Below are 144,179 nucleotides of genomic sequence, written 5' to 3' on the forward strand. Positions count from 1 at the left end.
ATCAGTGAGAAGCGCTTGGTTTTGTTGTGGTTGTTTTCAGCTGTATCAGAGAAAAGAGAGGACCCAAAGAAGGGATGGGACCAGACTTTGGCTAGGGTGGGTGGCAGAGAAGGCACAACAAATGAATTCATACTCTGTTGCTGTTTCTGACTGGAAAGGACAGTATAAAAAATGGTTAATAGGAGGTTGAAATTCAAGTTAAGTAGGGAGACAGTAAGAGAACACCTAGCTGCCCGTGATAAATTCAAGTCACCAGACCCAGATGAATTATATCTCAGATGCTGAAAGAGCTGGAGGATGTGATCACTGAGCCACTGTCGGTAATCGTGGAAAGATCTTAGAGAATGGGAGAGGTGCCATCCACAGGCCTGGAGAAACATGGATGGTGTCCTGGTTTTCAAAAAAGGGGAGAAAATACGATCTGAAAACTGTAGGCCGGTAACCTTGACTTCAGTTCCTGGCCCTGGCAAAACTCTAGAATTTATTGTGAAAGGGATGGTTAGTGAACATGTAGAAAAGGAAGAGATAGGTACTCACAAAATGCCACACGCTTTCATCAAGAGCAACTCACATCAGTTCATTTCACTTTTCTGTACTCAGGGGCTAGGCCGATGCAGCTGGGCGCAGGTTGTAGATATATTTTTCATGAATGAATGAATACTTGAACGAAAAACATTCAGTAAGCATATACTATGTGGCAAGAGCTGCTCATTGCTACAAATACAACCCCCCCTGAAGGGTTTACATTCTGATAAAGGATATATAGGAAACTAGCATTGGAAATCTGGCCAGTCGAGAACTGCATGGTTTGCAAAATGGGAACTGGCATGGCTGCCTGATTCCAAACCAGATAAATGGAAAGTGCATCTCTCAGAGTCCAGGGTCCCAGGAGGGGGAGTCGGAGTTCCAGTGCCAAAAGAGAAGAGTGCCAAAGGACAGATTTTGGTGAAGCTACTGACCAAACCTCCCATATGCTATTCTTGTAGACAAGAGGGAGACTTGTGAGGAATGCAACAATGTACTTAGGTGGATTCACAATTTCCCCTCCCCCAGACTCCCAGTAGTCATTGGTTCAATGCAAATTTGGAAGGAAGTCTCTAGTGGTGTTCCCCAGGGATCTGTACCTGGCCTTGTGCTAGCTCACAATTTTATCAGTGACTTGGATAAAGGGATAGATGATACACTTATTGAAGTTTTTTTTTTTTTGTGAATGTATGCTCAATTATATTGAAAATATCTTGTGCCAGTACAGGCAAATAATTTAACAACTTCTGTTCAGCAGAAAGTGACTTAAAAAAAAAACCACTTTACTATTTATCTTAAAAAATCTTATCTACATGGGTATCCTTTGATTTTATATTGCCTTTATCTACTATTGCTGTTATTGACTTCCAAATCTATCTTTATTCTCATTCTGTCCGTCGGCCATTACTTGGAACAAAGATTAAAAGAGAAAAGACACTCGATAAAACCAACTGACCCATCAGTTGTTTCTGCAATATTCTGTACCCATAATCCTCCACCTCTGTGATGGAAAGTACATTTTTAAAAAATGTATCAATACATTTTGTTTTGATACAACACTCTTCCCAAGAAACACATTGAAAACAAAGAATATTACCCTAGAACAGTTAAGTAAAACTGCCTAACAGAGTGATTTTGATAATGCCCTTTCCAATTTTTAAAAAATACTATATTTTTAGATATAGATTAGTATCTTACTATATGAGAGGGGTCTACCTGGCATTCAACTCTCATCTGTGGCTCCAAGAAGCTGTAGCATGTGCAGCAGCCACACCCCAGTAAACTGTTGGCAGATGCACTAAACCAGGTTGAGGGTAACCAACATGTCTCAAACCCATAGCTGAATTAGGGAGGTGTCTGTCCCAAGCATGTGAATGGGTGGATAAGAACAATTTGTTACAATGGCCATGAAGACTGCTGAAGCAGGCACTGTGCCACTGTGCCAAACTTAGAGCTTGGTCAGACGTTGAAGAAGCCCAGACCGTCTTCTGCATCCCGGGCCATCGCCAGTCATCTTGACTTTTGTCCTGCCGCTAGATTTCTCAATGACTCTGGAAGAGAGAGTGAGGCCGATGACTTTATGCAACTCTGACTCACTTAAATTCACTTCAAGAACAAGTCAAAATATCGCCCTATGATGGTATTGGTCCTCTTTGAAAAATGAAAAATAAACAACTATTTGAGAAAGGAAAGGAAAGCCAGATACTTAAACTTTAATAATTTGGTACTAACATTTCATTGTATTTGAACTAAGTTTTGTATTCTAATCCAATTTGCAGATTACTCCAAACTGGGATGAGCAATGCTATAGATGACAGAGTTGGAATTCAAAAAGATCTTGGCAGTCTAGTTCCCTCGGTCAAATCTAGGAAAATGAGTTAACTGGGCTAAGGGTCAAGTCTTAAGGGCAAGAGTGCCTGGGTGAATTTTTAGCACCTGGCTCTTAAGTTTAGACAATCAACAAAATAAATCTCTGTGCTTTTCCTGGAACTAGGAAGGTGGCGAACCTTATACTATCTTTTGCCCAGGACTAGGGAGGTAACAAGCCTTGTACTATTTTCTGCCCAGAACTAGGAAGGTGACAAGCCTTATACTTTCCTCTTCCCAGGACTTGGATGGTGCTAGTCCTCCTGTATTAGGATCACATCTGAAGTGCTGTACTCAGGTCTTCCCGTGTTTTTTAGGAAGGACCTTAATGAATTAGAGAGAATCCAGAGCAAGGCAAGCAGGATGCTGAGATGTCATGTCACATGGGGATTGGCTGAAAGGACTGGGATTGCTTATCCTCACAAACAGAAAATATAGGGAAGATATGATAACTGTCACTAAAATGTTTTAAGAGCTGCTGTGTGGAAGAGGGATTAGGCTAGGGGTTATTAACCAGGAATTTGTGAATTTTAAAAAAATTGATACTATTTCTACATAATTGGTTTCCTTTGTAATCCTATGCATCTTATTTTAGGCGTTAAAAATCTTTTTTCTGGGAGGTGTCTGTAGGCTTTCCCAGACTGCCAGACGAGTCCAAGACATACAGAATGGTTAAGAACCCCCAAGTTGGACAGACCTCTTCTGTTTGTACCCTGGAGTTAGGATGAGGAGTAATGGGTAGAATTTGTAGTGGAACAGATCTGGGTTTGGTATGAGGGGAAAAACTTCCTGACAGTAAGAGCTAGGCCTAGAATGGGGTGGTTTGTAGCTGTTGTGGCTCTCCTATTCAGACGTATACAGGACTGGATACTCTCTGAACTCCCTCCCAGCTCTGAGATTCTGTTATTTGACAAGGAGTAGCATAAAGGACATCTTCAAAGCACAGGTACCCTTGGAAAAGGGGATGATGGAATACTCCTATTGGAAGAGAAAGGGAACAGAAGGCTGGCCAGATTGCCGCACTGGTTTCCATGTAATAGTCAACAAGCCAGGGGGACACAACAGCTGGTTGGGTGGGTCTTCTGTGGAGGCTCCATGGAAGGCAGGGATATGAATCATATAGATGAGTTATGATTTTTACTGGCAGAGAAAGTGCCCTTAAGATTCAAACTATCCCTTCCTCATCCCCAAACACCCCTCTTATTCTCTTAGCTATGTGAGTCCTCAGACCCAGGTAGCATTGTTGAAAATGACTGATACCCAAAGATGAGGTTGATCCAATCTACTTCTCCTTTATAGAATGCATATAGGAGAAAATGCCAGGGCAGGACCTCAGCAACTGGTCTAATAGGCAGAATGCTGGATTTGGAATTGGGAAGATCTGGGTTCAAATCCCATCTCAGCCACTTATTAGTGTGTGATCCAAGTCACTTGGCCCCTGTAAACCTCATCTACAAAACAGAAATAATTGTAGTACCTAGCTCATAGAGTTGTGAGGTGACATCTGTAAAGTGCTTTACAAACTTTAACCTGCTGTGTAACTGCAAGTTAGCATTCCTATTCATCTCTCTACCAATAACTCCCTCTCCTTCCTATATCTCTCACCCTATCTTAGGGTCATAGGATTTGTTTCTCAAATGGACCTTAGAAATGATCTAACTCCCTTATTTTATAGATGTGGAAACTGAGGTCCAGACATGGGAAGTGATATGTCCAGGTTCACATAAAAATGGCAAGGTCCAAAATTCAAACCCAGGTCTTCTGATTCCTGTGTAACTCTTCTCCCCTGTGGTCTTCATTTTCCTAAAGAGAGAAGTATGAGTCCATAGGATTGGAGCCACAAGGGGTCTTCCTACCTAATTCACTCTTGCGGGAAGAGATAGAGACACAGTACCCTTTGAGCAAAACAGCAAAGCTGACTTTTCCTTCCCTTTCTGCCATCCCCCCACCTCCCCACTCTTCTGGAAAACAAAGGATCAAGGCTTATTTTCTAGGATTTTGTGTTTAGATGTCTTTTTAATTAAAAAAAAGTTACCAAAGATGAATGGGATGTCCCTATCTCCCAAATTACACTATTTCAAGGTCTTAGTATTTACAAATTTATCTTCTATGTAACTCAGAGTTAGACTGTGTAATTCCCAGAAGGCCACTTAAAGGAAATGTGTAAAACTGAGGATACAGGTTGAACTGCTCCAAGTGATTTTTCTCAGAACATCTTGTTCCTTTTCACAGAATGTCAGAGCTGTAAGGGAAGTCAGAACACAGAATGTCAGAGCTGAGAGGGAAGGAAGAACACAGAATGTCAAAGCTGGGAGGGACATTTGAATACAGACTGTCAGAGCTGGAAGAACCCTGGAACAGAATGTCAAAGCAGAGAAGGGCCCTAGAACATAGAATGTCAGAAAGAGACGGGCCTTTAGAACACAGAATGTTAGAGCAGGGAAGGATTTAGAACACAGAATGTCAGAGCTGGGAGGGGCCTTAGAATACAGAATGTCAAAGCAGAGAAGGGCCTTAGAGCATAGAATGTCAGAGCTGGGAAGGATCTTTAGAACACAGAATATCAGAACAGAGAGGGCCCTTAGAACAGAGAATGTCAGAGCTGGGAGAGACATTGAAAAATAGAATGTAAGAGCTGGGAGCAACCTTAGAACACAGAATGTCAAAGTGGGAAAGGGCCTTGGAACATAGAATGTCAGAATCGGGGAGGGCCTTTAGAACACAGAATATCATAACAGGGAGGGACCCTAGAACACAGAATATCAGAGCTAGGAAGGATCTTAGAATACAGAATGTTGTTGGTGGTAGGAACCTTAAAAAAATTGGCTGTAAGAACTCGAAGAGGTCTGAGAGACCATCAAATCCAATCCCTTCATTTTACGGATAAAGAAACTGAAGCCAGAGAGAGGAAAATGAATATCTAATTAGTGGCAGACTGCTTTAGAATTTGAACCCAGGTCTTCTGACCCTGACCTTAGTTCTCTATTACACTGCATTTTGGGAGGATGAGTTAAAAAAAAAACAAACCAACTCTGCTGTCTGCCTCTATTCTCCTGGTTCATGTACAACATCCCTTGAACCATATACTCTGTGCTGATTGCAGAGTCTACTGCTAAGCAGTCAGTGATAAATTCTCCCCATGGTCTCTAGGATCTGAGCTCTCTCTGTCGCTATAGCAACAGCCTTGTGTTGCCTGGGTAAAAGCAATTTCTGTTTCTGTTGCTGTGGTAGGAGTCCCCCTTTTGCATTCCTCCCTTCCTAGTTGCCTTGGTAACCATCCTCTCCCTCTCCCAGGCTCGGTGGTAACAGTTTTCCCATCCTTTATCTGCCCCCCCTCCCCTCTGGTTCCTATGGCAACAGTCACCTGCTCTGTTGCCTGGGCAATTCCTTTCCATCTCTAGTTTTTCTTCTCCCCCTCCCTTCCACGGGGGAGGGTCCTCTGTTGTCCTGGTCAAATTGTCATTATGAAAATAGCCCCCCCCACCCTTGTCCCCCATTCTCCCCATCTGCATTATTTCCTCAGGCCCTTCTGTCTTCCTGAGCGGTTGTCATAGTGACAATACCCTCAGAAAAGTTCAGGTCTCCATTTTAAATTCAGCCCCAGGCATGTGCCACTAACATGAGAAATTGTGGCTGGATAGAAGCTTGTGGGAAGAACTGTAGCGAGGGGAGAGATACTGAAGGGACAAGGGGCCGGCAAAACGTCTGTTCTCCAAATAATGCTTTTCGATGCAAGTGGAGACAGGCAGCAGGATGCCTTAGGCTGAGTCCCTAAGTGTTAATTAGGGCCATTACTCCAGTGTTCATCAAAGTGGCTTGGAAAGGATCTCATTCATCTCTGAGTGTCTGTGAGTCTGCCTGTGCTCCTGGAAATCCATCCATCCAGGCACTCTTCCTCCCCTGCCCCCTTTCCTCTGAGTCCTCCGATATCCTTGGTGGTCCCAGCAGGTAGCATGATCTAAGGCCGCACAGATTGGGGCACAGTGTTCAGAGCCAGGAGGGTGATGGGAGTCTTTCCATGCTCCTCTCTTGTTGGACCATCTCCAGAGTATTGTGTTTAGTTCAGAGGTCCCGCACTTTAGAAATGGCATTGACAAAATGGAGAGAGTACAGTGGCAGTTCAGGGATCGGGATAGAAAGGACACTAGAGACCACACTATAGGAAGATTGGTTGAAGGAACTGGGGAGGTTTAAATTGGAGAAAAATAAAAGTAGGAAGAGCTTAGTTATCTGAAGGGCTGTCATGGGGGAAAGAGATTAGGTTTGTTTTGTTCAGGCCAAACAACAGAACTAGGAGGAGCAGCAGCTGCAGAAATGCATATCTTGGCTTTCTGTCTGGAAAAACTTCTAAACCATCGGAGCTGTCCCAAAGAGAAATGGGCTGCTCTGGAAGGTAGGAGGTTCTCTTTTACTTGGGGTCTTCAAGCAGAGACTGGATATTAGGGATAATGTCGCTAACAAATGTCACCTCCCCCCAGGAACCCGCATAAGGAAGATTAAATGCCTTTTTTTTTCACCTTGGACCCTGCAACCACTCAGGTACAAGCCTTTACTCTCTGATGCTTTGATTATTGCAATAGGCTGCTGGTTGGTATCTCTGCCTCCAGTCTTTCCTATTTCAGTTGATCAGTCCTCCGCTCAGATGTCAAATCATCTCTCCGTTCAATAATCTCCAGTGTCTCTCCTTTGCTTCCAGAATCAAATGTAAAATCCTCTGTTTGGTTTTTAAAGCCCTACGTAATCTGCCCCACCCCCTTCCCAGTCTTCTTCCACCTTCCCGCCCTCCATATGCTCTGCAAGCCAGTGACACTGGGTTCCTTAAAATCCTTCACACAAGACACTCCATCTCTCAACTTGCAGCATTTTCACTGGCTGTCCCCCAGACCTGGAGCACTCTCCCTTCTCATCTCTGTCACTTGGCTTCCCTGGCTTCCTTCAAGTCTCAGCTAAAGACCCAAAACCTTTTCTAGTCCTCCCTCTGGGGAACTGTTCCGAATTTATCCTGTATATATAGATGTTGGCATGATATCTCTCCCCATTAGAATGTAAGCTCCTTGAGAACAAGGACTGTCTTGCCTTTCTTTGTATCTTCAGTGCTTAGGCCCACAGTAGGTACTTAAAAAAAATGCTGGTTGACTAATTCTGAGTCCCCTTTCAAATCTGAGATTTTGTGATTCCTTAATAATTAGGTGCAAGGTCCAAATGGAGGAGTGATTCCCTATTGATGAAGTTCTATAGAGCCCCCTATTTGCAGATGGTATTGTGCTGACTGCATCTAGTCCCAAAATACTAGAGCTTCCTTAATATGATGTACTATGCCTCAAAAGAGTTCAACTTAACCTTCCACGGTAGAAAAACCAAATGAAGAATGGTTATCATCAAACTAGGACATTCAGTTGGATGGTCAGTCCATAGACCTAGTCCATAAGTAGATAGAAATGTAAATATGTAGATATATAAAGATACATATTATATATATACACATATATAGATACATACAATGTAGATAAAGATATATGTATATGTGTACATACATATATATATTATGTACACACATACACACATAGGTGTATATTCCCCCCTCCCCCACTCCCTTGAGAGATTGTACTATTCCAGGACTTCTCACCTTTTATCACCACCAGAAAAATGCTGGCATTAAAAAGATTTGTTCAAGGCTTTGTTCAAGGAGAATATCAGGGTTATTAAAAGATCTACACATTTCCCCATGCAAGCCAGCCTGCCATCTTCCTCACATTTAATTCTGGGTTCGGTTCACAGTCCATTTGCGGTATCTGTCCAAGAGTAGAGAGTGTGGGCTCGATGAGCCTAGTCTATACACCTGCATATTACATTCTGGATAACAAGCATTCTTCATCCATTTGGTTTTTCCTGTATGGATTGAGGCTGATATCTTCTAACTCATTGTGAATCTCATTTAGGAGGCTTTGCCTTGCTCTACAGCTTTATGCAATCAATGCAATCAATCATCTACAAATAGAAGAAATCTGGAGGACCTCACCACCTATAAGAGATTCTTCTTCCATCGGAACTCTGGTTTATATATCCACCATCACAGTGGCAAACACTGTTTTAAGCCTCACTTGATATCAACAGAGGATCATTAAACAAAATGACTTCTGTTGTTTTAATCAAGGACTCTCGTATGATCTTGGCATATCCATGGGAAGCATATTGTTGAAGGAGAACCTTTAGGGGTGCATTTTGCTCTATTGATTCATCTGCATTTATATTGCCAATCCACAAAGAGCAAGGATGTTGAATTCACAGCATCTATTGGTCAATTGTGTGATTGTAAAGATGTGATCTATTGTAGAACATCATTTGCAAAAGCCTGCTTGTTTCTCTCTCATACTTGGAGCAAGGATGTCTTTGCTGTGTATGTTGAACATTCTCATAAAGATGCTATAGAGGTGAGGAAGCAGGCATATGGAGCAGTAGTTGATAATGTTCTCTTGAATGCCTCTTTTCTCCATTGTAATACTATCTTTGATTCCCCCCCCCCACCTCATTTGTTTAGTATCTTCCCTCTTTCAGATACATTTGGGAATTATCCCCTTAATTGCCTTCAAAATTCAGTTGCCCCCAACCCAGATCTCCTTTGTCTCTGCTTGGTTTAGTCCATCTGCTTTTCTGATCTTTGTTATCTTTAGTGCCATTTCCAATTCCCCATGTTGCTCATTGGGGATTGAGATATTACAATCCTTATATAATACCTCCATTGTCATTAATGAAGAAAGCAATTTGTTATAGTAGTCATTTTTTGTCTTGTTTGTTTTCCTACAACTAGTTTTATCTTCAAATGCTCTTTGAAAGATATGGATGATCTTATGTCTCCTGCCAAGTTGTGTAAAACTCGTTTTTCTGTCTGCTGTTTCTCACTGTTTTATGAGTTCAAAGCTTTGTGCCATTGTCCTCCATAAAGGTTTATAAAAGTTTATATTCCAAACAGGTGTTCCTCATTGCCTCAGTGTCTTTCTGTTTGACAAGGAGATGAAATATTTGTCTGGCTGAGGTAGTTTCTAGGCTCCAGGCACCCCAGCTGTGGTATTTACTTTATATAAGTTAAACTCCTATAAGAAATAGGGAAAGTTTCTATTGATGTTTGTTCCTTTATCTATTTCCTATTTTTCAGGATCAATACTGCTTAAATAGGTCAGACGAAAGCAGATTTTACTGATTTAGTGTTGATTTTTGTCTTTGTTCTAATAATTTCATGGTTAGTCTATATAAATAATTGGAAATTATTCTCAAATAGTTACCTAGTCATTTCCCATCTGTAAAGAGAAAATCAATTACATTTTTGGTGCTAATGGTGCTTGCCATGTCCAGTGCCTTCTGATCATATTCCCTCTATCTCTGTGTGTCTATTTCTCTCTGTCTCTGTCTCTCTGTCTTTTTTTTTTAAAGAAGACAACTATATAGTTGTCTATATAGTAAAACAACTCTATAGTCTACAATAATTTGGCCTCCTAAATCTTGAGTATTTTTCCCCAACATATGTTTTACTATCTTCCCCTATGTCTACCTTTGGGCTTAAGTCACTGAGCATTAATTAATATGTTTATTTAATTTGGATTTCCTTGCAATTTACAGTGATTATGGAAATGATGTTTCATTTTGGATGCCTAATAAAACTAACTCCTTTTTAATAATAAATAAATAAATTATTAAACCAACTCCTTTAATTGGCTCTCTAAGGAGGACCTTTGAACTGTCCTTCAATTTGGCTGCAACTTATTTATATCTTCTGCTTTCATTTTTGGTAAAATGGTCAGTAGTGATACAATTTACTTCTTCCATGAACACAGAGACTCCTTGGTCATTGAAAAAGGATCTCAAACTCAGAATACCAAGAGTCAAATAATTGTTCATGATTAGTCTAAAAGCAACTTGGTTTTTATCCCCTTCTACCTCTTTTTTCAACTTTATCATTGATATCTTAGGAGTGGAAAGTGAGCTGCAGAGGAGTGTGGGCCATTTTATATTTTTCTTTGTTTCATGAGTTGCCGTGACCAAATGACCACCATACTGGTGATGAGCCTCTCCATAATTAACCTACTGGTCATCAGGCAAAAGACACTGTCCATCTTTGGAATTACACATGAAGCTTGTCCAGCATGAAAGAACCTTCCAAAGCCCATCCTCCCCTGGAACACTCCTCAAGAACCTTCATAATGAGACATGTGAATGGGATTTTGTCAAAGGAAGACTCATTATAAAAATTACCAGTCTGGAAAGGGATGATAAAAAAATATTGGGCCATTTATATAATGAAATTGAGTAAGTGGTGGTATCAGTATAAGTGTAGTAAGTATGAACTTATCTTGTACCTCCTTCCATTGTCACCTCCATTCAGCCCACCCAGATCTCTGTCTATTGCACTATGTTGGCTCACCAAAGGGACTGAGGGAGGTAACATTCACCAAAGCAGGAACAAACCATTCAGCAGGAGGAGATCAGATAAGAAGGTGGACTACTCACTTGAGAGTAAGGGGTAACTCCACATGGACAACTCCAGTGCTGCAATGGTTCCCACAAAATGTTGTGTGACCCAGAACAAGGGTTTTTAACCTAGGATGCATGTGTATGTGTGTTTTTTATCATCTGAGTTCTTTTAAAAATTTATTAATTTATTTTAAGACATATTTTAATTTATTTCATTAAATATTTCCCAATTACATTAAAAATTTAACATTCATTTTTAAAAATAATCATAATTTATTTTTCCCAATTGCATATAAAAACAAATTTTTAACATTCATTTTTTTAAAATTTGAGTTCATTTGAAAATAATCATAATTTATTTTTCCCACTGGCATGTAAAAACACTTTTTAACATTCATTTTTAAAAATTTTGAGTTCGAAATTCTGTCCCTTTTTCTTTTCTCCCCTCCCTGGGGCTGTAAGCAATTTGACGTAGTTAACATCCACTTTTTATGTACTCTTTAAAAATTTTAAACTTATATACAAAATGATAAAAGAAAAAAAAATTGCCACATGCACAGCAGACCATAAGAGAGGATTCAATGTATAAAACAATACATTTCCATTTCAAAAAACCCTATATAATAAATACTACATATTGTTTTCAGAGCTGCCCAGCTTTTCTTTGCTTCCTTGTTGGTTTTCTTTGTTCTCTGCTATATACTTTTTTCTTTGTTTTTTCCCCTCTCTTCCTCCCCCTACCACCCAAAGAAGGCTACAATTAGGCATGAATATATATACATATGGTGGTTGTTGTCCTTCATTCTCAAAGAGGACCAAAATGATATCACTACATTAGAGTCAAGTTACAGTGTGTCTGTGGCTGACAAACCAATGTGAGCTCAGAATGCTCCACCACAGGTTGGTCAAAAATAGTCTATGTGAACATTCGGAGTGGATACTTCAAATTTACGCATCTCGTGTTTCTTTTGAGCTACTTCAATTCTTCTTTGCTTATAGAACATAGCACCTTCCCTAATGAGGGCATGCCATAATGAATGGTCCTGTGCTAGTATCTCCCATGTCACACAATCAATTCCAAAATTCTTAAAAGAGACCTTAAGAGTGTTCTTGTATTGCTTCTTCTGACCTCCACATAAACACTTGCCCTGTGTGAGTTCTCCATAAAATAGTCTTTTAGGCAAGCATAAGTTTGTCATTCTAATATCATGGGCAGCGCATTGTAGTTGTGCTCTCTGAAGCAGAGTTTAAATGCTTGGGAGTTTTGTTCGAGAAGGGACCTCAGTGTCTGATATCTCATCCTGCCAGGGGATCTTCAGAATCCTCCTAAGACAATTCAAATGGATATAAGTAGATATCTATATACACATATACACTCATACACACACTTTTATAAGATTGTAATGTGCTTATTTCCTCCTATCATCTCTGTCTCTAAAGGTGGATAGCATCTTCCTTCAAAAGTCCAAGTCTTTTCATGTTTTTCTGAATTAACCAGTTCATCATTTCCTACACCATAGCTATATTCCAATCCAATAACATCCTATCTGAGAGATTGTCTATGAGAGTTTTTTCCATTGATTTTCTGTATTCCTTCTATTCTTGGCTACATAGGTTTTATTTATACAAGAAAATTTTAATTTAAAATAATTGAAATTATCCTTTTTATACTTCAACAATGCTCTCATCATATAATATAGTTTAAGGTCTGAAACTGCTGAATTTGCTTCCTTTATATCTTTTTTCCCTGGTTTCTTTGAAGTTCCTGATCTTTTGTTCTTCCAAATGAACTTTGTTATTTTTTTCTAACTCAGTAAAATAATTTTTTTAGTAATTGGATTGGGATGACATTGAATAAATAGATTAGTTAGGTAAAATTGTCATTTTAAAAATGATATTGGCTTTATCTACCCATGAACAATAAATATTACTTCAATTATTTAGATGTGAGTTTATTTGTATAAAAAGTATTTTATGTTTTTTAAAAAATTTATTTATTTAATATATTTAGTTTTCAGCATTGATTTTCACAAGAGTTTGAATTACAAATTTTCTCCCCCTTTCTACCCTCGCCCCCACTCCAAGATGGCGTATATTCTGGTTGCCCTTTTCCCCAGTCAGCCCTCCCTTCTGTCACCCCACTCCCCTCCCGTCCCCTTTTCCCTTTCTTTCTTGTAGGGAAAGATAAATTTCTACACCCCATTGCCTGTGTATCTTATTTTCTAGTTGCATGCAAAAACTTTTTTTTTTTGTTTTTGAACATCTGTTTTTAAAACTTTGAGTTCCAAATTCTCTTTCCTCTTCCCTTCCCACCCACCCTCCCTAAGAAGTCAAGCAATTCAACATAGGCCACATGTGTATCATTATGTATAACCCTTCCACAATACCTATGTTGTGAAAGACTAACTATATTTTGCTCCTTCTCAACCCATCCCCCTTTATTGAATATTCTCCCTTGACCCTGTCCCCTTTTGAAAGTGTTTGTTTTTGATTACCTCCATCTGCCCTCCTTTCTATCATCCCCCCTTTTTTATCTTCTTCCTCCTTTTTTCCTGTGGGGTAAGATACCCAATTGAGTATGTATGGTATTCTCTCCTCAGGCCAAATCTGATGACAGCAAGATTCACTCATTCCCCCCTCACCTGCCCTCTCCCCTCCTCCCACAGAACTGCTTCACCTTGCCACCTTTATGCGAGATAATCCACCCCATTCTATCTCTCCCTATCTCCCTCTCTCAATATATTCCTCTCTCATCTCTTAATTTGATTTTATTTCTTTTAGATATCTTCCCTTCTGCTTCAACTCACTCTGTGTCCGCTCTCTCTCTCTCTCTCTTTCTCTCTCTCCACATACATATATACATACATACACATTCACTTATATATATATATATATATACATAAACATATATATATATGCATATTCCCTTCAGCTACCCTAATACCGAGGTCTCATGAATCATACACATCATCTTTCCATGTAGGAATGTAAACAAAACAGTTCAACTTTAGTAAGTCCCTTGCAATTTCTTTTTCTTGTTCTTCTTCTTGATTACCTTTTCATGCTTCTCTTGATTCTTGTGTTTGAAAGTCAAATTTTCTATTCAGCTCTGGTCTTTTTACTGAGAAAGCTTGAAAGTCCTCTATTTTATTGAAAGTCCATATTTTGCCTTGGAGCATGATACTCAGTTTTGCTGGGTAGGTGATTCTTGGTTTTAATCCTAGCTCCATTGACCTCCGGAATATTGTATTCCAAGCCGTTCGATCTCTTAATGTAGAAGTTGCTAGATCTTGGGTTATTCGATTGTGTTTCCACAATACTCAAATTGTTTCTTCCTGGCTGCTTGCAGTATTTTCTCCTTGATCTGGGAGCTCTGGAATTTGGCAACAATATTCCTGGGAGATTTCTTTTTGGGATCTATTTGAGGAGGTGATCGATGGATTCTTTCAATTTCTATTTTGCCCTGTGGCTCTAGAATATCAGGGCAGTTCTCCTTGATAGTTTCTTGAAAGATGATATCTAGGCTCTTTTTTTGATCATGGCTTTCAGGTAGTCCAATAATGTTTAAATTATCTCTCCTGCATCTATTTTCTAGGTCAATGGTTTTTCCAATGAGATATTTCACATTGTCTTCCATTTTTTCATTGCTTTGGTTCTGTTTTATAATATTTTGATTTCTCATCAAGTCACTAGCTTCCACTTGCTCCAATCTAATTTTTAAGTTAGTATTTTCTTCAGTGGTCTTTTGGACCTCCTTTTCCATTTGGCTAATTCTGCCTTTCAAGGCATTCTTCTCCTCATTGGCTTTTTGGAGCTCTTTTGCCATTTGAGTTAGTCTATTTTTGAAGGTGTTGTTTTCTTCAGTATTTTTTTTGGGTCTCTTTTAGCTTGTTTTTCATGGTTTTCTCGCATCCTTCTCATTTCTCTTCCCAATTTTTCCTCTCCTTCTCTAACTTGCTTTTCCAAATCCTTTTTGAGCTCTTCCATGGCCTGAGAACCAGTTCATGTTTTTCTTGGAGGCTTTTGTTGTAGGCTCTTTGACTTTGTTGACTTCTTCTGGCTGTATGTTTTGGTCTTCTTTGTCACCAAAGAAAGATTCCAAAGTCTGAGACTGAATCTGGGTGTGTTTTCGCTGCCTGGCCATATTCCCAGCCAACTAACTTGACCCTTGAGTTTTTCAGCGGGGTATGACTGCTTGTGGAGTTAAGAGAACTATGTTCCACGCTTGGGGGGATGTGCCAGCTCTGCCACACCAGCACTCCTCCCTCCCCAAGAACCCCCAACCCGGACTGGACTTAGATTTTCAGCAGGCTCTTCACTCCTACTCTGATCCACCACTTAATTCCTCCCACCAGGTGGGCCTGAGGCTGGAAGCAACTGCAGCTGTACTTTTGTAGCTGCCCCACCTCTGCTGCCCCCGGGGCAGTAGCCGAACCTCGAACTCCTTCCACTCCCGAAGCTTTTCCCACTAACGTTCTCTGTTGTCTTTGGTGTTTGTGGGTTGAGAAGTCTGGTAACTGCTGCAGCTCACTGATTCAGGGTGCTAGGGCATGCTCTGCCCGGCTTCTGGTCTGGTTGGTCCGCGCCGCTCCCGCTGGGCTCTGCTCCGCTCCCAGCTCTGTGCGGGATAGACCTCCCCCACAGACCATCCAGACTGTCCTGGGCTGGAGCCCTGCTTCCCTCTGCTGTTTTGTGGGTTCTGCAATTCTAGAATTGGTTCAGAGCCATTTTTTATAGGTTTTTGAAGGGACTTGGCGGGGAGCTCACGCTAGTCCCTTCTTTCCAGCTGCCATCTTGACTCTGCCCCTCAAAAGTATTTTATGTTTATGTTCATATGGTTCCTGGGTCTGTTTTGGTAGGTATATGCTCAGGTATTTTATACTGACTAGGTATTTTAAATGGTTTAAAACAATATTGAATAATATTGTTGACACATAGTATGGTTTCTCTATTTTTCACCTTTGATTAAATCTAATTTATCTTTAACTTTGTCTGAGATCATGATTACTATCCCTGCTTTTTTCATATTAAATTCTAATCCTGCTCTTTATTTTATCTTTGTGTGTATCTTTCATTTTTATGTTTCCTAAAAGCAACATATTGTTGTATTCAAATTTTTAATCTGCTGTCCATTTGCATTTTATGAGTTAATTTGGCTCATTCACATTCTAAGCTACCATTACTTGTATATTGTCTTCCTTCCAATTTTTCCTCACTATGCTTCTCATCCTATTTACCTGATCCCTCCTCACTCCTCTGCTTTACTTCTACCTGCCACCTTGGCCCCTATTCCTTAACCTACCCACCTCTCTAAGAGTCACTTCCTTATCCTCTTCCCCCCATCCCTCTCCTAAACATTAATCTACATACCTTCTATACCCCCCCCCAATCCTGTTCCCTTACCCTCTTATTTCTTTATAAATTTAGAAGACCTTTATACCCTTCTAAATATATATGTTGTTCTCTCTTTAAACCAGATCTGATGTGAGTAGGGTTTCAGTACTACCAGCCCCCCTCCCCCATCTGATTCTTCCACATTGGTCTTCCTCTTTCTCCTCATTTGAATGAGATAATCACTCTTTTTACCTTTTCCTACATAATTTTGCTTTTCAGAATCACATTATACTTAGCTCTACCCCAATCTTTCTTTCAAACTACCCAATTACTAACGACAATCTTAGGCAGATGGTTTTTACATTTCCATGTTTAAGCAGTAAACAATTTGTCCTTGTTGAGTCTCTTGTAATTGGTCTGTGATGTTTACCTTATATTTCTCCTGGATCTTGTATGTCAAACTTTCTATCAAGTTCTGGTCTTTTTGCAACAAAATCCTGAAAGCCTACCAATTCATTGAATGCCCTTTTTTTTTTCATTCAGGATTATACTTAACTTACAGGGTATGATATTTTTGGCTGCAACTGTAGTTCTTTTGCTCTTTGATATATAGTGTTCCAAGACCTGTTAACATAGCCACTGCTAGGTCTTGTGTAATTCTAACAGTGGCTCTGCAGTATTTGAACTGTTTTTGTTAACATTAATTTTAAAAAATTTGAATTCCAAATTCTCTCCCTCCCTACTGCCCTTCCTCCACCCCTCAAGAAGGCATATGATATGCTATTGATTATACATGCTAAGTCATGCAAAACATTTCCATATTGGACACATTGCAAAAGAAAACACAGAAAGAAAAAGAAAAATAAGGAAACTGAAAAAGTACGCTTTGATCTGTACTCATCTGTTCGCTCTCTAGAGATGGATAGCATTTTTCATCATGGTTCCTTTGGAATTGTCTTGATCAGAGTAGCTAAGTCTTTCACAGTTGATCATTGTACAATATTGCTGTCACTGTGTACAGTGTTTTGGTTCTGCTCACTTCACTTTACATCAGTTAACATATGATTTCCCAGGTTTTTCTGAAACCATGGGATGTGTGGTTTTTTTTTTTAAAAAAAAAACCAAATATTTTGATAACTGTATTTCAATAAATTAGTTTCCTTCTTGACACTATGTAATTTATTTTATGCTACTAAGAGCATTATTCTGAGAAACGTTCCATAAGCTTTGCCAGATAAAAGGTCAACACAGGGGCAGCTAGGTGGCACAGTGAGTAGAGCTCCTGCCCTGGAGTCAGGAGGACCTGAGTTCAAATATGACCTTAGACACTCCACACACTTACTAGCTGTGTAACCTTGGGCAAGTCACTTAACTCCAATTGCACTGTCTTCCCCCCTCCAAAAAAAAAGTCAATACAAAAATAGTTAAGAACCCCTGGACCAGAGGAAGGTTTCCAAGCTCCTCTATGAACGATCTGTGGGAAGATATGGGCAGTACTGTAGGACGAGGTATGGGTAGCTTGGAATTTCCCTCTTGTAGGGAATACCTACATAGACAATACCAAGAATGAACTAGAGGAGAGAAAGCACGAGTCCCTGCCCATGAGGGCTCCTCCCTAGTGCAGGGCAATCTGCCTGTCAGTCAGTCAGTCAACTGTTGTTCAGTTTTTCAGTTGTGTCCAACTCTATGTGACCCCATGTACATGTCCATGGGATTTTCTTGGCAAGGTTACTGGAGTGCTTTTCCATTTCCTTTTCCATTGTGTCCCCATTTTGCAGATAAGTAACTAAGGCAAATAGGGGTTAAGTGAGTTGCCCAGGGTCACACAGCTAGTAGGTTTCTGAAGCTGGATTTGAACTCAGATCTTCCTGATTCTAGGCCCAGTGCTCTATCCAGTGCACCACCTAGCTGCCTTCATTGATAGCTTTATCAGGAGTGTATTCCTGCTCCAGACAGTCAAATAGCATTCAATAAATACTATGTTAGGCAGCAATACAAAGAAAGATAAAAGACAAGTTCTTACTTTCCAAAAGCTCACAGTCTAATGGATTTGTGGAGCAGGGGTAGGAGACAACATGCAAACAACTACTTAAACAAAAGATGGAGACAGGATAACTTGGACTGAATCAACAGAGAGAAGGCACTAGCATTAAGGAGGATTGGGAGAGGCTTCCTATAGAAAGTGGAGTTTTTAGCCTGAATTGGGTTCACCAACATCTATTGATGCCAAAACATAGTATTAAAAGTGACTCTGGGTTCTGGGAGGCTTTGCCCAGTGGGGCCCAAGCTCTGACCAACCAGGAAAAGTTTTCCAGCACAGTTGAGACAACCAATGGTGTCAGTTATACAAGGACCAGCCTAGCTAAGTTTGGAGTCATAAAACTAACGGGTTGGCCATGGACATCCATGTCCTGCTATGCTACGACAAAGTCCATTAAGTTCCCTTAGCTCAGAGCTCTATGAAATTAAATATTTTTTTTGTAGGCAAATGAGGAATTCCTAGGGCTCTGCCACCAATTGGTTGTTTCACCTAGGGCAAATCCTTTCTCCTCCCAGGGTCTCGGTTTCCTTATCTGTAAAATAAAGATATTGGATCAGGTAGTCCCCTCTAGCTCCAAGATCCTACATTTCCTTTTGGTTACATCAAAGGTGAGCAGGGCCAACCAGTCCCTGGGGCCCATTAATGCCTTCTTAGCCCAATCCAGCCAGGCCCTAAACAACCAGAGATGATCTCCTGGGGCATTACTGGCAGGACGCCCTCTTTTTGTGGCTGGTGCTCGCTCATCTCCTTCTTTCTTAGGATGGCGCCACTATTGCTGAATAATCGGATACCACTATGGGTGAATGCTGTTTTCTCTGGTCCCTTGTGTGAGCCAGCACGGTACAGTGGGCAGTTGTGGGGGTGGGTAGGGGTCTACTGGAAGCCTGGTTGATGATGGGAGGCTCCATAAGGCAGGTTAAAAGTGGCTGAGGGTCTCTGGGCCTCAGTTTCCTCATCTGGAAGGCAAGGAGGTTAGATTAGAGGGCCTCTGAGGTCCTTTCCAGATGTGTATCTGTATTCTGTGAATGTTACAGCATCTGCTGTGAAGACCTACTGAAAGAGACATTATGCTGGACAGCTCTGAAGAAGGTTTTTTTTTGTCAGCAGAAATTAAGTGATAATGATAATGCCTTCTTGTCTCTAGCGGGGTACTTGCTGATCCTAAGGGGGAGGGGAAGGAAACAAGCATTTATTAAGAGCCTACTGTGTGCTAGTCACTGTGCTATGTGTTTTACAAATATTCTCTCATTTGGTACAGCGCTTTACTACAATGCTGTCTAGTCACCATCCCCACCTGACAGATGAGGAGAGTGAGGCCCAAAGACAGACTTGTCTAAGGTCAATGGACTCAGACCTTGCTGACCTTTGGCATTATCTCTTAATTTCTCAGAGGCAGCAGATCTATTGGGGAGAAAGCTTCAGGGAGGATGTCAAAAGATCTGGGTAGAGATTGTTGGGTCTGTCCCTTATTAGCTGGGGATCTTCAAGAAATCCCCACCTTTCTCTTCTCATCCGCCAAGTGGCAGAAGACTAGAAGGAGCAGTGGGTAGGAGCTATGAGCCGGAAGTCTAGAAGAACTGAGTTCAAATCCACCCTCAGACATTTCCTAGCTGTGCTACCCTGGGCAAGTCACTCCACCTGTTTGCCTCAGTTTTCTCATCTGCGAAATGGGATAATTTAAAGAGCACCTTCCTCCCAAAGTCGTTGTGAGAATCAAACGAGATAATGATTGTAAAGCGCTTAGCCCAGTGCCTGGCACACAGAAGGCGCTTAATAAATGCTTGTTTCCTTTCCTTCCCCACTAGAGCGTCAGTAGCGGCCCTTCCAGCTCTGACTTTCTGTGATTCTGTGCGTCCTCTCTTTGCTTTTACCTTCCCCTCCTGCAGCTACTCCTCCCTTTCCTTTTCTTTCTACACCTGCCTCGCACGATCTGGGTCGCCTTGGCCCCGCCCCAGGCTCAGGCTTCCCAGTGCCCCGCCCTCTCCCCCCTACCGCGCCGCGGTTACCATGGGGATGGCTTAGCGCAGGCGAGGAGAGATGCTCACCCGCGCGCGCGCGCGCGCGCGCTCACTGGGCGTGCTCTCGCGATGCTTGAGGCGGGTACTCTACTCCCGCGGCCGCGGCGCTGGTTCCGGTGTGGATGGCGTCCGTGGTCATGGCGGCTGCAAATGCGGCGCGGGCCGGGCCCAGGGCCCGGGCCCTGCGGGGGTCTCTGCCGCTCGTGGTGATTCTCGGGGCCACCGGCACGGGCAAGTCCAAGCTGGCGCTGCAGCTGGGCCAGCGGCTCGGCGGTGAGATCGTCAGCGCCGACTCCATGCAGGTAACGCGGCCCGGCCCGGGGCCGGGGCTGAGGGGCGAGCGAGGCCCGGGATGGCGGGAGGTGGGGAGGGAAGAGGGACGGAGCGGGGAGGGAGAGGCCTAGTCCGCGTGGCTCTCACCAAGGTGGCCACGCTGGGCACCTCGCACGGACGAGACGCGCACTCCCCCCCGACAAGGGGCCGGGATACCCCTTCCCCGGCCTCGCTCAGGCCTCCTGTCCCCTTCCCCCTTCTCCCCTTTTGCCTTCCTCCTTCTCTTAACTCCCACTTCCCCCTTACCGCTTCCCTTCCCCGTCCCTTTCTTCCTCCTTCCCTTTCTTCTCTGTCCCCCTTTTCCTTCCCTTTTCCTCTATTTCTCTTCTTCCATATCCCCTTTTCTGTCTCCCCCTTCTCCCTCTCCTATCTCCCCCTTCTCCCTCCTTCTATCTCTCCCTTCTCCCTCCTTCTCCCTTCCCTCCCCTCCTTTCCTTCCCTCTTTCGTCTTCTCTTTCTCTTCCCCCTCCCCTTTCTCCTCTTTCTCCTATTCCCTTTTCCTTCCCGCTTCCCGTCTTCTCCTTCCCTTAATTCCCTCTTTCCTCACCTACCCCCTTTTCTTTGCTTTCCTTTCTTTTCTCCTCCTTCCTTGTGTATTTTTCTCCCCATGTTTTTCCTTCTCTGATTTTTCTTCCCAAATATTTCCCTTCCAAATTTCTTTTTCTCCCCACCATGCCCCTTCTAGCCTCCTTATTATATCCAAGATGGTGATACATTGCAAAGAACGTTAAAATACCCAAGTTAAAATACCGGTCTCTTACCTGTGTGACCTTGGACCAGCCATGTAGCCTTATTCTCCTCTTGAAGTCAGGGGCTCATTTTTTCCTGGCTTTGTATTTCTAGCACATAGCATAGTGCTTTACATATAGTAGATATTTGTTGAGTTGTATTGAAGGAGTTGGACCCTGTATTCACATTCCCGCTCTAAATCTGTGATTCTTTTCCCTCCTTAACCTCCTCTGCTTCCCTTCCCTTTCCCCCCCCAACCCCTTCCTATTATCATAGGAATGCATATCCCTTTCTTCTCCCTATCAAGGATCTTTTTTTTAGGATACCATACTTAGTTAGGAATGCTGGGTCCAGGTGGGTATTTAGGAGTGTTAAAGGATGTAAAAAGGGGATTCTAGAAGCATTCAGAAAAATTGAATGACTAATTCTGTATCCAGTGTATGTTAGGTGTGAGTGTTGGGGTGGGAAGGGAATGCACACATAGATCTGTATTTTTTAGATCTTCTCTTGGTGACAGGAACAGACAGATTTAAATTTTTTTTTTTTCCAGAGAGGTGGAGTGTACCTTGGGCCTGTCCTCTCCTCCTTTAGATCAAGTGGAATATGGAGGATTACTTAGATTGCTTTTCTTAGGGGAGAATTTTCTTATTTGAGTGTTCTTTTCTTTTAAAAGTGAGAAATGATGGAAGAATGAGAGTAAAATATTACTGATTTTGAAGTAATCTGTTGACATTTGAGTGCAGGGATATGCACAGTGCCAGACTGGGGATTAGAGAAGAAATATAAGCTATGGTCCTTGGCTTCAAAAAGACCATGAACTGGGGAGACAAAACAAGTGATACTCACCAAATATAACAGATAGTTAGCAATATAACAGAATAGAATTATGCTCTAAATTTTAAGGGACAAACCAAGTGCTGTCCAAGTTCGGAGAAGAGGAAAGTACATGAAGGAAGGGACACCACAGGAACTGACTGAAGGAATTGACACCATATAGGAGGTAGTACTTGGGTTGTACCATTAGAATTGACAGAAATGGGAAAGGCCAAGGGAGGTGGGAAAGGGTGTAGAGATTATGGGGAGGGGAACAAAGGCTTGAAGAAAAAAATGAAAATGGAATGTTTGAGTGAATAGAGAAGAGGCTTTATTTTGGAAGGTACAGGACAAAAATCATTTTATGTATGGAGAGATTTAGAAGGTTTTAACCCCTACAGTAGATTTCAAGGGCTGGGTTCTGAAAAGCTTTGGTAGAAGGTAGGGAATCATGAAAGTTTTGAACCACCTTAATTCTAGCACCTTCCCTCTGTTGATTTCCAGTTTATTTCCAGTTTATACTGTAGATAGCTTGTTTGTACATAGTTGTTTCATGTTGTCTCCCCCATTAGGCTGTGATCTTTTTGAAAACTGGGACTATGGTTTGCCTTTCTTTGTATCCCCAGCTCTTCTGTGCCTGAAACATAGTAGGTACTTAATAAATGCTTATTGACTAACTTAGAGAGCAGGAAAGTGAAGTCTTCTTTCCTGAGGGCATAACTTAGAGACTGTTTTTCCTATTGCTGGGATTCATAAAGATAGGAGGTAGAGTTGGTGTATTTCAGATCTTTCCCTCTTCTTCCATTGCTGCTTCCAAATTGTTCTGCTGCTATACTTCCGTGACTTCTCTTTTCAGGTCCATACAATCTGAGTTACCTTCTCCCCATCCATGTTGTTGACAAGCAGTTTCCAGATGACTTTCTCAATTTTTCTCAGTGGCTTTAATACCTATCCCATTCCTTACTATCATCCTCAGGGATTTCACAGTTTGTATTGAAGACTCTAACAACCTGACCATATAATGTTTTGATTCCAGTGATCTTCTCAACTCTGCTTCAGCTGTACTCTGTTATGGGCATGACTTAGATTTCTTGTAATTTCACTATGTCCAAGATTCTTTTTTTTTAAGTTGTATTTTTTTTCAGTTCTAAATTCTGTCCCTCTTCCCCCTCCCCTACCCATTGAGAAAACAAAAAATATAAAAAAACCCATTGCAAATATGAAGTCATACATCCAAGATTCTAAGGGTTGAAATTTCATTCTCCAACCACAGACTGATCTGCTTTTATCTCTTCTAGTCTTTTACTTATGCTAAACCTACTCTTCGCCCTTGTCACTATGTCAGGCAAGGCCTTTGACGTACCTTATTGTATTAGACTTGTTTACCCTGTTTTACTTTTTCTTTTGCCCTCAACTTTGACTTCATGGTCTGCCATTTTAATATTTCACTGACTACTATGCTAGTCTTGTTATTTGACCCCTAGATTTTTTAATAATGCTATCATATATATATATACATATATATATATACATATATATAAATGCTATCATATGATTTTTCTACTTCTTACTTCTGGGCTGCAGAGTGTTGCTGGAGAAAGTCAAGGAATTGAGCTAATTTTACCCACTACAAATTGATGTTGCATAACCTCAACCAGGCCTTTACTGCTAATCTTCAGCCCTTCTGCTCTTGTTGGTTATCATCTTCTCCCCTCTCTCCTAAACCATTTCCTCTCCTCTTAAAGTGCCAACACACAGCACATAACTTAGGATCACAAGTTCATAGACCTAGAGCTGGAAGAGACTTTTGAGGTCCAGCTCACTCCATGTATGTAAGTAAGGAGACATCCAGGGAAGTAAGCTGATTTGACCAAGGGCGTAGGTCGGAAATGGAAGAACCTAGATTGAAACCCAGATCTTGTGCCTCCAAGGGTAGTGTTTTAACTGACCCCTTTATGCAGATGACTTCCAAAACTATCTCCTGTCCTGATCGACCTTCTGAGCTCCACACCTACAGCTCCATTACTCTCCTGACATCCAAGGAGACTTGGACATCCTACCTCGCGTCTCAAACCCAACCTGTCTAAAACAAAATTTGTTTTTCCCATTGACTGCCCTTTTTTTACCTGTGACAATTACTATTCACCAAGTTCTTATGTTTGAGATCGTTATTTTTATTCTTACTGTACCATCACCTTTCATATCCAAACAGATTCCTGAGATTTTGGGATAACCAATTTCACAGGATTCACAGTCTCCACCCACTTATGTAGGTACTACCTTAGCTTACGTTTTTGCCTCAATTGTTGTAGTAGTCTCCTAATTGGTCTTCCTGACTCAGGTCTCTCTCCTCACCATTCTGTCCACCACATTTTCCTAAAGTGCTAATCTGACTATGTTACTCCCCTGTTCAGTAAAGTCTGGGTTTTTAACCTGGAATCTGGGAACTTAAAAAAATTTTTTTTGGATAGTATGTTATATATTTATTTTTAACCTGTGAAATAAAATAAGCATTTCAATAACTTAGTATAATAAAAAAGATAATTACACATGAAACTACAACTCTATGTACGACTTGCTATTTCTTTTAAATATATAATCTACAAACTTTTTTTCTTCCCCCCAATGACTACCATTAGATACAACTCTCTGTGTCATATACACCCCCCCCCCCCATTCTATACATCTATTTATCAGTTCTTTCTCTGGATGCAGATAATGCCTTCCTTCATATGTTGTTTGTGGTTAATTTGGGTATTTATAATAGTCAAAATGATTTAGTCACTTAAAGTTGTTCAAGATGGGTAGCATGTTTTACCATTAGTCCTTTGGAATTGTGGTTGGTTATAACAATGATCACAGTCCTTGATTCTTTTGAAGTTGTTTGTCTTTACTGTATTGTTGTGTTTGTATAAGTTGTTTTTCTGGTTCTGCATCTGTTTATGCAAGTCTTACCAGGGATCTCTGAAACCATCCCTCTCATCGTTTCTTAAAGCAGAGTAGCATTCCATCACATATACCATATGTTGTTCATCCATTCCCCAATTTATGGATATCCTCTCAGATTCTGATCCTTTGCCATAAAAAGAGCTATAAATATTTTTGTATGACCTTAGTTAAGAGTTTGTTTTACTTAGGACTAATCTATCCCTTAATATGGCCTCTAATTACCCCTTCTCCCATCCCTTTCCTCTTATTTCCCCTTGTAGTGAATTGTGTATGTGTGTGTGTGTGTGTTTCCGTGTTTCCTTTCTTTGACCATTTCAAATGAGAGTGAGGTTCAAGTGTCAGCTATTTCCCCTTACCCCCTTCTTCCTTATTTGTATAGATGTTTACTTCATTCTGCTTATATGGGATAATTTTCCCTAACCTTCCTTTCCCTTCAATCCTAGAGTATTCCACTTCCCTTCTCTTTCCATTTTTCTCTTAAGATCATCAAGATATAATAGAAACACTCCCAGACCTTATGTAATTAGACTTTCTCTATGTCCCCAGTTGATGATAGGGTTGAGAGGGGACACATGTATCATCCTTCTGTATTTGAATGTAAATAGTTTATTCTTGTTTATTAGTTCCTTATGATTGTATATTTTTATGTTTTTTTTTAATTCCTATGATTGAACAAGAAAGTGTCTGTGCAGCTCTGGTCTTTTTATCAGGAATGCTTAGAAGTTCTCCATTTCATTAAAGGTCCATTTTTCCCCATTTAGGATTATACTCAGTTTCGCTGGGTAAGTTAATTTTGGCCGGAGGCCTCTATCTTTTGCCTTCTACAGTATCATATTCCAACTTCTCCATGCCTTTGGAATAGTGACTGCTAATTCATGTGTATTCCTGACTGTGACTCGTTGGTACTTGAATTCTTTCTTTCTGGCTGTTGGTAGTATTTTTTCTTTGACTGGGAAGCTCTGGGTTTTGGCTACGATGTTCTTGAGAGTTTTCATTTGGGAGTGATAATTGTATTTCAGTATAATTGATTTCTTCTATAATCATAGGTGTTTCATTTTATGCATTTAAAAACATTCAGAGCAGGGGTTCATAGGTTTCATCAGACTCCCAGAGAGGGCTGTGATGCAAAGAAGGTTAAGAACCTTGCTCCGAAGGCGCCTTCTCTGTTTATTCTTTAAAGCCCTTTACTGCCTGGCCTCACCCTACCTTTGTTACATATTTCTTCCCTTGATGAAGTCTGCGGTTCAACCAGATTGGCCTTCTTACTTTCTTCAGATGTGACATTTCTCCTCCTGTCTGTGTGTTTGCACTGGCTGCCTTCCATGCCTGGAATGGATTCTCTCTTCCCTTCTCCCTCTTAGAATCTGTCATTTCCTTCAGGACTCAGCTCAGTGATCAGGAATTCCTTCTACAGGAAGCCTTTCCAATACCCCTAGACAGTACTGTATTCCTCCCCCAAATTCTCCTGCACTGCCCATGTACATGTTGTCTCCTCCTTTAGAAGGCAAGTTCCTTGAAGGCAAGGGCTTTTTCTTTTTCATTCTTGCATCCCCAGTTCCTAGTATAACAGCTTCACTTGATTAATTTTCCTTGTGTTATGTTCTAGACATGTAATCACTTTCTTTTTTTTTTTTTTGACAGTAATGAAAATTAAATCACAATCACCAAAAAGTTGCAAAATTATATACAATAAGTAAAGCTAGAAAATGAAAATAAAAAATATATGAGAAGCTATCCCCTATGTCACCACTTTACAGAGATGGGAGGTTTACAAGTGATGTATATTGCACAGATTTTCAGATTTCGTTTGTTGTCTATTGATTAGTCATGCTAATTTTTCCCTCTTCTCTCTTCTTTTGCCTTTAAAAACTACTATTTATTTATTTTTATTTAATATATTTAACTTTCAGCATTGATTTTCATAAGAGTTTGAATTACAAATTTTCTCCCCATTTCTACTTTCCCCCCCACTCCAAGATGGCGTATATTCTGGTTGCCCTGTTCCCTAGTCAGCCCTCCCTTCTGTCACCCCACTCCCCCCCATCCCCTTTTCCCTTCCTTTCTTGTAGGGCAAGATAAATTTCTACACCCCATTGCCTGTGTATCTTATTTTCTAGTTGCATGCAAAAACTTTTTTTTTTTTGTTTTTGAACATGTGTTTTTAAAACTTTGAGTTCCAAATTCTCTCCCCTCTTCCCTTCCCACCCACCCTCCCTAAGAAGTCAAGCAATTCAACATGGGCCACATGCGTATCATTATGTATAACCCTTCCACAATACTCATGTTGTGAAAGACTTAACTATATTTTGCTCCTTCCTAACCTCTCCCCCTTTATTGAATTTTCTCCCTTGACCCTGTCCCCTTTCGAACGTGTTTGTTTTTGATTACCTCCACCCCCATCTGCCTTCCTTTCTATCATCCCCCCTTTTTTATCTTCTTCCTCCTTTTTTCCTGTGGGGTAAGATATCCAATTGAGTATGTATGGTATTCCCTCCTCAGGTCAAATCTGATGAGAGCAAGATTCACTCATTCCCCTTCACCTGCCTTCTCTTCTCTTCCTACAGAACTGCTTTTTTCTTGCCACTTTTATGCGAGATAATTTACCCCATTCTGTCTCTCCCTATCTCCCTCTCTCAATATATTCCTCTCTCATCCCTTAATTTGATTTTATTTCTTTTAGATATCTTCCCTTCTGCTTCAACTCACTCTGTGTCCTCTCTCTCTCTCTCTCTCTCTCTCTCTTTCTCTCTTTCTCTCTCTCTCCACATACATATATACATACATACACATTCACTTATATATATATATATATGTATATATATATATATACATATATATATATATACACATATATATATATGCATATTCCCTTCAGCTACCCTAATACTGAGGTCTCATGAATCATACACATCATCTTTCCATGTAGGAATGTAAACAAAACAGTTCAACTTTAGTAAGTCCCTTGCAATTTCTTTTTCTTGTTCTTTTTATTGATTACCTTTTCATGCTTCTATTGAATCTTGTGTTTGAAAGTCAAATTTTCTATTCAGCTCTGGTCTTTTTACTGAGAAAGCTTGAAAGTCCTCTATTTTATTGAAAGTCCATATTTTGCCTTGGAGCATGATACTCAGTTTTGCTGGGTAGGTGATTCTTGGTTTTAATCCTAGCTCCATTGACCTCCGGAATATTGTATTCCAAGCCGTTCGATCTCTTAATGTAGAAGTTGCTAGATCTTGGGTTATTCGATTGTGTTTCCACAATACTCAAATTGTTTCTTTCTGGCTGCTTGCAGTATTTTCTCCTTGATCTGGGAGCTCTGGAATTTGGCAACAATATTCCTGGGAGATTTCTTTTTGGGATCTATTTGAGGAGGTGATCGATGGATTCTTTCAATTTCTATTTTGCCCTGTGGCTCTAGAATATCAGGGCAGTTCTCCTTGATAATTTCTTGAAAGATGATATCTAGGCTCTTTTTTTGATCATGGCTTTCAGGTAGTCCAATAATGTTTAAATTATCTCTCCTGCATCTATTTTCTAGGTCAATGGTTTTTCCAATGAGATATTTCACATTGTCTTCCATTTTTTCATTGCTTTGGTTCTGTTTTATAATATTTTGATTTCTCATCAAGTCACTAGCTTCCACTTGCTCCAATCTAATTTTTAAGTTAGTATTTTCTTCAGTGGTCTTTTGGACCTCCTTTTCCATTTGGCTAATTCTGCCTTTCAAGGCATTCTTCTCCTCATTGGCTTTTTGGAGCTCTTTTGCCATTTGAGTTAGTCTATTTTTGAAGGTGTTGTTTTCTTCAGTATTTTTTTTGGGTCTCTTTTAGCTTGTTTTTCATGGTTTTCTCGCATCCTTCTCATTTCTCTTCCCAATTTTTCCTCTCCTTCTCTATCTTGCTTTTCCAAATCCTTTTTGAGCTCTTCCATGGCCTGAGACCAGTTCATGTTTTTCTTGGAGGCTTTTGTTGTAGGCTCTTTGACTTTGTTGACTTCTTCTGGCTGTATGTTTTGGTCTTCTTTGTCACCAAAGAAAGATTCCAAAGTCTGAGACTGAATCTGGGTGTGTTTTCGCTGCCTGGCCATATTCCCAGCCAACTAACTTGACCCTTGAGTTTTTCAGCAGGGTATGACTGCTTGTAGAGTAAAGAGTACTATGTTCCAAGCTTGGGGGGATGCGCTGTTGATGTCAGAGGTATTACAGCCAGCTCTGCCACACCAGCACTCCTCCTTCCCCAAGAACTCCCAACCCGGACTGGACTTAGATCTTCAGCAGGCTCTTCACTCCTACTCTGATCCGCCACTTAATTCCTCCCACCAGGTGGGCCTGAGGCTGGAAGCAACTGCAGCTCTAGTTCTGTAGCTGCCCCACCTTCACTGCCCCCGGGGCAGTAGCGGAACCTCGAACTCCCTCCACTTCTGCAGCTTTTCCCACAAACGTTCTCTGTTGTCTTTGGTGTTTGTGCGTTGAGAAGTCTGGTAACTGCCACAGCTCACTGATTCAAGGTGCTAGGGCACGCTCCGTCCGGCTTCTGGTCTGGTTGGTTCATGCCGCCCATGCTGGGCTCTGCTCTCCTTCGCTCTGCTCCGAGCTCCATGCAGGATAGACCTTCCCCAGAGACCATCCAGGCTGTCCTGGGCTGGAGCCCTGCTTCCCTCTGCTATTTTCTGGGTTCTGCAGTTCTAGAATTGGTTCAGAGCCATTTTTTATAGGTTTTTGGAGGGACTCAGCGGGGAGCTCACGCTAGTCCCTGCTTTCCAGCTGCCATCGTGGCTCCGCCCATGTCATCACTTTCTAAAGTGATCTTCAGTTGCTCATCATTGCCTCACAAGTAATGTTCAAATTTCTTACTCTGGCATTCAAGGCCCTTGACTGTCTTGTGCTACTTTTCCTTTCCACTTTTATCTCATTTTGTTCTTTTCCAGGTACTCTGGGTTCCAACCAAACAGCTTTTCTCTGCCCCAGCACTTATCTTTTGCTCCTGCTGTTGCTTTTGACTGAATATTTTTAAATTAAAAAAAAAAATTCTGAACTTAAAATATCCTCCAAAGAGCATTTCCTTATATACAGAACATAAAAATAGGATTGCTTATGAAACTGAATCTACATTTCATGTGCTTGCTTTTGTTAAAAAAAAATAGCATATTCCACACATTACTTTCAAAACTTTCCTACTTCTGTGCTTTCTCTTTTGTGCCCTAATCTACAGTTCATTTTATCCTGCCTTCTCTTTCTTCTGTAACCTTCAGAACAGAACCAATCCATCTGTAAGTCCTGTTTTTCTTAGTTAGTTCCCTCAATACCCTTTGAAGATGTTAGGATTCTGAAGGTTACATGTTTATTTTTCCCTTCTTAGAACGTTAGCACAACATCGTCATAGAAACCTTTTCTTGCTCAAATAAAGTTACCTTTCTAGGTTTCCCTTGATTCTTGTGTTTGCACCTCATAGTTGCCACTCAGCTGTGGGCTTTTCAGCAGAATTAATTGAAAGTTCTCTGTTCCATTAAGAGATACTATTTTCCCCATTAGAATTATACTCAGCTTTTAGACTTTTATACAGGATTTTATACTCAGTAAGTTATTCTTGGTCATAAACCTCTATATCTTTTGAAGTATCGTATTTCAAGAGTTTTCATTTTTAGTAGAAGGTGCCAGGTCTTAATGTCATCCTGACAATCTGTGATTTTGGGATACTTGAACTGCTTCTTTCTGTTTGCTTACTGTATTTTTTCTTTGATGTAGGACCTCTAGTTTTGGCTAAGACATATCTGGGAGTTTTCCTTTTGGGTTTTCTTAAAGGAAGTGATCTTTGATCAGTCGTTTCTTTCCATGCTTTCCCCTGAGGTTTAAATAGATTTGGTCTACTTAATTCCAAGCTATCCTTTAAAGCCCAACTCAGATGACATTTATTACATGAAGGCCTCCATCTCTTCCTGTTAGTAATTATCTTCCCATTGTACCTCAAAAAGCACTTTGCTTTAAACAGTTTCAGGCATGCTTGTCCTATATGATACTTTGTGGTATGTATCCATGTTTTTATCTTATGTCTCTTCTAGACTGTAAACTCCATGAAGGATGAGACCAGTGTCTTTATCTAAACTTTTCATTTCTCCAAGCAACCAGTATGATGTTTTACACAGAATAAATGCTTAATATAAATGTCTATTGAATTTGAATCAAATTGATATACATAGGGGAATAAAGAGGGGCACCTAGTTTTAGGAAACTGTAGGCAGTAGAAATACATCATTGTTATTTGTAGGTACAGACTAGATTTTGGTTAACAGGTCTGTCTGGTAATAAAGATTTGGAAGTCATTGTCATAGAAAAGATTGGATGAGCTTTTCGGGAGAGGGAATGTAAAGAAGAAAAGAAAGGCGTTCAAGGTCTCCACTTTAGAGAACACTCATAGCTGGGAAGCAAAAGGAGAGTGAATCCCTGGAATGAGAGATACAACAGTGGTGATTAAAGAGGCATCTGGAAAAGCAGGATGTATTAGGGAAAACTAGAAGAAAATATTATTGAAAAATGGGTCTGATTAACAGTATCAAATGGAGCACAGAAGCCAAGAAGAATGAGTCCTGAGAAAAGATAAACGAATTGTTGCATTTGGCAATAAAGGCCTTTGAAAAGAACAGTTTTATTTCTGATAGTAACCAGGAGGTAACAGAGATGTGGAACTTGGTTGTAAAAATACTTGCAATAGAAATTTTCCCTTGAAAGGATTGAGGAAAATTGAACTTTAGAAAAAGGGGGCTGTAGACTGAAATAAAAGTTTCTTTTTTCTTTTTTTTTTTTAAAGCAATGTAGACCTGTGTATCTTCTTAGGAAATCAACAAGAGATGAATAAAAGTATTGTTACCTAGTAGCAAGGACTCAACCTAAAGTTGGCCAGGATCTAATTGTAATGGGCCATTTTTATATAGTAGTTTTTTTTTATTCTGAACTTAAACGTATGGTTGGAATGCAGTCCCTTAGTTGCTTTAAACACCAAATAAAACCATCATTTCCATATACATGGAGTGACAGAAGATTGTGCATGAGACTGCAAATCTGTTAGGTTGCACTTGCTTTTCTTTTTAAGTCTATAATAAATTCAGTATGTAACTTTCAAAGCTGTGCTGCTTGTCTGCCAAATTAAGGCAGCAAGCATTTATTAAGAGCCTACTATGTGCCAGGCATTGTTCCTTCTGGCCTCCCCCTTCCCTCTGTTCCCTTCTTACTACCTCCCATTTCCTCCCTTCATTGAAAAAAAAAATGAAAGAAAACCAAGACCCTTTTAATGCAAATACATGGTCAAGCAAAATGCATGTCTACATTAATCATGTCCAAAAATGTCTGTCTGTTTTTGCATCTTTATTCCATCATTTCTGCCAGGAAAGGGGTAGCATCAGAGTTCTTAAGTCTTTCAAAGATAAATTGTTCTCATTCTGTTCATTATACTCTATGACTTTATATGTCTTCCTAGGTTTCTCTGAAACTGCCCATTCCATCATTATTTATGGAGCTGTAATAAATTTTTTTTACATTCATTTATACAAAAATTGTTCAGCTTTTTCCCAATCAATGGATGCCCTCTGTTTGTAGTTTTTAGCCACTTCAGAAGGAGAAGCTATAAATAGTTTTGTGTTGGGTCAAAGGGTATGCACAGTTTAGCACATTTTTGTTCATGGTTCCAAATTACTTTCCAGAATATATGGATCAATTCATAGCCTCACCAAGAGTGCATCAGTGTGCTTGTTTCTTGGAATCCCTTTGCAACATTTGTCCTTTTTCTTTTTTGTCATTTTGTCAGTCTGATAGATTTAAGGTAGATCCCCAAAATTGCTTTAATTTTCACTTCTCTATATATTAATGATTTGGAGCTTTTTTTCATGACAGCTATTTTTTCCATGTGACAGCTTTTTCCATGTGATGGTTCAGTGTGTAGAGCTCTGGACTTGGAGTCAGGAAGACCTGAGTTCAAGTTTGGCTTCTGACAGTAGATGTATAACCCTGGGTAAGTCACTTCTCTGTCTGCTTCAGTTTCCTCATCTGTAAAAATAGCGCCGACTTCTCAGGAGGATCAAAAGAGATAATGATTGTAAAGCATTTAGCACAGGCCTTGGCAAATAGCAAGTGGTATGTGTTAGCTATTGTTATTATTGTTGATAGCTTGGATTGCTTTGAAAATTGCACGTCTTTATCTTTTTACCACTTGTCTATTGGGGAAAATTCTGTGTTTTCCTTCAGCTGTGCTATTAAGCCTAGGAGAACAGAAGCGATACACTGGGAGGGATGTGCTCCTGGGGATTGGTAGAGGAAGGGTCATGATAGCTGGTATGAGAATTCATAGTATCCAGGGAGGATTGAGGTAGCCGACCACAAAGTCTGTGGTCATCTGGAAAAGCTAACAGATTAGGTGAAGTGGAAGGGCACCCGCTGAGGCTTTGTTCAAATGTTGCAGTGATGTTTAGAATCCATTTACATTAATGTTACAGACTCCATTATTCTATTATGAGTCATAATGTCCATACAGAGATAGTAGTTTAGCTAGTCTTCTGCCCTGCCCCCAAGGAACTTAAATTTAATGTCATGGGAGACAATACCTATATAAATTCATACAAAATATGTAATAAATAAAGAAATAAGATTTTTTGGGGGAGGGGTACTAGTAGCCCGGGATCAGGAAGTGCTTCATACAGAAAAAGCTTTGCACTAAGTTTTGAAGTAAACTCATTTGCATTTAGTTTTGAAGGAAGATAGGGCTTCTTTGCTGGTGGAGGTATGGAAAGTGCATTCTAACCATAAGGAGCAGCTGATGCAAAGTCAAAAGGATGAGAGATGGGAGTGTTGTATGTGAAGAACAGCAAGAAAGGCAGTTTGATTGTATTATAGAGTACATGAAGGTAATTTAGGATGAGGCTGGAAAGGGAGCTGAGGGCTGCTTGTGAAGGGTCTCAGATGCCAAATAGAGGATTTGTATTTGACCCTAGATGAAATAGGGAGCCACTAATTGAATGGTCAGACCTGTGCTTTAGGAAAATCATTGTGAGAGATATGTGGAGAGTAGATTGGAATAAGCATTGTTAGCAGAGAAACAAAGTAGGAGGCTCTTATGGTAGTCTAGGTGAGAGGTAATGAGGGCTTGAACCAGAGTGATAGCTCTGTGCATAGAGGGAAGGGGACAAATTTGAGAAATGTTTTTTCTACCTTGTGAACAAGTTATTTCATTTTCAATTTAAAAAGAAAAAAGTTTTTATATATGCATAAGTCAAGCAAAACAATTTCAGCATCATTAGTTGAAATTATATAGCTCATTTGCAATATTGAATCCATCTTCTCTTTGTCAAGAGATCTTCAATAAGACTTGATAGCTGACTAGATATATAGTCTGAGGGATAGTGGGAAGAGGAGGGAGATATGCAAGGAACTTGAGTGACTGGAATTATGATAATGTCCTCAACAGAGGGAATTTCATCTGGTTTGACCATATTGAATTTGAAATCTCTCTAGTACATCCATTTTGGCTAATAGGCAGTTGGTAATGTGGACCTGGAGCTTGGAGAGAGACTGGCTAGATATCTAGGTCTGGAGGTAATCTGCTTAGAGAAGATAATTAAGCTCATGGGAGCTGATGAAACCTTCGAGAGAGAGGGAAGGGAGAATAGGGCCTAGCACTGAGCTGTAGATCAAATGAGATAATATATGTAAAGGACTTTGCACAACTCAAAATGCAATGTAAATTCTAGCTATTATTATTATAGATGAAGATTCAACAAAGACAGACAAGAATGAGTAGTCAGGCAGATAGGAAAACACAGAGAGCAGTGACAGAAAAACGCAGAGAAGAGGAAGCATCTTGAGAAGGTGATCAACAGTGTTAGATGCTGCAGAGAGGTCAAGAAGAGGATTGAGAAAAGGCCATCAGATCTGGCATTTAAGAAATCATTGGTAACTTTGGAGAGAGTAGTTTCAGTTGGATGATGAGGCAAGTCGAATTGCAGAGGTTTGAGAGGTGAAAGGAGTGGAGGCTAAACTTGTAGGAATTCAACTGTAAAAGACAGGAAAGCTATAGGGAGATAGCCAGAGTTTAAGCAAGGGTTTGATAATATTTTATACTATTCACAAGGAAATCATGAACAACATCTGGAAAATAAAGTTAGGTTTGTTTCCTGTGGCAGAGTCATGGAGATTAATATATAAAAAGTTCTTCAAAGATTATTAACCTTCTTGGTCTTGCTAGTTGGCATTTACGTTTAGTAATTTTAATAATACCTTGAGTTTCTGTATAATTTCTCAACTCAGTGAAAATAGCGTAGTCTGATTCACTGTGGCTATCTAGAGCATGGGGTTCTACTACTTTAAACTTCTACTTTCTGCAATTCATCTTGTGCTCCTCCCTGTCTTATTTTAGGCCACTGAGGGCACATGCTTTTAATTCTTAACTTTTTCTGCAAACATTCTGTTAAGTGTAATTTTAAACAAAATGGCATTTAGGTAGTCAAAAGATTACTCTTCTCCCCTTTTACGTACTGTCTGGTAAATTTGAATGAAAATTGACTGGAATTAGTGGATTAAGCAGCTCCGCTTTACGGTGGACAGAGTGCTTGTCCTGGAGTTCGGAAGACTCACCTTCATGAGTTCAAATCTAATCTCTGAAGTTTATTAGCTGTTTGACCCTGGGCAAGTCGCTTAACCCCTTTTGCCTCAGTTTCCTCATCTGTAAAATGAGCTGCAGAAGGAAATGGCAAACCTCTCCAGTATCTTTGCGAAGAATGCCCCAAATGAGGTCATGAAGAATCAGACAGGACTGAAAAACAGCTCAAAAACAGTTGGATTAAGCTATTAAGCAGTTTCAGAATTTGAGGGGCGGTGTGGTATAGTGAGCAGAGAATCCTGGGTTTAGAGTTAAAAAAAGCCCAGATTCAAAATCTCTTTCCGCTTCTAAGCTGTAACTATGGTGAGTCACTTCACCTATTTCCTCATCTGTAAAATGAGGTAATGACCCTCGTGCTGCCTACCTCATGGAGCTGTTGTCAAGATTAACTGTGGTATGCAAAACACTTCGGATTTGGGGGAAATATTTTTTTAATTTAATTTTTTTCAACTGCAGAAAATTATTTTATTTTCTCCCTCCTCCTCTTCTCATTAAAAAAACCCAAATAAAATCTTTGTGACAAATATACATAGTCAAGAAGCATTGTCCATGCTCAAACCTTTTTTCTCATTTTATACCTCTGGTGTGTGAAGCACTTCTTTCTGAAGCCCTAAAACATACTATGTGTTTGATGTTTGCCTTTGGGGCACACTGTCACTGTCCTCCTTGCTCTTCTCTTTGTAGCCTTATCTTTAGGACTCTCAGCTCCTGGGCCAACTGCCTGACACGGAGTAAGCCCTTATTAAATGCAATCCCCCAGTGATTGTCTCCCTCCTTCCCTGTCTCTGCCAGGTTTGTATCCCAAAGGGATTTTAAAAAAGGGAAAAGAACATATTTGTATAAAAATCTTTATAGCAGTTTAATTGGAAATTGGAGGGGGTACCCATAAGTTGGGGAATGGCTGAACAAGTTGTGGTGTATGATTATAATGGAATATTTTTGTTCCATAAGAAATGATGAGCAGGATGATTTTGGAAAAACCTGGGAAAACTTGTATGAACTCTGATACAAAGTGAAGTGAGCAGAACCAGGAGAGCCATAACAAGCAGAATAGCAGTATTGTCTGACAAACAACTAACTGTGAATGACTTGGCTGTTCTCAGCAATACAGTGACCCAAGACAGTCCCAAAGGACTCATGATGAAAAATGCTATCTGCCTCCAGAGAAATAACTGATGTCTGAATACAGACTGAAGCATACTATTTTTCTTTCTTTCTTTTGTTTGAATCTTCTTGCACAAAATGACTAACAGGGAAATGTTTTACATGATTGCAACCTATATCAGATTGCTTACCTTCTCGGGGAAGAGGGAGGGGAGGGAGGGAGAGATAGAATTTAGAACTCAAAACTTAAAAAAATAAACAAAAACTGTTAAAAATCATTTTTACATGTATTAGAGAAAAGTATTATTTTAAAAAAGCCTTATAACCACAAACACTTTATTTAACCTTTCTGAATTCAAGTTTACTCCTGTAAGATGGAGTCAATAAGGCCTTAATTCTCTAAGTTAAGGGCTTGTTGGGAGGCTCAAATGAGATAGTTTATGTAAAGTGTTCTGCAAACCTTAAAGTACATAGTGTAAATGTCAGCTATTGTTAGTAGGGAGAGATATAGAATCGAAAGCGAACATAACTTTTTTTTTCTCTTCACTTTGTTTTTCTCGACTATGGAGCCCAGTTCTCCTAAGCTTTATCTCTAAACAAAAGAAAGGAAGAGGAAGAAAATGAAATAAGCATCTGTTAAAATTCTACTATATGCCTGGTACTATAGTAATAAGCACTTTGCAGATATTATCTCATTTGGTTCTTACAGCAACTCTGGAAGTTAGTTGCCCCCATCTTGAGTTTGAGGAAATTGAGGTAAAGAGACTTGCCAGAGATACACAGGTAGTCCTAGAGGCTGGATTTGAATTCAGGTCTTCCTGACTCCAGGCCCAGAGCTCTATCCATTGGGCCACCAGATTGTCTCTGCTTAGAGATTTTAGAACAGGGGTCTGCAAGCTACAATCTGCTGACTTTAAATTTTATATGGCCCTGTGAGTTAAAAATGGGTGTGTGTGTGTGTATGTGTGTGTGTTTGTTTATATTTATATAAACACAATAAAACTTTATTTAAAAATTTAAAAACCATTCTTAACTTGCCTGTAGTTTGCCTACATCTGCTTTAGACCAGAAGTTTTTGTCATGGACCCCTTTGATGTTCTGCTGAATGAAGTCTATGAACCCCTTCTCAGATTGTTTTTTAAATGCTTAAAATCAAATTGATGGCTTACACATGAAACCAGTTGTGTTGAAATACAGAAAAAGACGAACTAGGGGTAGGTCTTAACTATGGTCATTTTGAAGTACTGATAATCATAAACCTTTTGAGCCATTTGCAACAAATGTAGCGTGATAAGAATGTTTGGTTTTCCTTGGTACAGCACAGGTACTACTAATACTTTTGTTTTTTGTCTATATTCATAACTGAAGGAAATAATTAAATTTCAGTTAGAAGTTAAGATGCAATTTTTTCCCTATCGGAGTTCATGGATCCCTTGGACCTTCCCAGTGGCCACCCCTGCTCTTTCTTCAACTCTTCATATAGGGTTATATCTCGGCATGTTTGTGTTTTCCACGTCAAGTGTGCCTGTGATTATAGGATCATAGATATAGAGCTGGAAGGGACTCTAGAGGTCACCTAGTCCAACCTTTTCATTTTACAGATGAAGAAACTGAGGCCCAGAGATGGTAAGTGACTTGTCTAAGGTCACACAGGGTAATAAAGTTTAGAGCGGGAATTCTAATCTGTCTTGACTCCAAATCCAGCTTTTTCCCCTTGTACCATGCTTTACCTTAAATGTTGAACCCATAATAAAAGAACATGCTAATGTAGTGGAATAATTAGCGTTCCATTCTAGCAAGGCTAGCTGTGGCTAGGTAATGTTTACAAAAAATGACTATTAATTTATGCTAATCATCTTTAACAAAATCACTTCAGCATACTTGTATGCTGTATACTATGGACATGCTTTGATATCCTCCCCCCCTCCCCCCCTTGTGAATTGTATGTTTTTTGAGTTGTGTATTTGGATTGTTGAGTTAAAAGCCAAATAGAGGTATGACATTTAGTTATTTGGGAAATGTAATCTCTTACTGATATTCACTCCTTCTTTGACTGTTCTTTCTTGGTTATTTCTCTACTCTGACCATTCCTTGATTTCCTTCACTGGATGTCCTCCAAGAATCCTCCCTTCCTTAAGTTCTTGTTCTCTCACCCTTTGTAGATGTTGTCCACTCATATAACTTCAATTAGCACCGTTCATCCTTTTTTACTGCCTTCATTTATTGCTTCTATGCTAATGACTCACAAACCTCCTTTTGTATTACAAACTTAACTCTTCAACTTCTCCCTATACCCCAACTAGAGCTCCTCTCCCTCCCCCCCCAACTTCGCTATATTGTTAAAGATCACTCAGGAAACTTTGAGTCTTTCTCCCCCTCCCCTTCATTCCTGCTTATAATCCTGTTGCTGGTTTAGGAACCAGCTAATGAAGTCTGTTAGGAGTATATGTAAAGTGAGAGTAAGCTGGCTTATAAGAATTTGAGAGGGTCCCTTATGAATTAGATACTCCTCTGTGAGTATAGTCTTAGTGCTTTGTGACGTTTATTTTGATTCATTAGAGGCTTGTTTCTTTTCTTTTTTTCCCTTGTTCCTGGGTCTTGATTGTGGTTTGGTAAAGTTCAGCTTTGAATGGAGGCGAATCAGAAATCTTAGGGAATACTCATATTCATTTGATTTGATTTGTTCTGAGTCTTACTTAAAGTAATAACCATAATAACTAACATTTCATACAGGGCTTTACGGTTTGTAGAACACTTCATGTGTTTTTGTGTTGTCTCTACTCCATGGTAGTGGTTTGACCTTGGGCTAGTCCCTTTTCTTTGGGCCCTAATTTCCTCCTTTGTAAAATGAGGAGATTGGTCTAGATGAGGACTGGAAGGTCCTTCCTCATTCTGCTATCCTGTGATTCTGTGAATGTTTATAGAATATAATACCCTTACAATTTGCCCTGTCAGCTTATCATTCTGTACCATTTGACAGAGGCTAAGTTCCAACCCTCTGTCCATTCATGGGAAATGCCTGGTCCTGGTTTTGCAAACATCAGACAAATGCTGGCAGTGTTTGGGCAGCTGTTGGAGTAGAAGTCATGGTGGGGTGGGGTGGGGAGTATGTGAGGGTGAGGGGGGTTCCAGAGACCACCTGTTGTGATAATGTAGGCATGAGGCCTGGTACACAGTGACCCCTTTATTAATGGAATACTTCTGTAGCTAAGCACTAGAGCCACGGAGCCCAGAGGGTACTGGACTAACCCTCCCCACTATGGCTCAGATACCCAATTATTCTGATTTAGGCTTTCAGTCTCCTGCTTGTTCAGCATAAGCAGTCTCTATGGGGAGTTGACATCCTCTGTCTATGAGGCATTGCTCATTTTCGGGTGAAGACAGATGGTCCCCTGCAAGGCTGAGCTGTGGATTCCTGCACAGCTGACAGGGCAAATGTAAGGGCCCTCTAATCTGCTCTCAAAGCCTTGCACGGGGAACATTGGTGTTTCTATTGTACTATTGTTGCTTGGCTTTAATTTTTTTTCCTCAAACCCCGAATGCTTCACATTAAATCAGTGAATCATGGGTGTGCTTATTCATCCTGATATTTTTGAAGTAAGCAGTTAATGTTATCCCTTTTTTTTCCATATGGAAAAACTGAGGCACAGAAAAATTAGAGTTTGAACAGTTGAGCAAATGGCAGAGCTGGGAGCTAGGAACTAAATCAGGTTTTCAGGATCATGTATAATGTCTGAGGTATGTCAGGAAGAATCCTGAGCTTGTTCTCTGTGCATGTTTGAGGCCTCAGTAACTAGATGAAGTGCTGTACTGAGAAACTTGAAGGCACTTGGCAAAAGACATACAAAGATGGTCTGATATTACAGACTTCCAACAGTAAGTTAAGGAAAACAAACAAGTGCAGCATTGTGATTTCTAGAGAGAGGAAGCATCTCTATTTTAGCCCATCCTGCACTGGGGCATTGTCCCCTTTGTATTAAAGCATTGGAGAGAGCATCAGATAAGTTGAGCACTACTCACTGCAGTCTGACTAATGACAGAGTATCATGAATACATCCATGAAGCTAGGTTTTCTTTCTCTCTGCTTGGAGTCATCCTCTAGAAGCAACATTTTGTACCAGAAGCAGGTCTGTCTTAGGCTTCTCCGGGAAGGGGAAAGGGAATGTGAAATTACGTGAATGAGGACCCTTGTCATCTCCAGTGTGATGGGGACGTAGGCTATAGGTGGTAGAGACAGATTATATTTTTAGCAGCTTGACAAAGTGAGAGAGTAGTCAACATATTTGACTCATCTAATCTTTACTGAGCTCCTGGGCCCATGGGCCCCTTGGCCCCCTGTGCTGTGTGAAGAGTGTTTGTGTGACCCCTGTGGCTCTAGGTTTGTGTGAGACGAGATGCATATGTTTTGTGACTTTGCTGCAGTGCCTTGAACGAAGAGGTTTGGAGACAAACTCGTTTTTTTTTTTTTTTTGCAGGGGGGAAAGCAGGGCAATTGGGGTTAAGTGACTTGCCCAAAGTCACTCAAGTTTGTTTGGAAGGGGAAATGACCATTGGCCAGAAGGGCAGAGCAGAAGGCATTTAGAAAGAGTTTCTAGATTTACATTTCTAAGGATGAACATTCTGTGTTGAGGCTGGCACCGCAAAGGGTAGAAAGTGGCAGCAGTGTTTCGGAAGCAGAATATTTGGATCTAGGATTGGTTATATCCAGTTTATTTTAAGTGCTTGGAAACTTAAACGTGGGATTCTATATGTGCTGAAGTGAAACCCAACCTGATTTGGTTTGATCTATTCTGTATAGGCAGGAAGAGGCTTGGCAGGTGTCCAGTCTTACCCTTTCATTTTTCAGAGAGTTTGGAAACTAAGGCCTGATCTTAGGCTGTGTTAATAAAAATATAGTGTCCAAAACCAGGGAAGTAATGATCTTATTGTTCTGTGTCCTGGTTGGATTACATCTTAGAAGTATTGTGTAGAGATCTGAGTGTCATGTTTTAGGAAAGACTTTGACAAATTGGACTGGGTCCAGAGGCCTGCTAGCGGGGCCTGAAGCCATGTTGTAAGACGATTGACTGAAGGAACTAGGGGTGTTTTTCTTGAAGAAGAAGACTGTTCACTCCCCCTGGCATCTGAAAGGGTCATTGTGGGAAAGATTGTAAGCTCATTCTGCTTGACATTAGAAGGCAGAACTAGAATTAGTATATAAAATGAGAAGGTTGGGGGAAGGGGAGGGGGAGAGGGAGAGAGGGAGAAAGAAAAAAAGATTTTTTTAAGGTTCTAAATTGTAGAGAGGCAAATTGCTGCTCTTTGTTGTGAAAAGCTTTCCAGTATTCAGAGCTATCCAGAAGTGGAGAGGGTCACTTTTTTGGGATAGTGAGTTCCCCATCATTGGAGATCCTCAGTTGGATTACTGGACGATGATTTGTCTGGGATGTTGTAAAGAGTATTCTCCTGTCAGCAAACTCTGCTGCCACCTGGTTTTGTACTGGCTGTTGAGTTGAGAATGGTTTTTACATTTTAAAGTAAAGTTTTATTGTATTTTAAAATGTAAAAAATTATTCTTAGCTCAGGGCATTAGGGGAAATGGAACTAGAATGCTTATAAGTCTTAGAGGATTTAAGATAGTCTGAACTTTGGAATCTTTTGATAAGATGAAAATGGAAATAAGCCCATAGTTTGAGCTTTCAGCTCAGCCACCACCTGAGGGTTTGCTTTCAATCATGACCTTGGGAACAGAGCCCTCCTCCTTATCTCCTAGACTCCTTGGTGGTTCTCAGAACAGCTGCACTTACTCTCAGACCACTCTTATAGAGTTCAGTAAAAGTTACTGATGGTGCCAGGGTTATTTGAGGCTACAGATGGAATATAAGCCATACTTTTTCCTCCAAATCTGGTTTATGAAACCTGCCTGTGGTATATGCCTACAGGATTGGGGTTCCCTGCCTAATTTTAGGGGTAGAGTCTATATTTGGACTAACCAGGGTATAAGGTAGTTACAGATCAGATACTGAATCCATGCATTGACCATTCTTAATTCGATTGTAAGATTTAGAGCCAGCAGGACTTATTTAATCCAACCTTCCCCTCCCCTCATTTTACAGATGAGGAAACTGAGGGCAATACAAGGGAAATTACTTGTTCAAGGTCACTTGGGCAGTAAGTACCACAGTAAGTATTGAAAACCAAGTCTTCTGACTCCACATTCCAGCACTTTGTACTTTACTGTGCTGCCTAATCTTTGACCTCTCTTCAGCCTTTGACACTGTCGGTTATCCTCTTTTCCCCTCGATTTTAGTCACACTACTCTTTCCTGGTTCTCCTCCTACCTATCTGAACCCTCCTTAGTCTCCATTGCTGCATTGTCATGCAGGTCACGCTTGATAGCCTTGAGTGTCCCATTGCCCTCTCTCCTGGTCTCTCATCTCTTCTCCCTCTATACTATTTTACTTGATGATCTCATTAGCTTCTATGTATTCAATTTATGCAGATGACCCTCAGATCTGCTTATCTAGCCCTAACTTCCAGTCTCGCATCTCTAACTGCCTTTTAGACATTTGAACTGTATATCCTATACACATCTTAAACTCAGTATGTCCCAAACTGAGCTCATTATCTTTTTCCCCAAACTCTCTCTTCTTCCTAACTTCTTTGTTACTGTTACCGGCATCATCATCCTCTCAGTCATGCAGGCTTGCAATGCAAGTGTTATCCTCAGCTCACCTGCCCTCATTCCCTCCCCCCCCCCTCCCATCTGACCTGTTTCCAAGGCCTGTGAATTTTGCCTTTATAACATCTCAGGTATATGCCCCCTTCTTTCCTCTGACACAGCACCCCATTATAGGCCCTCATCACCTTATACCTGTTGTATTGCAGTAGTCTGTAGGGTTGGTCTGCCTGCCACAAGTCTCTGCACTACAGTGCATCCTCCATTCATCATCATCAAATTGATCTTCCTAAAACACACTTGACCATAGGACTCTACCCCCACCCCCCCATTCAATAAACTCCAGTGGTCCTCTATTACTTCTAGGATCAAATATGAAATACTCTTTGGATTTTAAAGCCTTTAAAGCCTCTTCTTACCTTTCCAGTCTTCCTACACCTTTAAACTTCCCCACATACTCTTGAGTCCATACCAGAGTCCATACTGTTCCTTGAACACAGCACACCATCTCCTGACTCCAGGTATTTTCACTTGTTCTCCCCCATGCCTGGAATTTTTTCCCTCCTCATCTCTGCCTCTTGACTTCCTTTAAGTCCTGACTAAAATCTCACCTTCTGCAGAAAAGTTTTCCTTATCCTCCTTTAACACTTCCCCTTTGTTAATGACCTGTTTACCCCGTATGTATCTTCTTTGGATGTAGTTATTTGCATATTGTCGCCCATTAGAGCTCCTTGAGAGCATGGTCTGTCTTTTACTTTTCTTTGGTGCTTCAGTGCTTCTGAAGTGTTTAGTGCAGTGCATGGCACATAGTAGGTGCCTGAAAAATGTTTATTGATGACTAACTGACTTCCAGGAGGTCAGGTTTCTTCCTGCCATCTGTGAATGACCCCCTTATTCCCCATACATACACTTTTTGAGTCCTTCACAGGGCCTTGCACATAGTCCCTCAGTAAATGTAAAGGTCGCTATTAATAAATGTGTTGGTTAATTGATTTTGCCTGCTAGCCTTTGAAGTATGTATTCTGTTCCTAGTTCTAGTCTGGAACATGCCATATTCCTTCCTCCTGTCTGCCTATCCATGAAACAGATTCTTTCTCTTGTGAACTAAGAATGCCTTGCTATTTCTCTCTGTACCTTATCTGCATTGTTCCTCCCTTTTGATCAGTGTGTTGTAGAAAGGGCATGGGATTTAGCAGCCAACAGACCTTGTTCTGGACCCAGCTCTTCCATCCATTCACTATGTGACTTTGGGGAAGTCCCTTCCCCTCTCTGGGTCTCAGTTTCTCTATCTGTAAAATGATGAGGGTGGGGACCTCTGTGGACCCCCAAGGAGTTGGTGGTTAGATTTTAGGAGGTCTCTGAGGTTGGATGAGAAAATTACATCTTTATTTTCACTGACCTCTTAACTTAAATTTAGCATTTCTTTCAATTATTTAAAAACATTCGTAGAAGGGAACCAGGGCCTTCAAAATCCTAGCAAAGAATTGTCTTTGACCAAAAAAAAAAAAACCCAAGGCCTAGAACCCCACCCCCACCCCTAGTCAATGAACTCTAAGGCTGCTTCTAGTTCTCATGTTCTTTGTTTTTGTGATCCTCTTCTCTCAGGTGGGGTAGCCCAGGGGTCCCATGTGGAAAAGCCTGAGAACCATTCTGTTTATCTACTACCAGTGAGCTGTGCTAGTTTATTTTTAAACATAAATATACAGACATCAGCATAATTATACAGTATTGTTATCGCACTTGGCACGTGGGGGGCGGGGTGGGAGTGGGGAAAGGCAAGCTGCCACAAATATTATCAAAGATGCTTCAAACTTCAGGCACAGACAATGGCCACAGAATGAAACTAAATTGTTCATTTTATTTCACCGTCTTCAAAGGACCCTTTTGTTTTACTCTCAGCAGCATACTGACACAGGGTTCTTTCTCCAGGTTTCTAATTTTTGGGGGAGGGCCTCTCTCAACTCTTTTCCTAGGAGAACCTTTCAGGAGGGCTGTGACTTCTCTTCTGCTCTTGCTGCATTCTGTTGGTAATAAGGAGTGCCCTTTCCCTTGATTGGGGAGGCAGCAAGGAGTTTAAAAGCCATTTTAGAGCTATTTCATTGAATTGTAGAATTTTAGAGCATGAGAAGAACTTAGACGTTCACTGGTTCATCCCTCAGTAAGTGAGTGCTCAGGATAAAATAGCAAGTTAGGGATAGAGCTGCTATTAGAACCCAGGTCTCCAGACCCATAGTACAGTGATCTCATCACTAACCCACACTGGTGCTACGTGAACAGAGTTCTCAAGATCCTCCTTCTGCTTGGAAGCACCCAGACCTCTCAGGCAGTTCAAGGGTTTCTATTGTGAGTTTATGTTGAGTAAGGAATATTAATCTGATTGAAGACTTTCTCACATTCCCTGCATTCTTAGGGTTTCTCAGCAGTGTGAATAAGGCCTGAGTAGTAAGTGACTCAAGGTTTTGCCATAATTATGGCATAATGCATTTTCTGGAGGTGACTGAATAGTGGATAAGGAAAAAGACCTTGGATTTAGAAAGACTTGTATTCAAGTCCTCCCAATGATGTATACTTGCTGTGTGGCCCTGAGCAAGTTACTGAACTTTTCACTGCCTGGACAACTCTTTAAGGCTCTGAATTGCAGTATACTCACAGACCTGCATTGGTAGAGAGTGTTTCCTAACTGGGAATTTTGTGTACAGATGATGAAATCACAGGTCCCTTACCCTCACCCCTCCTCCCCCAAATCTGATATTTACTATCACGGTAGATGATGTTCCTGGAAAGCCTCAGTGTTTTCATCTGTAAAATGGGGTAATATTGTGCTTTACCCTGAAGGTTTCCTTGCCCTGCTCAAATTTTTCCAAAGCCCTTTTTAAGGTATCTCCTTTGTTCAATCTTGTCTGCCGAATATGTGTTAGAAGGGTGGTGGGTTACATGTATAGAGTGCTGGATTCGGAATCTGACGATCTGAGTTTGAAGCCTGCCTCTGCGTAATCCCTGTGTGACTTCAGGCAAGTGGTAGCTTAATAGATAATGACTAAGACATTACTGTCTTGTGACTTTGGGCTAGGCATTGGCTCCCTATTGCCTTTTGAGTCGAGTTAGGTTTTTTGGTGTTTTTTTTGTTGTTGCTGTTGTTTTGGCCTGGTACTTGTAAGCCCTCTAAAGTTGGGGGTTGTGTATGAGGGGGCTGAAGTCATACTTAACTCTTTTCTGCCCCCTATACCTGTTCTCTGCTTTCTGGCTTTTACTATTACTAGGTTTGATCTCCATGTCTGGGATGTCCCTCTCACTCCCTCCGCCTTCTGTTGAGTTTCTGCTCATCCTTCATTTTTTTCTTTTGATTATATGTTTTATTTTTTTCCCCAATTATGTGTTAAAACAATTACCATTTAAATTTTTTTTTTAAATTCTCTCTCTCTCTCTTCTCTCCCTTCGTTTAAATGTTTCCCCATCCTTTAAATCAAATGCTGCCTCTTCAAGGAAGCTGAGCTTCAGTTTCCTTGTTGGTAAAACAAGAAAAATGACGCACATTCATTTCCCTGGTGCTTGTAGGTAATACAAGTATTTTATGCCCATTTTTTACAGATGAAGAATCGAGGCTAAAGTCTTAGCCAGAGGTCACAAAGGTGAGCTGCAGAGCTGGGATTTAAATCTAGGTCTTCTGACTCTTTAAGTGTAGTGTTCTTTCACATCCTTTAGGAAGGAGGTGGCATGGGAAGTACTAAGTGTCAGTCACCGTGATTTTTGTTCCCTGTCTTCCATGGTTCATTTTTTTTTTTCTTTGTGAAGAACAGGTTTTGTCCAAAAGGGAATCACAAGCAATGCATTTATTAAAAACGAAAAATCATCCTTATTATGACCTTGTTTTCTCCGTCTACTTTCCTACAGTTTTGCTGACTGACATTTTTTCACAAAACATTTGTTCTTTTGGTGCTCTTATTCTCTTCACATTTAGGATGTTGACTAATCAAATTTTAGAGCTAGAAGAGTCCTTCAACATCAGTTAAATCTACCCTTTTAAAATGTGAAAACCTCTTTTTAATATATACAGAGCCATATGTTATAGTCATTTGGTATGTTGTTTTCTTGATTCTGCTTACTTCATTTTTCATTCACTCATATATGTCTTTCATGTTTTTTTGTATTCTTCATATTCATTATCTGTTATGGTACATTAATATTTCATTATATTCATGAGTATCATGATTTCTTTAGTCATTTTCCAAACTTTGGGTCTTTACTTTGTTTCTAGCTTTTGCTGTTAAAAAATATTTTGGTGTTATGTTGGGAACTTTTTTGTCTTTGACTTCCTTGGAGTGTTTACTTACAAGTGGGGTCTTCTGGTCAAAGGGTGGTCACTTTAGCCATTTTCTTAGCATAAGTTCAAATTATTTTCTGCAATGATTGAACTTTAGTAGCACTTTTACATAAATTTATGGGATTTTAAAAAAAATCATAATGGCTTCTATATAAATGACATTTGAAAAAAATAGCACTGATTGTAATGGCAAACCGCTGAGTCTGTAGAAGGTATGTTGTTTATTATCCTGAATCATTTAATGAAATCGCTGGTACTCTTCCGTAGCTTTCAGATATTAGAAGTTGAAGAAAAAGAAAAGCAAAGCTCTTAAGGGGGCAAAATCAAGGAAAACAAATTATCACATTGATTGTGTGTGAAAATGTGTCTTATTTTGCATCTTGAGTCCCTCACCTCTGCCAGGAAATGGGTAGCATGCTTTATTACTCATCCTCTGGAATCATGGTTGGTCATTACATTGATCAAAATTCTCAAGTCTTTCAAAGTTGTTTTTTGTTTACAATGGTGTTGTTCTGGTTCTATTCATTTCACTCTGCATTAGTTCATACAGGTTTTCCTATGTTTCTCTGAAGCCATCCATTTTATAGGACAAAAATATTCCATTACATTCATATACCATAATTTGTTGTAGCAACAATCTTGCTAGCAGCTACTGTGGCTGTATAAAACCAACAACAACCAGCATGCAGAAGGCCGCTAACACAGTTTCTTTGATCTGCTTTACTAAGGAAAGCAACGTTAAGGGGTTAACAATCCCACTTTAATCCAACATACAAATATCATTTACTTAGTTCAGGAGGAAAAGCCAGCAACCTGAGCTTCAGAACAAATACAAATAGAAATTACAAACATACACAATATGAACAGACCAAATCACAATTCATAGTTACCAGGAAAGCATCAACATCTGGGTTTACAAGCTGGGGTGGGGGTGGGGCCTCTTAACAAAGGCTGCCCAGAGTCTCCACATCAATATTTCTCCATGAGTGAGAGCCCCAGACAGAATGCTGACCTTTGAGTTTTTTTACCCGTTCAGGTCCTGAAGGATTGACATCCAATCAGCAAAAGTGTGAGCCTGGGACTCCAGTTCTTTTGTTGATATTTTTGTTGATTAAATTCTTAGCATCTAGTCAGCAAAAGGTGTGAGCCTGGGGCTTTGCACCTAGTAAGGCTTAATCAAAAGCATTTGATTACTTTAGCATTTCTAAAACAGAAAACAGCAAAAAAAAAAAAAGTCCCACCTTAATTACCAATACATTTGTGTAGCCATTCCTCCAAAGATGGGCAATCCCTTTGTTTCAGTTCTGTGCTGCTACACCAAAAAAGCTGCTACAAATAATTTTGTACATGAGTTAGTTTCCTTTTTCATTGATTTGTTTAGGTGATGGGCCTAGTAAGATATAGCTGTGTCAAAAGTTGTGACTTTTGCGGGCCTAATTCCAAATAAGCAATAGTTATTAGTGTATGCCAGTTTTCCCAAAGCCTCTTCAACAATTGTTATTTTTTTTTTGTCATCTTTACCAATCAGATGGGATGTGAGGTGTAACTTCAGAGTTCTTTTAATTTGATTACTCTTTAATTACTAGCAGTTTGGAACATTATTTTCCTAAGGCTGTTCATAGCTTTGATTTCTTTCTTTGAAAACTGCCTGTTTAGGCAAACTAATGCATTGTTGGTGGAGCTGATCCAAGCATTCCGGAAAGCAGTTTGGCATTATGCCCAAAAGATTATTAAACTGTATATACGCTTGAACCCAGCAGCCCTGCTGCTAGGACTGTACCCCAAGGAGATCAAAGAAAGAGGAAAAGAACTCATATGTATAAAAATATTTATAACACTTTTGTCGTGGCAAAGAATTAAAAACTGAGGGGATGCCCATCAGTTGGAGAATGGCTAAATAAATTGTGGTATATGAATGTGATGGCATATTGTTGTGCTGCAAGAAATGATGAAGGTGGGGGAGGAGGTAATCAAAAACAAACACTTTCTAAAAGGGACAGGGCCAAGAGAGAAAATTCAGTAAAGGGGGATAGGTTAGGAAGGAGCAAAATATAGTTAGTTTTTCACAACATGAGTATTGTGGAAGGGTTTTACATAATGATACACATGTGGCCCATGTTGAATTGCTTGACTTCTTAGGGAGGGTGGGTGGGAAGGGAAGAGGGGAGAGAATTTGGAACTCAAAGTTTTAAAAACAGATGGTTCAAAAACAAAAAAAAAAGTTTTTGCATGCAACTAGAAAGTAAGATACACAGGCAATGGGGCATAGAAATTTATCTTGCCCTACAAGAAAGGAAGGGAAAAAGGGATGGGAGGGGAGTGGAGTGACAGAAGAGAGGGCTGACTGGGGAACAGGGCAACCAGAATATACGCCATATTGGAGTGGGGGGGAGGGTAGAAATGGGCAGAAAATTTGTAATTCAAACTCTTGTGAAAATCAGTGCTGAAAACTAAATATATTAAATAAATTAAATAAAAAAAAGAAAAAAAATGATGAAGGGAATTGTTTCAAAAATAACTGGGAGGACCTTTATGAACTGAGGTCAAGTGAAATGAGAAGAACCTGGAGAACAATCTACACAGTAATAGCAATATTGTAATGATAATCAACTTTGAAATTCTTCGTAACTCTGATCAATATAATGACTTCCCTTAACAATTCCAAAGCACTCATGAAACGTGCTATCTACTTCCAGATTGAGAACTGGACTCAGGTTATAGATTGAAGCATATTTTCTTCTCTTTCTTTTTCTTGCCTTTTTCTTTTGGGGGGGGGGCGGTTTGTGTGGGGGAAGTAACATGTCTGATGAAGAAATTGGTTTTGTATGACTATATGTATTTGTAATAGATTTTGGTTTTATTGCCTTCTCCTTGAGTGGGGGAGGGAGAGAATTTGGAAATGGGAAAAAAAAAAGAATTAAAAAGAGTCTCTGTGCTTAAAAAAAAAAAAGGAAAACCCTAGCAGAGGGGTATGTGAAGAAAGCTGCCTATTTATATTTGGTGACCATTTAATTACTGATGAATATCTCTTGTTCTTATAAATTGGAATCTGATCTTTATGTATCTTAAATGATACCTTTAGAAAAACTTGCCATGAAGTTTTTTTACCCTAGTTACCTGTTTCCCTTCTAATTTTAGCTGCATTGGTTTTGTTTGTATAAAGCCTTTAGAGTGTTGTATAATTATAATGTTCATTTTCTCTTGTGATCTTCTCTATCCCTTCCTTGTTTGTTTGTGAACTCTATCCTTATCTATAGATTCCAAATGTTATTTTTTCCTTGTTCCTCTAATTTGTTTATTATGTCATTCTTTATTTTTCTGAGTCAGATATCCATTTGGAACTTATCTTGCTGTGAGAAGCTTATCTATGAATAGTTTCTGCCAGGCTTCTTTCCAGTTTGCATCAGTTATTGTTGAATGGGGCTTCCTTACCCTGGTAGCTGGGTTCTACTGTATTCACTTGCCTCTAAATGTGGTGTGCCTCATCTATTGATGAAGCTTTTTCTTTTTGATCACTAGCAGATTGTTGTGGTGCTTACTGCTTTGTAGTGTAGTTGAGATCTGGTAATGCTAGGTCCCCTTTCTCACTTTTCTATTATTTCTCTTGAGATTATTGCCCTTTTTTTCCTCCTGGTGAATTTCCTTTTTTCCCCCTAGCTTTATAAAATAATCTTTTTTTAAAAATTGGGATGTTACTGAACTATTGATTTTTAGACTCATGGAAGAGCTCAAAAAGGAGTTTAAAAATCATATAAGAGAGGTAGAAGAAAAACTTGGAAATGAAATGAGAGTGATGCAAGAGAATTATGAAAAAAAGAGTCAACAGCTTGGACAAAGAAAACAAGTGCTTAAAAAGTAGGATTGGCCAAATGGAAAAGGAATACAAAAATCCACTGATGAAAACTCCTTAAAAAGAACAATTGGCCAAATTGAAAAGGAAGTAAGTACAAAAAGCTAACTGAGGAAAACAACAACTTAAAAGTTAGAATTGGGCGGGGCGGCTAGGTGAGTAGTGAGTAGAGCGCCAGCCCTGGAGTCAGGAGAACCTGAGTTCAAATCTGGCCTCAGACACTTAACACATTTATTAGCTGTGTGACCTTGGGCAAGTCACTTAACCCCAATTGCCCTGCCTTCCCCCCTGCAAAATAAAAATGATTAATAAAAAAAAAGTTAGAATTGGGCAAATAGAAGTTAATGACTCTATGAGACATCAAGAATCAAACAAACATATTCAAAAGAATGAAAAAATAGAAGAAAGTGTATATTTGCTTTTTTGCATTTGTAAGGTTTTGATGCTTCAGTACACAGTTGATTTTTTTAAAGGTGCTATACATAGCTTAGAATATGTAAACTCCTTTCTGTACCTATTCAGTAATCTCTAGTGAATTATGCTTAGTTTTTTAAAAATTCTGTTCAGATCATTCTAACAATAAGTTAAATGAGAAAGAATGACCTGGGCATTGACCTTTTGACAGCTGTCTGTGTACCCTGCCAGGGCTGAAATTCCACTGTGGTTTCAGGTTGCCTTTACTGAGGTGAGGCTAGCTTCTGATTCCCCAGAGCTTCTACTCCTATGGTGCCCACAGGCTTCCGGTCCTGTTTAATGGAGATTGGGCTAGCTTCAGGTATCCCTGGTATGTTCCCAACTCAGAACTCCTGTAGGCTTCAGGCCTTGTTTACTAGAGCTTGCTTTAATTTCCATGCCCTCCAGTGACCCCTACTCCTCTCTCATTGCCTATGGGCTTCTGGATATTTGTGCAGTCTTGGGCAGCCTGAAGGAGCCTACTGGTGTTTATCTTTGGTCTCCTTGATCATTGTTCCCTCTAGCGTCCCTTTAAAAAATCTTTGCTAAGGTGTTTGTGGGAGAGCTTGGTTCCTGTAGGGCCTATTACACCATCTTAACTGGATGTCTACCCACCGTGTTTTCCTTGCAGGTTATTTTCTCTTCCTTAAATTAAATGACTTTATCAGAGTAGAAACTCAACGTCAAAAAATCGGCATTCTGGGCAAAAGACTGCATAAGAAATAATTCACGTGTACATTTACCTTTTACTTTACTTTTGCCTTTATTATTTTTAAATTATTATTGCCTGGTCCTCTCTTGGTTTAACTAGTCATTCCAGTAGTCTTCATTTTAGCTGGTTCTGGTAGTTCTGGGCCTCCTGCTAAAAGCTTTTTGATACAGCTGCTGTGCTTGGAAAGCAAATTTTCTACAAGAAAATCAGACCCAGTCTGTAAGCTTCCTAAAAAGGCCCAGAAAGCTGATCAAGGAAGCTTTCTTTACCTTTGGTTGGCATTGTGGGAGTTACATAGCCAGATATCCTTTCAAAATTAATTATACCCATTTTAAAGTGATCTTCATGCTAAGCAAGCTTAACATCACACTATGGTAAGTGCAGAGTTGAAGTAGGTATGTTGTCTTCTAGGACACCTCTTTATAGTTCATTGCCACCACAAAAAGAGCTGCTATAAATATCTTTGTACTTGTGGGTCCTTTTTCCTTTTTTATGATCTGTTTGGGATATAGACCTAGTAATGGTATTGCTGGATCCTGTGCACAGTTTAAGCCTTTGGGCATAGTTCCAAATTGCCATCCAGAATGGTTGGATCAATTTGCAACTCCACCAGCAATGCATTAGTGTTCCAATTTTCCCCACATCTTCTCCAACATTTGTCATTTTCTTTTTTTTTTTGTCATATTAGTCAATCTGATAGGTGTGAGGTGGTACTTCAAGAGTTGTTTTAATTTGCATTTCTCTAATCAATAGTGATTTAGAGCATTTTTTCATATAACTTATAGATAGCTTTAATTTCTTCATCTGAAAAATGGCTGTTCATATCCTTTGATCATTTGTCAATTGGCAAATGACTTATATTCTTATAAATTTGACTTAATCCTCTATATATTTGAGAAATGAAGTCTTTATTAGAAATAATGGCTGTAAACATTATTTTCCAGCTTTCTGCTTTCCTTCTAATGGTTGGCTTTGTGCAAACCTTTTTAATTTAATGTAATCAAAAGTACCCATTTTACATTACATAATGTTTTCAATCTCTTGTATGGTCATAAATTGTTCTTTTCTCCATAAATCTGACAGGTAAACTATTCCTTGCTCTCCTAATTTTTTTTTTATTTATTGCTTTCTTTTTGTCCCAAATTTCTTTTCATTTTTGTCTTTTTAATATTAATTTTATTTTTCAATACAAAAATCTACCTTTTTTTCTCTCACTCCAATCATCCTCAAATGAGAAAGAAACAAAAGCAAAACTGCTGTTAAAAATGAAACAGACTTTCACATTGACCCTGTCCAAAAAATATATATGTGTGTGTGTGTATGCACATATGTATATCTCATTCTACATTCTGAGTTCTTCATCTCTGTAGCAGGGGGTGGCAACATTTTTTCATCATGACTCTTCTGGAATTGTTGTTGGTTATGATGCTGATCAGAGTTCCTAAGTCTTTCAGTGTTGTTTGTTTTTACAGTATTATGCTCATAGTAAAAATTGTTTTCCTGGCTCTGTTCACTTCATTCTGCATTTGTTTGTATATGTCTTCCCAGATTTTGCTGAAATAGTCCCATTTGTCATTTCTTATAGCACAAAAGTGTTCAATCACATTTGTATACCAAAACTTTTCAGCCATTCGGTTTCCAATTCTTTGTCACTGCAAAAAAAAAAGCTTTTCCTGTTTCTCTTGATTCTTGTGTTTGAAAGTCAAATTTTCTATTCAGCTCTGGTCTTTTCACTGAGAAAGCTTGAAAGTCCTCTGTTTTATTGAAAATCCATATTTTGCCTTGGAGCATGATACTCAGTTTTGCTGGGTAGGTGGTTTTAATCCTAATTCGCTTATGGTATCACCCTTTATGTCTCCATGTCTGGACACATAGGCAAAAATGCACATTTTCAAGAAATGAAATAATTGAAAATTTCAGCATTTTATTTAATTGGAATATTAACAAATAACATCTTCAAATAACATCATAGGATTTCATATTCATATTCCAAGAGTGAATGTGCTATAAAATTGATGGCAATGTGGAATTATTGAGTTATTGCATTGAGTTCATGTGAATCTTACAAAGTGCATCAACCTTTGCGTCAGAAATGATGGAAATCACGTTGAAGATGTTATTTGTTAATATTCCAATTAAATAAAATGTTGAAAATTTCATTCATTTCATTTCTTGAAAATATGCATTTTTGCCTGTGTATCCAGACATTAGGAACACCTTGTAAATCATGTACCATTTTGACTGTATCTTGGTATATGCTGTAAGATGTTGGTCTATGCCTAGTTTCTGCCATACTGTTTTCCTGACAGTTTTTGTCAAAAATAGTGAATTCTTATCCCAGAAGTTGGAATCTTTGGGTTTATCAAACAGTAGGTTGCTATAATCATTTACTACTATGTCCTGTGTACCTAATCTATTCCACTGATCCACGACTTGATTTCTTAGCTAGTACCACACAGTTTTGATGATTGCCACTTTATAATACAGGATATAACATTTCTTCTGAAAACTGTCAGTTCATATCCTCTGACCACTTATCAATTGGAGAATGACTCATATTTTTATAGATTTGACTCAGCTCTCTATATATTGGAAAAATAAGGCTTTAACCAGAAAAAATTATTATAAAATTTACCCCCAGTTTTCTGATTTCTTCCTAATTTTGACTGCATTGGTTTTGTTTGTGCAAAAACCTTTTAATTTAATGTAATCAAAATTGTCCATTTTATTTCCTGTGGCCCTCTCTATCTCTTGTTTAGTCATAAATTCTTCCCTTATCCATAGATCTGATGGGTAAACTATTCCATGTTCCCCTAATTTGCTAATTTGCTTACCCTTTATGTATAAATCATGTACCCATTTTGACCCTATCTTGTTATATGGTTTGAGATACTGTTCTATACGTAGTTTATGCCAGACTGTTTTTTAGTTTTCCCAGCAGTTTTTGTCAAATAGTGGATTTTTGTCTCAAAAGCATGGCTTTTTATGTTTATCAATAATGTGTATCTAATATATTTCACTGGTCCTGCACACTGTTTCTTAGCCAGTATCAGATTGTTTTGATGATTACCTCCTTGTAATATATATCTAGGCTACCTTCCTTCACGTTTTTTTCGTTGAATCCCTTGATATTCTTGACTTTGTGTTCTTCCAGATGAATTTTGTTTTTATTTTTTCTAGCTCTATAAAATAATTTTTTGGTTGTTGGTTGGTATGGCATTGAATAAGTAAATTAATTTAGGTAGAATTGTCTTTATTATATTGACTCAGCCATGAGAAATTAATATTTTCCCAATCGTTTAGACCTGACTTTATATGAAATGTGTTTTGCAATCATGTTCATGTAGTTCCACGTGACTCCCAAGTATTTTCTATTGTCTGCAGTTATTTTAAATGGAATTTCTCTATCTCTTGCTACTGGACTCTGTTGGTAATATATAAAAATATTGGGTATTTTTGGGGAAGTTTATTTTGTATCCTGCAACTTTATTGAAGTTGTTAATTATTTCAAATGGTTTTTTAGGTGATTCTCTAGGATTCTCTGAGTATACCATCGTATCATCTACAAAGAGTGATAGTTTTGTTTCCTCTGCTCCTTGAGTGGAGAAGGTACTACCACAAGCTTCTTGTGCTTGGGGCCTTGCTGCTGGCTTGCTTGGAACCATGCTCTCTTCCCACCCCAGTGAGACAGACCTTTCCTCCTGAACCCTTCAAGCTGCCCTGGGCTGGAAAACTGTTTCACTGCTCTAAAATTGACTTTGAGGCATTATTTCAGTGTTGTTTGGAGGGGAATTTGGGAGAGCTCAGGTGAGTTCCTACCTCACTCTATCATTTTGGCTGCAGAGTAACCTCATTACTTTTTTCAACTTAGCACATCAGTGGAATTGTGTAGACGCAGTATTTAAATTACCAGAACAAATTTGATGGCTTCATGATGAGATGAAGAGATATGGGCTACATCAGAGGTGTTAGACTTGAGAACTGCAAAAGTTCCTAGTGCAGCCAAGCCACATTAAAATGTAATTGGGAAATATTCAACAAAATAAATAAAGATGCAGTAAAACAGAGATAATATTAATTTGTAAATTTCCAAGTTAATATGTGGAAACCAGTGATCTCTTCCTGTTTGATTTTGGCACCACTGGTTTAGATGATAGTATGGTTGTTGAGTTGATTCTGGATTGGTTGATGGATCTGATGAATTGTTGAAGGGCTCTCTACTGATGTGCCTAGGGATTTGTCTTTTATAATTCTGTGCTGTTCAAAATGGTTGTTATTGAGTTGGGTAGTTGATATGTATGTTTTCCTAGGGGAATAGCTCATAGATTGAATCACAGAAACAGATCCTAAAAGATCTTGATAGACAGGAATGAACAAGGAGCTACATCAGATAAAAAGAAGTTAATTGGAAAAATGTAAATTTCTATTATGTTCTAAAAGATTAGTTTCATGAATACAACATGGGGCTGACTAGATATAACTAGGAAAAGAAATCCTTTTGGGAAGTCTGAGGGTTTTCATGGGCTATGAATTTGGAGTATATATTGACTGTTTGACTTGGCGACCAAAAAGGTAATGCTCCCCTAATGTCGTGTTAAAAGAGGTAGAATGTCCTGACTGAGGGAAGCAGTAGTTCCCTATAATCTGTGCTAGTTGGTTGGGCCCTGTTTGAAGTACTGTTCACTTACGGAGCCACAGATAAGCTAGAGTATGTCTGGGAAAGGATTGCCATGGTGACAGGAAGACTGAAGATCGTGCTTCCTTCCATATATAATCACTTGAATGAAATAGTGACATTTAGCTTGCAGAAGGGAAGACTTGGGAAGGTACATACTTGTCTTCAGGTATTTGAAGGGTTGTGTTGTGAAAGAGGAATTGGACTTTCTGTGGTTCCAGGGTGGAGTACTGGGGAACAAAGAAGAGAAGTTGCAGAGTTATACTTAGGTTGGATACAGGGATATACTTTCTAAGAGCTGTTCAAAAATAGATTTATCCACTTTGGGACACAGTGCATCTTCCCCCTTCATTGGGGATCTTCAAGTAAGAGGTTGGATGACTGCTTGAAAATATTGTAGAAAAGAGTTTTGTTCACATATGTGATCAACTAGATTACCTGTAAGGGAAGCCTTCCTAGGGAAAATAGCACCTGATCTAATCCTTAAAAGAAGGGAGTATTCTGAAAGGTTTCTGAAGTATTCTGAGGTCCATTCCAACTCTAAAGTTGTGTGATTTTGAAAAGTTTTATAAAAAAGAATACTTTCCAAGGAGTGCTTGAGGGGCAGCCCATGAGATTGCATGAGGTGGGAAAAGACATGATGAGACCAAGTCACAGTAGTTTACTACCCTACCCCCCACCTTCCCACGTTCTAGAACATGGGACTCATGGAGAGGGAAAGCAATGTGAAATGAGGCTGTTATGATAGGGTGGACATAACTTGCTTTAGGAAGCTCTTTGTCCTGGTAGAACTGAGTGTTCTCACAAATACTAAAATAGCAAAGTTGCTTCTGTTGTTTACTGTGCCAGCATACAGATCTGGAACTAGTTCTGATATTTACTCAATTTGTTGCTTTCTACATATTCAGAGACTTATCTTTTTGTGTTCTTTGGATCAAGGCAATGGCTCTCTATGTACATCTGTGGTTCAGAAAATTCCCTTCATAAATGCTTAGTATTTATATATGTGTGATATGTGTTTTTACTTCTTGGAATAGGTGAGAAAGACCAGAGAATTTGATTATAAAACTTCACTGATTTGTGATTTCATTCTGTGGGTGTTGGATGTAGACCTTAACCTCTTTCTTTTCTTAAACAAATTCTACCCATGGTGACCAACCCTGCTTCCCTAGCTGAGTCTTGTCCTATCATAAAGAGGCTGAGTGACAGAGAAAAAAGAGTCCTGCCTGCGGGAGTTAGGACCTGGATTCATATCTCACTGGTATTCCTTGGACTACCTGTCTGGCCATGGGCAAGGCATTTAACTTTTTTTTATCCCTTTGTTGTTTTATTTTCATCTACATCTAGAGTGCTGGCATAGTAATGACTATCCAATGCATTCCTCTTTTCCTGGAGAGGAGATTCCTTCTGCAAAAGCTTTTTTATTTTTATTTTCTTCATTTATTTATTTTAGTTTTCAACATTTACTTCCACAAGATTTTGAGTTCCAGATTTTCTCCCCATCTCTCTCCTCCTTCTACCCCAAGACTGTGCATTCTGATTACCTCTTCCCCCAATCTGCCCTCCCTTCTATCATGCCCCTCCCCCCCTTCTCTTATACTCTTTCCTTATATTTTCCTGTAGGGCAAGATAGATTTCCATATCCATTGTCTATATATTTTATTTCCTAGTTGCATGTAAAAACAATTTTTAACATTTGTTTTTAAAACTTTGAATTCCGCATTGCCCCCAACCCCCCACCTCCCATTGAGAGGACAAGCAATTCAATATAGGTTATATATGTGTAGTCATGCAGAACACTTCCATAACAGTCAATGTTGTGAAAGACTTAACTATATTTCCCTCCATCCTATCCTGTTCCCCATTTATTCTATTTATTTATTCTATTCTCCCCTTTCTTGCCTTTTTTATGTGAGATAATTTACCCTGTTCTACCTCTCCCTTTCTCCTTCTCCCAGTACATTCTTCTCTCACCCCTTAATTTAATTTTTTAGATACCATCCCTTAATATTCAATTCACCCTGTGCCCTGTCATATTCCAAGCCCTCTGATTCCTTGCGTTTGCACAATACTTGAATTGTTTCTTTCTGGCTGCTTGCAATATATTCTCTTTTACCTGGGAACTTTGGAATTTGGCTTGGGTCTCTTTCAGGTGGTGATTGGTAGATTCTTTTAGTATCTATTTTCCCCTTGGGTTCTAGCATATCAGGGCAGTTTTGCTTGGTAATTTCTTGAAAGATGATGTCTGGGCTCTTTTTTTTGATCATGGCTTTTAGGTAGTCCAATTTTTAAATTATCTCTCCTGGATCTATTTTCCAAGTCAGTTGTTTTTCCAGTGAGATATTTCACATTGTCTTCTATTTTTTGGTTTTGTTTTATTGTTTCTTGATTCCTCATAAAGTCATTAGTCTCCATTTCCTCCATTCTAATTTTTAAGGAATTCTTTTCTTCAGTGAGCTTTTGGACTTCTTTTTCCATTTGGCCAATTTTGCTTTTTAAGGTTGTCTTCTTATTGACTTTTCGGACCCTTCTGCTGTAGTCTGTTTTTTAAAGTGTTATTTTCTTCTGCAGTTTTTTGAGTCTCCTTTAGCAAGCTGTTGACTGGTTTTTCATGATTTTCTTGCATCATTCTCATTTCTCTTTCCAATTTTTCCTCTACTTCTTGTTGTCTAGTCCCAACTCTTCTTCTGATCTCAAGTCTTGCATCTTCAATTAACTTTTAGACATTTGAATTATATCTTGTGTAGATATCTTAAACTCAACATGCTTAAGACTGTACTTAGCATCTCCTTCCCCTCTTTCTACTTTTCATCTTATAGTATAGGGTACCACTATCCTCCCAGTCACCCAGGCTTGCTACTTAAGTACCATCCCTTACCTCCTTGTATCCAATCTTTTCCTGATTTTACCTTCCCAACACCTCTGGCATACATGCCTTTCTTTCCTTTGACACTATCAGCGCCCTATTGCAGGCCCTCCTACCCTTATACCTGGGCTATTGTAATAGCCTGCTGGTTGATCTCTCGGCTACAGGTCTCTCCACACTCCAGCACATTCTCCAACTCATCTGCCAAATTGTTCTTCCTAAAACATAGGTCTAGTCTTATCACCCTCTATTCAGTAAACTCTAGTGGTTCTCTTATACTTCGAGGATCAAATATAAAATCCTGTTTGATGGCATTCAAAGCCCTTCATAATTTGGCCCCTTCCTGCCATTCCAGTCTTATGTCTTCCTGTCCTCCAGGTACTGACACTGACCTTGCTGTTTCTCACACTATTGCTATTTCCTGACTAAGCGTTTTTACTGGCTGTGTCTCATGCTTGGAACACTCTCCCTTCTCATCATCTCCACTTCCCTGAATTCCTTCAAATCTTAGTATTTGCAGCAAGATCTTTCTTAAGATCTTTTTTTTTGGGCAGGGGGTGGAGGAGGAAGATAGGGCAGTTGTGGTTAATTGACTTGCCCAAGGTCACACAGCTAGTAAGTGTGTCAAGTGTCTGAGGGCGCATTTGAACTCAGGTCCTCCTGACTCTAGGGCTGGTGCTCTACTCATACCTAGCTGCCCCTATAGAAAGGTCTTTCTCAATCTTAGAGCTTTCCCTTTCAGATGATCTTCAATTTACTGTGACGGTATCTTGTTTGAATATACTGTTTTCATGCCATCTTCTCCATTAGACTGTGAGTTTCTTGAGAGCAGAGACTTTTTATACCTTCTGTATCCCCATCACTTAGCACAATACCTGGCACATAGTAGGTGCTTAATAAATGCCAGTTGACTCTAAACTTGCAGATTGAGGGGGGAAAAGGTACAATTACAAACTGCATATGTTTCTATCATTTAACTGTGGTGTAGATTTTACATTGTTCCCGTAAGCAGCATTTGGAGTCAGAAAATCTGGGCTACAATTCCAGCTGTGCTACTTTGGACTTTTGTGACCTTGAACAAATGGAAACATTGTAGCATTTCAAGTTGCGAGGGACCTCAGCTGCCGTCCTGCCCAGCCTATTCCTGAAAGGAGTCTCTGGCCTAGCATACCGTGATAGTGGTTATATGCTTTCTCAAGGAGTTCCTTCCACTTTGAGACAGTCGTCTTTGTGTTTTTGTCTTCTACTGAATATCTAATGCAGCATGCTACATAGATAAACTACCATGAAATGTCATTATCTTAATGGCCATACAGAGTTGCAGCCCTTCTAATGGAAAGTAAAATACCATGTGTGGTACAGGCAGTTGAACTCATGGAGAATAGTTGCTCGTTTTTAGGAACTTTTTTTGACATCAAGTTTAAATCTTCCTCTTGGCACCTTATATTCATTGCTTCTGTTGGTGTCCTCTGAAACCAAACAGAATAAATCTAATCTCACTTCATCATAAACAGCTCTTCATATACTTAAAAAACAGCTGTCATGTTCCCCTGAGTCACCTCTCCAGCTCATTATTTCAACTGATTGTCATATGATTGAGACTCAAGACCCTTTAGCCTCTGGGCTGGCCTCCTTGTCCTTGCTGAGCTGTGGCCCTCCCAGCTGCAATCCTCTCGATGTGGTATGACCAGAGCGGACTGCAGGACTGTGGTTTCTTTAGGGCTTGGAAGTTGTGCTGCTTTTAATGCATCACAAAGTCACGTCAGCTGTTTGGGCTGCCACACTGATTGACTGAGCTCACAGTTCCCTGATACTTCCAGATCTCGTTTATACTTCTGTAGAACTGTTTCTCTTATATTGTGCTTTGAAGGTGATTTTTGTACAACCTGTGTAAAACTTCACCTTTCCTTTTATAGAACGAGGTTATTGGATTAAATGACCTCCAAGCCCCCTCTCAGCTCTAAATCTATGAGCTGGCTTTGTAAAATTCCTTCACTGCCAATAGTTATTGTCATGTACCTGGAAGGCTGAACTTTTATTCGTGGAGGGTCTGATTTCTAGTCTTCTGAATGAATCAAAGAAGCAGACATTTTGTTTCATCTTTAAGCAGGGTTTGAGATGGTGTGTACTGTTCGGTTGTAAAGCTTTTAGTTAGGCAGTTCTAGAAATCTGATGTGAACCATTGCTTTTCTAGAGCTGTTAAATCCTTTTCATCCTTCTGACAGTTACTTGGACATTTTAGAGACCAGGGAAAATTTAAACTATTCCTTTTAGTAAACACTTAGGACTGTTGGGAGTTGGGGTAACAGGCCATTTTCTCTTTTTGAGTCAAGTCCACTTACCCTACATGTTGATGATCAGTTAAACATTAAACCTATAGACAAGTCTGGGAAATGTTCATGTGGAAATTTAACCAGGCTCTAAAGGACCGTCTTACGATAGACATGAGGAGAGAGAATGTTTTCTAGTCGCCCTCTTCTAGGAGCACTTGGTATAGATAGATAGACATTTTTAGCTCATATTTTCTTTTGAATGTGCTGTGTTGGAATGGAGAATCCTCATAGAAAATAATATCGAAGCCTGTTTCTCTGGGCACTGATGCCGCTAGGTGGCTTCTTCCGGTGGTTGAATTGCCTCTGTTTAAATTTATCTAATTCAGATTATAGCATCATACAAACTTCACAGACTAACTGCAGCAAACCAAACTTTACCAAAACTATATTAGAAGGCTCCTTTCCTTTCTTGCTTGGGAGAACCTGTCAGATTATGCTTTTTTGGTATAGCCTTTGAGCATCCATAGACCTTTGTGAGGTAGCATATAGGCATCAAAAGGGATGTGAAGAATTATTCACATTTTTGTGATGTATAATGTTTATAAACTACTTACCTGTGAATTTTGGTAGTTCAAGTATTATGTCTATTTTATAGATGAAGAAACTGAAGTCTAGAGATGAAATGACTAGTGCAGTTTAATACTGAGTAGCCCCCCAAGCCTGAGTCTAGCCCACTGTACTGTGCTGACTCTCAGGGGTGATGTTGTTCAGAGTAAATAGCTCTGTGATTTTTTTCAAGGTCCTTCCCCTCTCTGGACCTCTGCTTCTTATCAGTAAAATGAAGGAGTCCAATTAAATGGGCTTAAAGAGGCCTTTCAGCTTGACAGCATGGTGTACTTAAAAAATGCCATGGACTGTTGCCAAAGTTGACAAATAAGGAAAGTGTTGGAGGTGTGCTGCAGGAAAAGAGGAATGCTAAATGCACTGTTGGTGGACCTTTGAATTGGTCCTACTGTTTTGGAAAGCAGTTTGGAACTGTGTCTCAAAAATTGCTAAATTTTGACCTAGCTGTGCCTCCTACTAGGTCTGTACCCTAAAGAGGTCACAGAATGAGGAAAAGGGCCTATAGATACAAGAATATTTATAGCAGCTCTTTTTGTAGTGGTAAGGAACTAGAATCTAAAGGGGTGCCCATCCATTGGATGATGATTACAGCATACGAATGTAATGAAATACTGTTGGGCTGTAAGAAATAATGAAGAAGGGATAGGGAAGGGAATAAGTATTTATAGTGAGCCTGCTACGTGCCAGGCTCTGTGCTGAGACTTTATGATTACTACGAGATAGGTATTGTTATTCTCATTTTACAGTTGAGGAAGCTGAGGCAAATAGAGATTAAGTGATTTGCCCAGGATTCTGCAGCTGCTAAGTGTCTGAGGCTTCTGTTTGGATTTGAGCTCAGCACTTCTTGATTCCAAGCCCAGCACTCTATTCACTGTGCCACCTAGCTGCTTTTGAAAGATGGAAGAATTCTGGTCAGTGCAGTAACCAACCACAATTCTAAAGCAGGAGTAGACATATTCTTAGCTCACAAACAGGCTTTGGTTGGATTTGGTGGATTTGACCCAAGGGGCTTAGTTTGCTGTCCCCCTGTTCTAGAGGACTGATGAAACATTCCATTCACCTCACCAAAGTGATGGACTCAGGCTACAGAATGAGACATAAAATTTCTAGACACGCTCAATGTGGGGATTTCTTCTAGTTGGTTATACCTGTTTGCTGCAGGGATGTCCTTTTTTTCTCTTTCAGTGGGGGGAAAATGTGAGGGAGAGATAGATTTTTGTTAAATTTAAAAAAAGATGAATAGTTGTTGAAAGGAGGGGAGAGTCAGGAAGAAGGAGGATGAGATGCTAATTATGTTTACTTTATCCTTTTTACGTCTGGATAAAATCAGAAAATGTCAGAGCTGAGTGAGACCTTCATGTTACGGATGAGAAAACCGACTCTTAGAGAAGCAAAACATCCAAGGTCATGTGGCTAGTAAGTAGCAGACTCGGGTCTCGTTCTCAGCTCTCGAGTGCCCTTGTTTTTAACCAAGCATCTTTTTGCTTTGAAAGTTTTCAAGGAGTCATATAGTTTATACCCACCGCATTTTTGGAACAGTTGTAGAGGTCTGCTAAAGAAGACACAATTGAAAAAGAACACTGTTGCTTACTGTGCTGAAATGCACTAACACTGCCAGACACAAGATAACTTGTAGTTGGAAGCTGACCCTTCCCCTTATTGAAGCTTTGTCTGTATTATTACTTATTCTCTTTCTTGTTTCCCCATTTTCTAATTTTATTTCTGCTGGAGATGGTTGGTCTCTTTACCACATTAAATTCAGCAGTCATTATGTTGTTTTTCTGCTGTTTTCAGAAATAATCACTATTGAATTCTAGGTGCAAACCGTAGTAGCCAAGAACACGCCCTCATCCTTTCTTGCCAACATTTTTGGAATATCCTAATAAGACCGCCTCACATCTCTCTCCAGTGTGTCTCTTGCCAAGATTTTGGGAATGTTCTAATAGGACTGCCTCATGTCTCTCCAGTCCATTACCCATAGGCTGTCCAAATAATATTAACCAGTTCCCTGCTGTGATCGTGTTGTTACCGTATTCCAAAACCTTCAGGTTACCTGTTGCCTACCAAATAAAGTATGAACTCCTGACTTAGCATCTAGGGCCCTCCACAGTCTGACTCCAGCTAACCTGTCCAGAATGATGTCATTCTATTTCCTTTTATTCCAGCCAAAGTGGACTCCTCCATCTCATTGTCCTTCTCCTTATAGTCTCCCTGCCTTGCTTTTCAGTATGCCAATTCCTGAAATGAATGTCCTCCAAGCCCTTCTCAGACCCATTATCCAGTAGTTAAAATCCTTCTTTCATTTCATAGGTCTGACTTGGGCCTAGTAGTTGCTGAACTGAATGTCCTAGGTTCTGTCGTGGACCCTCTCCTTTTCCTGAGACACTTTTGGTAACTGCATCAGCTTCCAGGAGTCTAGTTCTTATCTCTGTGTAGGTGACATAAAGGATGATACCTTTATGTCTAAATCTTGTGTCCATTTTGGCCTTATCTTGGTATGTGGTATGAGATGAGGAAACTGACGTTTTGTCTGTACCTAGTTTCTGCCAAACTGCTTTCCAGTTTTCCTGGATGTTTTTGTCAAATAGTGAGTTCTTGTCTAAAAATTTGAATCTGTGCATTTATCAAACACTAGATTACTCTGGTCATTTGCTACTATGTATTGTTGCTCATCTACCTTTTGGTGCCCACCTTTCACCCAACTCTCACCTATGGCTCCAAGAAGCTATAGCATATGCAGTGGTCACACCCTGGTAAAATCATCTTGGCAGATGGGCTAAACCATGTTGAGGGTAACTGACAGGCCTCAGACCTGTGGGTGAGTTGGGGGGCGGGGTGTCTACCCTAAGCATGTGAAGACTTCCTCCGGCAGAATGGGCAGATGAGAACACTATGTTTCACCGGCCATGAAGCAGGCACTGTGCAGTGCTTAGAGCTTTGTCAGACACCAAGGTCATCTATTTTATTCTGGCCCATTGCCAGTAGTCCTCACTTTTATCTGTCACTAGACTTTGATGACTCTGGAAGAGAGCATGAGGCTGATGACTGTGCACAACTCTACCTCACTTAAATCCAGTTCACATACAAGTTAAGACATCACCCTGTGATATCATTAGTTTTCTTTGAAATGAAGGGCGAACAACATGCAGACAACTCGTACCTCGACTGTATATACAGCATCAGTCACTTTTCCACACGCTTTAGACTTGTATCACCAATTGCCAATTAGACATTTCAAACTGGATGTCTTAGAGAGATCTAAAGTTCACAGTGTCCAGAATGGAACTCCTCATCCTTCTCTCCCCTCCTCCCCTTCTAAACTTCCATATTTCTACATAGGCCACCTTGATCTTTCTAGTATCCCAGGTTTGTAATCTCTATCACCCTTGACTCTTCAGTCTCTCTCACCTCACATAACCAATCACTTGTCAAATCATGCCATTTCTACCCTTGTAACATCTTTCACAACCAACTTCCTTCTCTCTCCTCACATATCCCATCACCTTAGTTCAGGCAGTCCTCACTCTCACCTGGATTACTCTTAACAGCCTCCTGAATGTTCTCTACTTCAGGTACCTCGTCTCTCTAGTCTATCCCACATACTCCTGTTGGAGTGATTTTCTTTAATTGCAGATCTGACCATGTCACTCCCCTACTCATTCAATTCCAGTGACCCCTTATTGCTTCTAGAATGAAATATAAACTTATGTTTAGTTTTTTTAATCTTCATAATCTGGCTTCAGCCTTTTTTTTGCCTCAGTGAACCTCGCTTCCTCTGTTTCCCATCTCAGTTAGGCTTCTCTCTTTTCCTCTTAACATCTAATCTCCCTTCTCTGTGCCTTTAAATTGCCCATTCTTCTTCGTGCCTTTAATATGCTTTGTCCTCACTTCCACCTCAGAGGATCCCTTTCTTCCTTCAGGATGAAGCCCAAATACCTTCTACATAAAGCCTTTCCTGATTTTCCCCAACTGCTAGTATCCTCTCTCCAAACTACCTTGTATTTATTTGTGTTTAATCTTCATTTACTTATATGTACTTGTTGTCTTTCCCATTGGGCTATTCCCCATTAGTAAATTCCTTGCAAGTAGGGGGTGTTCATCATGTTTTTTGTTTCCTCACCTCCTATCACTTAGATCAGGACTTAAATCCTTGATTTCCCACTGTCACTAAAGTTAGTTCACTGGTATTTTCAGTCTTTTCTTCTTTGGTTACTTGGTTAGATAATGTATAAGCAAGGGAAAATGTAGAGTAAGAAAAGCTTTAAATATTTGCAGGAATGCTTATTATTTGTGTTTATTTGTGTTTATTTAGGTAACTATCATGAAGGATCAGTCTTCTTTTTCAAACATATATTTTCAGACATGTCTTTACCTGGGACCCTGTGTTTGGAAAAGGGCGGATCTGAACTTTTACTAGTCAGAATGGCAGATAAAGAGTGAGCAGACAAAATGTTCCTGTTGGGGTGGTGAGGCTTTTGCTTAGTGACCTTCAGAGTAGAGTTCAGGGAAATCAGACACTCCTTTTTGGTTGGTGTGGAATGCTATGGTTTAAAGGCGTGGCTATACCACTGATGTATCTGACAATGGGCAGGTGAATTAGCTTCTTTTAGCCTCAGTTTCCTCAGCTATAAAAATGGGATAATGGTACTTGTACTACTCGTCTGGCTGAGTGGTTGTGAAGAAAGCATTTTGTGCCCCAATGTAAGAAGCATTGATTGTGATTTTGTTTAAGGTGGTATGCTAGTGATGTACAAAATGAAAATCATTCCTGCCGCCTCTTGTATGAGGGGAGTGGGTGGGAGGGATATGATATATGAAAAGATACAAGTATATAATGGGTAATTTGAGGTAAAAGGACAGAGCACTAAGACGATCAAGAAAGACTTCCTAGAGCAGATGGCCCATGAGTTAGATCATCACATTTTGAAAGAGAGCTCTTAGTAATGCAGAATTTCACCTTAAGTTTGCCTTATGATAAACTGAATAAACAGAACAAAGAATCCATTGAGGTACTTTTAAACACTCAATCTTTGAGAACCATTTTAAGACTCAAACTGGATACTTAATTCTGCTTATATCATTAGAACTAATAGTCTTAATTTGATAGAAAAGCCCTTATTACGTCAACTTCCAGTCTGTCTAGAGCACGGCTTCTTAACCAAAAGTCTGTTTGTAAAGTTGTTTTTTAAATATTTTTAAATATTTTGATAACTATTTCAGCATAATTGGCTTCCTCTTATATTTATGCATTAAAAAACATTTTGAGAAAGGGTCCATCGACTTCACCAAATTGCCAGAAGGGTCTCTGACATAAAAACACTTAAGAATCTCTGGTCCTACAGTCTTATGTAAATGGAAGTCTTTAGTTCCCAGGAAAGGCCCAATCTGCTCCAGCCTCTTCACCCCTCCACCTCCCCCTACCTCCATTGCTGGTATTTGATCTGCATTATTTGATCATGTGAAAGCAGCAGTTTGATTTTCTGATTTTAATTTTCTGTTCTGTAGGTGTATGAGGGTCTAAATATCATCACCAACAAGGTCTCCTCCCAGGAACAGAGGCTCTGCCAACACCATATGATCAGCTTTGTGGACCCCCTTGTGATGAATTACACTGTGGTGGACTTCAGGAACAAAGCAACTGCCCTAATATCCTTTAAGAAAGCAGGCAGCTGATTTTGGAAGAGGGGGAGGGGGAAAGGGGGGAACGATAACCAGAGAGGCAGAGAAAATGTCTTCTAGTTCCTTATAGTAATGCTTTCTCCTGCACCATGAGGGCCTAAAGTCTTGGACTAGAAGATTCTAATGACCCTTCCAGTTCTGATTTCTGTGACTAAATAGCAAGATTTGATAATTCCCTAATGCAAACACCAAAAGTGTGCAGAATCTCATTCAGATCCCCGAATCTTTGAGAAGAGCAGTTGAAGAATAGTGAATTGTAAATAGTACATTTATTCACGAAGGGTATTTTTACTAAGTTTTTTTTAAAGCTGATTTTTTTTTTTTTACTAAAGTGGTCCAGAAATTTCCAGATAGATACAATAATGAAGTGTTTTCAAAGGAATATTGAACAGTAGCTTATCTTAAACGTGTTTTTTAGCTGGTTGAAGATTCTTCCTGAAGTGTTCAGAATTAATTTTTGTGCATTAATTAAAAATCAGTATGTAGTTTGAATGAGCAAAAAGGTCTGTGACATAAAAACAGTTAAGAATCCCTGGTCCTAGATACTTGAAATTCACAGTAATACAGTTTGATTCTTAAATATGATTGAAAAAACCAGTACTTTTCTACTCATCAAATGTTTCTCACAAATAAAGTAAATTCAGATCCACTATATTATGCATTACACAGTTGGAAAGCAACATAAAACACTGAAAATCAGATCTGTAAGCAATATACACAGTTAAAACAAATACATCAAGTATGGTAGTTCTTAAACTACTGTTTGATAAAGATACTTCCTCTCCACAAACAGCATAAAATCATCGAATGATGAAATTATTTAAGAAAGCTTTACAGAAACTTATTACAGTTGTATCTTCCTGAGGGAAGCAGCAGAGGGTAATTCCTTCCAGGGCCATATCCCTGACTTCCTCCACAATTATGTTGTCTTGGTAGATAACTGCCTGGGTCTCTTAGTAGTTGATAATGATTTTGCTGAAATGCTGCATTTTGGGATTGTAGCATATGGTTACTAAGTTGTTTTTAATCCATACCATCCTTACCAGAACCCGAGAAACCCCTTCTCTACCCTCAGCACCCAAACAAAACAAAAAGCTTTGGAGGTGTTTGGGAAAAACAAGTATAACACAAGGCATTGTGTACTTTTTTCAAAGTTTCCTTCTGAAATAAAGTTATTGCCCGAAATAAGGTTATCTCTCAAAGTACGAAATGTGGTATGATGGAAAAAATACTGGACTGAGCAGAAACATCAACACTCTCCATTGTCATTTCCTGTTTCTGGTCCCCACTTTCCTCATCTGCAAAATGAGGGGTTTGGGCTAAATTATCTACAAGTCTTTCCCACTTAGAAAGCTATAATCCTGTTATCTTTCTTTGGGCCATAAAATAGGAATGATGATATCTATCCTTGGTTGCTTTGAAGATCAGATGAGTTCATATCTGTGAAAGCACTTTATTAACTTACTTGTAAAATGCTTTACAAATCTAAGATATTATTAAGCAGATTATTTTTAGTGTGGAAAGATCTATTTCAAAATGGAGTGGTAATAATGAGAATTCAAAAGGATGGTGATTTATTATTTGTATGTTCATAGCATAAATGAACACAAGAAGAATAATTTAGTTACTGAATAACCTACTGAGTGTTGGGCATCGAGATGGTACACTAGAGTTTTGTCTTTCCTGTGAGTTAAATTTAAAAACTTGGGTAGAAAGTTTCTCTTAGAACAAACAAACAACTTTTTATTTGGCTGGGGTTTTTGTTTCTCTTTAACATCTGTGTGGTTTTAGATTGCTAATTTCCCTCTCTGTTCCTCCAAAAGAAAAAAGAATGAATTGCTACCCTTGCCCTCTAGGCTTTACTATCCAGGGATTCCTGGGAAGACATTTTTCTTTATCTAGTGCCTTTGGGTGTAAGGCACTCCATAGCACAAATGACCTGTTCTACAGTCATTGTGAAGACAGGAATTCAAATGTCCCGGGTAGATCTAGTTCTTTCTCTGTGAATTAGAACACATTTGTCACCACGTGGCTTTGGAAAAGGGACCTAAAAAGGTAACTGATTGCTTAGGAGCACGTAGTACAGCATGTGTCCTGCCTCCATCAGGTGGAAGGATCATAGAAATAGGAGTCACAAGAGCTGGGTTTAAGCCTCAGCCCAAACACTGACTTCATGCGTGGCTTGGAGCAAGTCATGTTTCCTCTTTGGTCCCTCACTTTCCTCCTCTTTAAAATGAAGGCAGACTAAATGATCTCTAAAATCCCTTCCATCTGACAGTCTGTGATTCCAAGTAGCTGATATGTGTTGTTCTGTAGGAAATAGATCTATTTTTGTCTCATTTTCTAGAAAACCACTGTCCATCTGCACATGTTTAGGCAGCAAAGGCCTGGCTACATAGCAGGTATCTGGAAAGTATTTACAAAGGAGTTGTAATAAAGTGCAGAATCCTTTTCTTAAATATCTACATTGTTCTGGATTGATTAATTTCCCCTGTGATCTTATGGTAGAAAAAGGTCTCTCTACCTATATCTTACCTTTTCCTCTTCAGCCTTCCAGCCAGAGGAATATAGCTTCTTGCTGGTGTCATCATTCCCAGGTAAGACAAGAAGAAATAGTATTCTCATGCAAGATACCCTAGTTTAGTGGAAAAGGCATCGGACACGAGGTCAAGAGACATGGGTTTTAATTCAAGCCGTGCTACCAATTGATGTGACCTTAAGTTTGTCATTACCTGGTTCTTGGCTGAGTGTCCTCTTCTGTAAAAGTGGGGAGTTGAACTAAATGGTCTCCAAGGACTCTTCCAACTTAAAAACTCTCTGATTATACCATTTGGTGCTATATTTCTTAATGTTTACATTGAAGATATATTTGCTCGAGAGAAGATCCCAATTGTCGTGGGGGGTACTAATTATTATATTGAATCCCTGCTCTGGAAAGTTCTGATCAACACCAAGGTATGCTGGTTTAAAGATTTCTAATTTCTCCCATGGTGAATTTTATTAGGAAGAGGAAGTAAATCCTTACGAGTCTCTTTTTATGAACAGCAGCTGTCATTTTCCCACTTAATATTCTGAAAGAAATGCCAGCTGCATATGTGCGGTTTGTTTCTCCTGACTGGCCTAAGAGCAGGCCTGTGGGGAGCAAACTGCCTTTCCTAGAGTTAATTAGCATCTTAGTACAAGTTTACTGTAGTTTTTATAATGCAGTTCAATAAATGTTGCATAAAGCATGGTACTTTGGGTAGTGGTTGATAGCTTTAGATAAGACTTCCTTCATGGCCCTTGCAGTTTATTGGTTGGATATGGCATATATATAAGTAACTGTTGTAAAACGCTGTGTGGTAAGTGCTTCAGAGAGGACCAAAAAGTACTGTACTTTGTTTAAGCCTTTAGAAAGGCCTCCTGAAAGAAGTAGCATTTGAGTTTGGCTTTATCAGATGGGTAGAATTTCGATAGGAGAAGGAGAGAGACCTCTAAACATTATATATAATTATGAGCAAAAACATGGAGTTGAGAGGGAATGGAGCATGTCAGCAGACAGCACATAGACCAATTTGCCTGAAGTGTAATAAACAGTGAGGGGGAGTAGTATGAGTTGGGACTGGATAGGTAGGATGACATCAGACTATGGTGGGCCTTGAATGACAAACTAAGGAGCTTGAACAATTACATTGCAGGCATTTAAAGGAGCCATTATCCATTTTCTTTAGTAGAGAAGTAGAGATATTACCAAATCTCTGAATAAGAAAGTCTTCATCATCATTTGGCAGCTGGCTTCAGAAATCTGAAGCTGTGGACACATTAATCTGTCTCAGCCTCCTCTTTCTTAAAGGGATCTTACTGAATGTGAGGCTTTTCCAAATGCTTTAATGTAGTAGTATCTCTGCTGTTTGTGGATAGTGCTGTTAAGAATAAAGCACTTGGCATGATGGGGGTAGGCCTAGCTACCAGAAAACAGGGTATCTTCATTTTAAAACTATTTTTTGGTAACCCCAGGGGGAAGCTCTCCGTTCTTCAGAGGAAATACGTAAGGGAGAGAAAGTGATCGACAGGAAAACGGAATTGGAAAAAATGGATGGCTATGAATTGCATTACCGGCTAAGCCAGGTGGACCCAGAAATGGCAGCCAAGCTGCACCCACATGATAAACGCAAAGTAGCCAGGTGAGATGACCTGGCCAAGGCCTGCTGATGTCAAATTCCTGGGAAAATTTTTGTGGCTTGTAGGCAGTTCCTGATCTTTTCCAAAGGAGAAATTCTGGTGTGGAAGTTGGAAGGAAGGGGAAGAAAAGAGGCTGCAACAGGCTTGGTAGATTTTGACAAATCATTTGGGGGAGGATGGGACAGAAGTAGGGGATGCTGACAGTGCAAGACATTTGGGGGATGGGGTGGAAGGAGCTGCTTCTGATCTGGAAATTCCCCATAGACTAGTGGGAGAGTAGCATGGCAGCTGTTCAGAGAGTTGCTTCAAGATTGACTGGTTGATCCTGATAGACCTGTTGGGGAGCCCTGGGCTATTGTCTCAGTACCACTCCCCAATAAATAGTTGCGCCCTACTTTGTTGGTACACTATAGCACAATTCCCTGGGGCCTCTGTGATCTTGGTTCATTTTCTATTTGATCTTTGCTTGAATAACAGTTTTCATGTATTTTTCTTTCTGGCATCCAGTCCATTTACATTGGGATTTTATTTGTTTTGCTCAGTCGTTTGAGCAATACTAGGTTCCACACTCGACATCTTCCACATAAGAGGAGTGTGTGGGAGGTGAATATTTTTTTAAACCTTCTGCCTGCTCAGCCTCTGTATCCATACTTATGGAATCTCCCTGAGGGATGAGATCAAATGAGGCAGCAGTTTGTAGTGGTGAGTGAACTGTATTTGGAATCTGGAGGGAGTCCTCTTCGTAGTACTGGGGTGACTAGACAAAGTTTCATGCATAGTAGCAAGTTCCGCAACTTCCTTGGACGCTGAACTGAAGTCATGTCCAAATAGAAACTGAAGAGCAAGAGTCATCTGAGATTCTAGTGCCTGGCCAGGCTAATTTTTCTGTTATAAGTGATACCAAATTGACATGATGGTGGAAAAGGAAAGATTGAATGTTTTATATTGTTATTACTGGAGTCACCTCATTAAATGGTCTTATCAGGCATTGTGTTTTTATTCTGTAGAAGTGAGTTTACCAGCTAAAAGATGATTACCACTTCAGTGGCTAAATCTTTGACTTTCAGCTGGGATAGAAATAAAGTGTCTGATAGACTTCCTTCCCTTCTTGAGCAAAAAATAATTAGTATCATTAGTGTTTTGGTCTGCATCAGGTAATTGTTGAGATTATCCATAACTCTATCATGCAAACTGCTTATTTTTAGATTTTCCTGTCCTAAAGTTCCACCTACCACTTTTCACTGTTGGAATTCAATTCAGTAAACATTTAATTAACCACATACTACAGGCATAACACTGTTAGGTGCTGGGAAAGATGACAAATTTTAGATAACTATAGTGATCTCCCTCTTAGAGTGTGCGGATGATAGAATAATACGGGTTGTGTAAGGTCTGTATAAGAAAAGCTTGTTGCTTGGGCTTGAGGTAAGGCTTTTAGGAAGAGATAACATTGGAGTTGGGCTTTAGAAAGTGGTTAAGAATCCAGTACTTGAAGAGGGTAAGTTGCAGTGAGGACATTCCTGATGGACCTGGGCATAAGGAACAGTTAGGAAAAGTAGAACGTGCAAGACACATTGGGGCAAAGTAAGTAGTTTTCTTTGGCTAGAGCAAAGGTCTTAACCGGGGGCATTGGTTATGTGGAACCTGTCCAGCGAGTATGGAGCATGTTTGGTGAGTAACTATTATTATCCTATTGAAATATTCCATAGTAGCAGTAGCAAAAAAGTTATGTGTAGATTACAAGTTTTCTTTATGAAAAATTAATCTGTGCAGATGCATGGTAAGTTCTGGAATTTATTTCCTTTCATATTGAATCGAACCATTAAAGATTTTTATCAGAGGATTGCTTGACCTAGTATATGCATAAATAACCACTTTTGATGTTCCACCCACCTTTTCTAGCGTTGGTGTTAATCTGATAGCTAGGTCTATTAGAATTGTGTGTTTTTTGTTTTGTTGTTCTGTTTTTTTCCATTCACTTTTAAGGTAGAAGGTTCTCTAAGTAGATCTGAACAATTGTGACCTCTGCTGCAAGTGAGGTGTTGCTGTGTTACTTTGTCAGTTCATTCAGTTACCCTACCACTAATTAAGAGATGAGGGGTCTTTTAATAATCTAGATTCAGGAAATGGAAAGAGATAGTGAAAAGAAAAATTTTATTTCAAGCTGAAAAAATGTGGTCATCTGAGTGACTAAGTCTGGCTATAGGAGTTGAGTTTTCTGATTCTGCCTTCCTTAATCTATTCAGAAGGGGAGACCGATGTTGTAGTAAAAGAGCATGTACACTTCCTTGTCTAAGTGTATCCTTTATTCATTCCGATATTTAAGTTGAAGTGTGGTGGATATCTGAATATACCTTTGTGTTATGGAAAAAGTAATCTAGAGAAAACCTGATTTGACATGGAATAAACTTTCCAAAATGCAGTTTTAACGAAGATGTTTTAAGTGACTACTACTATGTCATTTAAAAACAATAGCCCTGTACCCTGGAAATTAAAATATGGAAAAAGACTCCCTGCTCTCAGGGAACTTAAAATCTAACGGAGGGATAAGATTACAGGTATACAAATGAGTATGATAAAAACTGTGATAAATGCAGAAGAGACAGCCTTTTGTTAAGGGAAGACCAGGGAAAGCAGCATGTTGGAGAAGAGATGGCCTGTAAGTTTTAAAGAAGGAGGAGGATTTCAATGGGTGGTGAGGAGGAGATAGTGTGTTCTAGGCATGGGGAACAGCTTGTACAAGTGTATAGAGATGGGAGAGTACAAGATAAGATCACGGTACACCTAGTAGTCCAGTTTGTCTGAAATGTAGAGTGGGTGAAGGGGGGCAGGGGGAAAATAAATAGAGACGTTTTGACTTCATTTAAGGAAACATTTCCTAACAAAGCTTTCTGAAAGTGGAACAGGCTCCTTCAGCAGGTTTAATGGGATAGTTCTCATTCACCAGTGTTCTTAAAGCAGAGGCTAGATCACTGCTTGTCAGGAATGGCTTGGAACTGAGATCTTTTTTCACCGTGAGATGCTGTAATTCTCAGAGAGAGAGAGAACTGGGTGGAAACATCATGGAGGGCCTGCCCATCTTGCGAAGGAATTTGTGTTTATGTGTGACAAGGGACAGCAGCATGGCATGGTGGGTAGAGGGCAGTGGACTTGCAGTCAGAAAGACCTGGATTCTGATCTTGCTTCTGATTCTTAACTCTATAAGAATGGCCAAGTTACTTAGCTCTCTGAGCCTCGTTTGAGCATCTATAAAGATGAAGATTATAATTATTGTTTTTGTTGTTCAGCCATTTTAATCGTGCTCAATTTTTCATGACCCCATTTGGGATTTTATTGGCAAAGATACTGGAGTGGTTCACTGTTTCCTTCTACAGCTCATTTTACAGATGAAGAAACTGACAGACAACATTAAGTGACTTGCCCAGGGTCCTATAGCTGCTAAGTGTCTGAGGCCAGATTTGAACTCAGATCTTCCTGACTCTAGCCTTGGCATTCTATCCACTGCCCCAAGCAAGCTGCCCTGAAGATCATACCTGGGATGAGAAAAAGGAAGCAGGCTGGTTTGATTTGAAGTTGGAAGAGCTCTTGAAGGCCATTGAGTCCAACCTCATTTTACAGAGGAATAAACGGAGGCTCAGGGTCACACACCTAGTATTGCTTGTGACGGCATCCGAACCCAGGTTTTTTCCAACTCTTAAATCCAGCGCCTTCTCCACTATACTCCACTCTCTCCTTCAGTGAGAACAAAAGGTAGCCAGTGACTGGTCTCTGTGCAACATCACAACAGAGGAAAGTCCTGAGTGTGGTGAATAGACCCCTTTGGTGGGGTTTACAGATGGACATGGAGACAGGTCTGAGATGATGAAAAATGTGAGAGTTCACACATTGGTCAGATGGAAAGTGTCAGAGAAGCACTTGGAATTCTGAACTCAAATAAGGTGTTTGGTGTTCAGAGCTCTGTAAAACTTTAAACAGTCAGGGAGCATGAGGGACGGGCCGTATACAAAAGCAGACAGTCAGTCTAGTCAGGAAGCCCTCGCTAAGTCCTTACCATGTACCGGGCACCACTGTGCTGAGCTCTGAGAATAAAAATAGAAGACAAAAGATAGCCCCTCCCCTTGAGGAGCTTACATTCTAATTCAGGAAGACAACAGTAAAATGGAGATTAAAAGGGGTTGGGGGGAGGAACCATGTGAGAGCATGGGGTGAAGTCCAGAGTTTTAGGGCAGAACCAAGAGGAGTGAAGGATGGCTCATTTGGGCACTTCCTCAGAAGGAAGGTCCCACAAGGAATTCCTCACAAGGAGGATGGGTCTACTGGGGTCAGCATTACAAAGTCTGCTGATGTATGCTGGCAACATCTGAGGACTGAGGAGCTGGGAGAGGAGTAAAGAAGGAGGAGATAGAATGATGTGTGTGAAGAACAGCAAAAGGCCAGCTCCATTTGACTGATGGAATGAATGATTAAGCATCTGCTATGTGCCAGGAACTGTGTATGAAAGTATTCTAAGCCTAAAAGGTATGTTAGAGCCAAGTTGTGAACATTAGAGATAATACCAAATCACTGGAGCTTTTTGATAAATATTTATGAAGTACCTACTATGTGCCAGGCACACTAAACAAATGAGAATATAAAAAGAAGCAAGACAGCCTCTGTCTTCAAGGAGAGGGAAGGCAGTGGAATTACGAGAGGGGTTGAGGAAGGTTTCCTTTAGAAAATGGTATTATAGTTGGGACTTAAAGGAAACTGAGGATATCACTAGTTGGAGAGGAGAGAATGGCCTAGCCATGGAGGACAGCCAGAAAAAATGCATGGAGCTGAGAGATGGAGTGTCTTGCTCATGCAATAGCCAGGAGGCTGGTGTCACTAGATGGAAGAGTATATTGGGGACTAAGGTGTAAGAAGACTGGAAAGTTGGTTGGGGATGGGAAATGTCTACTTATTATGAATTTATACTCCAGGCAACAGGGAGTCATTGAAGGCTTTTGGGCAGTAGGTAACGTAATTAAACTTCTGCATTAAGATTTGGGGGGCAACAGTCTGAAGGGATATTTTAGAGAAGAGAGATAGGGAGAGGTAGGGTACCTAGTTAGGAGATTTATAAATAGTTGTACCTATCTATAAATGAGAGGAGCCAAAGAGAGAGAAAAATACCAGATTTTAGTGGTTAGTCCTATCTCTGACCCTTTTTCTGCTTTTATTTAGAGACTTTTTCTGATAGGCAGATTTGGAGTAGCTTGGAGTTTTCGTACCAACAAGACATTTAGTCATAATTATGTTGTAAGAATGAATTTGCCAGTTTACTAACAGCTTCCCTCCTGGCTGAGCCTGTTAACACAGACTAAACATCTGTTTCCTATTGGTCTTTCAAGGAGTGCCCATCTTTTTTTTTTCTTTTTTTTTAATGTTGTAGAAGTTTGCAAGTGTTTGAAGAAACAGGAATCTCGCATAGTGAACTTCTCAGTCGTCAACATGCAGAAGAAGGTGGGAGTCCCTTAGGGGGACCCTTGAAGTTCCCTAACCCCTGTATCTTCTGGCTACATGCAGATCAAGCAGGTAAGAGAATAATTCGCAAAGATTCTTCTAAAAATGTAATTCTCTGGGAAATGTATACTCTCTACACCACATGATTTCCATATGTCCAGTACTCATTGACCAAGTGAAGGATAGCACCATCCCCATTCTGAAGAATTCATTTTGCAGGTCAGAAGAAAGTGAGTACTAGTCATCACCTCTGACCCTAACTTTGGTGTGAAAAGAGGAGGGGAAGACTTAGAATAAGGCCTATGGAAGACCTGACAAAGGAAGAGAGGGAGAGGAGGATCTTAGTGAGAAATGACTACCACTTAGTTGGATCGCCAGTTAATCTGGAAGGGTCCGGGCTAAGATGGAGTATGTAGCTGGCTCTTGTGTTGTGAATGCCTACCAGGAGACTTTGAAATTGCTAGGGCACGGTGGAGCTCAAATATCATGATTATGTCCTGTTATGGGAGAAAGATTGTGGGACCGTATATTTAGAACTGTAAAGGACCCCAAAGATAGTTATGGGCTCTACTTCACCGGATAAGTAAAGGGAATTAGACCTGTGTTCTTATTGGTGAGGAAATGCTCTTTGCCAATGCAATTCAGCACCTTCTCTACAGATGATAGTCTTTTTTTTTTTTTTTTGCAGGGGGGAGGGCAGGGCAATTGGGGTTAAGTGACTTGCCTAAGGTTACACAGCTAGTAAGTGTGTCAAGTGTCTAAGGCCAGATTTGAACTCAGGTCCTCCTGACTCCAGGGCTGGTGCTCTACTCACTGTGCCACCTAGCTGCTCCCACAGCTGGTAGTCTTGAAAGAGTCACCTGAAACCCTGAGAGAATGAGTGATTTGTCACACAGTATGTATCAGAGGCAGCATTTGAACCCAGGTCTTCCTGGCTCCCACACCTCCTCTCCATCTGCTACATGAAACTCAAATATATGAGTGAGATTGCATACTGACTTTAGAAAATACAAATTAACATTATCTTATTTTATTTTGTTAAACATTTCTTAATTTTAATCTGTTTTAGGCCCCATTGGGAGCCACGTTTGACTCCTCAGCACTGCATATATCATGCTGCTTCATATCCACTTCACCTTCTCTGGTCAGAAAGAAGCTAGAGGCTAGGCATCCCAGGTCATCTTACACCAAATCTAGTGTTCTTTCACCTGTACCATGATGCCTAGAATACATTAAATACATTAAGGAAATCCTATGAGGAAATTGCTACAAAATGATGAAGATAAAGGACAAAGTGCAGATTGAGAGACTGTACATACAGATCATGTCCGAAAAAACCTCACAATTTTATCTCACCTAAAAATATAGTTGCCATATAAAAGGAAGAAAGTTGTAGAATGGATTAGAAAAAGCTGTTCTCAAATTGATGCCAGTTGTGTGTTTGTTTGAAGGAAAGAAGTATCTCTTTAATGGTGAACATTTTAAAATAAACTTTATAATCTCTATTACAAACTTTAAAATGCAAAATTAGATTATGATGCCAGACTCATCATGTAGTTACAGGTATGAATCAGAGAATCACAGAATCTCAGAGGTGGAAGGGGCTTTGGAAAGTCATCTTGGCCAAGCCACTCCTGAATCATACATTTCCTTTGTATTATTCTTTACAATTATCCAGTTTCTTGGCCAGCTGCAGTGAAGAGTTGTCCAGAATCTCATGAGGTGGCCCATAACACTTTTTGACAGTTTTAATTATCAGGAAAGTGTTTTTAGTATTTAGAACTAGAAGTCATCTGGTTCAGCCCTCTCATTTTTACAGATAAGCGGGCTGAGTTACTTTTCCAAGGTTAAGTAGTAACTTAGGTAGTAGCTTAACCACCATTTAAACCCCGTCTTCTGAATCCACTACACCGCACATGTCTATATGAGCTGGAATTTAGCTTCCTGTAATCTTTAACCATTGATCCTAGTTCTGTCCTCTACAGCAAAAGAGAATAAAGAAATCAGATTCTTCCACAGTTTAAAGAGAGTTAAGCATTTATTAAATATCTAATATGTGCAAAGCTTTGTGCCAAGTGCTAGGCATACAAAGAGAAAGGAAAGAAGTTCCCGTCCTCAAGGAGGTTACATTCCGTTGAGGAGATACAACACATAGACAGATGACTATGTGTGTGATAATTTGAAGAGGAAGACAGTGTTAACCACTAACTAGTGGATCAGGAAAGATTTCCAAAAGCCATTGATTGCATGGGAGCTGAGCTAGGGATTCTGACAAGAGGTGCATTCTCAACCTGGGGCATAGCCTAGGCAAAGGAGCAGAGAAGGGAGGTAAGGGTTAGTTCGTGAAATGGCAAGTTTAGATTTGGCTGGAAGAGAGAGTGCGTTTTTAGAAGTAATTGGCATTAAGCCTGGAAGGGCAAACTAGAGCCACAGTATAAAATGCCAAACCGAGGAGTTCTTATTTTATCCCAGTAGGATTGCATAGCCACTAAATGTCTGTGAGCAGAGGAGTGACATGGTCCAGTTTGGACTTTAGAAAGATAAAAAATAGTGGGCCCAAGAGATTGGGAAAGGGAGAGATTGGGACTAGAAATCCAGCTGGGAAGCTGTCAAATGGTCCAGGTGAGAGGGAGTAAGACCTGACTTTGAATAGTGGCTTTATAAATAGAGAAGGAAGAAGGGAAATTGTCATTTATTAAGCATCTGCCATGTGCCAGGCACTGTGGTAAGGGCTTTACAAATACTATCTCATTGGATCCTCACAACAACACTGGGAGGTAGGGGCTAAAATTTTACAAATGAGGAAACAGGTGGACAGAAGTATAGTGACTTGCCCAGGGTCACAGAGCTAGTAAGGATCTGAGGCTGGATTTGAACTCAGATCTTCCTGACTCCAGACTCAACTGTCTGTCCACTGTCCCCCACCTAACTGCCTCCAAAGAAAAGGGAACATGTGAGAAATGCTGGTAGGGCAGAATTGACAAGATTTAGCAACTGACTAGATGTGGGGATGGTGGGGGAAACTTAAGAGATTGGAGGGCTTCCCCTCTCCAGGTATTTATGACCTGTTATGGTCAGGGTTTGGTCTGGTGATGCTTCTTGATTTTCTTTCTTGAGTATTTCAGTGATCCCTCCATGTGGGTGCTCCCTACTGTGACCCTGATTCCGTGCAGCCTTTGCCTCTGTGTCCTTAGACGTTATGTAGCTTCTCTGTCCATCAGCTGCTCTTTATTCATTCAGCAAATCCTCTTATAACATGCTTTCCTGACCTTTCATCATCCTTGTCATCCTCTAGACGTGCTCTAGTTTGTCACATTAAGTCGGGAGGCTCACATTAAGTCCTTGCTCTTTGCCAGCCACTGCACTTAGCACTGGGGATACAGAGAAAGGCAAAAACAGACCCTGCTCTCAACTTCAGATTCTGATGTGAGAGACAGTGGTCCAACACTTGTATACAAACAAGTTTTTTCCTCTCTAGATTGTACTCCAGTGCCATAGGAACCTCTTCTTCCTAGATTTCACACATTGGATCACCTATGCCTTTGCAGCCTCTTCCTTTGCTTGGCTAGCTCCTCCTAGAACCTCCATTTAAAGGGGGCCCAGGCCAACCATTTCTCATTCCTCTCTAGGCTGCTCTCCTGACTCTGCCGTGCTCTGGGTACCTTCTTCTCTTCTCTCCCTCATCTCTTTGTTCCTTTTAGCTTCCTTCCCCTATTGGAATGGCAGCTTCTTGAGATCAGGGAGCATCATTCCCAGTGCTTAGCAGCGTTTCTCACATAGTGAATGCTTAAGAAATGCTTGTTGACTGGACTTGAAAATATATACAGGGTATATTGGAGTTACTCTCAAAAGGAAAGCACTCGTATCAAGAGGGACCAGGAATGGGTTCTTGCAGAGGGTGGGATTTTAGCTGGGACAGGAAGGAAGCCAGGAGGCAGACAAGAAGGGAGAGCATTCAAGGCAGTAATCAACAGCCAGCTGAAATGCTCTGAGTCAGGAGATGGTGTTTTATGTGAGAGATCAGCAAAGAGGCCTGTGTCCCTGGGTCATAGAGTACTTGTAGGAAGGGGCCAGGAAAGAGTCAGTGCCCCTCTTACAAGGTGGTGCCTGTAAGTGGACACAGTACCCCATTTGTAGTCCGACCAATGCAGAATGCAGTGGGGACTGTCACTTCCTCTTCTCAGACACTCATCCGTTAATGCAGAGTATGGGGGTATCAGCTTTTTGGGCAGCTGCCTAATTATGTTGATTGATGTTGAAGTTGGAGTTATTAACTTCTAAGTCTTTTTTACGTAAGTTACCCTCGAGTCATGTCTTCTGTACCTGTTCATTTTATTTTTGGAATCCAAGTGCAGGACCTAAAATTTAGAAATGCCTGTTAAATTTCATTTTGTGACATACCTACTGATGGGTTTTTTTGAATCCTGATTCTGGCATCCTGACTACTGACTATCCCTCTCAGCTTTGTGTTATCTATACATTTTATTTCAACAGATGCTCAGTCTTCTCTGTAAGGTGTTATGCTATCTTTCTTACCACTTCTTTGATGATTTGATGGGATACAAATTGAAACCCATCCACTTTGACCTTGTTCTTCTCCTGAGAAGGCCCACCTGCATTGCTGAGAGCTTTCTTCTAGATCTGGTGGCATGGGGTGGGCATCAGTGACCCCTCACTCTTGCTCCCTCACTAGATTTGTTGTCCAGTGGCACGTTTCTCTGATGTCCTTGACTCTGTTTATCTTGAGCATTTCTTCACTCGCACTGCTCATGAGGTGGCCGGGTGGTGTTATGCTAGATTGAATGCACCTTGGACAAGTTGCTTGTCTCTCAGCCTTGGTTTCTGCATCCATAAAATAGGAATTATAGTAGCACCTGCCTCGCTAGGTTGTTGTGAGGATCAGTGAGGTGTGCGTAGGTTTGCATACCTTAAAGAGCTATAAAAATACAGGGTATTATTTTTGCTTATGCCTACCACATGCCTTTTTGGGGCCTTTGTGTCACCCATACCTTTAATTCTTCAGAGACTATGAATTCCACTCTACAGTATCACCGGAATAGTATTGATGCTAAGAAGATGACTTCCTGTTTCATGGAGAAGTGATCACATTAATAGCATTTGAGCAATTTCCCACATACCATGTAGTGTACTCTCACTTCACTTGCAGTGGCCGTCTTGAATGTTCTTTGATAGACATTTTATCCAGATGTATCATTGTAGACTGGGCAGTAGTAATTTTTCTCCCTAGGATTTTTTTTTTCTCCCTAGGATTTTGATTTACTTTTGTTACTCTAAACTTGACAAACCTCAGCAAAAATTAATTGAATAGTTCCATATAGAAATCATGATTCATATGAAACTACAAGTCTTTGTTATATGCAGCTTGTTTTTTAAATTACATACGATAAATTCAGCACTTCAGTTTTTTCAAAAAATATTAATTTTTTTTTGTTTTTAACATTATCTAAGATTCCCCTTCTATCACTCTTATATTTCTCTCTCTCTCTTCTGTCTCAAAGAACCATTCCTTATAACAGAATTTTTACAGAAGGAAGAAACAGAAGAAAAAATCAGCAAACCCAGTTGGTACATTGAAAAAAGTCTGATGTCATATGTAACATTTCACACCCATAAGGGTGTCCCATCCCCTCCCCAAAGGGCTGGGGGTAGCCTCCTAACTCTTCCTTGAGGTCAAGCTTATTTTTTGTGATTCTGTGACATTCATTTTTGATTGTTCTGTGGTTGTTCTTCCATTTACATTGCTGTCATTGTATAATAATACTGTTTACTTCACTTTATGTCAGTTCATGTTAAGTTTTTCTGTCCTTTTCTGTATTCATCGTGTTTGTTGATTCTTGTAGCACAATGTTATTTCATTACATTCAGGTGTTTATGTCTTCCCAAATCCAAGGACATCTACTCAGTGTGTTCATTTTAAAGTTGTCTTGCTTGTCTATACCTCCCTCTAGACCTCCTTCTCTTTTAGTGCACCTGTAGAAGTTTTAAACTCTTTTCTTTTTTGTTTGCTATCACTATCATTAGTCCCCATCTCTGTCCCAACCCCTCTTCAAAACAAACACAACCTTTCCCTTGTACAATTAAGTGTAGTCAAGCAAAACAAATCCACTTCTCACATTTTGCCATGTTTGAAATGTATATCTTGTTCTGTACCTCTGGTCTAACACCTTTTTGTCAGGAATGGACGAATACCCAAGCCAAGGACCCATTGGAACATTTGTGAAGCATTTACTCGGTGTAAAGCCCTGTGCTCAGCGCTGAGGATGTAAATAGAAAAGGCTGTCCCTGCCCTCACAGAGCTTATGTTCTAGTGGCAGGAGACCCAGAATAAAGGTGACACCTTGCGAGTTGACATGGGAAGGGTCCCAGCAAGGAAGTGGATGATAACACCTGTTATTTAAACTCATTTCCACTGATAAAATCATTTCACTTTCTGATGTTGAGCCACTGAACTTGGTCCAGGACTTTGATGGCAAGAACTTTCTCTTTTGAGTCTTCAGTAGGTGTGTCTATAGCACCGATAGGAACAGCTGCCAGGCTGCATCTCTCCAGGACTTGCTTTCCAGGGATAATGGCTCAGGGTGATGGGCCAAGGGCCCTGCTGTTCCCAAGGCTCTTGGCTTCAGGGTTCTGGGTTATCCCTTTCAGGGTCTGAGGGGAGATGATGTGGTAGTGGTGGTTTGACTTGCTGGTACCTGCTGCCTCCTGTCTCTTCCTCAGGGGGCCTTGCTCCACTGAGGCTGGTTTCCTGGCACTTGGTGGGGATGACTGGCCACTTCTCCACAGGAGTTGCTTCTCCAGATGATGGCTGAGCTGGAAGCAGAATCAGGGGTCATGGAGGTGTTGCCACTTCCAGGGCTTGTTGAAGATAGTTGATTAGCAGTTGCTGCTGGTGATGAGGAGGAAGATGAAACCCCTCTTCACAGTGACCTCCGTGCTCAAAGATGGTTGTAGAGGTTAGGCAGGAAATAGATCTGGTGATTTAGGGGGCACTGCTTTTCTCAAGGTTCTTGAGTCAGGGTCCAGAGCTATCTCTACCAGGGTCTGAGGAGAATTGGTGGTCAAAGTACTGGCTTGACTTCTCTGGCACATGCTGCCTCCTCTCTATTCCCTATCCTACATGTAGCGGTTGGATGGCAGTTGATGAAAATGATTGGCCCTTTCATTCTCAGTAATACTATGTGCTCAATACACTGTTAAGCCCTAGTGATACAAATTTGAAAAAGACAGCTGCTCTCCTTCGGGAGCTTACAATCTAATGAGGGAAGGCAGCACCTAAAAGGAGGTTGAAAAATGGCTCTGCTTTCTAGTCAGAGGAAGAAGTGTTGAGTTTTAAAATTCAACCAGTCTCTGTGATGATGAGATTTCAGGTGGTGGAAAGGAGTGATGTTTGTGAAATCAAAACTAAACAGAGCAGCTGACATGAAATGAAGAGTTGACTGGAAAATCCTGAGCCCTCTATAAAGCCCTCCTCCTCTAGGTGAAGTTTATTACTCTGGCTTCCATTTAGAGGGGAGAGTCAACTGTGTGTGCTGAGGAGGGATTGAGGAGGTCTCCACAGGTGTGGCTTCCACAGATGATGGCTATGAGGGCTGGGCCATCAGCAGGACCGCTGGGGGTCACTGCCACTCCCAGAACTGCTGTGGGAATCATACTTTTATCGTCACTGTCTGGAGTCATAGTTGATCATTGCATGGATCAAAGAAGTTTCAAGTTGTCCTTCTTTGTGGTGTTTAATTATTATATAAATCGTTTTTCTTGCATCTGCTCATTTCATTCTGTATCAGTTTGTACATGTCTTCCTTTGTTTCTCTGGATCAGTACATCCTTTCATCCTCCTTATGATAAAATCATTCCATTTTATCCGTATATCATAATTTGTTGAGTTGTTCCCCAGTTGAATGTTCCAGTTCTTTGCTGCAACAGTGCTGTGATGAATACTTTTGTGCATAACAGTTCTTTTCCTCTTTCTTTTATTTGGATATATACCTACTCCTGGTATTGCTAGGTCAAAGGATATGCTCATTTTAGTAGTGGGGTGGAACGACATAGTTCCAAGTTACTTTCCAGAGTATCTGGATTAATTCCACGAAGTTTTATTATGCCTCTCCTCACACATGCTCCAACAGTTGCCATTTTACTTTTTTTTCCCAAATTGTCTTTACCAGGCCTCTTGATATAGGATGGAACCTCAGAGTGGTTGCGATTTGCATTTTTCTTACAATTAGTGTTTTGGAGATTTAATACAGTTGTTCAAGCTTCCCGTTTCTCTTTGTCTCTCTCTCACTCACTCACTGCCTGCTTGTGTCCTTTGAATTTTATTTATTGGGTAATAGATCTTATCTTTATATTTGTATCGATTCCCTATATACCTCCTATACCAGACCTTTATCAGAGAAATTTGCTACGAAGATTTTTTTTTCCTAGTTTCCTGCTTCCTTTCTAAGTCACACGGCATTCGTTTTCCTTGTGCAAAACCTTTTCAGCTTTATGTAATCAGAATTATTTGCCTTCTTTGATCCTCTCTATTTTTTGTTTGGTCAAGAACTCTTTACCTATCCATAGTTGAGAAAGGTGTTTCCTTCTCTGCTATTCTAGTTTGCTTATGATAAGACCTTTTGTAGCAAAGTCCTGTGTCCATTGGTACTATGAGGTAGTGTTCTAAACCTAATTTGTTAGACTGCATTCTCTTTTCCCCAACAGCTTTTGTCAGATAGTGAGTTCATACCCCAGGATTTGAAGTGTTTATGTTTATCAGACACTATAATTCTGTGTGTGTGTGTGTGTGTGTGTGTGTGTGTGTGTGTGTGTGTGTGTTGTGTGTGTGTGTGTGCGCGCGCGTGTGTGTGCACGTACCTAATCTGTACCACTGATCGATCCCCTTTTTGATATTATAATTAGTGTTGGTTTTGCCTTTGGCTGACGTATCCCTCTGCTTAGCTAAGAGAGTGTATGTTTGCTGATTGAGATTGATATTTAGACTCTTTTGGTGTTTTCATCAGGGGGACTGATTAATTAAAATTCCTTGGGAAATGATGATACTGTGTCAGTATTCTTTTATTCTCTTTCCATGTTTAAGTGTCAGTAGATTGCCTGAATAGGTCAGGTTTGAATTGTTTTAATTCTGTGTCATGCCTTCTCATTTGCATGCTTCTAATTTGATCATTATTCCCAAGGAGTCTGATATAAGATGACTATGTCCCATGGATTGATGGATTTTCCTGTCTTTGGAAGTATGATTAAAGGGCTTCTTATTTGCCTTTCCAAGGTAAAAAACCTGTGAGCCATCCTTCTGCTTAGAAACAACTTCATTTTCTCTTCTTGTTTCATGTGTAATGAGAGTGTCAAGATCGATAAGATAGGATTTGTCTAGCAGTATCTCCGCTCCTTGGTTACTGGGCATGAATCTCCCATTTGGAGTACCAGCAGCTAAGTTAGCATTTATAGATAAGTAAGAACTGTGGTGCTTTGTATTTTCCCTTCCTCTATGCAGTAAGTTTTATTTATGCTTATTGTTTTTATATCAAAGCCGTTTCTCTGTATCTCCCATGTATCCTCTCCACCTCCTCGCAATAGACTTCGAAGGCTTTTGGTAACCAGGAAAAACAGGTAAACAAAACACAATTGGCATAGCGATTTCTTCTGATAGTGCATACAATATTTTGCATCTGCTGACCCCCACTGTGTCTCAGAAGGAGAGAAATACATGTCATTATCTGTGATCCATGATCAGGATTGGTGACTATCACAACTTTGATTTCCTTTTAGTGTTATATTATTTACCTCCAAGATGAAATAAAAAGTCCTTCCTTTCTCATTGAAGCTCTGTACAACTTAGCCCCTGCTTACGTTTCTAAGCTTCTTTATACTTGACAGTGTATTTAGTCTGTGATCCAGCCAGATTGGCCTGCTTGGTATTCCTTGCACATGTTGCTCCACCTCCCTTTTCTTTACCTTTGTATGGGCACATGCTTAGAATACTGTCTCTTCACTTCTGCCTCTTTGTCTTCTCCGTTAGAGTATAAGCTTCTTGAGGTCAGATCTTGCTTTGTGTCATGTCCTTGGCACATGATAAGTGCTCAATAAATACCTCTTCCTTCATTCATTTTCTAGAATTGATAGCTTTTTTTATGACTTGGCTTAAAAGCTAGCCTTTGTAGTAGTCATTTTGTGTCTTTGTTTCTTGGATTGCTCCGGGCAAAGAATTCATCGCTTAGTGGCCAGAGTATAGAGCTTTTCTGTGCTTAGGTAGACTGGTCTTGAAAAAAACACATCTTTTGCCAGGACTATGGAAGTTTTTCCAGCATGATAGAATGTGCTAGAACTTGGATTTTGCATTTGCATACCTCTGCAGTAGAATGAGGTATCTCAGTAAGGCTTTATGGAGGCTTGTCTGTTCATCATGCTATCATCAGATACAAACAGTAAATATTTCGCACTACTTACTCGTCCTCAAGGTGACAAATCCTGAAACTTTGAAATAACTTACCTAGGTGAGAATGGCAAATGAAATAAATAAGAAAAGAGCAAATAGGAAAAAAATTAAGTATAACTTGGAATAGGATCGTGGGTTTAGAATTAGAATGGACTTTTAGTCCCACTATGTTGTTCCCAGAGAATGCCAGCTCTGTCATTTGTTCGTTCGTATCCTGGGATGAGTCATTGACCCTCTGGGCTTTAGTTTCCAAGAGGTGGGGGGCATAATGTGAGGACCACTGGACTTAGAACGACTCAGATTCTTTTCCAGCTTCAACCCTTCTAGCTGCAGGATGGTAAAATCACCGAATCTTTCTGTACCTCAGTTCATTCATCTGTAAAATATGATTAATGATACTTATATTACCTCGCAGAGGTATTATTAGGAAAGGGCTTTGTAAACCTTAACACACCATAGAAGTAGAAGTTATTGTTTCCTTTTATATGTGATGTGGGAGTTGGATCAGATGGTTTCTGAGAGTCTGAAAATCTCAGAAAGAATGTTTCCTTTTTAGACTAATGCATTTGACTGCCAGTGAATTAGAAATACGCTTCTTGAAATTTTTCAGCTGACGTGCTCAGAGCAGTGCAGCCGTGTGAAGTAATAATAAGAACAGCTAGTATTTTATATTACTTTAAGGCTTGCAGAGCACTTTATACATATTATCTTACTTTGTCCTCACAACAACCCTGGGAGGTAGGTGCTTTCATTTTACAGATGAGGAAACTGTGGCAGGCAAGCCAGGGTCACACAGCTAAGTATCTTGAGGTCAAATTTGAGCTAAAGTCTTCCTGACTCCAGGCCCAGTACTGTATTCACTGGGCCACTTAGTTTCTTGGAATAGAAATCCTTTTTCTGATCTTTAGTAGCTCTAATTTTGTGTAATTAATTTTGCGTAAGCCAAATGCTGATCATAATATAAAGAAGATCCCAAGTAAATACAGCCTTATTGGTTGATTGATTTCATTTGAAGTTCTAGACCAGCGCCTGGAGAAGAGGGTGGATGAAATGATAGCTACTGGACTATTGGAAGAACTGAAAGAGTTTCATAGGCGCTACAATCAGGAGAAAGTTGCTGAGAATTGGTGAGCATACGGGCACCATACTTTGCCCTTCCATCCCTTTCAATTGTGTCTAAAAGTTAGTAGACCAGAAATTAGTTTCTGTCTGTGTTATTGTTTGGCCTTATTCTGTTGCCTGCTGGAAGAGCGCTATGGCAACCATGTCTGGATTATTATTTTCAGTCCTGGTACCACATTTTAGGAAAAGTATTGACAGATTGGATGAAAGGATTGGAGTTTATGCCACTTAAAGATTCCCTGAATGAATCTGAGGGTGTTCATGTAGAAGAAGAGGATACTTGGGGGGGACGTGCTTGCTGCCTTCAAGTATTTGAAGAGGAGTTTGACTTGTTCTTGATCCTGGATGGTCCAAGAGCTGTGGTGGGAGGTGGCAGAGAGGCAGAGTTAGGAACAACTAGATTTAAGGAATAACATCTTGACAGTGCTGTACAAAAATGGATTGTGCAGACGCCAGTAGTAGTGGGGTCCTCATCATTGGACACAGCAGTGGCCGTCTGCCTGCTTGTCAGAGCTGCTTTAGAGCATGCTCCTTATATAGGTGTTCAGCTAGACAGTCTCTGAGCTCTTTTTCAGCTCTTGAGTTTTCTCCAAAACTTTGAAGAGATTCTGAGGAATGTTTTTTAAGGGATGGCAGGGAAAATCTTAGTACAGAAAAGTAGATAATTCATCTTTTGCTTTTCTTTTCCTAGTCAGAACTACCAGCATGGCATCTTTCAGTCCATTGGCTTCAAGGAGTTCCATGAATACCTGATCAGTGATGACCAGTGCAGTCCAGAAACCCGTAACCTCCTCCTTACAAGAGGTATGAAATTTCTTGTTCAGTCTTGGGGAATCTTGGGTCAAGAGTGATAGTGCAAGTACAAGCTTCATAGCACAGGGTGAGAAGAAGTTACTAGCACTAATTCCTTCCTGTTTGGTGTTTTGAACAAAGTCCTTTCCTCAAAGACTCTGACATCCATCCATTTCTCCAATCTGTAGCCATGTCCTCAGACCTGAGGGTTCTTAGGAGTTAGGTCTCCCTGATCCTTAGTACAACAGAGCTCACATGTGCCTCCTTGCTGTCAAAGGGCTATCTGCTCTCTGATTCCAAGTTCTGAGGCTTTGTTTATCAGGCCCTAAGGATGTTGATGCTGGTTACTTGACTTATTCTATCTTCTTTGCTTTCAGGTATTGAGGCTCTAAAACAAGTAACCAAGAGATATGCTCGGAAACAAAACAAATGGGTTAAAAACCGCTTCTTAAGTCGTAAGTTCCTTGTACCAGCCTATTGTATAATCTTTCATACTGAAGAAGAGTTACTGCTATCTCTACTTTTAGCAGGCCCTAGTAAATGAAATTTGACTTCTGTAGTCTTTCATAAAATGTAATAATTGACTTCTGAAACACTTCTAAAGGTTTGTGTGTTTTCCTCACCTCAATCCTGTGAGAGGTTGTGTGTGTGTGTGTGTGTGTGTGTGTGTGTGTGTATCACATATGTACACATATAATAAGTACTATCCCCATTTTACTGATGATGAAACTGAGACTCAGAGATTAGTAACTTGCTATGGTCAACAGCTACTAGGTGTCAGAGCTGAGACTTGAACTTAAATCTCAAGTTTCCTGATTCAGTCATTTGTTGAGTGCCTTCTGTATTGTAGGCACTGTGCTAAGTTCTAGGGATACAAAAAGAGGCAAAAATAGAGCCCTTTCCCTCAAGGAACTTACAGTGTGATGGAGGAGACAGGAAGCAAGCAAATGTGTACAAAGCAGACTGTATGCAGGATAAATAGATAATTTAAAGAGGGAAGGCACTAGAATTTAGAGGGCTTGGGAGAGTTGTTGTCCTGTAAAAGATAGGATTTTAGTTGGAGCTGAAAGGAATCCAGGGAGATCAGTAGGTGGACAAAGGGGAAGGAAAGCATTCCAGGCATGGGGGATGGCCAGTGAAAATGCCCAGAACTGAGGTCAGCATCATTGAATAAGAATGTGTGGTGGGGAATAAGGTGTAAGAAGTCTAGAAAGGTAGGAGCGAAGTTAGGTTTTAAAAGGTTTTGGTAGTCACAGTAGTTTGCTTTTGATTCTGGATGCAATAGGATGCAAAGTTTATTGAGGGAGAAGGGGAAAGGGGGGCATGATCAGACCTGTGCTTTAGGAACATCACTTTGGTGGCCGATTGGAAAGTGTATTGTAATGGAGAGAGGCTTGAGGCAAACAGACCCACCAGCAGCTATTACGATAGTCTAGGCAAAGGCTATGTGAGATTGGTCAGCAGAAAGGTTGGATCAAGATGGATTGAGAATCATCGGCTTAGAGATGATAATTCAATCTGTGGTTGCTGCTGAGCTCACCGAGTTGTATAGAGGAAGAAGAGAAAAGCGCCCAGGACACCCATGGTTAGAGGGCATGATCTGGAGCAGAAGACAGAGAAGGAACAGTTAGATAGGAGGAAAACCAGGGAAAAACTGTGTCCCGAAAGCCTTAGAGAAGAGAGGATCAAGAACAAGAGTGCAATCAACACTGGCATAGGCTACAGAGAGTTTGAGGACAATGAGAATTGAGAAAAGGCCATTAGATTTGGCAACTAAGAGATCATCAGTACTTTTGGAAAGCAGTTTTGGTGGAATACTGAGTCAGAAGCTAGATGTGTAAGAAGAGAGTGAGAGGAAAGAAAGTGGAGGCTCTTTTTGTAGAAGGTCTTCCCAAGAAGTTTAGCAACAAAGGGTAGAAGACATATGGGGCGATAGCAGGAATGGGAGGTTCAAGTGGAGATTTTGATTGGGTGGTAGAAATGAATTGCATCAGTCTCAGAAGAGGTGAGGTTAATGAGTGATGGAGTGGGGAGAGAACCTGAAAATGGCAATGGGGGAACTAAGAGTATTCGTTGACCAATGAGGTGAGGGGAGTGAATGAAGGTGCAGCCAGTACTGGAAAGGGTGGACAGTGAGACTTTGTCATCAGGAGGGAACCAGGTTTCAGTAATAGCCAGGAGATTTAAGGCATGGGGGAGGGGGGAGATTTAGGAGCCAATGGAACAAGCATTCCAGAGGGTACATTGAGAGGGGTGGTTGGTATTTGACTGGAACTTTGGGGCAGGAGAATGGAGGGGTGGGGAATGATTCCAGATCCTTCACTCATTCCATCCCAGTTAACACACTATCTCCTGAGTTGAAGTGGTTAAAAGACAAACGTAGTATCATTTGGAGTCAGAACAACTGGGTCGAAGTCACAGAGTTGTAGATCTAGAACTGGAAGGGCTGTCTAGTCCAGTCCCCTCATTTCATTGATGAGGAGCCTGAGGCCCAAGGCAGTTGGGTGGGTTACCAAAGATGATGGAGATAGGAAGGAGCAGAGGGTTACTATTCATGTCATCTTGTTCTGGTTTCTTTACCTCTCAGAGATTGGGTCCTCAGCTGTCAAATGGGCATGATGCCTGAGGATCAAGTGAGACAATGTATACACATGAATACACAAAATGAAACATTTTCATTCTCTTGATTTCTTCCCCCTTCCTTACCTCTGGAAAAAATATCTCACAGGTGAAGTCTGCCTCTCCAACATACAGAGATGGGCATTTTGCAGAAAGGTATAGGAAAGAGATGAGAAAATATGTACCTGGTATCAATTTAAGCTTTTAAAAAAGAAAAAAACTTGATACCTATTTGTTTTTATATCACCATCATTTCCAAATATGTCCTTTCTTCCCACCTAGGGAATCTAGGGATGATAGAGAACTGACCCAGAAGTCAGGAGGACCTGAGTTCAGATCCCACCTCTGACAGATACGGGTCTGTTACTCTGGTCCAGGCCCTTAACCTGCCAGTGCCCCAAGCCTTTCTTTTAAGACAGGAATTTGCAGAGAAAGTGTCAACCTGCATTGGTAGGATGGCCATTTTCTGTATCAGCGAAATTATAGGTCTGTCCCTTAGCCCTCCCTTTGGAGATATATGCCTAGTAGTGGAATCTCTGGTTCAAAGGCAATACACATTTTAGTGAATTTCTTAGCAAGATTCCAGATTGCTTTCCAGAATTATTGTACCAGTTCCCAGCTCCGCCAAAATTATATTATTACTTTTCTTTCTACACCCCCTCCAACCTTGACCATTCCCATCGTCTGTCATCTTGGCCAATTTGCTAGATGTGAATTGGCACCTTAGAGTTGATTTTTAATTTGTATTTTTGTTATTAATGATTTGGTGCGATCTTTCATATGGTGGTTAATAGTTTATGGTTTGTCTTTTGAGAGCTCTTTGTTTATATCCTGTGGGGGTAAAATCTTGGTCTCATATCAGACCCTTATCAGAAATGTTTGATATAAAGGTATTTTTTTCCCAGTCAGTACATTTCCTTCTTATCTTAGGTGCATTACTTTTATTAGTGCAAAAGATTTTCAATTTAACGTAATCACAATTTAAGCTTAAAAAGGTTTATTACCCTAGAACAAGAGTTTAAATGCATAAAATAAATGATTACAAAGGATACCAATTATGTTGAAATACAATTATCAAAATGTTTTTTAGAAAAAAGTTCCCAAACCCCCACCCTAGGAACTCTTAACCTATAACATTTCATCTTTGCCGAGGAATTCCTTTCCAAAGTCAAGAGTAAACGGTCCTTTGTAAGATTACAAAGATTTAAGCTATCTCACCTTTGGAATCTCCTGTAAGTTTCTCTTTCCTCATTCACACTGACGCTAGGCCTCCTGAGTCTGTCTAGTGTTTAGGCAGCAAACTGTAGTTCCCTCTCTGCCAACCACTCAGTTACCTGAACAATATCAGCATGGTGTCAGAAGGAATAAGTTATATGGCTATAGGCTGAAAGAAGCTTAGCTTGTCAGAAACCACCTTACAACTTGTGGGTGGGTGTGCCAGGGTAGCTTCTGAATAAATAACCTCTAACATGCTCTTTGGCTTTGGGCAGTATGTTTTCTTTTATAGATAAGGACAGCTGAGCGTGGATTCAATTTTCCTCCTACCTCTGTCTGTTACAGTCTCTCTTTTCCTTATAGGCCCAGCCCTTTTGGGGCTTCTACTATTGCTCTCATTAATTTTCCCTCCCCAGATTTTCTTAGAGCATTCTGCTTGGATTTTCTTTGCCCTGTCACATCCTACCTCACACCGTACCTATTTGTAATTGCTGTATCTCTCCACATATCCCTCCATTTGATCATATGCCATTTTCCATCCTTATCCCCAGCAAGGAGCACAGGGCCTAAATCCATCTGTATTTGAATCACTAACCTTAATAAATGTTAGTTTTATTTGGGGTATTATTTTGGGCTACATATGTTGTGGTGCCCATATATTTTCTCTCCCTTTGAGCACATGTGCCTTGCGCTCTTAGGCAGTGATTTCATCCGTCCACAGACTGTCATTTGGCCCATGATAGTTAGAGATGACTTTCTAACCTAGAAGCACACTGGGCACTACTCTTTTTCTCTCTTTTTAAGGCTTGTCCAGTTAGGCAGGAGAAACTTGATCATCAGCCAAAATGAAAACTTGGGATACCACAGACTCCTGATGTAGCTTCTCTTCTCCCAATCCCCTTGACTTCCTGAAATAAATATTTTTCTAACAGACAACACTTTTCATTGTTGAAACTTTGTAATCTTGAAAAGCCATAGAATTCTAGTCCTGCCCTCATCCTCTAGAAGCATATGGAGTTGATGGCATAGTGTGTCATATGTCTGCTTCTCCTGCACACAAACACATGCAGTGCTGGAGTGAAAGGCACAGCCGCCTTCCAGATCAGGAGCCCATCCTATTGGCTTGGGCCTCTTCTGTTGGGGAGACATCACTTTGGCAGTAAGCCAGAGGGACTTCCCCAGTCGAGCTCAGCCTTGGATCAGAGCCATCGACAGCAGCTGGGAGCTGAGCACTTGTGGAAAGGGGTTGAGGGCGGACACAGAAGCCTAACAAAGGGCTTGGAGGAGAGGAGAGTGTAGAGTGGCCCTGAAACAGGTGCAGAGCTTACCCCAAGCCAGGTGGACTGTGGATACTGCCCGTACTTCCCGGTCTCACCTTTCCTTGGAAGGGCAGGTGGAGGGCAGGTGCAGCTCAGGCTTCTCTCTGAAGAAGCTCATTTGTGGTGGGCATGGTAAAAAGGCCAGCACCTGCCAGCCGTTGGCACGCTGTGGCCTTTGATGTTTTTGTCCAGGTCTTGATGCTCTTTGCCTGTCTGCACCTGAATTATGCCAGGAAGCTGGCCTCCACCTCTCCTGATGGTAGGTGCTTCAGTCTCCATTAGCAGGAAACTTTCACTAGTCTTTGGGTGTGGGTGTTTTTAATGTCATAAAAATGGAGGTGTACTTTCTGCCACTCCAAGTCCTATGTGCATTTTTTATCATGTGCCTGCTGTGTGCAGAGCCCTGTGTCAGGTACAAGGGGACATTCAGAGACTCTTGCTGTTGTAAGAATTACAGGGTGGTGGTAGGCTAAAGTGTTGGAGATAACTGGTAAGTGCAGTAGAGAGGCATAAACAGTGGTCTGTGAGGTCTTTGAGGACATATTAGTGTTGACATTGAAGACTTTGTAGAGCAGGTATTACTTAGGTCAGGATTTAGAGGATTGGTGTGGATTTAATAGAGGAAGAGACAGAAGGAGGCAGGACATTCCAGGCCTAGGGAAGTACCTGAGCAAAAAGACAGTCACTCAATATTTATTAAGCACCAACTATGGTGGCTGGAGGCCTAGGCCTAGATCAGGAAGGCTCATCTTCCTGAGTTCAAATCTGGCCTCAGACACTTAATTGCTGTGTGACCCTGAGCAAGTCACTTATCCCTGTTGGCTTCAGTTTCCTCATTTGTAAAACAAGCTGGAGAAGGAAACCACTCCAGTATCTCTGCCAAGACTGAACAATGACAACAATGTGCCAGGCACTGGGGTAAATAGGAATACAAAGACATTGATGTAAGAAAACTCAAGGCACTCATGGAGACTAGTGGTCCATTTTGGCTGGTACCTAAAAGTATAGAGAAAGAATAATGAGATGAGGTTAGAAAGGTCAGGTTGTGCTAGATTCTGGGGGGCCTTGAATATCAGAGGGAGTATGAGTGTTTTGCTCTATGGGCAGTGGGAATGACAGGAAGTTTTTGACCAGAAGTGATATGTGACTAGATCTGTACAAAAGTTTACTCCTAACAAAGGTACAAAGAATACATTGGACGGGCCTGATATTAGAGACAGGAAGATCCTTTAGGGTTGTTATGCCTTTAATGTAACAATGGAGGTAGGCTTTCTGCCACTTAAGGGTTGGTTTTTTTTTTTTTTCAGTCATCCAGGTAGATGGTAATGAGTGCCTCTTTACCGAGGTAGTGACAGCAAGTACAATTCATGCAAGAGATTGCCAAGATGGAATCAGTAGGACTTATTGGTAGATGTGTAGAGAAGAGGAAGAGTCAAGGATAACCCCAGGGAGAGAGGGTCATTGGGGGTGCCACAGACAAAATGATGTCTGAAAGAGGGAATACATTTAGGAGAATGAATAATACGCAGGTTAGGAATATCTTGAATTTGAGGTACCAGTGAGGCAGAAGCATCCTATCAGCAATTGAGTTATTCAACTCTGGAACTTGAAAGAGAGTTCAGGACTGGAGATTTACATTTTTGGAGTTGTATGCCTAGAGGTGGTAGTGGAAGGCATTCAGAAGTATTTTCCAGGGACTGTTTCTTATATATGCTCTGGTTTAGTGCTACAGGAGAAATGCCTACTTCACCATAGTAGCTCATGTTGATATGGTATTTTTACATACATTATCTTATTGGCTCCGTAATAGCCTTGTGATATAAACAGGGCAAATAAAAGAGAAGTGACTGGCACAGAGTCAGGTGTGTGGTAAGTGATGGATCTAGAATTCAGACCAGGTCTTCTCACTCTGAGTCTGGTGTTTCTTCCTCTGCCATACACTGCCTTTGGCAAAAGAAGCTGATGGTATATTTCCTGCTGTGGTGAGTTGGCAATTCCTCCTATGTGTGCATATATTTAGTCACAGATTTCTTGAGTGGTGTCACTGCCCATTTCTTGGTCAATTTTCAGAGATCTTTTGCTTTGACTTCTCTTAGGAGTCAGGCATCTGGGGCTACTGTCAGTCAAACTGTCTTGGACTTTAAAAGTCATCGTTATCAGTGTTAAGATACCCAAAGTGGACCAGAAGCTCTTGGGACTATTCCTTTTGGCCTAGAGACAAGGTAGCATGTTTCTTCAGGTGTGAATTAGATTCTGAACAGTGAATGTTTGTCTCAGGAATTTTAGTATCATCAAGCCACAGAACATTTGGAGCAAGGTTAGCTTGGGTTTGAACTCTGTCAACTAATAGTTTCTCTTTTTTGTCAGGCCCCGGACCCAATGTGCCCCCGATTTATGGTTTGGAGGTAACTGATGCCTTAAAATGGGAGGAGTCAGTTCTGGGACCTGCTCTGCAGATTGTGGGGAGCTTCATCCAGGTACCTTCCAGGTGCAGTACTGTCTGGATAGGGTTCTGAACACCTTTCTTCAGGAGAGATGTTTGTTGCTTTAAACCTGCCTCTAAGGTACCAAGCTTTGTTAACTTGTTCTTAGTGCTTTCTCCATGCTATTTTAGTTTTCCCTTTCCAAGGTCTTTATGAACCTTTCCTCATAACCAAGAAGTATATTGTTAAACAGAATATACATTGACTGTGTCTTATTCTGTATCTGTAATCCATCACTTCTCTACTTAGAGGAGGGAGGTATGTTTCTTTTTTTCCCCAAGGTAGGATCATAGGATTTATTATCTTTTTAATTTAAAATAAAAATTTTTCATTGAGACAAAGAAGATTTTTTTACTTAAAAGTGTCCTGACAAAACCTTTTTTTGTGGACAGAGGGAGGTGGAATTTAATTTTGTCTTTAATATTAACAAGTACTTATTTCTTCTCCCTCTCAATTTTTTTCCCTGCCCCAAATTGAATGATAAAAAAGATAAATAAAACCCTTATAAAATATATATATGTGTGTGTATACATATATATGTGTGTGTGTGTATGTATATATGTATATGTATATATATGTATATGTATGTGTGTATACACACACACACACACACACACACACACACACACAAGCAACAAATTCTTAAACATTGACCATATTCAGAAAATGTTATGTATCATTTAGCATTTTACGTCCACCATAGAGGGAATGTATGTTTCATATTCAGTACTCTGAAATCAAGATTAGTCATTGCATTAATCAGAGTTCAAGATTTTTTTTCTTTACAATATTATGGTCATTTTATAAATTGTTCCTTTGGCTCTGCTTGCTTCACTCTGCATCAGTTCATAAAGGTATTCCCAAATGTTTTTGCATTCTTCATATTCATCGTTTCTTAACAGTGTCTTAATTTTCTGTTACTGTTCTGAACCACAGTTTGTTCAGCCATTTCCCACAGTATGGGAACCCATTTGGCCTCCAGTTTCTGTGCTAACACCAAAAGGTGGCTGCTGCGAATATTTTGATATACATTGGATCTTTGTTTCCATCCTTGATCCCACTTGGGAGTTCTGCCCGCTAGTGGTGTTGCTGCATCAAAGCACGTGGATAGTCAGTTACTTTTCTAGTGTCATCCCAGATTGTTTTTCAGAACACTTGAACTCATTTGTAGCTCCAGCAGTGGAGGCTGTTTGTCCTAGATTGTCTTCCTTGAACCCCTCTCAAATGGGCCATCTCCCTCTTTTGTCTTCTTTACAGGTCTGGCCTTTCTGTGGGGAAACCTCAGAGTTGTGTTCACTTGTTTTCTCTCCTTAATGTTTTAGAGCACTCCTTTGTTTGATACCTTGCATTTCTCTTTTGAAAGCTGTTGGTTCATATCCTTTGACCACTTATTATTTGGATATCATTGGATATCATTTTTCTTCTATATTTGTATTAGTTTCCTATATTTTACCAGATATATGTGCTGAGTTTCTCTCCCCTAGTTGATCATTTCTCAGTCTCTTATTAAGAATGAAACAAAACATTACTTTGGATCTTCCTCTGTCTTTCCTCTGGATAGACTTGTTTTAGGTTTTGGCTTCTCATGACTCCCTGTCCACTTTTCATGTTTGTAAAGTTTATTGCCAGAATCAGTGCTCCCATCGTGTCTCTGACCCGACCCAGGTAATACATGAACAGTGATTTCACATTTATGTAGAACTTTGAAGTGTTATTAGTAACTTCGTTTCAAAAGGTGACAAAAATGCTTTGTTCACAAGAAGGCAGCATAGTATAAGTGTTATCCCCATTATACAGATTAGGAAACAGAGAGAAACAGAGAAAGACAGAACAGTAATGTATTAGTCTGCTGACTCAAAACCTAGAATCCTTTCTATTCTACTAGGCTGCCTCTGTGTGGCAAACTGGCTTGTGTGATTGAGGGTAAGTTATTTTTTTCTGAGCCTCTGTTACCTTATCTGTAAAATGGGGATAATAATTAATATGCATATTACCACTTCTTTGACAGGCTTATTGTGAGAAAGGTGTTGTGTAAGCTGTGAAGCACTATAGGAATCAGAGCTGTTACCTCAGATAATTGAAAATAAAATAGAAATCTCTCAGTCAAATGCTTTTTTTTTATTGATTTGCTTTCCCTAGGGCAAGCAACCTGGAGCCACTCCCATAAGATTGCAGTCTGATGTAACTGAGAATAAACGGAGTCATCACAGATGTGAACTGTGTGATAGAATCATCATTGGGGACCGCGAGTGGGCAGGTAAAAGAATTGGGAAGGGGTGTGAAAGAGTACTTAGCTTGGGTATCTTTTAAGACTTTTGGTGAAACAGTAGCTTCTGCTCATTGAAGTCATTTCTGAAAATGGTAGTTTGTTCTAATGAAAATTGATTAAATTAAAAAAAAACTTTCTTGGGAGAGCTGCTAATTCATCTGGGATCTCAGAAAACTCAGTCACTTCAAGTTTGAGCTAAAGTAGATACAAAGAGAGCAGCTTCTTTTAGTAATGTCCTGTTCATAATTTCTTTGAAGAGCTTCTGGACAAGACCACGGAGACTCATTGCACAGTTCTACTCTTTCTGTAAACCCACAGAATTCCGTATTGAAGTTTGCAAGCCAGAATGTACCCATACACTTCAAACCCCATCTCTCTACAGGAAGATGGACTTTTAAGTTTAATGAAGTTATAGTCACAGGATCAGAGCCAGAAGACATAAGTTAGTTCAGATACCTCATTTACATTTGGAGAAACTGAGTACCCAGAGAGGGGTAATGAGTAGTGAATTCTCCACTATTTGAGTATTCAGTTGGAGTCTGAGTAGTCAGAGCTTGTTTTAGAGGGGATTCCTGTCTAGGTAGAAGATGCTTTTTGGACTAGATCCCCCTTAGAAGTTGTCTTCTAACACAGATACTGTGGGACTAGGTACTACCCCAAGTTAGCATCTTTCTAGTACAGAAGATTTAAATTTCATTTAAAGTTCCTAGGGGTCTTTTTGCTATCTTAGACTGTGGGAAAGCCATTTAACCCCTGTGGGCCTCAATTTTTTCTCTGTAGAATAAGAGGATTGGAATATGATGGGCCCTTCCAGTTACACACATTCTGTCAATTGTCAGAGTTCACACAGCTTGGAAGTAGCAGACAAAGCTGAGGCTTGAACTCAAGTCTTCAGGGTCACTGCTGTTTCTGATAGACTATACTTTGGTAGGTAGGGTTACTGGAAGGATTTGGGGCAGTACATCTTTCCATTACAACCACTTTTAAAATATGAGAATAGTGAAATTTAGGTTCTGTTTTGCCATGTTGACGTGCTTGCTTAAGTGGTAATTTAATAAATCAGTCTCCATTGTCAGAAAACAGGAATTGCCATATGGGGTCAGACCCTCCACTGTCTAGCAGGGTATTCTGGTGCCAGTAGCAGTTCCAATTGTAATTGGTCTGTAGTGTTGATAGGGGAAGAGAGAATACCATATTGGTGCTAATAGAGGGAGCTCCTGATTACAAACCACCCTTTGAAAGCGAGGGCTCCAAATCTGTACATTTACACTTAAAAATGCCACCAATTACAGGCCATAATTCAAGTTTTACACAAGCCAGATTGGGAGGTGGGGGAAGGGAGGAGAGTGTGACTGATGTAGAGAAACTCAGTTGTACCACCTGCAGAAAGTGCTTCTGGAATTGTCTCCATTCCTCTTATAGGAGCACATTTGTGAGCCTCTGTGAGGGCGGGTTGTGTAAGACATTCTATAGCACCATCTGTCAATCCCCTTCTTTCTTCTCTTGTTGCCAGTGGAAAGAGGAGCCAGAACCCTGTGCTTTGCTATAGGGCCTGGATTGAGAATGATGCTAACTGAACTTCCTAATCTTTTTGCCATATGGATTTTTTTCAAACTATTACTAATGATCTTTTCAAACTATTACCTGCACAGGAAAACTGATCACTGGAACACATGTCTTCATGCCTTCTCAGGTGATCTTTCTTTGATAAAAATGTGGCTCCTTAAACTAATTCTAGGGTGGAGATTGTCCCAGGATAGAGGCCTAAGATAAGACCAGGTGGCTGAGCCTTCTGCACTTGGGGCTTTCTGTGGGATCTCAGGTCCCTGCTGTACGTTTTCTCCCTGGAAGGAGTTTCATACTTGCCATCTATTCAGGGGTGCTGCTTATTTGGAGAACTCCAGCCCTAGATGGTTAGCTTGCTGGACACAGGGAGGGAGACTATGATTTTGGCTATTGCTAGCCTGAACTAGAAGTGGGGATGAAGGGGCAGAAGTGGCGGACCCATAGGGGCAGCACAGCTCTCCCTAACATGGCCAGAAGGTTCCAGGATGGCTGGCTGGAAAAGACATCTGCAGTCCTCCCAGCACTAACAGATGACCCCTTTCATCATTGAAAGTGCTACTTCTGGTAGTTGCTGGGCTTGCCACACTTATCAATCCTGCCTTCTGGAGGGTTGAAATGTCCCTAGAAGGGGGAGGAGGAGCAGGGCCCTGGCTTTCTGAGGAGGGCTTGATGGAGCCATATGAAAGCAGAAAAACAAACAGAAGATGTCAGGTTTGTTTTCTTGTTCATGTGGAGTAAGGAGTTCAGACCACCCCTCACCCCCATCCCCCACTCCAGTCAAGTTAGCTCTGTTGCTGCAGGAGGAAAAAGGGATGGGCATGTTTTAGGCCCTTTAGAAAATCTCACTGAGGTGGGGCGGAGCCAAGACGATGGCTGGAAAGCAGGGACTAGGGTGAGCCAAGTTCCTCCAAAAACCTATAAAAATGGCTCTGAACCAATTCTAGAACGGCAGAACCCACAAAATAGCAGAGGGAAGCAGGGCTCTAGCCCAGGACAGCCTGGATGGTCTCTGGGTAAGGTCTATCCTGCATGGAGCTGGGAGTGGAGCAGAGCCCAGCGTGCGCTGCGCAGACCAACCAGACCAGGAGCTGGGCGGAGCATGCCCTAGCGCCCTGAATCAGTGAGCTGCAGCAGTTATCAGACTTCTCAACCCACAAACACCAAAGACAACAGAGGTTAGTGGGAAAAGCTGAGGATAGTGGAAGGAGTTCTTGGTTCAGCCACTGCCCCTGGGGCAGTGGAGGTGGGGCAGCTACAGAACTACAGCTGCAGTTGCTTCTGGCCCCAGGCCCACCTGGTGGGAGGAATTAAGTGGCGGATCAGAGCAGGACTGCAGAGCCTGCTGAAGTAAGTCCAGTCTGGGTGTGGCAGAGCTGGCTGTAATAGCTTTGAAATCAACAGCGAATCCCCCCAAGCTTGGAACATAGTACTCTTCACTCTACAAGCAGTCATACCCTGCTGAAAAACTCAAGAGTTAAGTAAGTTGGCTGGGAACATGGCCAGGCAGCGAAAACACACCCAGATTCAGTCTCAGACTTTGGAATCTTTCTTTGGTGACAAAGAAGACCAAAACATACAGCTAGAAGAAGTCAACAAAGTCAAAGAGCCTACAACAAAATCCTCCAAGAAAAACATGAACTGGTCTCAGGCCATGGAAGAGCTCAAAAAGATTTGGAAAAGCAAGTTAGAGAAGTAGAGAAAAAATTGGGAAGAGAAATGAGAAGGATGCGAAAAAACCATGAAAAACAAGTCAATGACTTGCTAAAGGAGACCCCAAAAAGTACTGAAAAATATACTGAAGAGAACAACACCTTAAAAAATAGACTAACTCAAATGGCAATATAGCTCCAAAAAGCCAATGAGGAGAAGAATGCCTTGAAAGGCAGAATTAGGCAAATGGAAAAGGAGGTCCAAAAGACCACTGAAGAAAATACTACCTTAAAAATGAGATTGGAGCAAGTGGAAGCTAGTGACTTGATGAGAAATCAAGATATTATAAAACAGAACCAAAGCAATGAAAAAATGGAAGACAATGTGAAATATCTCATTGGAAAAACCACTGACCTGGAAAATAGATCCAGGAGAGAAAATTTAAAAATTATTGGACTACCTGAAAGCCATGATCTAAAAAAGAGCCTAGATATCATCTTTCAAGAAATTTTCAAGGAGAACTGCCCTGATATTCTAGAGCCACAGGGCAAAATAGAAATTGAAAGAATTCATCGATCGCCTCCTCAAATAGATCCCAAAAAGAAATCTCCCAGGAATATTGTTGCCAAATTCCAGAGCTCCCAGATCAAGGAGAAAATATTGCAAGCAGCCAGAAAGAAACAATTTGAGTATTGTGGAAACACAATCAGAATAACCCAAGATCTAGTAGCTTCTACATTAAGAGATCGAAGGGCTTGGAATATGATATTCCGGAGGTCAGTGGAGCTAGGATTAAAACCAAAAATCACCTACCCAGCAAAACTGAGTATCATGCTCCAAGGCAAAATATGGACTTTCAACAAAATAGAGGACTTTCAAGCTTTCTCAATGGAAAGACCAGAGCTGAATAGAAAATTTGACTTTCAAACACAAGAATCAAGAGAAGCATGAAAAGGTAATCAAGAAAAAGAACAAGAAAAAGAAATTGCAAGGGACTTACTAAAGTTGAACTGTTTTGTTTACATTCCTACATGGAAAGATGATGTGTATGATTCATGAGACCTCAGTATTAGGGTAGCTGAACGGAATATGCATATAGATAGATAGATATATTTATGTATATATATGTTTATGTCAGTGTGTATGTATGTATATATATGTGTGTGTATATATATATGGGGGGGGGCACAGGGTGAGTTGAAGATGAAGGGATGATATCTAAAATAATCAAATTAAGGGATGAGAGAGGAATATATTGAGAGAGGGAGAAAGGGAGAGATAGAATGGGGTAGATTATCTTCCATAGAAGTGGTAAGAAAAAGCAGTTCTGTAGGAAGAGAAGAGAAGGCAGGTGAGGGGGAATGAGTGAATCTTACTCTCATCAGATTTGACCTGAGGAGGGAATACCATACACACTCAATTGGGTATCTTGCCCCACAGGAAAGAAGGAGGAAGAAGATAAAAAAGGGGGGATGATAGAAGCAGGGAGGGCAGTTGGGGGAGGAGGTAATCAAAAACAAACACTTTCGAAAAGGGACAGGGTCAAGGGAGAAAATTGGATAAAGTGGGATAGGTTAGGAAGGAGCAAATTATAGTTGGTCTTTCACAACATGAGTATTGTGGAAGGGTTTTGCATAATGATAACGCATGTGGCCCATGTTGAATTGCTTGACTTCTTAGGGAGGGTGGGTGGGAAGGGAAGAGGGGAGAGAATTTGGAACTCAAAGTTTTAAAAACAGATGTTCGAAAACAAAAAAAAAAAAAGTTTTTGTATGCAACTAGAAAATAAGATACACAGGCAGTGGGGCGTAGAAATTTATCTTGCCCTACAAGAAAGGAAGGGAAAAGGGGATGGGAGGGGAGTGGGGTGACAGAAGGGAGGGCTGACTGGGGAACAGGGCAACCAGAATATACGCCATCTTGGAGTGGGGGGAGGGTAGAAATGGGGAGAAAATTTGTAATTCAAACTTGTGAAAATCAGTGCTGAAAACTAAATATATCAAATAAATTAAAAAAAAAAAAGAAAGTCTTACTGAGGCCCTTTTGTTTTTCTTTCTGTCTTTGCCCCCAGCACATACAAAGTCCAAGTCACACCTGCACCAGCTGAAGAAAAGAAGAAAATTGGATCGTGATGCTGTTGCCACCTCGCCAAGTCAAAGCCATTTCCCTGAACCTGATGAAAGAACTCCATGAGAGGGGTTCCCCAAGGCAGAAGGATCAAGGGATTACATTTCCCATTTGAGAAGCAGGTGGCCAGCCAGGTCACAGGCTGATTGACCTCAGTCGCCAGAAAGCAATGTTTAGAATGGGAGAGGGAGGAGGGAAGGCAGTGAAGAATAGGCCCTTCCAGAACCGATGGGACCCTCTGATCTGAAGGGCTTCAGAGTAGACTGTCTTCATAGCCCTGGCTGTTCATGTTGGTCCCTCCACAGGGGGCTGGTAATAGAGGGCTGGGGGTTGGGGGCAGAGGGGTATTAGTAAACTTAGTGCAAAGACTGCATGCCTCCAAAGCAAAGGTTTGGCCAGGGTGGTGACTGGGGTGCCCCGACTTGTTAATCTGGAGTGTTGAAATGTTCATTCATTCATTCAACAAACATTTGAGCGCTTACTATATATATATCCAAGGCCCTATGGTGTCTTATAGTCAACTATAGCGTCATCTGAACCAGTTTCTAGTATTTCAACTGGGAACGTTTGACCATGGTTGTGGAAATCAGGCTGGAATCATGCAATCAAAAAATGTAAGTAAAGGCCAGGAAATAGGAATATTTGTATTTATGGGATTTTACATACTAAAAGTTGTTTCATTATCTAGATGGGAAGGACCCAGGTCCTTGACTCTAAAGATGTGAAATATGAATATTCATGCTGTGAGATGGTTGTCTGGTCATCCCGCTGAGAGCCTGGCTCCACAGTTTGAATAAAAGAAGTGCAGCACATAATGCCAATTTCTCTGGTTTGTTCAGACATAGGATTATTTCATAGCTGTCATGATCTGTTGGTAGTTGATATGACAGCCTCTTATTTGTGTCTGTTTAGGAATAAAATTAGTTATTATCACTGGACTTCCTATTGTGCAGAAATTGGGAGCCTTATTCTTCCTGCACACATTAAGCATCTGTTGTGTGCAAAGCTCTGCACTAGGAATATGCATCAATCTATAGGACCCAGAGCCTGTTCTTAACAAGGTTTGCTAAAGAGGGACAAGGAAGTATATGCTGAGAACAGGTCTGGGTAAAAGTCTTTGAGCAGCGCAGTGGGTGGTATGTGACGGAACGCTTCCTGGAAGAGGTGGTACGTGAGTTGGGCCTTGAAGGAAAGGAGAGGAGTGTCAGTTGATGGAGTCTGGGAGAATGGAGTTCACTTCAGATGTAGGAGTGCTGTGAGCAGAGAGCCACAGAGATGAGAGAGGGCAAGATGCAAAAGGGGCCCACTGGGTAGTACATAGGGGCTTTGAATGCTAGGATCAGGGGGCAGGGGGTGGGGCTGTTGTTTGTTTGTTTTAAGCAAAGGAGAACCAGTAGTTTGGCTTAAGTACAAAGTTATATCCAGTTAAAACCTCTTTCAGGAGCGTGTTGAATTCCTCCCCATCTTGAGTACATTTGGGAAATGCAATCTGTTGTCATAAGGGCATAGGAAATAGTCTATGCAGAGGCATAGGGTGGGTAGAGAGTATAGAGGGGCTGAGTCTTCGTGTCCCTAGGGCCCAGTGCACAGAGTCTGAGCACTGAGTGGGTGCTAAATAAAGGATTATTGAAGTGGGGGAGAGCAGAGGAAAAACAGTGCAAATGTGTCACCTATTGAGATGCTGAAAAAGAAAATTGGGCCTGGCTGATAGAAGCTTTCAGTGATTTATCCACCTTGGTTTTTGAGAGATGATGCTAGCATAAAGAAGCCAGGTATTGAGCAGGGACACTTGTTTTCAGGCCTCCAAGCAGCTCTACATCTTAGCCTCCGGGCTAAGTTTCTCTAGTGGAAGGTTTAAATGTCAGGGAGAAGCCTGTGCTCTGTGAGAGAGGTGAGAGTTTATCACTGGATCAACCCTATCTTGTTCTTCATGTTAGGAATTGACTAGATTTCCCTAACCAGTTTGGTAAATATTTCAGGATTCCCAAACCATCAACATTTTATCAGGTGGAATTGTGACTGCTGGCCCAGAGATTTTACCAACCTCAGAGAAGAGCCCTTTGGGGCTGGACATTAGCTCTAGGCATGCTACCTTATCTCCTGTTTTGGGGTGAACAATAAGAAAAATAATGGCTCTAATTCCTTTAGTGCTTGAAGGCTACAAAGTGCTTTCCTCACGATAACCCTGTGAGGTACAGTAGCTCAAGTATTTATGTTAGATGGTATTACGAATTTAACTTGGGAATCTCCAGGGGTTCCTGTGTCAGGGTCTCTGTCCTTTCATATTGCTGATATGAAGCCATTTAGCAATATCCCTCTTTTACAGAGAGGGAATATGAGACTCTCCAATAAAATGATTGAACTGCTAAAGGACAAAATCAAAATTTGAACTCAGAACTTTTGACTTCAGATCAGGCAGATTTCTTTTTTTTTTTTTCCAATTCTATTTTATTTTATTTTCTGTTCCAAATTCTCTCACTCCTTCTACCCATTGAGAAGACAAGAAAAAACAAAACCCATCACAAATACTGTATTGGCTATGTTCTGCCACTGCCCTCTCCCATCCTTCCCCCAAAGAGAATGAAAAGAAAAGATGCTTCCGTTGCCCTTTGGGTTTGTCCATTCTCAGTCTGGAGGTGGATAGCATGTTCTGTCCATGAATCTGTGATTGACTGTTGTGTTAATCAGTCATCAGGACTTTCAGAGTTGTGCTCGCTTTTACAGTATTGTTACGATACAGATTGTTCCGGTTATAGTCACTTCACTCGGGATCATTTCATATTAGTCTTCCCAGATGTCTCTGAAACCTTCATCACTTCTTACAACATGATCCTATTCCATCACATTCATATACCTTACCTTGTTCAGCCATTCCCCAGTCGATGGGCTTCCCCCTAGTTTCCACTTCTCTACCGAATCAGGTCTCTTTGTCTCTGTCTGGGAGTTGGGCATTTCCCCCTCCTTGCACACTATCATCCAGGCTCTCCATTTCATCCGCTAATGTTATCTCCAACCTGGAATGTTGCCGTCATCCAGCGGAGCCTCTGTCCGGAGGGTTTTGAGTGCAGCTAGCTCAGCCCATATGCTTTACAAATGAGATGTGCCCAAGGTCACCCAGCTTTTAGGAATGACTCGAGTCCTTGACCAAATAAATGCAGGTGCTATCCCTCACTGTCTTCACATTCAGAGGCCAAGACTTTACTTGAATTGCTAATGGTTTTTAGAATTCTTTTTTTAAATGTGTTTTAGTGGAAGAACTGGAAAGACTAGTTTTAATAATCCTCTCTCAAACCCAAACCCTACAGTCTTTGGGTCTGAAAAGCTTTTAGTAGCAGTTTATTGGTGCAGTGTCAGCTTTCTGAGGGAGTATGAGAGGTCCTAGATGAGACAGTGGCAGTTGGGGCCCCGGATTCAAGCCTGCTCTGTTGATAGCATTTGTGTGGCTGTGGTTAAACCACAGCATTTCAGATCGAAAGGGATGTGTGAGTTTAAAGCACGGGTTGTTCTGGAGGACCTACTTCAAACTGGACTCTACCTTTTCCTGGTGACGTCTGGCCTGGGTTTGCTCATCTGTCAAATGAAGGGGTCTGTCTAGAGGACCTCGGAGGTCTCTTCCACCTCTAAATCTGTCATTTTAGGACTTATGGTGAGAGGGCCCTAATCCATTCCACTTGGGGATCGTTCTCACTGTTACATCCAGCTGAGGTTGTTACTCACTTTGCCTTCTGGACCCAAGCAGAACAAGGCTAATTTTTCAACTTTGCCTTTCAGATATTTAAAGAGAGACTTTGTGTTCCTCCTCTTCTGACCCCCCAGCCCCCAAGTCTTTACCAGGCTAAGTATTCCCAGTTGTAATGCATAGCTTCAAAGAGGGAAAGTCACTTGTCTCCAAGGTCACTCATGCTCATAGGAGGCTGTTCCCACTATATTAAGCTGTATCTCTTAAGATGAAGCTTTGGGGGCAGACAGTGCCTTTGCCTAGATTTCCCAGACTCAGTCTTTCTCTGTAGAAAATCCCTTTTGAGCACTATTTTTCCTCCAAAGGGCCTATTCTGCTGGTTCCGGGAGCCACAGGGAAAGGAAGCAGTTTCACCAAATAGGAGCAATGTTGTTGGGAATCAGAAACATAAAATTTTCAACTGGGAAAGACCTTAAGATAGCAGCTTTGGGCTGTTCTTGCAGAGTGGAATGAGGATGAAGAATGCCATTTAATACCATCTGTCTGTGAATCCCCAGACAAATGTAGCCCTTCCATCTGGGCTGCTAGAGTCTCTGTGCCTATCACACCAGTGACTTTATCTGAATGGCTTTGGCCAAGAAGAAGGTCGCTAATTACAATGGAATTAGAAAACCTTCTGAGTACAGCTCTGTGCATGTCTCCATCAATTACAGTCCCAAACACTCAGCCTGCCTTCCAAGTGGAGACAGCCTGCTTTGTTTAAACATGTAGCAGATACTTTGGCTCTGGAAAGAAAGCCCAGCTCCCTCCTTTTGTAACAGTTTAATGGAGCTTCAGGGGTGGTATGTGGGAGAACAGAGCTCCTAGAGCTGGGGCACTTGGATTGACCCTCCAGGAAACTTGGAATAATCACTTATGCTCCCTCGACCTCAGCCTAAATGAAAGGGGGGAAGGGGGCTGAGAAACTATAGGCTTCAGAGCTGCAAAGAACCTTAGTGATTGCCTGAAATATTTTTCAGAAAAGGAAACAGAGACCAAGAGAGAGCAAGGGACTTGAGGGTACGTGGCAAATGGCAGAACTGACCTATGAATCCAGCTCTTAGGATTTCAGGTCTGTGGCCCTTCCTCTATCTCATCTTAGGAACATTCTAGTCCTGACTTTAAAATAACTCCTTAACCAAAAAGGAAAAAAATTCTCTTGAGGCAAGCAGCAAAGAAGTGGGATTTTTTCTTTCTTTCTTTCTTTCTTTTTTTTTTTTTTTTTAGTATTATTGGGGAAGGACAGAGTCTGGGGAGGTGGTACATGGGAGAGAATCTGTTCAGTAGTTGCTGCCGTCCCTTTGGGAGTAGCTGCTGGGTTGAGGGAGAAACGTGGATATGAGAAATGCAGCTGTCTTACCCCTTTCCGTTTAGTTTTAACAGCTGGTTCATGGCACTGCTGTCATCAAGCTTCTACCTAAGAGAAAGATTCCCAAGCCAGAAGGTGAGAGTTTGTCTTGCTTAGCCACCCTGAATGAAGCAGGCAGTAAGGTGGGATAGCGTGTCAGCGCATGATGGGTACATGTGTGAAGACACATGGCAGCTGCAAGATACAAGCCCAGAGTTACTGTGGATTAGTGTCAGGGAGCTGAAACCTTAATATTTGGTCTTGAGATTGGATTTGGCCTTTGGAAACTGGGGTGGGGCCAGTGTCATGCTGGGAGCCTTCCCACAGCGTCAGAATTTCATTAAGAAGCCTCAGCTGTTCTGTGTCTGAGGATGGGGGGAGGGGGCACTTGGAGCTTTCCCCACCTTAACTGGTTTCCGCTGACATTGTCCTAGGCCTCATGATGGTGTGGCTTGGGCCCCGGCTACTCAAAGATTGTACCAATGTACCAGCCTTCCCAGGTTGAAAGAATTTAAAGCACGGGCCTGTTGGTGGACTGTTTATTTCATTTTTGAAGACAAGACTAATTTAAGAGAGCCTCATCACCAGGGGGGGATCCACCCAGGGATGAATTTTTTCTGGCCATGCATAAAACTAAGACCCAGACAGGGGCTCAGGGGCTGTGACTTGCCTCAGTGGAGGGGGTAGCCAAGTTGATAAAATCTGCTTGAAGTATTGAAGGCACAGCTGCTGGCCCTTTTAATGACTGAGCTCTGGGAAGCTTGTTGTAAAATTACCACTAATAATCTTCATGAAGGTGACCTCCGAAGGAAGGTGAGAGAGGTGCAGGAAGCAGTTGGAAGCTGTGGGGAGTGGGGAAGCGGAAAGCCTCGGGATGTTCCATCTGCTGCTCCTTGGGGGCACGGATGGGAAAAGCAAAGTGGGTCCTGACAGGTGGGGGACAGCAGCCCCTGGGGAAGACTTAATTGTCTGGAGAAGTCCATTGGGAAACAAGATACACATTTTCAGTGACCTGAAAGAGACAATTCCGCCTGAGTGAGGACAAAATGCCTCCCTTACCCATCATCCAGGTTCTCATTGCTCTTGCTTCTGTGGTTGGCTAAACACTGCCTTTGGGGTAACCCTGCCAAGGTATTGTTTCCTCCCTGTCCTCCCCTTCCCCTTTTTTCTTTTTCCACTGAAGCTGTGGTTTCATTGGTATAGGGTATTCCTCTCAAGGAAACCACCAGTGCAAATTAGCCACCTTAGTGCAAATTACTGTCTTAGCTGCCTGGCAGTACACTAAAAAGTGGCTTGCCCCGCTTCACAGCCAGTATGTGTCAGACAGGACTCAAACCCAGGTCTTTGAAGCTGGCTGCTTATCCAGTACACCAAGTTGCTTATCAGATCCCCATTTTACAGATGGAGAGAGGAAGTATGGTGTAATGGAAAGCACAGTGGATTGGGCATCAAGAAGCCCAAGTTTCAGTTTGAGCTCTTCCTGGGTGAACTTGGCCAATAATAATAAACAACATTTATTTCTTGGGTACCTTAGAGTCTATAAAGCACTTTGCTTGTGACAGCCCTATGAAGTGGGTATTCTTTTATCCCCGTTTTACAAATGAAGATGGACTCAGGGAGATTGTGACCTACTTGGAAATTACATGTCTTGGAAGTACCAGGTCCTGAACTTGTAACCATGTCCTCCAGTCTGAGGCCAGTACTGGCTCCTTGAGGCCTCTCCCTCTGGGCCTCCATCTACTCCTGTGCATAATGAGGGGCTTAGGCTGTTCTAAGCCTCCTACCTGCCATGAAGTTTTATGGTTGACTTCAGATTATAAAATGTAAAGCTGAATCAGACTTGCCCAAGGTCACCTAGTAGTAACCAAACAAGTATTAAGCACATATGCGCCAGACACAGGAACAAATACGGTGTATAATGAAACAATCAATACATGTGATAAGTGGCAGAGCTGAGGCTTTGGTCTCCTGGTGCCAGGGTTGCCGTTCTTTCTGCAGCCCCACAAAGTACTCGAGGAAGTTTAGTTACCTAATCCCATCCTTGATGATGGCTAATTCCTCAGATCAATTCCTCTTTCTTAGAAAATGATGTTGGTGCATTCTGAGGTAACTAGATGGGAGTTCAAGGGGTGAAACATCTGGGCTTGTTGGAGAACTCATAGTAGAGCCTCTAAGGCAGTGGGAGTTGCCTCAGTATCCCCTTGAGCCTTCTTACCTTTCAGGGCAAAAATGAACAAGTGCCACTTTTTACATGAAGCCTTCCCAGATTTCTGACAAGCTGAAAATGATCCCTCCTTCCTACTCCTAGTGTTTGGTATGATTCCTTTGCTGCAACCACATTACATATAGTACTTTGCTTCATATTTCTGTATGTGTGCTAGCCTTGTCAGATCTCTAGCCCTTTGAGGGCTAGGACTGACATTTTTCACTAATTTTTTACTTTCATATGTCTAGCGCCCATCCACTTAGTGGACATTTAATAAATGTTGGTTGGATTTAATAAATTGGAAAGAGGCCTACAATGGCCAGAGCTCTGTACTTGGAATCTGGTTACCTGGATTCTAAGCTGAAGCTAGAAACACTTCTACTTTAATAGGTGTATGTTTGTGTTCTGTCATGTCTGACTCTTCATGACCCTATTTGGGGTTTTGTGGCAAAGATACTGGGGTGGTTTGCCATTTCCTTATCCACCTCACTTTACCAAAGAGGAAACTGAGGCAAACAGGGTTAAGTGACTTGTCCAGGATCACTCAGCTAGTAAGTGTCTGAAGCCACTCAGGCAGATGAATCAGTTGTTCCATGCCAGGTGCTCTATCCAGTGTGACACCTAGCTATGTTAACTGAAACAAATTACTTTTCCCTTTAGACTGTTTCCTTCTTTCTTAAAGCAGAATAATCCTTGCATTTCCTACTCATCGGTTTTATTTTCCTTTTCTAGGCTAGAATGCTATGAAGATGCAAATGTTGTTTGAAGAGGTATCACTGTTAAGCTGCTCTGGTTGTACCTCGATGAGAATGGGATTTTTTGAGAGCATTAGACCCTGAAGGCTGGGAAGGTGGATCGTAGAAGGGATTGTCTAGAAGTGTGGGATGATTCTGAGATTGCCTGCTTGTGCACTGGACTTAGAAAATTTGGGCTTGAGATTGGATTTGGCCTTTGGAAACAGGGGTGGGGCCAGTGTCATGCCTCTCTCTGAGTCTGACTCGGGAGTCTTTTTCTCAATCTAAATGAATCTAATCTAAAATGAATATAATCATTGTTTTATTACCTACTTCACAAGATTGTGATGAGGAGCCTGGTTTGTAAACTCTAAGACACTACAGAAAAGGGAGATGGTATTAATAGCAATCCACAAAATTCTGTACTGATAACTTCGTTGCATTGCAGAGGTGACTCAGGGTTCTTGAGAGCTATGCCAGCTGAGCCCAATTTCCACTCTGCTAAAAAGGCTTTGAATAGGGTTCTGGCAACACCCGTCTAAGCACATAGAGACTTACTACCAAGAGTGAACTGGCCGTGGCAACCCAGGAAAAAGAAATACAGAATGGCCCTCAGCTATGTGGCATCCCCTACAAGAACAAGCGTCAGAGGGTGCTAAGAATCATGGTGTTTTTAGACAATTTGTAAGCACTAACTTAGCTGTTGATATTCTGACTGTGAGATCCTAGTCTAGTGGCTGTAGGGTAGACATGCTACTAGGAGAAATGAATTTGATCTTGACCTTGCTGTAAGTGAAACCAGAAGATGCAGGGAACTTGCACCTCAGCTGAAGGATGGCAAATAAAGGAGGTGATAGAGCTGATTTTATCTTGAACCTAAAGGCGACAAGAAGCATCATTTCGTGGGATGCTTGGGCGTCTATATAGCGTGCTTTTGATGAGCGTTTGATTTGATTTTCAGAAAGACCACCGTGAAGATAATTGTAATTTATGTGTCAACAACTACTACAAAGAGAAAAATTTTATAAAGAGCTTGAAAAGAGGATCCAAACTAAATAACATATACTTTAATACTCAGTAACTTTAATGCAAAGATGAGTATGAGGATGCCAGCAAAATGATTTTTGGAAAGAATTTGGGAGTAAAAAAAATGAGAGGTGACAGCATGTGTACTCTATAGAATTCATGTACCTATATTACATTCTTCAAGAAGAGAACCAACAGGTACTGGACATAGCAAATGCCAAATAACTTTTAAAAAATGGAATTCATAATATTTTTACCAACAGGAAATGACAGGTTGCTACAGTGATTTATGAATCAGCTGCTTTTGTTTAGTCAACTTATTAGAGCAATGATTAGTAAAATTAAACAAAAATGTCAAAAGTGTACAACGAAAGCCACTGCAATCTGATTTATTAAGCTGCTGATGCCAGAAAATAGGAAATGAATAAGAGAACAAACATTAACATAGACTATCTTAGACTATCAATGTTGCTTAAGGAAGTTTAATAGATCACCAGAAGACCAAAAGAGCCTATAGGCCACCCCAGCCTGTAAACAGCCATCTCTTTACCCAAATGGAGAAAGCTGGCAACCCCAAGCAATCCCAGTTTAGAATATAAATTTGTTGGCAAAATCTTACAGAGTAAGGTGGCAGGAAGTTATGAACAGTATTGCTTCATAAAACAGGAGTGGTAGAGGTGAGAAATTTATAAATACTTTGGCAAGAAAACCATTTAAACTAAAGCTCATACAGAGAGGGGCATTGACTGAAAGGACAGCTACAAACATGAAAAATGGTAATAAACTTCCTGTCTGTGACAGTGAAGCCATTACATTTGAACATCACAATCTCCACTGTGTTGATGAGGAAATAGAAATGTCACTAAAGAAAACAAAGGACATTGTTGGTGAATGTGAGAAGGGAGCAGGCTGTCTGTAGCAAGTGATAGATTTCTCTACAGTCACATAGTTGACTGAAAGGTTCAAAAAATTAAGTCTTAAATTTGATTGACTATAAAGGGTTTTGATTCAGTAGTACAAAATCTATCTTTCTGGAAGATAGAGAAGGCTCTATTCCAACAAGGTGTCTCCATGCATGTCAAAAGTCCTGCACTATTCCTTAGAAGATATTACAGCAGAGAAAGAAATCCTTTTGCTTTGATTATTAATGTTAAATGAAGCATAAATCAGGAAGATGGATGCCTGCCAAGGCTATTTGCCACTGCTGTGTATGATGCCTAGTGTAGTGTCCAAGTGAAAAGGATTTCCTATAGATGGTGAGGTTCTCCAAATTTTCCTGTTTGCAGATGACTTCGTGCTAATTGTATCCAGCCCCAGAACATTGCAGAGCTTCCTGAATGAGGTCTGTAATCACATAAAGTGGCTTGGCCTAACAGGAAAAACCAAGTTAATGAAGAATGTCTGTTGTCCAGAGTAGAATTGCACTTGGACAGGCCATCAAGCTGGTCAAATAGTACACGTGTTCTTGTACAGTCACTATAGATGGACAACAGTCTGAGCCCCGAATTGAGGAAGAGGTGAACAGACTGAAAAAGAAAATTTCCCCAAATTTGCCTTTGAAAAGTCATGTGGTACTTCTAATGACCCCAAGCTTTTTTCTGAAATAAAGTTCCATCTTCCTAATATCAGTATTCTTCCACAACTGAAGTATGTCTACAAAGCATGGAACACTGTTTGAACATGGAATTGTTTGAAGAATTGAAGTGGTGGTTGCCCAAAGAGACGCACATGGCAGGTCTGAGTGAGCTGGGACATTACTGAAAGTCTGTACAAAGGGTATCAGCAGAATGTGTATGGCCAGAAAAAGAGGGGGACTGGTTAAGAACTAATAATGGCCAGCGCATAGGCAACATCAGGAGAGAGGAAGCAGAAGCTTAGCTCTCTACGGAGGATTTATGGGAGGACAAGCTTAGGAGTCTTCACACAGGATGAAAAGGCGCTACACCCACACGAATAAAATCATAAGTATCAAAGCATAATAAAAGACTCAGTCACTGTCTATAGAAACCTCAAGTACTGTCTTGTGACAGTAGGCATAGGCTTGTCCTGTTCAGCCTCGGAAAGCATGGCAGAGCCTGAATGGTGCTGTTGGAAGAGCGCTGGTTTCTGAAGTCGGCTAGAACCTGGTATGAGATGCTATAAATTGGACACATTTAATCAGATGAACTCTCCCCTTCCTCAATCCTATGGTCCTAAGTTGCCGAATCTTGGCTGGATGTCAAAGAATTTCTCAATGGCTTTCCAAGAGTGGGAAGGACTTCCGCAGGAGGGCATTGCTGGAGGTCCTAAACTGGTCGAATGTCCTTCCGTACACGAGGAAACCCGACCCGGGGAGTTGAAGTGACTTGCCTAAAGTCCCAAGTGATAAGTAGAGTCAGGATTCAACCCCGGCTCATCTGTCTGCTAATCCATTGCCCTTTCCACTTTTATCAGGGCAGAATCAGTAGACTAGAGCCTAAAGGTAGGAAGAACAAAGGGACCGCCAGTTTTCCTTGTTTCTTTTAACAATATGGGATTGCAGTGGAGGGGAGGAAGGAGGCTTCTGGGGAGGGACTGAGCAGCCGGTGGTGACAGGACCAAAAAATCTAGCAGGTGAGGATCTAGTCCAGCTGTTGGGAGGGGTTTCTGAGGCATTTCCAGGTACAGAACCTAGCCCCATTTCTCTATGCTCAGACTTGCCCTGCTAGTGGGGCTCGGCCAGTAGGAGGAAGCTGGATCTGCAGGTGCTGGTAAATAGGCAAATTTCATCTTCCAACCCTGTCTTCCTTTTGGGAGCAGCGCCTTTAGGTGGCAGCAGGGTGCATGATGGGGCCTCCTGAAAAGGGCACTCCTGGGTGCTGTTTGCCAGCCCCACCAGGGTAAATATGGTGTGGTACACGTTGGCTTAGAGCGTTCCCAGCCCCACACCCATTATAAGGTATATGGCTTAAGAGCCACAGGGCTTTGGATTGGTGACCAGATTTTGGGAACAGGTGGAACTTCCTTTTCCTTGTCCTAACAGGTCCGACAGTCATAGGATCATGGGATTTAAGCTAGAAGGAGCCTTAAGAATTATCCAGTCAAGTGCCCTTTCCCCCAGAGAAGAAAAAACAGATTAAGGTAGGGACTTACCCAGAGTCAAATAGTGACAGAGCTGAAGTTCAAATACGGGGCCTTGAACTCCAAAGCTAAGGTGGTGGTGCTTTTTTTAAAAAAAAACTCAGCAACATATTCATCAAGCCCATTCCACCTAAGGAACCCTTATGTTTTCTCCGTTTTCCCCCACATTCTTGCTTCTCTCCTCCCTCCATGTGATGGTTGTGATTAATAGCGATCTTCATCTTTGTGGAAGCCATTTTTGCAACTCTGGAAAAGATGGGAAATTTAGGAGGAGAAGACGACCCATGTTACTATAGAGCATTTTGGTATCATGGAAAGTGCTGATTTTGGGGTCCAAGGGCCTGGGTTGGAGTCCCAGCTCTGTCAGTACCTGTATGACTTCACACAAATGACTTATCCAACTTGGAACTCAGTTCCCTCGTTGGAAAATGAGGGGGTTCAACGACTAGATAGTCTCTGAGGTCGGTTTTAAGGCTATGACTCTGTGATAACAGTGCATTAGAGCTAGATTAGAGGGACTGGTAACTAGGGAGGATGTGAGAGGATCAGGGAAGCCTTCCTGGAGGAGGTGGTATTTCTGGTTTGCAAGCACTTTCTCAACCATCATGTGATCCTCTCAACAACCAGGTGAGGGCAATAGTTGTCTCTGTTTGATAGAGATACCGAGACTCCAAAACAGAGACTCCCATAGAGGGAGTGAGTGGCAGGGCTGAAGACCCAAACCTGGAGTTTCTGGCTTCCACTCCTAGGTTTCTTTCCAGGAGGGGATTATTTACTATCCCCTGAAGCCACCACTGCTGGGGAAGAGCCCCCACATAATCACAGAATATTAGGCCTGTCGGGGGTCTGAGAATTCCTCTCCAAGCCCTGAATTTACAGTTTAATTTATAATCAGGGAGACAGGTTCAGAACGAACTTGCCCAAGTTTGTATTTTGAAGGTGATGTGCCAAGGATTCAAACTAGTCTTCTGGTTACAAGTCTGGTGGTCTTTCCACACAGGCCTGCTGGGCTGGCTTTAGAGCTTGACATCAGGCTGACCCCTCGCTGGCCTCCAGAGGCAGAAGGAGCTCCCTGGAGTCTGCTGGCAGCAGTTTCTGATTCCTGGCGGGCTTGGAGGGGGAAGCGCGGGAACTCACCCTGGCCAGGGCGTGAGGTCAGAGGGCTTGGCGGCAAACTGGGAGCCTCACATTCAGGGGCTTGCTCGGTGCAGCTCGGAGTTTGGCCACTCCCTGGCGGGTGCCTGGCTTGAGGCCCAGCCCACAGTAACAAAAGAACTTCTTGGCCTCCTCCTCCTGCTTCCCCGGGGGCTCTTCTGCCTGAGCTGTGGTGGGGCTGGCTCAACTCTGAGAATGAGGCTGGACCTGCCGGGCAGGGAGAAGGGAGGGTTATGTGGCTGCTGAATTTCATGGCTTACAGAGTACATAACAGGCAGCAGTAGCAACTCTGTGAGGAAGGGGGTGGGAGGAGGATCACCCCCACTTTACAGATGAAGAGACAGGTGCAGCCAAACGTGAAGTGACCTGCCCATGGTCAAATAGCTCATTAGTCAAAGCATCACAGGATCATGGGTTTTAGAGCTTTGAAGGGCCTTCAGAGGACCTCTGACATAACTTCCATCACGTACAAATGAAGAAACTGAGGCCCAAGAGCTTCAGAGATTCGTCCAAGGTCACAGCTTGCAAATGTCTGAGTCAGGATTTCACAGGAATGTGGATTTTGGGAGCTGAATGAACCTCAGAGGTCATCTAGTCCAAGCCTCTCATTAGCTTGGATGACCTAGCAAAATGAGTCAACAGCAAACATTTATTAAAGTGCCTACTATGTGCCTGAGACTGTGCTAAGTAGGCACTGTGGATACAAAGACATCAGGATTTGAATCTAGAACTGGATTTTTTTTCCCTTGTCAGTGAATACAGCCTAAACTGAAAAGGCCCCTAGGCCAAGAACTTCCCTGGGGATTGTAGCCATCCCCAGGGCCCAGCACCTGAGTAGCTTATCCTGAGTAGCACTGAGAGCTGTCCTTTACTAGATGTACATGTGCCTCTGGGGAAATCCTCAGCCAGTTTTCTCACCTATAAAACATGTTCTCACAACCTGTTAAGAGTTGTGGGGAAATTGCTTTGTAAACCTTAAAATGCCGTCGAAAGTGGGCAGTTTTGTTTATATGTATAGACCAGGCCATCTACAGTGTGTACCTTCACTTCTTCCCTCAACTCTTAATTCTACGCTCTGGCTTCCAACCAAATCTGCAAAGTCCGAATGATCTCCTAATTGCCTTATCTAAGGCCTGCTCTCAATCCTGGTCCTCTTTGACCTTGTGGATCACCCTCTCCTTCTTGAGACTCCTCTCTCTAGGTTTTTAGGACACTGCTCCTGGTTCCTCTCCTACCTATAGGACTGCTCCTACTGGAACTTTAGCCCGGTCATGCTAGATAACCGTGAGTACCTGGAAGGGCTCTGTCCTGGGCCCTCTTCTGTCTCGCCTTTATACTATTTCACTTGGTAATAGCAGCTCCCATGGATTCAGTGATCATCTCTGTGCTGATGGTTCTCTAATCTACTTACTGAGCCCTAACCTCTCTCCTGACCATCCAGTCTTACATCTCCAACTACCTGCTGGACATCTCTAATTGTATGCATTGTAGATATATTAAACTCAACTTGTTCAAAACTGAGCTCATCTTTTTCCCCAGACCCTCCTCTCTTCAAAACTTCCCTATTACTGTTGAGGGTCCCACCATCTTTATAATCACCTGGGCTCTCAACCTAGGTATCCCCCTCAACTAAGACTTTCTCACCACCGCCCCCATCCCCATATCTAGTTTTTTGCGAATAACTGTCAATTTTACCTTCATAACCTCCCCTTCTCCTTATACACTGCCCCTTCCCTGGTACAGACCCTTGTCCCCCCTGCTTGGAGTATTACAATAACCTCCCTGTCACAAGTCTCTCCCTACTCCAGTCCATTCTCCAGTTAGCTCCCAAAGTGACCTTCTTAAAGTGCAGGTCTGACCTTTCTCCACAAACTACAGTTGCTTCCCTATAATCTCCAGGATGCAGTAGAAAACCCTCTGAAATTCAAAGCCCTTCATAACTTTCTCTCTGTCTCTCTGTCCCTCTCTCTCTAAATCTCTCTCTCTCTCTCTCTCTCTCTGTCTCTGTCTCTGTCTCTGTGTCTCTCTGCCTCTCTGTCTATCTCTCTGTCCCTCTCTCTCCCCCCCCCTCCACCCCCCCCCTTCCCATGACACATCCTCAATTTCCTATGTCCAGGGATTTCACTGCTGTCCCAGAATACACTTCCTAGTCACCTCCCTCCTAGCTTCCTTCAAGTCACAGCTAAGATTTCACCTTCTAAAGGATGCCTTTCCCAATGCCCATTCATTTTAGTGTCTTTGCTCTATTGTTTATGTCCAGTTTCTCCAGTATATAGCTATGTTTGTACATAGTTGTGTCTGTTGTCTTCCCTCGTTAGATTGTGGGCTCCCTGAGGGCAGGGCCTTTGTTCCGCTAAAGCTTAGTCAAGTACCAGGCACCTTGTCAGTAAGTGCTTAGTAAATGTTTATTGACTGACTGATAGCCTCCTGTCTTTGGAAGGAACCACAGAAACCACACCTCTAGCAGGGATTCTGAGAACCTGGAGTCTGGGAACTTAAATTTTTTTTTCCAAATAACTATTTCAGTATAATTGGTTTCTTTTGTAATCCTATGTATTTTATACAGTTCATTTTATGCGTGAGAAGGGGTCCATAGGTTTCACCAGAAAGCCCAGGGGTCCATGATACAAAAAAAAAAAAAAAAAGAGGTTAAGAACTTCCTGTTTGTAGGGTAAATGACTTTCAGTCTCTACTTGAACACCTTTAGTAATGGGGAGCTCATTACCCTAAGAGGTAGCCTCTGGTTGGGCAGCTGTTTGGAAGCAAGGCCTTAAAAATGGAAACAAGAAGAGACATGAATTAGCTGCAGGCTAACCCCGACAGCTGCTTTTTATCTGAAAGGAGAAAGTCTCCTTTAGGCAAACTCCTAATGGGGAGATGCCCGTTGGGTGGGGGTTTTTTTGTATAAATTATACACACATATGTGGTGGAGTAAAGGGAAAGCCTTGGATTCAGAAAACCTGGGTCTGAATCCTAGGTCTTCCCTTCCCCTCTCTGAGTCTCAGTTTCCCCATGTGTAAAGTAAGAATAACATTTACCTATCCAGTCTCCACAGAATGGTTGGGAGAAAAGCACTTTGTGAACCGAACCTTGGAATAAGGAGGCGCATTTGAGCGCTGGCCCAGACTCTTACTGTGTGACCTTGATCAAGTCTGACCTCACGAGCCCCTGCTCCCTCACCTATAAAATGTGGATAATGAAACCTGCATTACCTACTTCATACAGCTGATGTGAGGAAAGCCTCTGTAAAACCTCCATCACGTGTCCCACAGAACTCCCTAAGCAGGGGCCTTTGGGAGAGCTGATTCAGGAGGTTAGGAAGGGGGCATCAAAAGGCCTCAGACCAAAGGCACTGGTTGAATATGGAATCCCTAGGTTTTAGGCATAAGGCTCAGGAAATTTCTCCTCCCTGTCTGAGACCTAGTAGTCTCACCTACTCCAGTCATTCTTGGGATACTGCCCTTGCCTGGGGTCCTCTGGCCAGCCCCTACTTGTTGACCTTGACATGGCTGCCTCTGGCATCTGCCAGAGGCAGGTCAGGACCAGCTTCTGTGGGGCCTACTAGGCCTAGGGTGACCCCTAAACCACAGGCAAATCAGTCAATAGGCACCTATTACGTGCTAGGTATTGTGCTAAGGCTGGAGATACAGAGATAGGCCCTGCCCACAATTTAAGAGGAGAGACAACATCCAAACAAGTGTATACAAATTGACTATATACATCTTAAATCAATTGGAAATAATTAACAAAGGGAAAGAACTAGCAATAAGAGGGATTGGGAAAGGTTTCTGTAAGAAGGTGGGATTTTAGCTGGGACTTGAAAGGAGCCAGCTTTGGGGACAACCCATGAAAATGCCTAGAGCCCTGACCCTGTGAATGGAGTGTGTGTGCGCCTGCCCATCCAGGCACAAGCTGGCCATCCGAGGTGATGAGTGTTCTCAGATCTGCAAAGGATGGATTGATGTGGTTTGGCCCTCCCAAAGGGAGAGAAATCTTTAAAGTACTATGCATGTGGGGTGGCTAGGTGGTGCAATGGATAGACTGCTGGGCTGAGAGTCAGGAAGACCTGAGTTCAAATCCAGCCTCAGACACCGATGAGCTGTGTGACCCTGGGCAAGTCATTTCACCCTGTTTGCCTCAGTTTCCTCATCTGTAAAATGAGTTGGAGAAGGAAATGGCAAAGCGCTCCAGTACCTTTGCCAGGAAAACCCCAATGGGGTCCCAGAGTCCAACACAATTGAACAACACTATACATACATGAGCTGTCTTCACTTTTTTCCTTCTGGAGTCAAAGGACCAACTTTAAGTGCTGCTATCTTGGCACTTAAATCCCCCTGGTCCTCGGGTTCTTCCTTTGTGAGATGAAGGAGTTGTTCAGTCATGGCCGACTCTACGTGACCCCATTTGGGGTTTTCTTGGCCAGAGATACTGGAGTCCTTGGCCATTTCCATCTGCAGCTCATTTTACACATGAGGAAACTGAGGCAGACAGGGTTCAGTGACTCGTGCAGGTAGTAAATGTCTGAGGCTGGATTTGAACTCTGGAAGAGGAGTCTTCCTGACTAGACCAGGGGCCCTATTGGCCCTAGATCTCTGACCTAAAAAATAGAGAGGTGGAAAGATCAATGGATGTGTTGTCACCAGCTGGGTGACTCTGGGCAAAGCACTTAACCTCTCTGGGCCTCAGTTGGTTCATCTGTAAAATGGTGTCAGAGTCAGTGACCTCTCAAAGCCCCTTCCAGCCCTAACTCTGTGGGCCTTTGAGAGCAGAGCAGGGAAGGCTCTTGCTACAAATTTCTCCATACAAGGGTCTTGTGAGTGAGAGAACCTGCCTCCCCCTCATCCCCTCTGTGCCTCAGTTTCTCCATCTGTGCTAAGGGCATTAGAGTCACCCAGTTCAGCCCTCAGTGATCCATGGCTGTGAGGCTGGAGGGCTTAGCACCCAGCAGCTCTGGCTCCGCACGTAGCTCCCCAGAGGGAGATTTTCTCTGGAAGTGGAGCCTGGTACCCTGGAGAAGCTCTGGTTCCTGCAGGCTCACTCTGCCCCCTAGTGGGCCTGATCTGTCCATGCAGATATGTGCACATTGACCAGTAAATTCACTCACCCCTACATAAGCCATAGGACTAAGCTGCCCTAAGAACTTGCCCATCGTCTACTCAGCGCTTCCCCAGTCAGCCCCCACCCTCACCCAGAGAAGGGGAGGAAGAAGCTAGCTTATGTAACCTAGGATTAGAATCAAAGAACATAAGATGTAAAGCGGGGAGGGCCCTTAGAACACAGGATGTCAGAGCTGGGAGGGCCCTCAGAACACAGAATGTCAGAGCTGGGAGGGTCTTAGAACACAGGATGTCAGAGCTGGGAGGGGTCTTAGAACAGAGAATGTCAGATCTGGGAGGGCCCTTAGAACACAGGATGTCAGAGCTGGGAGGGGCTTTAGAACATGGGATGTCAGAGCTGGGAGGGCCCTTAGAACACAGGGTGTCAGAGCTGGGAGGGGGCTTAGAACAGAGAATGTCAGAGCTGGGAGGGCCCTTAGAACATAGGATGTCAGAGCTGGGAGGGCCCTCAGAACGCAGGATGTCAGAGCTGGGAGGCCTTAGAACACAGGATGTCAGATCTGGGAAGGCCCTTAGAACACAGGGTGTCAGAGCTGGGAGGGCCCTCAGAACACAGAATGTCAGAGCTGGGAGGGCCCTTAGGACACAGGATGTGAGAGCTGGGAGGGCCCTTAGAACACGGAATGTCAGAGCTGGGAGGGCCCTTAGGATACAGGGTGTGAGAGCTGGGAGGGCCCTTAGAACATGGGATGTCAGAGCTGGGAGGGCCCTTAGAACACAGAATGTCAGATCTGGGAAGGCCCTTAGAACACAGGGTGTCAGAGCTGAGAGGACTTTAGAACACAGGATGTGAGAGCTGGGAGGGCCCTTAGAACACAGAATATCAGAGCTGGGAGGGCCCTTAGAACACGGAATGTCAGAGCTGGGAGGGCCCTTAGAACACAGAATGTCAGAGCTGGGAGGGCCCTTAGAACACAGGATGTCAGAGCTGGGAGGTACCTTAGAACATAGGATATCAGAGCTGGGAGGGGCCTTAGAAAACAGGATGTCAGAGCTGGGAGGTCCCTCAGAACACAGACTATCAGAGCTGGGGGGGCCCTTAGAACACAGGATGTCAGAGCTGGGAGGTACTTTAGAACATGGGATGTCAGAGCTGGGAGGGGGCTTAGAACAGAATGTCAGATCTGAGAGGGCCCTTAGAACATAGGATGTCACAGCTGGGAGGGCCCTCAGAACACAGGATGTCAGAGCTGGGAGGGCCTTAGAACATAGGATATCAGAGCTGGGAGGGCCCTTAGAACACAGAATGTCAGAGCTGGGAGGGCCTTAGAACATAGGATGTCAGAGCTGGGAGGGCCCTTAGAACACAGAATGTCAGAGCTGGGAGGGCCCTTAGAACACTGGATGTCAGAGCTGGGAGGGCCTTAGAACACAGGATGTCAGAGCTGGGAAGGCCCTTAGAACACAGGGTGTCAGAGCTGGGAAGGCCCTTAGAACACAGGGTGTCAGAGCTGGGAGGGCCCTTAGAACACAGGATGTCAGCTGGGAGGGGGCTTAGAACAGAGAATGTCAGATCTGGGAGGTACCTTAGAACACGGGATGTCAGAGCTGGGAGGGGCCTTAGAACACGGGATGTCAGAGCTGGGAGGGGCCTTAGAACACGGGATGTCAGAGCTGGGAGGGAGCTTAGAACAGAGAATGTCAGATCTGGGAGGTACCTTAGAACACAGGATGTCAGAGCTGGGAGGGGGTTTAGAACAGAGAATGTCAGATCTGGGAGGTACCTTAGAACACAGGATGTCAGAGCTGGGAGGGCCCTTAGAACACAGGATGTCAGAGCTGGGAGGTACCTTAAAACATGGGATGTCAGAACTGGGAGGTACCTTAGAACATGGGATGTCAGAGCTGGGAGGGGCCTTAGAACTCTGGATGTCAGAGCTGGGAGGGGCCTTAGAACATGGTGTCAGAGCTGGGAGGGCCCTCAGAACACAGGGTGTCAGAGCTGGGAGGAAACCAGTGGGAAGGACGGAAGGAAATAGCTGTTCATTAAGCACCTACACTGCATTAAGTACTTTACAAATACCTTACATGATCCTCACAACATCCCTGGTAGGTTCTGTTATCCCCATTTTATAATTGAGGAAGCTGAGAAACAGAAGTTAAGTGACTTGCCCAGGGTCACACAGCCGGTGGTGTCTAAGGCCGGATTTAAATTTGGATCCACTTGACCATAGGCCCAGTGCTCTATCCATGGCACCACCTAGCAACCTGTTTCTAGCACAATGCCTTTAATGTAATCCCTTGGCTTTTAAAGCCCTTCATAACCTGATTCATTCCTACCTTAACTTCTGCTTCTACTTTATCAGTGCTGGATGGCTCAGTGAATTGGCCCTGGACCTGAGTTCAAATCGAGCTTCAGTTGTCTGTCTGTCTCTCTCCCCCCATGCACACACACATATGTATCTTGTGTGTCCCTAATCACATATTAGAATGTCAGCTCCTCGAGGACAGGGATAACGTTTTTGCCTTTCTTTGTGTAGGATCCGTTGAATCAAACAATCATTCCCCTCCATTTAGAGAATCAGTGAGAATGGGTCCGCTGAACAAATCAATCAGCCATAAACTAAGTGTGAACAAGGCCTAGACATCATTATTGAATCAACCCAATTTAGGCTATAAGCAACTGGGTGTCACTGAACAGGGTTGTAGTTGCACCAAGATTGGGAAAAAACCAAGACCCTGCAATTTTGTGTTAAATAGCAGACCGTGGGGCAGAGGCATGATGGTAAAGTAGCAGAAAGTACAGTGAACTCCCTTCACCCCACTGCCAGACTCCTTCAGACAGATTTAGAAAGTGCACCTGACCAAATCCTAATCAGAAAATCTAAGAAAAAAATAACTTCATTTTTCTTTTTTTTTAAAAAATTATTTATTTTTAGTTTACAACATTCAGTTCCACAAGCTTTTGAGTTTTAAATTTTCTCCTCCTCCTTCCTCTCCCTGCTCCCCAGACAAGGTTCACTGATATAGGCTCTACATATACATTCATATTAAACATATTTTCACATTGGTCATGTTGCAAAGAAGAATTATAACCAATGGAATAAAGCACAAAAAAGAAGAAACAAAACGGAAAAGAGAGAGCAAACAGTTTCCTTCGATCTGCATTCGGACTGTAATTCTTTCTCTGTTTGTGGATGGCATTTTCCATCATGAACCTTTTGGAGCTGTCTTAGAACCTTGCACTGCTGAGAAGAGCCAAGTCTGTCAAAGTCAGTCATCGCACAATGTTGCTGTTACTGTGTACAATGTTCTCCTGGTTCTGCTCCCGTCACTAAGCATCAGTTCATATAAGTCTTTCCAGGTTTTTCTGAAGTCTGCCTGCTCCTCATTTCTTATAGCACAATAGTATTCTATTACATTCATATGTTACAACTTGTTCAGCCATTCTACAATTGATGGGCATCTCCTCAATTTCCAATTCTGTGCCACCACAAAAAGAGCTGCTATAAATATTTTTGTACATATGGGTCCTTTTCCCCCTCATGTGATCTCTTTGGGATATAGCCCTAGAAATGGTATTGCTGGGTCAAAGGGTATGGACATTTTTATAGCCCTTTGGGCTTAGTTCCAAATTGCTCTCCAAAATGGTTGGATCAGTTCACAACTCCACCAACAATGCATTCGTGTTCCATATCTTCTACAGAATTTATAGTTTTCCTGTTTTGTCATGTTAGGCAATCTGACAGATGTGATGTGGCACCTAAGGGTTGTTTTGATTTGCATTTCTCTAATCAATAGTGATTTAAAGCATTTTTTCATATGACTATAGATATTTTTAATTTCTTCCTCTGAAAACTGCCTTTTCATATCCTTTACCATCTATTAATTGGGGAATGGCCACAAGTCATTTTTTAAGGAATACCCCAGATATAGAGGTCTGTGGACATTGGGGATGGGGTGTAGCCAGGAACACACAGTGGGGAGCATTCTAGCAGAAAGAGAGGCTATGTATCTCTGTAAAAAGAGGTCCCACATCCGGCACAGAGGGGCCTAAACTGGCAGCTCTGTTGCTCACCATCCAGTTCTGGGACATAGATCCAGGGTGGACTGAGTGACCTGAACCACGGGGTGAGGAGTGGTAGGTCCCAGACCCTGAAATGTACATTTAGCAAAGAGAAAGTTCCAAAGCAAACAGCAGCTGTGTGGACCGGAGTCTCAGTTCCAGCTTCTAGCCCAGTCTGAAGTTTACAGAGGTGTACCCAGGGCATAAATCCCAAACAAAAGGAAAATCTACAGCTTTATCACTCTGAACCAACAGAGCTTCCTGGTTGACTGCTTAGCACTGTGCCTGGCACATAGTAGGTACTTAATAAATGTTTTTTGAATTGGCTGATAGTGGCTGAATCCAGCAATAGTCTACTGGAACTTGAAATGAGGCAAGGCCACAGGTCTATTGCTTAGACCCAAACCCAGGTGAGAACATCATAGCCAAAGTCAGAAACTTGCAGTGCTCAGATCAGGGGGACAGTGATCAGTCTTTGCCTTAAATCAGAAATACATTTCATTCAATAGAGAAATAGCTTTGGGAGCACTGAAAGCTTACAGGTTGTCAATCTGGTTTGTCCAAGATCCTAGAATAACACAACACTCAATAATAGAAGAAAACAATAGCCAGACCAGTCCAGACCTTCCCTTCAGAAATGCCACAGAGCCTGAAGAATCAATAAGTAAAAAAATAATTCTACCATAAAAAACTATCAGGGTAAGAGGGATGCTCAGAAAACAAAACAAAAAAAAAAATGACTCTAAAACACCTACAAGCAAAGCCTCAAAGAAAAACTCAGCTTAGGCACAAATTCAATGAGAATTCCTGGAAGTGATAAAGAAAGAATTAAAATTTGTTTAAATAAATGAAATGAGAATGCTTGAAGAAAAAGAAACAGAAAAGAAATGAGAGCCATGGAAGGAAGACTTGGTAGAGGAATTAACAGCTTGGCATAAGAACTATACAACCTTGCCCAAGTAACAAACTCCCTGAAAATTAGAATGGAACAAAGAGAAGCCAATGACTTCTCAATGAGCCAACAAGAAATATTTTTAAAAGTTAAAAAAGCAAGAGAAAAAAAGAAAATTTAAGGTATCTAATAGCAAAAACAACTGACCTGAAAAACAGTTCAAGGAGAAAAAATTTAAGGATCATTGAAAGCCATGGCCACACAAAAAAAATCCAGACATTGTATTTCAAGAAATGTTTAAAGAAAATTACCTAGATCTCTTAGAATTCAAGGGAAAGGCAGAAATAGAAAGAACCCTACTGGTTATCTCCTGAAAGAAAACCCAAAATGAAAACTCTCAGAAATATCACAGCCAAAATCGAGAGATTCCAGGTCAAAGTGAAAATACTACAAGCAGCCAGAAAGAAAGAATTCAAATACTGAGGAGCCACAGTAAAGATAACACATGATTTTAGCTACCCGTGTGTGTGTGTGTGTGTGTGTGTGTGTGTGTGTGTGTGTGTGTGTGTGTGTGAGTGAAAGAGAGAGAGAGAGAGGAGAGAGAGCACTTGAAATACAATATTCCAAAAGGCAAAGGTTATAGACTTACCATCAAGAATAACTTATCTAGCAAAACTGAATATAATCCTAGAGGGGGAAAAATAAATCTTTGATGAAATAAAGGACTTCCAAACATTCTTGATGGATTTTTTGAAGTACAAACACAGGAATCAAGAGAAACAAAAAGGGAAACGTGAAAAATCATTAGGGACTAAACAAGGATAAACTTCTTACCCTCTCCTATGAAGAGATGATACCTGAGTTATTTGAACCTTACTATCCTCAGGGATCATAGAGGGAGTCTATTTAGACAGAGGGCCTAAGAGAGGTTCTGTGTGTCTTTATGATCCTAAAAGAAAGGAAAGGGAGGAGAAGAGGAATATACTAGAGGGTGGGAGAAGGGAGAGGAAAATTAGGGGAAATTATCTCCTGTAATTGGGGTGGGCAGATAGAAGTCTGTACAAAAAAAGGAAGAAGGACTGGGGGGAGTGGCTGATGTTTGAACTTCTTTCTCATCTGAATTGGTCAAAGGAAGGAAGAATACATACATACATACCTAGATACAGCATAGAAATACATTTCATTCACAAGGGAAATAGGAAGGAAAGAGGTGAAGGAGAGGGCAAAAAGATTAAAGAAGGGATTAGTCCTAAACAAACTCTAAGGCTGTATAAAAATATTTATAGCTCTTTTTGTGCTGGCAAAGAATTAGAAACTAAAGGGGTGCCCATCAAATGAGGAATGTTTGAAGAAGTAATTGTATATAAATGTGATGCAATACTATTGTAATGTAAGAAATGATGAAGAGGATGGTTTCAGAGAAACCTGGGAAAACTTGTATTAACTGACACAGAATGAAATGAGCAGGATCAGAATAATTTATACAGTGACAACAATATTGTAAAAACAAATGTCTTTGAAAGACTTAGGAGTTCTGATCGACATAATGACCAACCATGATTCCAGAGTATCATCACTAACGAAATTAAGGATTTCATACTACCCACCTCTTGATAGAGAGGTGGACTCAGAGTACAGGATGAGACTATTTTTTTTAACATGGCCAATGTGGACATTTGTTTTGTTTGATGGCACATATTTGTTATAGGAATTTTGTTTTTTTTTTCTCAATTGGGGTGGGGGTGGGGGGTTGTAGGTCAGGGAGAGAGACAGAGACAGAGCAAGAATGAGTTTTTGCTAATTAAAATTTTTAGTTAGCAAACCAATTCTGAACTTAGGAGATTCCAGTGTCAAACAGGAGAGAGCAATTCCAGATAAGTATCCAAGAGGAAATCACTTGGGGTGGGAGAGAGGAAGGGAAGGAGGGAAACTTTTGAAGGATTAGATTGGAGGATTTGAAGGAGGGAATGGGGCAATCAGAATATATGCCATCTTGGAGTGGGGGGGAGGGTAGAAATGGGGAGAAAATTTGTAATTCAAACTCTTGTGAAAATTAATGCTGAAAACTAAAAATATTAAATAAATAATGATTTAAACTAAAAAAATAAACCTCACTAGAAAAAGAAATAAACATATAGTATTCCTAGAAAAAAAAATGATAAAGGGAATGGTTTCAGAAAAGCCTGGGAAAACTTGTATGAACTGATGCAAAATGAAGTGAGCAGAACCAGGCAAACAATTTATACAATAATAATATTGTAAAGAAAAATAACTTTGAAAAACTTAGGAATTCTGATCGACACAATGACCAACCACGATTCCAGAGGACTCTGAAATGAAACATATTCCCCACCTCCTCATAGAGACCTTATGGATTCATAGTGCAAATTGAGGCATATCTTTTTCTGGATGTGACTAAATGAGAGTCTGTTTTGTTTGATTATACATGTTTGTGACAAGCTTTGTTTGTCTTGCTTTCTCTTTAATTTTTTTTTAATCTTTAAAAAACATTCTCGATGGCGGAAACGAGGGAGGAGAGACATTTTGTGCTATTTTTTTTTTAAAAGAGACAACTTCTGGGAAAACTAGAAAGCAGTCGGGCAGAAAAATAAAACTATTCAACTAAAAAAAAGCAACCTAGATGGTGCCTAAGGGGAACTTTCTGAGTACCCTTCAAAGTGGAGAAAAGGATTTTAAGCAATCAAAAGGTGAAAGTTGACCCTTTGCCCCAGCATCTTTTAACTGTGAACCTATTTTCCCCTTTTTGTATTTGTGGGAAAGTGTGTCACAGAGTCTTAGAGGGTTGCTTTGTACCAACTCTTTATTATCTCATCTTAGTAAATATAGCTTTATAGCTTTCTCAAAGTGAATTAAGTCTAGCTGACTAATTGATATCGTGGGTATGGTAGGAAGGGCACCTGTGGGGGCTTATGAGCCATAGCATCATAAAGACATTTCCCTAGTTGCCTAAGCATCTACTTGAGTTTTGAGGGGGAAAGTCGAAGCCACCCTCTGGGGACAGGACTAGTGGGGGTTGGGAGAGTGAGCCCCAGAGCCTGTCTTGCCTTTGTATCCCCATGGCTTAGTACAGTGCCTGGCACACAGCTGACAGACTAATTGATTTTGTATGCCCTTAACGTGCGTGGAATGAAATTGAACCTTACATTTGTCCAGTCCGACCCCCTTATTTTATGGATAAAGAAACTGTAGCCAAGAGAGAAGCGATTTGTCCAAACACAGTCTTGCAACCTAATGGCCGAGTCAAGACTTGAACTCACGTTCTTTGAGTCCCAGTATGGAATTTTTTCTACCACACCTAGATTTTTCCTAGATTTTGGGGGGAGGGTAGTGAGGCTCTAGGCAAGTAAAGTATGATGTACTATTTCCCGGATCTACCACAACCACCAATCCCATACCATCCCCCACCCCAACTCCCAGACAAAACAAAGCCCAAGATCTAGGTCTAGTGGGAAGAGGTCCTCCAATGATTGGCTGTGTTACTTTGGGCAGTCCGCTTCAATTATACACATCTGTGAAATGGGGTTAATATCCATCCTGTCTCCCTCCTACTGTAGAGGAGGCATGAGATAGGGGGAAGCCGAGTCTCTGAAAGCATCGTTGCTAGAGTCAATAACTGTCTGAGAAGGAAAAACAGCAACATCTTATTCATCCCACTGTCTCTCAACTGAGGGGCTTTGTGACTATTTCTGACAGGGGAATTAGGGATGAAGAAGAAAGTGGTCAGGGGGAGGAAACCACTGCATAATGCTCAGGGTTGGGTTTTTTTTTAAATGGTGTTTTCAGATGTGCATAGAAAACAGAAAAAGCTATAAATAGGACAGGAAGCTCTCACAGTTAAAATGAAGGCAATTAACAATCTTTATACTGAGGAGCAGCCCCGCAAGTGGCTAGAAACTATGAATTGCCCCTGGCATAGCCCTGGAGGTGAGAAAAAAGGAAAGATTTTCCTCACAGTGGAAAACCAAATTAAGTTAAGTAGTGGCCGCTGATCAATGCATTTTTCTGCATCAACATCAGTCTGTATCCAAGTGTTTATATTTCTTTATGTCTTGCTTTAACTTGGGTTAGAAGGACAATGTCTAAAAGTTAAATTTAGCTATTTATCAAGGTATGCTATTATTTTAATGAGGAATTCTGGTTTTTTTTATGAAAAGAAAGGGTAAGTGGATCACTTCCTTGAAGTGCTACCTTGAGAAATGTTGCTATGAGTACTATAAACCGCTGTTTACCTGATGGTAGCCATTTGACGACAAAGTATAATAAATTTTTGTTGAATGCAGAAAGGAATGTATGAATGAGTCTGGTAGAGGAAATAACCAAGAGCTAGACTTGCAACCCCAACATTAATGAATCACTAGAACACAAAGGATCATCCCACGTTGCTCTCTGGGAACAACCCCTTACTCCCTCAGGGCCTGTTTCCCCCTTAGCCAGCCCACAGGAAGGTCCCTCCATGTGTCATACCTGATGGAAAATGTGCTTGAAAAGGCTACCCCCATTCCACTAGGAACAGATTAAATGCCATTTTATTTCACACAAAAATGTACAAAACAACAGGTGAGTGATTTTAATAGTTTATATTAAAAATCTAAAAGATGTAGCTGAACCTTTTCCCCTGGAGTCCGGGTGGGAGTTTTTAAAGACAAGATTATTTATCGTCTTTAGGTTGACCCCCATGGAGGACTCCCTTAACTTATTTACATAAATATCTCATGGTCTTAATAAGGAAGGCTTTTTTCCTCTCACAAACACTTCAACTCAAGCCCAGACCAGAGTCCCAAAGCCTCAAGGCTAGAGTCCTTCTAGGTCCACTGCCCAGGGACTGGACAGTACCAGTCCAAATTTGAGAGAGTAGCCAGGCTTTCTGTAACATGGGAATCACCATCATGGGTCCAGGAGGAACTGGGGAAGGCCAAGTGGAGGCTGGCAGACAACCTTATCTCAGTTTCCTGGAAAAGCAGGCATAAACTAGTCATATCACCTTCATGGGAAAAAGGGGTGGGGGCCGGCTGTCCACCCCTGGAGTTCAGTGGGATCAGGACTGGGGGAGACAGGCAGGAAGGGAGGTGGTCAAGATAAGCTGGAGGTGGTGGTGGGGAACTGTTTTTGTGTTTGTTTTTTAAAACTTTTCCCTTTATAAAATGAGAAATATGGTCATGGTTTTTTATATTCACATCATGGCAACATTAAAATTCAGCTGAAGTTCAAGGTTGAGGCTGGAGCTTTGGAGTCAGGACCTATTCCCCTCAAGTGCCTTACTGCAGCAGGGCTCGGACCTGTTTGGAGGTGGTGTCATCATTCAGGTGCCTGGTGGTGTACCTGGGGGAAGATCATAGAATAATAGGATTTAGAATCTAAAGGGACTTGAGACTCTATTGAGTCCAACCCACTCATTTTTTCAGACAGGGAAACTGAGGCCCAAAGAGATGGAGGGACTCGCCCAAAGTCATATGAGTAGTAAGCATCAGAACTGTGATTTGAACTCATATCCTCCTGTCATCAATTCCTGGACTCTGATATCAATTCTTGGCATCTAGGTGGTGTAGTAGATAGAAGGCTGGGCCTGGGAGTCAGGAAGGTCTGAGTTCAAGTTTGACCTCAAGCACTTACTAGTTGTGTGATCCTGGGTAAGTCACTTAACCTCTGTTTGCCTCAGTTTCCTCAACTATAAAATGGTCTTTCTCTAGAGCTTCTCCTCCAAGATTCTAGTAGGCAACATGATCCAAGAAGGAGAGGATGAAGTTTCTAGTGTGGCCTTGCCATCTCATCCCATTGGGACTCTGGGCAAAGCAACCAGCCTCAGTTTCCTTCTCTGCTAGGTTGGAAGAAGTCAGCCCTGATGATCTGCAGAATCTTAGATCTGGGAGGAACCTTAGTCTGATTCTCTCATTCTTATAGACAGAGGAAATTCAACCCCACAGGGTCAGAGGACTTGTCTATACTCACACAATGGCAGAACTAGGACCAGACTCTGTTGTCCTGGTTCCTAGTCCGGATCTCATTCCATTGTCTTCTACTGCCTCTCCAGACATCCCTACCCCCCATTCACCAGACCTTTATTCCCTCCCTTGGAGGAACAGGGGAGAAGATGGATTACTCTATTGTAAACCTTCATTACTATTCCATTAAATTCCTTTGCTTTGAATAAATTGTGTCTTCTGCTTGACTAGAAAAAAATAAACTCACTGGTGGGGGCTCATCAGTTAGAATGAGTGCATGTGGACTCATAGAGAACCTGAAACCTGGAGTAGCTAATCTGGGGCACTTTACATGCAAGTGTGTGTGGAGAGGGAAGAGGTGCCTTAAGTGTCATGATTTTCAGGGAGCTCAATGTGAATTTTATTTCCCAACCCCCTTTAGGAGTGGAGAATCTGCTTGTCTGGTCGAGACTCACCTAAGTGCATTCAGAAGCCCCTCGGTGCTGTTGGAAGGTTGATCCTTCAGAACTTTAATACAGCCTTTCATCTGAGGAGGTAAGCAGTGATATAGTCAGGCCCTGGTAGAGGAGGGGAGATGCTCTGTCAAGGTCTCCCCCCACCACTCCAATTCTCAGGCCTCAGACAAATCCAGAAGCAAGTGTGGCACCTGTCCCTAAGGGCCCCTCCCGCCGGCATCATCCTTCGGCTCCTGTCCCAGCCCTGCTGCCCCCCATCTTGGAATCCTGGGCTCACATCAATTTTGGACGTCTTGGCAAAGGCCCCCACTGGGTGCACGTGGTCGTAGAGGATTATGACGCCCACCATGACACGCATACAGAACAGCAGGGTCTCCGTGTTGGTGAACCGGCTCCTATACTCCCTGTCCCAGGGGAGAGAGGAGAACGAGTGACTTGGAAGGCAAGAAGCCGGGGCCTGGTCCTGGCCTGATGCTGACTCTTGCTATGGCCTTCAACAACTTTCTTCTCCTCTCTAGGCCTCAATTTTCCCATCTGTATAATGAGAGGGTTGGAGATTTCTAAGTTATTTCTCAGCGCTTGCGTTCTACCAGAGAGTCCTTTTTGCCTCTAACATTCTATGCCCTGTGTCCCAATGTTTCCATATTCTAAACTATACTCCACATCTTAACAGTTTAAGTGCTTTAATAGTCATAATAACTTTGTGATATGATGTATGGTCATGATAGTGTAATAATAACTTTTATATTTTGCTTTCAGGTGTGCAGAACAAATACACCATGTCACTGGGCCATCGCAACAACTGTGCAAGGCAGGTTATCATTACCCTCGTCTTATAGAAGAGGAGATGGGGCATAGTTTGCCTAGCATCACACAGCTAGTAAATATTCAAGGCAAGGTTTGGACTTGGATCTTGCTGACTCCAGGCCCAACACTCTTATCTGCTGTACCACCTGTTCTAGGTTCTAAGGTTCCTTCTAGCTCTAATAGTCAATGACCGAAAGTTTCTGCTAGGTCTGACAATCTATATCCTGAAGTCTTTTTTAGCTTGAATGTTCTAGGTTCTGAGGTCCCATCCAGCTCTGAAATTCAGAAACTCCGAAATTCAGTGACACTCGAGAGTCAGATGTGGGGGGTGTAGGTTCTGCTAAAGACCTTCTGCTTCTTGGCCCCTGGCGGGCCCTGCCCACTGCATAACTGTCTACTGCTTGACTGTGATAGCCAGGCTGACCGAGGGTGGAGGACTGGGGTGGGGAGATTGAGTGCTGGCTGTACTCACGGTGTCTCCAACATCACCCGGCAGACACAGGCCATGGTGCTCAGACAATCTGTAGTGTCCTCAATGGGGAGCGTCTTGTTCTGGGAGGAGAGAACGGGACCCAGTCATTCCCCTGACTTATGTCCCTCTCCTATTCCCCACCATACAGTTGCCCCCCCTTCAGGCTCCGGTTCTCTGACCAGGCCGGGTCTAGCCCAAAGGTAGGCTCCCTGCTTAGTGGAAACGGTTCTCTTCTTGAAAGGGAGGCAATTAATCCATTGGATTGTGGGCACCCTGAGGATGGGGACTGTTTTTGCCTTTCTTTGTATCCCCAGTGGTTAGTACAGTGCCAGGCACACAGTAGGCACTTAAGGAAATCCTTGTTGACTTCGCCTCATTCTCTAGAAGCTTCCTTACCACCTCCAACAGTTTCCAACCTGTTGACTCCACCATCTTGTTTCTATTCACTCCTCCCTGAGAGGGTATGGCTGTTGATGCCTCATTGGAAGCGGATAAAAGATAAAAGGTGGTGAGGGGATGTATGTGTGTGTGTGTGTATGTGTGTGTGTGTGTGTGCATGTGTGTGTTGTGTGTATATGAACATTATTCAAAAAGGGTCAGTTAGGGAAAGCTTTCTCATCCCCCCAAGGTACCACCATGCCTGCCCTGGGACCTGTAGTCTTGCTCCAGCGGCCTCCTCCACGCTAAAGACTTTCTTCTTGTTCAGAGATTTAAGACTTCCTCCCACCTGACCCAGGAGAGCTCTTACCTCAGATACAAACTTGGTGGTGGCATTGCTTAGGGTTTTGAGCATGGGGGTGGCTTCTGCATAGAAGAGAGACATTCGGTTGGCCATCTCATTGTTGACTTCACTCTCAGCGTCCAGCTGCAAGACCCAAAAGGGGAATGGTGCAAGGTGTAGGTCACACCATGAAAATGGTCTGGGGATGAGAGATCACCCAGATCCACTACTTCCACACACCCCCACCCCCAGTCCTCCACGGTGGCTCAGAGTGCTCTGTCCGCAAGCTGTGTCCAACCAATCCAAGGTTAGAGAGGAACCAAGAATAATCTGACATGGATAGATGGGCTGAGTACAGGATCCATTTTGTGACTTAGAACCACAGAACATTAGAGCTGAGAGAGGCCTTAGAACAGAGAATGTCAGAGCTGAGAGAGGCCTTAGAAGCCAGAATGTCAGAGCTGGGAGGGGCCTAAGAACACAGAATGTCAGAGCTGGGAAGGATCTTAGAACACAGAATTTCCCAGCTGAAAGGGCCTTGGAACATAGAATGTCAGCACTGTAAGAGACCTTGAAGATTATCTCCAACTCCCTCATTTTACAGATGAGAAAACCAGGCCTAGGGAGGGAAGGGGACTTGTCCAAAGTCACTTCACCACAATGACCAAGCTAAGAGTGGAGCCACCGTGATCTTTCTCTGAGTTTCCTAACAGTTCAACAGGTCTGTAAAGATTCATTCCATGAGTCCCTTCCCCAGCTGACCCTGCCATACTTCTCTCTGCCACCCTCAGCCCACTGTCTCACCTGTAAGTTATTAATACGGTTTCGGCTGATGGTTCTTCTGTAGTAACTGAAGTCATTCTGAATGGCAGGGTTTGTCATCTGAGAGAAAGAGTAAAGCTTAATGGCCATTGGTACCCTGGTCCTACCTTCCCAAAACACCTAACAGTACTGGGACCAGAGTGGAGAGGGGCAGTGAAGAACATACATGAGGTCTGCATGCCTGGGTCCATTGTTCAAGGTGAAAACCAAGCAAAAACCCTGTGTGTGTCCAGCAGGCCTTTGGGCAAGGCCAGGCCTTGTGGAGCCCCAAGGCTGAATTAGAGGGTCACACTTAGCATCTGATCTTTGAAACACTTTGAAACACAGGTGATTGTTTCTGGAAAAGACCTTAGAACACAGGATGTCAGAGCTGGGAGGGCCCTTAGAACCCAGAATGTCAGAACTGGGAGGGGCCTTAGAACCCAGAATGTCAGAACTGGGAGGGGCCTTAGAACCCAGAATGTCAGAACTGGGAGGGGCCTTAGAACCCAGAATCTCAGAGCTGGGAGGGGTCTTAGAACATATAATATCAGGGATGTCTTAGAACACAGACTGTCAGTACTGGAGAAGACTCCCTCACCAAACGTCAGAGCTATAGAGGCCCTAAAATGGAACATTAGAATATATATAGAAAGTTAGGGTTAGGAGTGTGCTTTAAGATCAATTAGCAATTGTAGGTCAACTTCTTCATTTTACAGAGGAAGGTCACACACCTAATCAATAAGGGAGGTTGGGATAGAGCCCAGGTTTTTTGGCCTTAGCCAGGACTCCTTCCACCGTGCTGCTGACCCTTTAGTCCAGGGTCCCTCTGATGAATGTTGCAAGGACTCAGTATCCCCAGCAAGGGCTGGAGAAGTAGCTTCAGGAATGGGTCATTTCAGGGCAGGAATCAAACACTCTGTAGAAAACTCTGCCCTTCTCCCTCTTCATTTTCTCCCCTCTGCCCGGGGTCCCCAAGGTTACCTTGAGCTCATCAAAACTGAGCGTGAAGTGTAGGATTTCAGCAAACTGCTTGGCAAGGGCTTGCTCCCTCTCTAGGTGCTGCGTCGGGGCGTAAGGGGGGCTGGTGAGGGCTTCTAGGAGGCTCCTCAGGGCGTTCTCTGGGGGAGGGGAGCATGGGGAGAAGGGAGAATGTGCCCGTGTCAGGCCGTGGTGGCATCGTGGAATCCTCAAACTGGGAGGGTTCCTGGAGGTGCTGGGTCCAGCCAGCCCCTCTGAGCAGGAATCCATCAGGGACCATCCACCTTAACTGGGATGGCTGGAGCCTGGGGCCTAGGACCATGGACTTTCACTTTAAGCGCTGTGATTCATTTATATAGTATTTTAAGGTTTGCAAAACACTTTACATACATTATCTCAGTGTACCCTCACAACTCTGGAAAAGGGTGCTATTATCAGCTCCATTTTACAGATGAGGAAACTGAGGCTAAAAGCGGTGAAATGACTTAACCAGAGTCACCCAGCTAGCAAGCGTCTGAGGCGGGATTTGAACTCAGGTCTTCCTGATTCCAAGTTCAACGCTCTATCACTTTGCAAATCTTAAAGCACTATATAAACACTAGCTATTATCAGTCCCAAGAAATCAGCCATCGGTTCATCCAGCTTTACTTATCTTAACCTTCCACCTGCATTGCTGCATGCCTTCTTCCTACAGCAAACTTGTATTGTCCACTGTACTCTTATTCTGTATACAGCACTGTGTTAGGCACAGTGAGGGGCAGGAGGAAATATATGGTTTGTTTAAGAGTTCAGAGGGCAGCTGGGTGGAGCACCAGGTCGGAGCCAGGAAGACCTGCGTTCAAATCTGGCCTCAGACGCGTCCTAGCTGTGTGACCCTGGGCAAGTCGCTTCACCCTGTCTGCCTCAGTTTCCTCATCTGTAAAATGACCCAGAGAAGGAAATGGCGGGCCAACTGAGCAACAGGAAGAGTTCAGAGTTCACAGAGGGACTGTGACAAATGCATGTTGTCATTCAGTCATTTCAGTCGTGTCCGACTCTGTGACCCCATTTGGGGTTTACTTATCAAACATACTGGAGTGGTTTGTCATTTCCTTCTCCAGCTCATCTTACAGATGAGGAAACAGGGCTAAGTGACTTGCCCAGAGTGACACAGCTACTAAGTGTCTAAGGCCAGATTTGAATTCCATGCCTGGTGCTCTATCCACAGAGCCACCTAGCTGTCCATGACACATACATAGAAAATGATAATATGCAACATTAAGTGAGCTAAAAAAAAGGCAGAGGTAGCAATCATGATCTTGGACAAGGCAAAAGCAAAAATAAGCTTAATTAAAAGGGATAATCAGAGAAGCTATATTTTGCCAAAAGTTACCAAAGACAATGAAATGATATAAAAAAATTTATAGCAAATTTCTCTGAGAAAGACCTTATTTCTCACATATATACTGAGTATAGAATTGAGTCAAATTTATAAAAATAAGAGCCATTCCCCAATTGATAAGTGGTCAAAGGATATGAAGAGGCAGTTTTCAGAAGAAGAAATCAAAGCTATTTATAGTCTTATGAAAACATACTCTAAATCACTATTGATTAAAGAAAGGCAAATTAAAACAACTCTGAGATGCCCCCTCATACCTATCGGAAATGAAAAATACTGGAGGGGGAGAGGGGAAATAGATACACTGATGCACTGTTGGTGAAGTTGTGAACTGGTCCAACTACTCTGGAGAAATTTGGAACTATAGCCAAAGGGTTATAAAACTCTGCATAGCCTTTGACGCAGCAATACCACTACTAAAGAAAAAGGAAAAAAGACCTATGGGTACAAAAATATTTAGAGTAGTTCTTTTTGTGGTGGCAAAGAATTGGAAATGGAGGACATGCCCATTAATGGGGGAATGGCTGAATAAGTTGTGGGATATGATTGTGGTGGAATACTATTGTGCTACAAGAAATGACGAGCAGGATGATTTCAGAAAAACATGGCAAGACCTACATGAACTGATGCAAAGTGAAGTGAGAAGAACCAGGTCGTTGTACGTAGTAACAGCAGTGTTGTAAGGATGACCAGCTGTGAACAGCTTCGCTATTCTGATCAATACAATGATCTGAGACAATTCCAAAAGATTCATGACAAAAAATGAGAGAACTAATGCACTCTGAGTGCAAACTGAAGTATAACTTTCTCACTTTATTGCTTTTTTGGGGGAGATACATCTTATATGAAAATGTTTTGCCTGATTTCACATGCACAATTGATATCATGTGGCTTGCCTTCTCAGTGGAAGTGGGACGGAGCGGAAGGGTGGGAGAGAATTTGGAATTCAAAATTTAAAAAGAAAAGAATGCAAAAATAAATTCTTTTAGTAAGAAAAGAAAAAAAGTGTATCAGAGAAGTGTAAATAAAGTGTTTGTGAGGTTGGGGGAGGGTATATTGTTACCAAAGAGGGAAATAGAAAAGACTTCTTGGTCCTGAAGAAAAGAAGAAAAAATAAGGTCAGAGGAGTTGAGGTAGGTATGGAAGCTGATGGAGCCCACGCAGGCATGGGAGCATGAGGGATCAATTAAAGCAAGGTGAGCAAGGGCAAAGAGTAATACAGGGATTGAGAGAGGCAGAAGAAAAGGAGGCTGTGGTCAGAGTGGAGTTTCCAAGACCTCAGTTTTGGAGGTGACCCAATTCTGATAGCTGGCAGACATGCTGATGAAATATTGCTGAAATGGGGCAGAGAAGGAGGATAAAGAGGTTGGGGAACTGGGATTTCAGGATGTGCAGGAGGTTGTCCAAACAAATCGTGAGGTCCCAAGTATGATGGCAGCAGAGAGGGTGGAGAGTCATTGAGAAAGTTGACCTGGAAGTTGGTAAATGATAGCAGCCAGAATGAGTTACTAGAACATGGCAGTATGGACTTTGAAGAGTTAAGGTTTGATGGAGGGATGGAAGCGGACAAATGGCCTGGCCATTTGGCCGTAGGGAGCAAGGAGTGTACCCAGATCTCTCCTTCTGGCTTGAGTGGTGAGGGAGGGGAGTGATGTATCGAAGGAAACCCAGACTGAACAACACATCTCAGGCTTTTCTGCTCATATACCCTCTGCTCAGTCTGTTCTTCAACCAGAGGCAACTAGGTGGTGCAGTAGGTAGAGAGCCTTGGAGCTGGATTCAGAAAGAACTGAGTTTAAATCCTGCCTCAGACACTCACTAGCTGTGTGACCCTGGGCAAGTCACTTAACCTCTGTTTGCCTCAGTTTCCTCACCTGGAAAATGGGGAATAATAACAGCATCTGCCTCCTAGGGTTGTTGTCAGAATCAAATGAGATAATATTTCTATGATTAAACCAGAAATGACCTTTTCCTACACTCCATCTATGCTGATAGAAATTCTTGCCATCCTCTGAGGCCCATATCAAATCCCACATTCTCCAGGAGGCTTTTCCCTGCTCCCTCCCTTAAAAAGTTCAGGTTCATAGAATCATAGCTTTAGAAACTTTAAGGGACCTTAGGAGCAATCCCTTCATCTTACAGATGGGGAAACCGAGGCTTGGAGAGGAGAGAGGCGGCCTCTTGGCCAAGGCCAAGTGACGAAGCTGGGATGTGAATGAGCCAAAGCCAGGTCTCCTGCCACCGAATCAAGACTCTTCCTCCCTGTGACCACCCATAGCAGGGTGTTACCTCTCCCATGACCTTGGTCACATTCACGTTCAGTCTGCTAGTGTGGTTGTGTCCTTGAGGGACCCCCAGCCCTGGTCTTGTTCCCCACCTCCTCCTCAACTTGCAGTGCTGCGCACAGTAGGAGCTCACAGTACATGTGGTAAATGCAATTCCCCTCATTTGTTGGGTGCTTGCTATGTGTCAGGGATGGAAGTGAACTCGATGAGCTTGCCAGGGCCCAGAAGCCAGGACAGAGAGAGCTCAGAGAGGGCTATGGCATCTCCTGTGCAGCCTCCTGGGCTGCTTGGATCCTTACCCAGTCGAAGGGAGAATTCATAGAAGCGTTTGAGCTTGACCACGAGCGGGCACACTGCATTCCATGCCTTCTCCTGAAGTGGGAGGTCAGTTGGGTTTTGGATAGCCTGTGAAAAGAAAAGGAGCTTGGGCTAGCATGATCCAGGCCCCTCCGAATCCAAGATTCTGCCTCCCCAGTCACTACCCTTTCACTCTGTGAGCAAGCTCATGGCCCTCTCCATAGGCCACCAAGCACAAGATAGAACCGTTTTCCTCTACCAGACTTTGCCTCGGGCCTCCGCAGACAGAGGACCCCAGAGCCAGGGCAGGCCGGAGGGAGCCCTAAGACCCATACCTCCCGAATCTCCTGGCCAGCTCCAGTATAGGACTGCAGTTCTGCCAAGATGCCCTGGGCTTCCTCCAGGACGGCGCTGACCTGGTTCCACACAGCTGTCTCTGCTTCTGTGGGCTGTGCATCTGTGAGGACCACCCAGAAAGAGCCGCTTCAGTTTCAGGCGCTGTGGGCCCAGGAGGCCAAGCTGCTCAGTCACT

General features: G+C 41.6%; 2 protein-coding genes and 1 long non-coding RNA gene across 4 annotated transcripts in view; 2 read left to right on the plus strand and 1 right to left on the minus strand.

The window, feature by feature from the left end:
• The first annotated feature begins 20,301 nt into the window (after positions 1 to 20,301).
• Positions 20,302 to 107,002, plus strand: TRIT1 (tRNA isopentenyltransferase 1). Of its 2 annotated transcripts, XM_036747907.1 has the most exons (11): positions 20,302 to 20,552; positions 68,756 to 68,896; positions 71,786 to 71,884; positions 72,926 to 73,092; positions 78,504 to 78,646; positions 90,043 to 90,154; positions 90,841 to 90,953; positions 91,319 to 91,396; positions 98,462 to 98,571; positions 100,717 to 100,834; positions 106,134 to 107,002. In XM_036747907.1, exons 1-11 carry the CDS (start codon positions 20,373 to 20,375, stop codon positions 106,253 to 106,255), a joined length of 1,383 nt encoding a protein of 460 aa, XP_036603802.1. In that variant the 5' UTR covers positions 20,302 to 20,372; the 3' UTR covers positions 106,256 to 107,002. The 2 variants fall into 2 exon arrangements, with proteins under 2 accessions (XP_036603802.1, XP_036603803.1); XM_036747908.1 differs by lacking the exon at positions 106,134 to 107,002 and having other exon boundaries at positions 20,373 to 20,552; positions 98,462 to 98,582; positions 100,717 to 100,828.
• A 3,897-nt stretch (positions 107,003 to 110,899) lies between these two features.
• Positions 110,900 to 114,229, plus strand: LOC118835747. The gene is made up of 3 exons (XR_005009520.1): positions 110,900 to 110,979; positions 111,282 to 111,351; positions 114,194 to 114,229. It is a non-coding gene; the product is annotated as an uncharacterized LOC118835747 (long non-coding RNA).
• A 20,143-nt stretch (positions 114,230 to 134,372) lies between these two features.
• Positions 134,373 to 144,179, minus strand: part of LOC118838589 (CYFIP-related Rac1 interactor A-like) — an 18,954-nt gene continuing 9,147 nt past the window's right edge. Inside the window, exons 3-11 of the mRNA XM_036745932.1 lie at positions 143,983 to 144,104; positions 143,650 to 143,755; positions 139,691 to 139,827; positions 138,710 to 138,787; positions 137,933 to 138,049; positions 137,185 to 137,264; positions 136,183 to 136,309; positions 135,906 to 135,976; positions 134,373 to 134,830 (exon numbers count right to left, since the gene is read on the minus strand). Of these exons, the coding sequence (XP_036601827.1) occupies positions 134,767 to 134,830; positions 135,906 to 135,976; positions 136,183 to 136,309; positions 137,185 to 137,264; positions 137,933 to 138,049; positions 138,710 to 138,787; positions 139,691 to 139,827; positions 143,650 to 143,755; positions 143,983 to 144,104 (902 nt within the window). The 3' untranslated portion in view covers positions 134,373 to 134,766. The remainder of the gene's footprint in view (positions 134,831 to 135,905; positions 135,977 to 136,182; positions 136,310 to 137,184; positions 137,265 to 137,932; positions 138,050 to 138,709; positions 138,788 to 139,690; positions 139,828 to 143,649; positions 143,756 to 143,982; positions 144,105 to 144,179) is intronic.

The sequence above is a fragment of the Trichosurus vulpecula genome, chromosome 2, assembly GCF_011100635.1.
Source record: "Trichosurus vulpecula isolate mTriVul1 chromosome 2, mTriVul1.pri, whole genome shotgun sequence".
NCBI lineage: Eukaryota > Metazoa > Chordata > Mammalia > Diprotodontia > Phalangeridae > Trichosurus > Trichosurus vulpecula.

Excerpts from the sequence above, each read along its gene's own strand:
- TRIT1 (XM_036747907.1), top strand. The coding sequence starts at position 20,373 with ATGGCGTCCGTGGTCATGGCGGCTGCAAATGCGGCGCGGGCCGGGCCC. Across the intron at positions 78,647-90,042 it reads GCTACATGCAGATCAAGCAG|TTCTAGACCAGCGCCTGGAG; the intron begins GTAAGAGAATAA and ends TTTCATTTGAAG. Across the intron at positions 98,572-100,716 it reads TTGTGGGGAGCTTCATCCAG|GGCAAGCAACCTGGAGCCAC; the intron begins GTACCTTCCAGG and ends TGCTTTCCCTAG.